Consider the following 144,179-nt stretch of genomic DNA (forward strand, 5'->3'; position numbering starts at 1 on the left):
TCGCGCATGCGCAGTAGGAACGGGCAGTGAAGCCACAAGGCTCCACTGACTGTTTCCCTTAATTTGACTGGTGGCGCCGGGACCCGATCTGATGGATGGATCGGCCTCAGGCGGCCGACATCGCGGGCACTCTGGACAGGTAAGGGTGCTTATTAAAAGTCAGCAGCTACAGTGTTTGTAGCTGCTGACTTAAAAAAAAAAAAATTTCAGCTGGACCTCCGCTTAACATCAGGAGTCCTCCTTTACATCTGCAATGGCCCTTAAATGTGGGGCCCCTTTACATCAGGAGTCCCCCTTTCCCATCAGAGTCCCCCTCTAACATCGGTAGTCCCCTTTAACATTAGTATTCTCCTTTACATCAGGAGTCTCCCGTTCACATCATAGCATCAGGAGTCAGTCTTCTTTTCACAATCCTCCTTTACATCAGGCCCTGGGCGGCGGGGGGGGGTTTGGATGGGGTTTGACAGGGATCCTAAGCCTAGGATGCAGACAGTTAAAACGAAGATGCTGAAGGCTGTATTACAGTGTGAAGTGGAGGAAGTTAGGCTGTGGACGGGAGAAGAATCTGGGGAATGGAGGAATCTAGCAAAAACTACTGGCAGGGAAAGGGGAAGGTATCTGGTGAGGAGAGAACAGAGTTCAGCTGTGCCGGGACAGGAGTTATTGCATACAGGGAAGAGGAGATGTGTATTAGGCTCGGAGATGCCTTCGGGGGAGGAAAACTGGAATCAGAGCTGCGGGACTTTAAAGCGTTTGTTACCCAAAAAAATAAAGATCCTGTTCCTTTAAAGCATGTTATACAGTACAGTGCTTGTGCTGTGAATTTTGGCCCCCTGTTTAACCTGAAATACCTGGCTGATCCTGCCAGTTTCTACCCTCCCCTCTGTACACTGATTCCGATATATCAGGGCTGCTGAGCCCTGACACCATTGTCAGCGTACATGCCCTCTAACATACGCTGCTATCTGGCAGCTCTCCTGTCTCCCTCTGTCCTCCTCCTCCTCCCCCCCCCCCCTCCCTGCCTGTATCTCTCACTATCGCTGATCTGCTCCTCTTCCTGCTGCTTCAAAACTAACTGATCTGTATATCATCCTTCTGTCAGATAAAAAGCTGTGTCCTAGTGCCTGTGCTTTATATAATTAAATAAACAGGGTTAACAGGGTCCTTACAGTGATCAAATGACTCAGGCTCTCAGCTCCTCTCCTACCTGGCTAACATCAGCAGGTGAATCTCGGCCCCGCCCACTGGAGATATTCACACGGGGAGAGCTGAGAGCCTGGAGTCATCTTATCGCTGGGAGATGCTGTTAAAACAGGTAGAAATCTTTTTTTTTTTTATAAAACACAGGCATTAGGATGCAGCTTTTTATCTGACAGAGGGGATGATATAAAGATGAGATAGTGGCTTAACAACCACTTTAAATCCCAGATTGCAGGAGTAGTGGATCTGGAGCTGTCAGTGGTTAGAGGAGAAAAGCAGATGAGCTAGACTGAGAGGAGAGCTTGCACTAAGGAGAATGTGTGTAGGTGCAGGGGGGAGCAGAGAGATCACCCACCTGTCAGATGTCAGAGACCCGACATGTCAGGCAGTGGATGTTGGCACCCAGAATTGAAAATGACAGGAGGTGAATGTTTGCACCCAGAATTGAAAATGACAGATGGTGTGACATACTGATGGTTATATTGTATGGTTGGATTGGGGGTGTTCTGATTGGCATGAGATCAGCTGCAGGGATTGAGAACAGGGGGCAAATTGCAAAACACCACTAACCGTGGCAAAAGACAGAGAGAAAAAAATGTCTGTCATTTCTCCTGCCTTGTATCTGATCTGAAAAAGTGAGTGGGGCAGTGGGAGTAATGCGGGAAACTGCTCAGCTGAATGGGACTGCGGGACCATATGTCAGAATGCGGGGCTGTGCCACAGAATCCGGGACTGTTTGGGAGTAGGGTTTCCACCTCATCCCTTTAAACCCGAACACATATGAATTAACAGGTTCTGAGGCTAATTTAATGCAGGTAAGGCACCAAGTGAGTTTAATTACCACCTTAATTAGCCACAGAACCTGTGCAATTCATATGTGTTTGGGTTTTAAAGCGATGAGGTGGCAATCATACACAGACAGCAATAAAAACCTGGCGTGTTTTAACCCTCTCTGTTCTATCCAAAACTAAAAACAAAAAAAAAAAAACAAATGCTTAGTTCTACTTTCATTCTTGTCTATGATTCCAAGATAATGAAGTCCCTATAAACAACTGTTAACACTTTCATGAAGGTCAGCAATGACACGGTGCGCCGTTTCCTTACAAGTAGTTCTCCTTTCAGAACCTGGTGAGCTGAGAGAAACTCAGACAGCTTTTAGAAACGGATTTTTCAAACACAAAGAAATCCATTTTCCATTCGCCCTATGAGAGCCACATCACTCTTCTGCAGCCATATAGGGACAGTCAGCACGTAGACCTACTTCGATTACAACCAGCAGCCGTCCAATCGCGACTTCTCCTCCTTGTGAGGTAAAGAGGGCCACGGTGCAAGGCTTCAGCGCTATTGGTAGTTGGAGCACCAATGGCTGATTGGTCATCAGAGCTGAGGAGGGCGGGGCCAGCAGGAAAGCGTATTCGGAGTTATCATGCAGCCTCCCTGCTTCCGGTGTGTGCTGGACTAATCTGTTGTGCAGCGAGAGCCAATTGAAGAGTCCGGGCTGGAGCTCAGGTATGGCAGTCTGCGGTGAGAGCTGTGCCGGCCTTTACCTTCCGCCCGCTGGTCTGGAGAGCTGTCATTGCTCTGTATATGGGGTGACACTTGTGTGGGGAGATGACAGCTCTGTGTACAGATGTTGGAAGTGACAGTAAACACGGGGTCTCCGGAAATACTATGGCATGGAAATGGGCATCTGTGTGTTCTATTCAATCCTTTGTAGAAGAAATCAGGAGTCGTAGAGCCGAGCAGATCCTTATTCCTTTACCATTGTATTCCAGTGCTGATCCATTCTGGGATTGACAGAGGGGTGTTGCAGTATGTCTGTCAGCCTTGATTAGATCACACATTTCATTATAGATAGAAGGTAAAGCCAGCCCACCCATGTGCTTTAACAACCCTGCTTGCATGGAACTTGTTTAGGCTGACCATACACTATACAACTTTGTATGATTCTCCGTAACCCCTTGCAGCCTACATGATGCATATATTGTGGCAGCAACAGGGTGGGCTTTAACGCCCATGTGCCACCTATATGCATTTCCGGGTGCCAACGTTTATGTGCAGAGACTCAGTGGCGAAAGATCTTGGGACTGGGCTTCTGATCATGAGACAGCCAATCACAGTGGCCATGTGATCAGCTGATCTTTTCGCACTCCCCCCGCGTTCAGAACATTTTAAAGACTTGCTGGGGTGATCATACACTATACAATGAGATTGTACAATCACCCTAAGGCTGGGTTCACACTGGTGCGATATTAGACATCGCTTGCAATTCGCGCCGCAGAGCTGTGCAGTTCACATGCGGAGTCTGAGCAATGTGAATTCAGCTATACAGAATGTATGGCTGAATTTGCATTGCATTCGCACCAAAATGGTGCAGGACCTTTTTTTTTGGTCTGCACTGTAATCGGATTACATGGGTGTTCACACCTATGCGATCCGATTCCTGCACCATTGGACAGTTCGCACTGCAATATGCAAACCGATCTGGGGGTGTCAAGGGTGCTTTCACACTGGGAAAGTGCCAGTGTTTCATCAGATTTGGCGACCTGTCAGAATGTGTAACAGAAGTGACGTTTAGTCACCGGACTCCTCCATAGTAAGGATACACTGAGAAGCGAGAAAGGGAACATCTTGTTACACCCACCGGAGTTTTGCATTTTTGACTGGTTAGATTCAACATCTAACCAGTCAGACGGAGTTCTAAGTACTGTATTTCACTATATAAATTCACTTTACTGTTAAAAAAATTAGTGTAAAATGCAAAACTCCGGTGGGTGTAACAAGATGTTCCCCCTTCTCAGTGTATCCTTACTATGGAGGAGTGTGGGTTGTATCAAGATTGTGGCGACCGAACGTCACTTCCGTTACACATTCTGACATGTCGCCTAATCTAACGAAACCTCAGCGTTAACAGTAAAGCGCTGCTAGTTTTAGCATCCCTTTTCGAAGAAAGGGTTAAAATTGCCCATGTTGCGGCTCTGCCCAAAGCGCTTTGCAGGTGCTGCGGCAGCACTACCCATTCATTTTACTGGGCAGGGCGTTTTGGGAGTGGCGTACTCAGGCTTTCACACTGGGGAGGCACGAGAGATGCTATTTTTAGCGCTAAAAAACACCTGAAAAGCTCCCCAGTGTGAAAGGGGTCTAACTTTGTATTAAAAGGTTTGTAAAGGTAAAAAAATACTTTTTTTAAAAATAACAAACTTGTCTATACTGATCTACTCTGTGCACAGAGTGGCCCCGATCCTCCTCTTCTCGTGTCCCCCTTCTCTCTGTTCAGTGCCCCCATGGGAAGCTGCTTGACATAGACAAGAGGGACTCGCCCCCCCCCCCCCCGCGCTTTGTCGTTACTGGCTTTGATTGATATCGCTGGGAGCCAATGGCTCCCACTGCCCTAGCAAAGCCAGTGAGACCCAGAAGTGAGGGGAGAAAGAGAAACGATCTGCTGACGTGCACGGTGCTGGATCAAAAGGGGTCTCAGGTAAGTAAAGGGGGGGCTGAAGGGGCGAGGCTGACACCTAAACATTTTTTGCATTGCGGTAAAACATGTTTAGGCTTTACAACCCCTTTAAGGAAAACAAATGTGTCCAGAGCTCTAATCAGTGATCACATCGTTACAGCAGATTGCAATGTTTCAGAGCCACATGGGACCTCTTCATTATGTATGTGACCTATAACCCATTTATATGCACAGCCATTCCTGCAGGAACATGTGTGTTGGGATTAGTACATTGGACGTTATTAACTTTGTATTGACACCCGCAACGGTTTGCATAGGGCAGTGTGAACTGCTTGTGAGTCCTATGCGATGCAGGAACCGGCACTGGAATCGAGCTATTGTGAACCAGCACAAAAGTAGTTGTAAAGGCAGAGGGTGTCGTCCCCCCCCCCCCCCCCCCCCCCTTAAAGCGGAACTTTACTTATAACATCTTGATAAAAAAATAATTCTTAACCACATTAATAATTATGCTACCCCAAAATTGTGTCTCCAGCATTGCTCCTGTTTCTTCTTGCTGGAGGCTGCCATTTTGCTGAAGCCCAGAGCCCCTGAACAGCAGTAAATCATAAAGCAGTACTAAACCCACCAATTTAATGGTTTCAAAAAACAATTACATTCCTGGACTGTCACGATTGCTAACTATCACATTTGCTTATGTCCTCAACCAAACTGTCAAACCATTAAAAAAATGGCTGGTGTGATAACTGATCACATGTGCAGCACAATGGCAGTTGCAGATCAAAGCAACTGAGCATGTGCAGAGCAGGGTGGGACTGTATTACTGGATTTTAAACCATATAGACACTTTTTTTTTGTTTTACATGGCTATTCCTGCAAAAGGGGCCAGCCTGAAGTGATCTAGCAGGATTTAATTTTCTGACCTAAGTTCCACTTTAAAAAATTCTCTGCATTAAGGTAAAATACCTCCTTATGTGTACTTGATCTCAATCCAGTGCTGTGCACGAGAGCACCAGCTCTCTCTCCTAACTGGATGTGGAGGCAGCCGTGAGAGCTATGGGCTCCTGCTGCTGTCAATCACAGGCAGAGAGCAGGGGGGGTTTTTAGCAGAGCCAAACTGCGCTGTGTGTGTCAATGGACACACATAACCCAGCTCAGGAGCAAACTCACATGAGTGCTGCTTTAGCAAGCAGCTTGCTTAGGGGGGCATTGGCAGGGTGGAGGAGCCAGGGTATAGTTATGTTTATGAAATGGTTTCCTTCTGTGAATGTATAAATTCAATCCTGAACATAATCTAACCAAAGGACATGTTTAGTTTTTCGTTGGCCACTCCCATTAATTATGCAGACCTTTTAACAGTCCTTAATTGCATGCTGATAACATTTAATGTCGTTCAGGCGTGTTAAAGGATGCAATTAGCAGACTGCTCTCTGTCTTAAAGGCACAGTTAACCTTGACCATAAAAAAACCGCCTATGCAGATAAAAGGTGTCTGTAGAAAACAGCAAACTATGCAGGTTTGACCAAAGTTGGTTAATGCCCTTGCTATAGGTGTAAGACATTTACATACCTCATGAAGCCTGACTGAAAAACTCCCAAGAGATGGCATCTCCCAGTCCTGCCTTGCTAGGATGTTGCTAAGAGACTGCCAGCTATTACTGGTCACCTCCGCCATCACAGGAGCAAGTTCTTGCTCTGATTCAAACTGCCTCACACGCATTCTCTTTTCTCTACCTGGCACAGTAGCTCTGAGCTCAGTGTTAGAGAGATCACTCCTGTGATGGTGAACAGTAACATCCTAGCAACAAGGCAGAATGGGGAGATGCAGTCTCTGGGAGTTGTATAGTCAGGCTCTATGAGGTACATAAATGGCCTACACGTATAGCAATTATTATTCAACTTTGATCGGAGCTGCATAGTTTGTATTTATCTACAAATGTCCCTGATCTGCATAGGCAGTTTTTTGGTTGAGTGAACTCTCCCTTTAAAGAGGAACTTCACCTCCTGCCCTATCTCCCCAGCCTGCTTTTTGTTGGGCTCTCCATCAACATCTCTGATACATTGACATTGGCAGCCTGCCGTGCCTCTGCTGGTTTCTGGCAGCCAACCCCCAGACTCATCCATCTTACCAACCGTTAAATGGCCACAACCCCTCTCCAATCCCTCTACTGGCTCCCAATCACCCAACAAATAAAATTCACACATCACCAATCTCATCTTAGAATATCTCTGGCGGACTATCTCCTAGTCCAGTGATGGTGAACCTTGGCACCCCAGATGTTTTGGAACTACATTTCCCTTGATGCTCCACTACACTGCAGAGTGTATGAGCATCACGGGAAATGTAGTTCCAAAACATCTGGGGTGCCAAGGTTCACATCACTGTCCTAGTCTGTCTGCTTTTAGGCATTCCCTGAAAACGTATCTCTTTAAGTCTGGGTTCACACCTATGCAAATTGGATGTGGGTTTCCCGGCATCCAATTCGCATAGCAGAAGAATATGACTGGCTCTCTATGATGCCAGTTCACATGTCTCTGGGGCGGCTGCGGAGCGCCCTGCACAGAAACGCTAGGCGTCTTTGCCTCCGTTTCACGCCCGAATTCAGGTAAAGATTCTGCCCTGATTCATCCCTGGAATGAAGAACAGGGACGGACAGCGCTGCTGTGCGATCTGCAGCCGGTTTATGTATGAGCTGAGCCTAAGGAAGACTATCCCACCTCCATGTAATAACTAAACTTTTACTTTCTCCATTAACTCACCCCTCACAGTTTTTACCTTTTGTATCACTTGGCCTTCCCTTTTAAATTGTAAGCCCCCCTAACCCTCTTGTGCCCTATTGTATTGAATTGTTGAATCGCATGGTCTTCCGTTAATTTGTCAAGTGCTGTGCAAACTGTTGGCTCTATATAAATCCTGTATAAAAATAACCATAATAATTACAGGGCCGGCTCCCTGATGCAGTGCATCTTCTGCAGAACAGTGGGTCTCAACCATCAGAGACCATGAGACCAGCGCCTGGTAAATGCTTAAAAAAAAAATCTTTAATTCCCCAAAAAAAAAAGTCTTTATTCTCATAAACAAACCTAATGATTGTATCACTGGTCATTTGCTGCCAGTGACAGAGTTGCAATTGTGACATGGGCCTTAAATCACACCGGTGCACAGAGAGGGGACAGTGATGACACGCGTACACAAGAAGGAAGTCCTCTCACATACTGTATGCAGATGGGGGGTGCGGCAAACATACAGGGACATGGGGATCAGCCATTCCCCCACTCAGGACAGTGACGCGTAGGCATTCTTCCAGGGACCTCTGCCCCCCCCCTTCCCCCCATAGCAGTGTCTGCTGCCCCCTTCACATCACCATCACACTCTAGTGTCCTCTGCCCCCTCCCCCTAACAGTAGTGTTCTGTACCCCCCCCACACACACACACACACACACACACACACACACACACACACACTCACTCACAGTGTCCCCTGCTCCCTTCACATCACTCCCTCCCTGTAGTGTCTTCTTGCCCCCTTCACATCACCCTCCCCTCACTACAGTGTCCTCTACCACCTCACCCCCCCCCCCATAGTAGTGTTCTGTATCTCACCCCCCCCAAAGCAGTGTCCTTTTGCCCCCTCCACATCACCCCCCCCCCCCTTCCAATGTAGTGTCCTGTAACCCGCCCAAAGCAGTGTCCTCTGCCCCCCTTCACATCACTTCCCCTCAGTAATGTACTGCACCCCCCCCCCCCCCTCCAATAGGAATGTCCCAGCAGTTAAAAAAGCTGTAGAATACCCTGAGGCCTCCTGGGATGTGTGACATGAGCATCATGTGAGGCTGCAGGCAACTGACTACATCATTCGCACCTTGGCAAGAATCCAGGAAGTATAAGTATGGGGAGGGTTCACAGAGAACAGTATTAAGGTGTAATTGTAAGGCAAAACTTTTTTTTTTTTTCACTCTTGGATAGGAGAGGGATTAGAATATCTGCCATGTTTTTATTGCTGTCTGTGCCCCTGCTATCGAGCTTCACCCTCTTCATATTTACCATTATCACTATTACCTGAAAGTGAAACTAAAAAATAGACACAAATTTTGTGTTGTCTTCACAACAGTAATAGAGGTGAAATCCTCCAATGGAGATGTTCGTAATCGTTACCCTGGAGACTTTGGAAAGATTTCCTCTCACTTCCTGTTTTGGTTGTGAGACAAAATGAAAAATAAGTATTTGTTCCTCTTTAAGAAAAAAAAGTCAGATTGTGAGAGAAGAGGGGGTAGGAGTAAAATGACAGAAAATGGGTAGCAAGGGTGAAGGTTCCCTTTATCTATCCAAAACCGTTTTTTGATGTGGTGGCTGCACTCATTGTTCTTTTTTTCTCAGGCTTGTTTCCCTTTATTTTTACCTCCCTGGTTTTTGCAAATAATGCATTTCCTGTCCCTTCATGGCGATGTCCATTTCTTCACTGCAGCTATAGAAAGAACCACGATTTGCACACAGGCTGACATTCAGCATGTCTGCCTTTTTGTTCATCTCCATTACATGGTGAATTGATGAGGCTAGTAATTTACACAATAAAGATAAGTTTTTTTTTTTTTTTTTTATGGTGCCCTTTCATCTTACAGTATGTGACAAGAAAACTCAATTTTTGGCATTTCTGTACTTAATGAAAATGTTCTTGGCTTGAAAAAAAGAAAACAAATGCAACCACTACTTCTAAGACTCCATTCCCATGAGTGCGATCCACCTATTCTGCGGATAGGGCAGCCCACTCATTTCAATGGGCTGTCCAACCCGCAGAAACGTAGGTTTAGAAATTCCAGATCCCTTTTTTAAATTGTGCCGCACAAAATCGCATGGTGCAGCGGCACCAAGCGGTTTCATGTACAAAAATGCAGGTGTTTTGCCGATTCATGGGATGCCGTTAGGAATGCTAAATTAATGCTTAAGAGCAATGAATTTTGCCTGCAGGTCGGGAACGCGCATGATTTTGCGAGCTTTCCAACCCGCACAAGGTATGAACCTAGCTTAAGGTCTGGCCAGCTGCAATATAATGTATAAAACTTTATAGCCATCACTGCTTCCAGCAAAACAGATGTTTGCTGTGAGTATGAAGGTGTATTGTTACAATATATTTACCATACTGTTACACATTTTACCAGTAGCTACATCACAGCATGCAATACAAAGCAGTGATTACTGTTATTCATTCAATACCAGGCAGATAGTAAAGTCTGGAAAAAGGGGAAAAAAACCCTCCCCCTGCAAATCTAAAGTGGTATTAAAGCTTTGCTATTTAAAAAAAAAAAAAAAAAAACATGTTATACTTGCCTGCTCTGTGCAGTGGTTTTGCACAGAGCAGCTATGATCCTCTTCTTTTCGGGTCCCTCACCGGTGCTCCTGGCTTCTCCCCCTCGAGGAGTGCACCCAGAGAGAGCCATTTGCCCTGGGGGCACTGCTGCATGCTTGTGCCCATAAGACACACAGAGCCAAGGCTCGGCCCTGCCCCTGCTCTCTTCTCATTGGCTGTGATTGACAACAATGGGAGCCAACGAGAGTCCCGGGACAGCTGAAGCTATTGCTGGATCGGAGGGAGCTCAGGTAATGATGGGGGGGGCAGCTGCACACAGAAGGTTTTTTGCCTACATGTAGGGCTGGGGAAAAAATCGATTTAAATCTTGAATCGAGTTGAGAGGTCAAATCGTTTCAAAATTTAAGCAAATCGATTTTTTTTTTTTCACTGCGCCGGTCCTGAGGCGCTGCGGGCATGAGTTTTTAGGCAAGGCTTTGGCCGGACGCCGCGGACTAGGCCGAAGCCGTGGCCTCGCCTAAAAACTCCTGCCTGCGGCTCCCCAGGACCGGCGCTGACACCACACTGGTCCTGAGGTGCTGCGGGCAGGAGTTTTTAGGTGAGGCCGCGGCTTCTGCCTAGTCCGCGAGGCCGGACGCCGCAGACTAGGCCGAAGCTGCGGCCTCGCCTAAAAACTCATGCCTGCAGCTCCTCAGGACTAGCGCGGTGTCCAAAAAAAAAAATCGATTCGAATCGTGAATCGAGTTGTTTTTTTTTTTTTTTTTTTTTAAGAAAATCTCCCAGCCCTACCTACATGCACCACATTATGAAAGACTTAACTTAAAGCCTTAAACACTCTTTCACCGCTTGCAAGGCTTCCATCTTCATCCGGTCTTCCTTCCAGGTTTGCGTGCTCTGGCCCTTTTGAATGACTGAGCCAAGATGATGTCACTTCCGCACATGTACACGGAAGCCTCAGTTAAGACGCAGTACATTCATAGGGTGCAGTGCACATGTGTCAGTGACGTTACCGGCTGCACTAATAGTAAATATCTCCTAAACTTACATTTTGGAGATATTCCTTGTACCTATAGGTTAGCTTTATTATTACCAATCTCCAAAATAATATCCGCACTAGGTCAAAATAAATAAACAAGCAGCCACTTAAAAACTGTGATACCAGTTGAACAAATAAAATGCAAAAAAAGTCTTCACTCATATACGATCCACTCCCTGAATGGTGCAAAGAAGATCCACGACCATGTGAAGTAATCAAATGCGCCTCCTACGAGATCAGCTGGACTACTAGATTATAAATGGTCAGCATAACAGAAGAGATTTCATAAACCATTTGGGCAGCTCCCAGCATCAACATCACCAGTGAAAAAATAACATACAAACTCGCATAGTGAAGTATGTAATGAACTCAATCCATTTATTCAACAACCGCTCCAATATAGCAATAAAAACCAGATCAAACAATCTGTGCAGATAAAATCCTTTAGTAGGCTGATGGCTCAAAAATAGCAAGACGCTGAGTCTGGCCGACTAGCAGCACAGACCCGTGCCACCATGTGATATCGTCAAGCTTGCCTGAGAGTTCAAGTTACCAAGCGGTGTTTACTGCTGCTTTAAAAAATAAAATAAAACCATCCTTTTATTAGGTCTCACGTCTCATTCACATGGGCAAACTGATCAGTAAAAGCATACAGAGAGCCATGTTTACGCACTCGGAAGGTAGAGGAGGTCCATGCAGCCATGTGTGGTCAGCCTGTTTAAATCAATGCCAAGCAGATGGGAGCGTGGATCTTAATGGATCCCTGTGTACCTCCCTGGGTGTATGTTTATGTGGGATGGATTCATGGTTCAGAATGCAGTCTGTCTGTTGTGAGTCGTGTATGGGTCTCGCACCCCTGGTTTGTAGGCTTCCACAAAGAAGTAAGACTTCGGCAGTTAATACATTTGCTCACTTCAAAATAATTTAATTATTTGTGAATACACTAAGAGAAAAGCCTATTGTATTATAGCAATATCTGACAAGTATCTTTTGTGTGTCATTTGGTGGTCATGTGGCTGCACAGACTTGTTCAGTTCCTTTCCCTTATATCGGGTTTATGTCTGTGTAGTAGGTGGTTGGTGTGTTAGGTCACCCACAGCAGAGACAGCAGAGAAGAATGCTCTCCATATGTGTGCATCTGTTGGCAACTGCTGTCAATCATGGGCAGGGGTATGGCACCTAAACAGTGGGCGGTCAGGCAGGTGGTCGCTGTACTACATCATACTTTTTGTTCTCCAGGTTGCTGATGTCAATCCAGGGACAGGGGATGTGGCCTCTATTAGGGGGTGGGCAGTGTATTACAGCACGGAGGAGTACATTCCCTGTCTGTGTGCGCCTGTATTGGAGAAGGGTGTCGACTTGCGATGCTGGGAGCCATTGTCAATCATAGGTGGGGGGAGTAACCGACTACGTCAGTTACAGGCACCCTGTGCACGGGCACAGCATCCTGTAACTCCAGAAGAAAGAAGTGGTACACATAGTGACCATGCTACGAACATGGATCTGCTTCCATACCTAGCGTAGTCCGTTTTCAATCTGGAATAAGAGGGTCTGGCAGGATCACCGGGTATTTCTCAGTGAACGAAGTAAGACTACAGTTAAAAACCTTTGCATGAACATGGAGACACATACACTATATTACCAAAAGTATTGTGATGCTTGCCTTTACCTGCACATGAACTTTAATGGCATCCCAGTCTTAGTCTGTTGGGTTCAATATTGAGTTGGCCCACCCTTTGCAGCGATAACAGCTTCAACTCTTTTAGGAAGGCTGTCCACAAGAGTGTGTCTATGGGAATGTTTGACCATTCTTCCAGAAGCACATTTTGTGAGGTCAGGCACTGATGTTGGATTAAAGGACTGGCTTACAGTCTCCGCTCTAATCCCAAAGGTGTTCTATTGGGTTGAGATCATGATTCAGTCCAGTCAAGTTCCTCCACCTCAAACTTTTTCAACTATGTCTTTATGGGCCTTGCTTTTGTGCACTGGTCCTAATCAGCATACCAAGACATTTTGGACAATTTCACGCTCCCAACTTTGTGGGAAAAGTTTGGGGATGGTCTCTTCCTGTTCCAACATGACTGCACACCAGTGCACAAAGCAAGGTCCATGAAGACACGGATGAGCAAGTTTGGGGTGGAGGAACTTGACTGGCCTGCACAGAGTCCTGGCCTCAGCCCAATAGAACACCCTTGGGATGAATTAGAGCAGAGACTGCGAGCCAGGCCTTCTGGTCCACATCAGTGCCTGACCTCACAAAGTGTGCTTCTGAAAGAATGGTCAAACATTTCCATAGACACACTGGTAAACCTTGTGGACGGCCTTCCCAGAAGACTTAAATCTGTTATAGCTGCAAAGGATGGGCCAACTCAATATTGGACCCTACAGACTAAGACTGGGGTGCCATTAAAGTTCATTTGTGTGTAAAGGCAGGTGTCACAATACTTTTGGTAATATAGTGTATATGAAATAATACATTTTAGGGTAATATACACTTTATTGACAAGTAAGCGTTAAGCCTACATAGCCAGCCTGCTCAGGGCTTCAATGCTTCATCAAGGTGTCGATTGCTGTAGTTCACCAGTCCATTCAACTCTGTCGCATCCCCTTTTACTTCCCTATATAGCTAAGATCTTCTACTACAGTCCATTTGTGTCTCTCACATATAGAAAGCTGATGTGTTAAACTTTCCACACTAAAATGTTTCTCAAAGCTATAAAACGGGAAGTAACCCAGCTGACTTGAATAGTTTCACTTACTGTCTAGAATGTCTCTTTTTAAAAGCTGCCCATATTAAGGTGATTTTCTCCCAGTTTGAAGAGGTTTGTTCTATCTGTCGATGCCGGCTGGGGACCCATTCTTACCAGGAAGGCCTGCTGTGGTGTGCTTTTTGTGAATGGGCTGCCAATGCATCAGAAGGGACCAAATATTCCTCCTACGCTAAGTTTGGTGAGTGTGGCACATTGTGGCAATCTAGTTAAAAGAAGTAGGGGAGGAACATTGGGACTTTAAATGGGACGTGAGGGAAGGTTCACGCCCCCATCCCTATACTATATGCAAAGAGGGGGGAGGTTGGGACTTTGAATGAGGTGTGCATGGTGGGACCAAACAAATTCACATAGGTATAAACATCTGTGTTAGTAAACCAATGATTGGCATGACATAAAATAGTATAACATGCATGTAAGCATAGGAGTATCAATACACATAGTAAAAAAAAAAAAAAAAAAAATATATATATATATATATATATATATATATATATATATATATATATATATATATATATATATATATATATATATATATATATATATATATATATATATAGCATGGTACAAGCAAATAAAATTGTACATCATAATCCCTTGTGGCAAACTAGTGACAGGCCACAGTTCTATGTTATAGAGCCAAAAATCTGTTCAGTCATGGCTTTGGAAGTCCAGTCCAGGTATGATTTGACAGTTTTTTTTTTTTGTTTTTTTTTCCAGGATATTGCTTATTGATGACACGGGTTGCCTCACTGTGGCATGATGACTAGAAAAGCATTTCATTCTATCACTACAATTGTAGTTGCTGTTTTGGCCAATATAGGAAAAAAAGAATAACCTTGCAGCGAGGAGCAGAATGTGACTTTCTTTTCAGAAACTGGAATAATAGCCATTTACGTGATAAAAGTTTTCACATACAGAGCAGATACTGTTAGCAATTCTTTTGCTAAAATGTGTGAAATAAACTGTTCACAGCTTAAAGACATTTTTTAACCACTTGACCTCCAGAAGATTTACCCCTCTTCGTGACTAGGCCATTTTTTGCGATATGACACTGCGTTACTTTAATTGAAAAATTGCGCGGTCATGCGACACTGTACCCAAATGAAATTTGTCATTTTTTTTTCCACTACTAATAAAGCTTTCTTTTGGTGGTATTTGATCACCATCATTTGCGCTATAAACAAAGAAAGACTTTTTCAAGGCACGGTATAGTGGGGGCATGAAGGAATAAAGCCACCCTTAATAGGAAGTCAGATCACACTATAGAAAGTAGGAATATAAAGGAAGCTGAGAGCAATAGAGGGTATTTTTTTGAGTTAAATAAAATTTTGTTTTTTTTCAACCACTTGCTGCTCAAGCCAGTTCTTATGCCCCGTACACACGGTCGGATTTTCCGACAGAAAATGTGTGATAGGACCTTGTTGTCGGAAATTCTGACCGTGTGTGGGCTCCATCACACATTTTCCATTGGATTTTCCGACACACAAAGTTGGAGAGCAGGATATAAAATTTTCCAACAACAAAATCCGTTGTCGGAAATTCCGATCGTGTGTACACAAATCCGACGCACAAAGTGCCACGCATGCTCAGAATAAATAAAGAGATGAAAGCTATTGGCCACTGCCCCGTTTATAGTCCCGACGTACGTGTTTTACGTCACCGCGTTCAGAACGATCGGATTTTCCGACAACTTTGTGTGACTGTGTGTATGCAAGACAAGTTTGAGCCAAACTTGTTTGAGGAAAAAATCCTAGGATTTTGTTGTCGGAATGTCCGAACAAAGTCCGACCGTGTGTACGGGGCATTACACTTCTCACTTACATGTAAAAATCTGCTATTTTATTTATTTTTTTACTAGATGATTACTTAGAACTCCCAAGCATTATATATTTTCTGAAAGCAAATGTCCTGGAGAAAAAATGGTTGTTACAATTTTTTTTTATGTCACATAAATGATATTTGCGCAGCGGTTTATCATATGCAGGTTTCAGGATAAGATGCCCTTTAATGAATTTTAGTGCACACAAACACAATATAATGCTAAGTTGTTTGGTAAAATAGAAAGGATGATGTTATGTTGAATAAATGGATAACAAAGATGTCACGCTTTAATATTTGTGCATGCCTGTGGAATTGCAACAAACTACAGTAACCTAAAAATCTCTAGAGGTGATGCTTTAAAAGCCTTTACAAGTTACAAGATTAGCATTAAACAGGACATCTGATGGTAGGATTATTGCTCGCGCTCTGATCTTACATGTGTGGTGGGATAACCGTTTACATATGCATGTGGGACCTACGTATGCCTTCGCGCATTAGCATGGAGGGACAGGGGAGATGTATATATTTTTATCATTTTTTTTTGTTTTCATTTTTTTTTTTTTTCTTGATGAATTTTATTGCTCTCACAGAGGATGAACAACATCTCTAATGATAGCATGGACAGTGACAGTTAATCTTTACTGAGAGATCTGGGGTACTAAAATGTACTGCAGATTTAGTAGAATAAAATATGACTTAAACAATTCAGATGACTAAAACTAAAATGGCATTTTAGTCAAAAGTATATGACTAAAACTAAATCGAAATTTGACGTCAAAATGAACACTGCTAAAGGGGTGAGGCAAGTATTTTAAGCAGAATGTTTGTTTTTTTTTTTTGTTTTGTTTTGTTTTGTTTTTCTTGGGTTTTTTTTTTTTTTTTTTCTTTAAACCTGTGCTGGGGAACTATTTAAAAAATGTTTGGCTTTAGCTTTATAAATCAGAGATATTCTGGACAGTCTATCTAGAATTTCCAAGGGCCTGGCTGCTTTGTTCTTTACTTCCCTTTTTTGTTGTCGTCACTGTGTCTAGGAAATAGGAGACGGCCTAGTCCAGTCTCCAATGTTGAGCACAACTATATTCATGCTATGTGTCTTCTCCTTTTCTTTCTTCTTCTTTCTTCTTCCTTTTTCTTCTTCTTTCTTCTTCCTTTTTCTTCTTCTTTCTTCTTCCTTTTTCTTCTTCTTTCTTCTTCCTTTTTCTTCTTCTTTCTTCTTCCTTTTTCTTCTTCTTTCTTCTTCCTTTTTCTTCTTCTTTCTTCTTCCTTTTTCTTCTTCTTTCTTCTTCCTTTTTCTTCTTCTTTCTTCTTCCTTTTTCTTCTTCTTTCTTCTTCCTTTTTCTTCTTCCTTTTTCTTCTTTTTTCATTCTTCAAATTTTTTTTTAACACAGGTACTGGTAATATATTTCTCACTGTTCTTGAGTATAAAAGGCTTCTTGTCTCACCAAGGCTCATTGGGTACAAAATGGCATCTTTTCACTTTTGACATTTGCTTTGGAGACCGGGACAGCTTGGCAGGGGACAGGGAAAACACCTGCAAGGGAAATGAACAAGCACCCCTTTTGAGCTCATCATGGCCATTGGTGTCAGTGTTACCATGTCTAGTACCTAGAATTGTTTCTGTTATTTATCTCTGCCCTATAACCCCTTTGACTGCAAAAGACATTTCTTTTCCCTCCGCTAGTTGCTTCTCCATAGGTTGGTAGTGGTGTGCATCTGATCATACTGCCTGTTTAAAAAAAGTTTTAGCCTCTAGTAATTGTACCTGTGTTTTTTGTATGTGATGAATATGATCTTAATTACCATAGAACATTTGTAAGACTGGAGGTGCCTATGCAATGTGACCACTGATTCTCAAAATCCTAGATCTTATGCAAGCTCTGGCATCCTGATTCTACCTGGAGTAGAATCTTTTGCTCCAAGTTGACCATAAATTTGCTTTTTGGTCAACACACAGGCCACACCACCATCCTCCTCTGATGTCACCATCAACTGGAGGAAGTTCTTGCTTCCTGTTTACCATTCATTACTACCACATACTCAGACGTCAAACACACCACTAAAATACTGAGTAAGTAGTAGGACTAGTTAGTATTTCTGAAAGTAGTGAATAGTGCTTTTTCTAAGCTATCATTTTCCTGGATTGAAATGGATGAGACAGAGGATTGAGTGGAACTCTGATTTAAAGTCAGTCTCAGATTTCACCTCTTGCTGAGACATACAAATAATCCATTCAGCCAACAGTGTCAGCTGCTTATACTTTGCCACTGGATTGGAAATTGCAGCACCTATTTGTTGCAGGCATATTATTAATGGAGGGTCATGGAAAAAGTAATGTTTTCAGAGGAACCATATTGTCATATACATACCGCATTCTGGTGTGCTTGTTAAAAAAAAAAAAAAAGTTTGAATACACTGTTGTGGGAGACTCACAGCCACTGCTGCAAAATCTCCAGGCCGGTCTGCTGCTGCTTATGCACATGCATACAGTTCCATTCATTCCATATTTTAGGCTCAGTTCACACTATTGCGATGCACTTTTGATGCGGTTTTCAGTGCCATTTTGTAATGCGACTTTGCAAGTTTGGATGTGGTTAGCATATTCTGTTCCTTGATGTGAACGGCACCATTGACAATGTGACTTCCCTTGTCATGCGACTTAAGTCTCATCAGAAATCGCACCAGTGTGAACCAGCACTTATCCGTTCCAACAGTCTTAGCTATGTGGGATCTGGCAGCAGCATGGACAATTCAGTTTAAGAGGATTAGCAAACAAAAGTGGGTATGGTTTTAATCTTCCCTTTTTATTTTTTATTTTTTCAACCGACAAAAAAATTAAATAAAAAATAACATAAAAAGCTTGATGGCAAGCACTGCTTCCTTGCAGCACTTGGGTACTCAGTTCAAACCCCACCCAGGACACTATCTGCAAGGAGTTTGCATGTTCTTCCTGTACACACTCCATAGACATGCAGGTAGGTTAATTGGTTGTTTCTTAACTGGCCCTAATGTGTGTGCATGCATGTGAGATGGGGACCTTAGATTGTAAGCTCCTTCAGGGCAGAGACTCATGTGAATATATAGTATGTAAAGCGCTGCATATATGGTTGGTATTATTTAAATGCCAGTGATAAATACATAAAATAAAAATTGTTAGCTGGGATTGGGTTTTTGTCATTTACATCAAGTTTTACTAAGACCATCCTGTCAACAGGGAGTCAGTGCATAAGTAGGGCCTCACCTGAAAACTCCTGCCCGCAGCTCCTCAGGACTGGCGCTTTGTCCAAAAAAAAAAAAACTTGATTTGAATCGTGAATCGAATTTTTTTTTTCTGATAAAATCGCCCAGCCCTAGTGTCAATACTTATAGGGTGTCAATGCAGCTGTGTGATTTTTACTGCAGAATGAAAAGTGTTGTCACCGTGCAAAATTTAAATGGGAAATCGAGAGCTCTTCTGGCAGGATCAACAGAACCACACATTGCGAACCCTGCAGTGTGGCGAGTTGTAGTGTACGTGTGTTGTGAAGGCATGCTTGGGAGCCATTTAACAAAAAAAGGGCACTGCAGTGCTCCTTCATACATAGGGTGCATGTGTAAATGGCCCTTACAGATATTTACGATTTGGTCAAGTTAACCCGATCCTCTTGGAGCACCCCCTGCAACAACGAAAAATCAATATTCATACCTTTTTTCACAGGTGTCTTTGGTGGGGTTCAGTGAAGTCACAAGTCTTCTGCTTCTTCTTTCTCTGGAGGTGGGCAGATGCTAAATGCAGCTGAGAGCAGAGTAAAGTTATAGCTTGTCCCCACTTTCTGCAGCATTCCCTCCATAAGTCCGAGGCTAAGGATAGAGCCATGATGCCCTGGGACTACAGGAAGTGGGTTGAATGATGCTAGGTGTCATTCAATCCAGAAGAGGCGTGGCTGCAGGAAGCCAAAGCAGTGAGAGATGGCCAGTGTGAGAGATTGGATGAGTATAGCAGCTGGAGCTGCTCTTTATTTTTACAAAGGAGCAGGAATTTTTCCATTTTCATCCGGTCTTGGGCTTTATTAGATTTTGTAATAGTTTGGAGCCTCTGAGGCTGTTGTGCTTGCTGGTGGTTAAAGTAAGCCTGTACTTTAAACACTGTGGGTATAGGATTGGGCAGGGATCCTCAAACTACTGCCCTCCAGCTGTTACGGAACTACATGTCCCATGAGGCATTGTAAAACTCGGACATTCACTGACATGACTAGGCATGATGGGAATTGTAGTTTCTGAACAACTGGAGGCCCATAGTTTGAAGACCCCTGGGATTGGGTATATGGGATGGTTTGATATTATTTTTTTATTTATTTTTATGGTTGAACTAGATTGACTTGTTGTTTTTTTTTTTTTTTTTCAACCTGACTATGTAACTTTAGTTTAAACCAGGCATGTCCAAAGTCCGGCCCGCGGGCCAATCGCGGCCCGCGGTCCGGTTTCGGACGGCCCGCCTGGTAATTTTGACATATATATCTTTTGTGGCCCCCAACGAATCCCCGAGCGCCGGGGGCCATAAAAGATAGATATGCTGGCTGCCTTGGAGGGGGCGGGACAAGCGCCGTACAGGATACAGGAGAATTTCCTGTTTACACGGCGTCCTGTGTAAAAGGAAGTCCCGTCTCCTGCGCTGCCATTGGACAATTGTTTTGTCCATCATAGGAGGCGGGACTTTCAATTAAAGAGGCCGCCGTGTAAACAGGAATTTCTCCTGTATATCTGTTGGCGCTCGTCCCGCCCCCTCCCTGTCTCCTCCAAGGCTGCAGATGGACATGAATCAGGCTGCACTGACAGCAATGGTGAGTCTGCATTCATGTCAATGTGGTGGGGGCTGCCGTATTTATGTCAATGTGGTGGGGGCTGCATTCATGTCAATGTGGGGGCTGCATTCATGTCAATGTGGGGGCTGCATTCATGTGAATGTGGTGGGGGCTGCATTCATGTCAATGTGGGGGCTGCATTCATGTGAATGTGGTGGGGGCTGCATTCATGTGAATGTGGTGGGGGCTGCATTCATGTGAATGTGGTGGGGGCTGCATTCATGTGAATGTGGTGGGGGCTGCATTCATGTCAATACGGTGGGGGCTGCATTCATGTCAATACGGTGGGGGCTGCATTCATGTCAATACGGTGGGGGCTGCATTCATGTCAATGTGGTGGGGGCTGCATTCATGTCAATACGGTGGGGGCTGCATTCATGTCAATACGGTGGGGGCTGCATTCATGTCAATACGGTGGGGGCTGCATTCATGTCAATACGGTGGGGGCTGCATTCATGTCAATGTGGTGGGGGCTGCATTCATGTCAATACGGTGGGGGCTGCATTCATGTCAATACGGTGGGGGCTGCATTCATGTCAATACGGTGGGGGCTGCATTCATGTCAATACGGTGGGGGCTGCATTCATGTTAATGTGGTGGGGGCTGCATTCATGTTAATGTGGTGGGGGCTGCATTCATGTCAATACGGTGGGGGCTGCATTCATGTCAATACAGTGGGGGCCACATTCATGGCAATGGAGTGGGGGCCGCAGATGGGCACTGATTAGGCTGCATTGATGGGCACTGACCCTTATTTTGCTTCACAGTTCTTTATTTAAAATTTAAGATTTTTTTTCCTGAAACTTCATTTTTAAAGTGAAGGTGCGTGTTATAAGCAGATTAAATCCGGTATATCCAAATAACACGCCCAAGCTCATCTATTCACCACACACAGCACAAAGGCAAGAGAATTCTTGTTGGGCCGTGTATTAGTGCTCGGATGGACACACTTAGACCAAATTTTAATGGTTTAAGAATGTCAGGCAAAATGGTCGGCCCTCAAGCATGTTCTATTCATCAAATCTGGCCCTCTTGGAAAAAAGATTGGACACCCCTGGTTTAAACACAAGTCCTGTCCAAGAGAAGAACCATTAATGTGTGTTATTACTATGTGTATTATTACTTTATAGTTTATTATAATTTATTATAATACTTTATAATATAGTTCATTTTTCAATTTTTTTATACTGTAGTTTAAAAATGCCTCGTGCTTGCTTTGCCTGATTTAGTTTCACCTAGTTACTAGTGCTTGACCTTCCTCATTTTCTTGGCTAACCTCCACTTAATGCCGTTACCCTATCCAATGAGACTGTCATTAAAGGCCACTGAGCCAATGGAATTCCAGTGGAATGTAAGTTTGCTGAGCTTAGCAATAAAGTCTTCTAATTGGGGCTGAGTGATAAGGAAAATTGAGGGGGCACAGAATAAACAACTTTGGGTAGTAAAGGTAATGGCAGACATACTGCTGCATAGCTCCCAACTGTCCCTGATTTCGAGGGACTGTCCCTGATTTGGAGCAATGTCCCTCTGTCCCTCTTTCCTCCTAATTTGTCCCTCATTTTGGTCTGATCTATATAGTTGTATATAAAATGCACTTATCTTTCAAAAAGTGTTTCCCAGTGCTAAACCTTTCATCCAATTTCTAAATTGCTGCATTTGTATATTTTAAAAGCCAATATAAAGGAATAGTAGTGGTAAAAAAAAGCCCTTCTGGATTTAATTAACCTTCTTTTTTTTGGTTCTCCTTTTAAGGGGGTTCGCAGGGGGCGTGTCCTATGCCTACATATGTTAGTAGGTGTCCCTCATTCCCATCTCAAAATGTTGGGAGGTATGCTGCTGTCATTGCTGTTAATCAGGACTCTACTTATAAAAAGTTTAAACGTCTTTACTTTAAGTTGAACTGCTGAGCAAGATTTAAGACACCAAAGAAAATATCTAGTAGAAGTGCTTGTGATGCACCAATCTATTAAGTGTTATTGTTTGCCTCGACATGATCTGATTGCAAAAGTCATCAGAAGAATCTGTGATCACATCACTTATTTCAAAATCTGAAGTATGCAGCAGAACACTTAGCCAGGGGCGTTTTGAAACCAGGTGATGTGATGAAAAAACAGTCTCCAAAAGTTAAAGAAAAAAATTACGTGGCAACTGTTAAATAATTGCACTCATAAAACGCTGCCTGGAGATTAAACCAGTAACTTTTTAAAGAAAATACACGTAATAGAAATGCCAGCTTATATTTGGGCAGCCTGGGGTATACTGACCATGCTGCCACTTTGTTTAGCTCTACCAGGGCAGCTGGGATATGAGGCATGCTGGCTTATTGATGGAAATTTCCAACAGACCACAGGCCCTACCTTCTCCTATTCCAGCTGTAGGCAAGGGGTGAGATTAACTGAACTACAGAATGGCTACAAAGGAATCAGGACAGCATATGCTAGCAGGTTCTAATATGGTATTTAATGTGGTTGCAAAGGCGGAAGTTTTTTTATGCATTCTGTACATGAAGGTTAAAATCTCCCCCCACAGCCCCCCTAATACTCACCTGAGCTTCCTCTCAATCCAGCGTTGTACACGGGATCCTTGGCTGTCCCAGGTCTCTTTCCTTCATTGGTTTAGACACTGCAGCCTGAGCCATTGTCCATCACAGCCAATGAGGAGAGAGCAGGGGAGGGGCAAGCCGCAGCTCTGTGTCATATGGACACACACACAGCGGGGCTTGGGAGCGAGCACACACCAGTGCCCCCAAAGCAAGCTGATGCTTTATTACCACTTTAAATATACTCAAATTGATGCACTAAATCAGCTATTAAAAAGAAGGTAAATATCATGTTAAGCATTGTCTGGGCACAGGTTCGGTTTAGATTGTCTGACTGTTGCATAAAAAAAAACGAAATGTGCTGTGTGGGCGCTGGGGAGGTGCCTCCACATACCTGCAATAGCTTTCGTTGTGCCCTTTACGTCTGAATGCTGGGCTGTTCCAAATGGACAAAGTTTTGGTGCATCAAAATAATAAAAATTATTTCTCTGTTGAAATTAATAAAGTATTCTCAATCTAAAGTTAAAGTAGAACTATAGTTAACACTTTTTTTTTTTTCTTTTTTTTTGTATAGAGTAAGGGAGGGTTATAACCTGTCAATTTATTTTTTGCCATCTGCTTCCCATTGAGATTTCCCTTTACTTCCTGTTCCAAAGTCAAAACCAGGAAGTGAGAAAATCCCTGCAACTTAAGGGAATCCCCGGAGGCCCTCCAGGTCACCAGAACTTTCCATGATAATGATAAACAGGACAAATAGGGTGAATCTCCCTAGTGGGGGCAGAGGTAAAAATAAAAACATAATGGGTATTCTAATCCCTTTCCTTTATCCAAAACTGAAAAAAAAGTTTTGACTTTAGTGATACTTTAACCCTCAATGTTCAACATTCAGAAGTTATTCCAAGCTTTTGGAATCCTAACCTGCTGGCATTGCATTATAAGACCTTATGCACACTGGACGTTTTGCTAACTCTCCTGGCCTCCACTTGACGTTTGTAAACTTGTGTAACGCGTTTAAGCAAATCAAGCTCTTGGACATTACTTCATTTCATTGATCAGAATAATAATTTATTCTGGCCATTGAAATGAATTAACGCTTAAGCGCTAAATGCATCTAGAACTTAGGCACCTTTAGGCACATCAAGCATTTTTTCTGCCAAAACTCTGCTGCTCCTGGACACACCTTCCATGTTTTTTTTTTCTGCCTCTAAACTCCTCTAGACTGCCTATGTGTGCATGGGCAGATAGACCAACATGGGGGGGCATTTCTAAACAAAAAGCCAGGCTATTTTCCTTCAGACTTTAGGGGGCTGGAATGTGGCCAGTGAGTGTAAACAATGCCCTATAGTTGGTGTCATTGGAAGACATAATGCCCCATCATTGATTTCAGTAAGAGGAATGGTGTCCCATCATTGGTGTCAGTGGGGAGGGATAGTGCCCCATCGGTGTCAGTGGGGGGAGGGATAGTTCCCCACCATTGGTGTCAGTGGGGGGGAGGGATAGTTCCCCACCATTGGTGTCAGTGGGGGGGAGGGATAGTTTCCCACCATTGGTGTCAGTGGGGGGGAGGGATAGTTTCCCACCATTGGTGTCAGTGGGGGGGAGGGATAGTTTCCCACCATTGGTGTCAGTGGGGGGGAGGGATAGTTTCCCACCATTGGTGTCAGTGGGGGGGAGGGATAGTTTCCCACCATTGGTGTCAGTGGGGGGGGGAGGGATAGTTTCCCACCATTGGTGTCAGTGGGGGGGGGAGGGATAGTTTCCCACCATTGGTGTCAGTGGGGGGGGAGGGATAGTTTCCCACCATTGGTGTCAGTGGGGGGGGAGGGATAGTTCCCCACCATTGGTGTCAGTGGGGGGAGGGATAGTTCCCCACCATTGGTGTCAGTGGGGGGGAGGGATAGTTCCCCACCATTGGTGTCAGTGCCCCATCGTCGGCGTCTGTGGAAGGAGTAGTGCCTCAAGGGCGAAATAAAGGCAAGCAAAGGGCCACAGTTTGAAGACCACTGGTTTAGAGGCAGGAAAGAAGAAAAATGCCAAATGCCCCTAGTAGCAGGAGAAAAAAAGTCCAGTGTGCATGAAACCTAACTGTACTAGCACCCTTTATTTTGCAAAGCACTGTGTAAACTGTTAGCACTCTAAAAATTCTGTATTTTAATAATAATAATAACCCAAAGTAAATAACCTAATTCTAAAACTAACCATGGCCCTATCCTTAAATAAACATTTTGACAAGTACCCTGAAACTGAAAGCAACTCAGTTGACAAAAGAAAGAAAAAAAAAAAAAAGCAGCTTCTCAAAGAGTTGCAATTCTCACAAGTCACGCTACCAGTTCTCTGATCCTCACTCTGTTGCAGTTCTCTGCAGGAGCATAGTAGTGACATACTGTAGCAGCTTGTGGGTCGAACCTTTTGGCTGGTGTAGCTCTGCAAGAGAAGGAAGGTTGGAGTCACCGGTGGTGAGAGTGGTATTAGTTTACTGCTTTTATTTTTGTGAGTGTCACTTCAACAAATCACGAAAAGTAGTGATCCTTGTGCGATTAGAAGTATCAAGCTTATTCTGATGGTTAAAGAAAACATTGGATGTTTGCAATTTGAAAAGCAAAGATCGTTTTTAACAATTTCAGATTGAAAAATGGCTTATATTGAGATCATATGCATTCTGTCATCTAACTAATACGAAGTTAGACTTTATATCTATAAACACAGAATTTGACACTTTTTTTCTGTTTTCCCAGGTTTCCCTTTGGACTGATACCACAATCTCAGCTCAATGAGTTCCCAAAGGTCAAGGAGACGATATGTGGAACTTCAGCCAGAACTTTCTTCAGGTTGTGAGCACACTCCCAGAACAATGTACGCACTAAGCAAGTTTGTAGAATTGCCAACTCCACCGCTTTCACGGCATCAGTTGAAGAGATTGGAGGAACATCGTTACAAAAGTTGTGGAAAATCGCTGTTGGAGCCATTAATGCAAGGATTTTGGGAATGGTTGGTAGGACAAGTTCCAGCATGGATTGCACCAAACCTCATTACCATCATAGGACTTGTAGTCAATATCTTTACAACAGTAGTGCTAGCATATTACTGCCCAACAGCAACAGAACAGGTAAATGATCATTATTTTCTTTTGTGAAAGATCTGTTATGTTCGCTTTTCTACAGTTTAAAATGCTTCCATTGTATAGAACAGGTTTTTATTGCAAACAAATTTGTCTCATATGTCTTTATGTCTCATGCTGAGTCATGGAGTCAACATAGGCTGGTCTTTGCATTCTGATGAAGATAGGCAGAGGTGTTGCCACCCATCTTTCCGTCAGACATCTGCCCATTTTATAAACAGCTTTCACATTTCATAACTTAACCACTTGCTGAACGCTGATATACGTCCTTACTTTGAGGACAGATATCGTTGTTATGGCAGCAGCTAGCTGCCATAACCCCTGTATCCTCATGTTCAGCTACAAGATAAAAGTGGTCTCCGAGGCGGAGTCGCCGCAAGATCACTTTTTTCGGCAGCGGGAGAGAGCCCCCCCGCCACGCTCTGGTGCCCTCTGCCGCTTACCGAAGCCGTCGGCAACGGCGGAGGTGATCCGGGCCTCTCGGTGGCTGTGCATGGAGACGAGTGAGGGGAAGATGGCCCCCACCAGTCTCCATGACATTGTAGGGCGGAAGCGACGTCAAAACATCACTTCTGCCCATAGCTCTTAAAGGACCATTTTTTTTTTTTTTAAATCCTTTTTTTTAAATGACAATTTTTTATTTGTTTATTATTTATTTTTTATTGCATTTTAGTGTAAATATGAGATCTGAGGTCTTTTTTGACCCCAGATCTCATATTTAAGAGGTCCTCTCATGCTTTTTTTCTATTACAAGGGATGTTTACATTCCCTGTAATAGGAATAAAAGTGACACCTTTTTTTTTTTTTTTTTTTTTTTTTTTTTTACAGTGTAAAAATAAAAGTTAAAATAAATAAGAATTTTTTTTTTTTTTTTAAACGCGCGTGTCCCGCCGAGCTCGCGTGCAGAAGCAAATGCATACGTGAGTAGCGCCCGCATATGAAAATGGTGTTCAAACCACACATGTGAGGTATCAGCGTGATCGGTAGAACGAGATACCTTCTCTGTAACTCAAAACATGCAACCTGTAGAATTTTTTTTAAACATTGCCTATGGAGATTTTTAAGGATAAAAGTTTGTCGCCATTCCACGGGTGGGTGCAATTTTTTTTTTTTTTCCATTACTTCTTTATTCAACATTTTCTTATTTACCAGTGTTGCAATATCCATACATACAGCGGTTTTAACAATGATTTTACAAAGTACCGTATTTATCGGCGTATAACACGCGCCGGCGTATAACACGCACCCAAGTTAAGGAGGGAATTTTAAGGAAAAAAACTTTTAGGAGTAAAGTTTAAGGAAGAAAAACTTACATTAAAATGCCCATCAATGCAGCGTTATCGGTGTCCATCTGCAGCCTTGTCAGTGTCAGTGCAGCCTTGCCCCAGTGTCCATTGCAGCCTTGTCAGTGCAGCTTTGCCCAGGTGCAGCCGTGTCAGTGCAGCCGTGTCAGTGCAGCCTTTCTCCAGTGCAGCTTTTCTCCAGTGCAGCCTTGCCCCCCCGTGCAGCCTTGCCCCCCCGTGCAGCCTTGCCCCCGTGCAGCTTTGTGGGATCGCCGCGATCCCTGCCGTCATACACAGCCCTGTGTAAATTTAAATATGGCGCCGAGACTGCAGGGACTCGGCGGAGCACTGATGCACATAGCCGAGAGTCCTCTGGTTTTTTCGGCGCCGCTTACAGTCCCGCCCAGTTCCGCCCTATGGGCGGGACTGTAAGCGGCGCCGAGAAAACCCGAGGACTCTCGGCTATGTGTAGCTCCGCTCCGCCGAGTCCCTGCAGTCTCGGCGCCGTATTTGAATTTCCACACGGCTGTGTATGTCGGCGCCGATCGCGGCAATTGCCGCGATCGCTCCGATCACACACAATTGGGGGGGGGATCGGCCTATAACACGCACCCACGATTTTCCCCTGATTTTCAGGGGAAAAAAGTGCGTGTTATATGCCGATAAATACGGTATATGTTTTTTTAAATTCTAATTTCTTATTTCCATCGATCCCCAGCAGTGACTATATACCACAAGTAGCATTACCTGCACAAAACCATTCATAACAAAACAAAAAGCCAGAAAAAACAAATAAGAAAACAAAAAGGGGAAGAAAAGAAAAATAAATTAAATAAATAAATAAAACAAGCCCTCTCCCTCTCCTCCTCCACCTCCTCCTCCCACACTGCTCAACACTTCCCATACAGCCTATACTTTTCCTATCTACTCTCTCTTCTTACATTCTTTACTATTATATTTGGAATCCAAGAGAATGAGGCCAGACCTGGTGTTATTAACCAGGGACCCCACAACTTAGCTAATATATCCATTGTACCCCTTTTCTGATAAATCTGTCGCTCCATTAATATTGCCTCATTTACCTGGGAGCGCCATTCCTCAAATACTGGTACACTGGAAGACATCCAGTTTCTAGCTATTAGTTTACGGGCTGTAAATAATAGTCTACCAATTGAAATTGACATTTCCCTCAGGTATAGCTCTTCATTAGGATAACCCAGTAAACATATTTTGGGGTCCAATTCTATCTGGCTGTTATAAGCCCCATTAATTGTGGACACCACTTCTCGCCAGTATCTGACCAGTTTAGGACAATTCCAAAGCATATGAAGCAAATCTGTCCGGGGTTGCTTACATCTTGGGCAATCCGAAGTTTCCCTCCGCCTCCACTTATATAGTTTTACTGGAGTCCTATATGTCCTATAGATCAGGGCTTGACAAATTTGCTTGGAATCTAGGAGCCAACTAAAAAAGTTAGGAGCCAGGTTTTTTTTAAACGACCGACAAAGCTTTATTTTCAATATAAAAAATAACTAATCTTAAATTTACACAGAAAAAGACCGCCCCGCTAGAGGCCCGAATAGCGTCACTAAAACGACGGTAAAGCAGCGCTAAAAATAGCACCGCTTTACCGCCGACACCCCCTGCGGCTCGGTGTCAAAGGGCTCTAAGGGTCCGATCAGGTCCGCCTGAAAAACAGACAGGCGAACCTGATCAGACAGCCCGTGTGAACGGGACCAAGCAGGGAGATAACAAATAAATTTAATTTTAATTAGGAAAAAAATAAACAGTTTTTGTATAAATATAAATGAATAAAAATAAAATCTATTATGAAAAAAAAAAAAGGCTATCCCCACATTCACTTCCTTCTCTTCTCCACTTTGGGAAGGAGATGGGCAGTGAAAACAGGCAGGTATTTCGCATTAGCATTGCATTAGCATTGCTGGTTGCAATACCAACGGCCACCACAAGATGGCGCCAGATTTCAGAAGGACTCCAGAACTACCGAAGAAGGCCGCAAAGCCGGGGCCTCAATTACCGGCCGACGCGATCGCACGGGGGGGGGGGGGGGGGGTCAGAGTCCGCACAGAGACAGGATACCCCCAGCTGTGCCGCCCCAGGCGCCAGGTCGCTAATTCTAGTTGCAAATGCATCAGGTTTCAGACACCAGCCCTCCAGTCGCAGTATGTTGCAGCATTGTATATCTCCTTCAGCATTATCTCTATTGTAGTATACTCCTAGTGGGTTTGGCTTTGTGTGTATATGGTTTTTTTTTTTTTTTTTTTTCTGACCTAGGGTTGAGCCAAGGCGTGCTAGTTTGTGGGCACGTATATGCGTGCATATCACTTTAGATGTGGTGTGTTCTGTGCGCTGGCAGCCAGACGGCGGCCACCAATTTCATTTCAGTATTGAACACATATCGATTACTGTTTTAGCCATTTAATCCCTTTTTATCCAACAGACCAATTATATTATTTCATTTTTTATTTTTATTCTTATCATGTATATTAATACTAGTAGCCATTGTTGATCAATGATTTTATATCACTGGTATCATCTGTCCACCACTTGGTTTTTACACATATATTTTACATATATATACATGTGCATTTTCTGGTGTGAGCTTTCTGTCCTGTTCTGCAGTTGAGGCTGTCTTTGGCTGGCAGATCAAGACTGCTGCTAACGCAGATGGACAGCTGATTGACTATAGTGAGCAGTCGGCCCCTACATGTTGGTCCCGCCCCAAGTTATCTGTCATCAGGCTTTCTCGTGCTGCTCTTATTGAGAGCGAGACGGCCTTTGTATGTTGGCCCCGCCCCCGGTCACGTGTCATCATGCTGCCTCTCGCCGCTTGCATTGTGGGCAAGCTGTACGAGATGCGGAAGGGGCAATGTAGACCCCGCCCCCCTCCATCAGATTGGAACGCAAGAACACCAGCGTGCGCTCCATTGAATTATAGCCACACTGCTACCGGCCTCATCACTTGCTACAGAGGGGCTCAAATCGTACGGACCCACAGGAAAGTAATTCAGGTATTCACTCTTCCTTATCTTTGGCATCTATATTAAGGATGTCTCTTTTATACCTATATATACTTTTTATCTTTCATCATTTATAGCTTATGTTTTATTTATTTATTTATTTGTGTGATGAGATGGGTGCATCTGTGGAGTGGGAGGTCCCACCCACTATGCCTATCACTGCTCGCCATGACCTTTATATTTCCGCTCTTGCCATCCGTCGCATATTATGTGCACAGCACGCTTTGTTTCACCCCGAATGGTTCAGCTTGTCTCTTGGGGTGTGTGTGTATCTGTGCACATGCTCAGTATGAAATAGGGTTTTTTTTTTTTTTTTTTTTTTCCTATGCTGTTTATGTATATGTCCTTGTGTATGCATATGCATGTGTATGTGTACACAGAAATCTCTCTATATGTACTATTACTACTACTATTACCATCTACTACACAAACCATGTCGTGTTCACCAATTGGAGAACTTAGGAGGGAGGGATCCCCTGAGGGGAGGAGCTTTATATCCCACTCTTGTTTCATGGACACTTAGGCATTTATAAGGAGTGACTGCTGAAGGAGGTATCTTTGCATAGCTCTGATGAAGAAGGGATTTTCCCTTCGAAACGCGTAAGCTGTTGTGATATGCATTTCTCTACGATTTTTGGAAGGCATCGCTCATCCTATAGTCGCATGCTGGCTGTCGGTACACTTCGTGTTGTTCCTCTTCCATCCATTGCTTGTGAGTTGTTTCTTTTAATCATTTTTAAATAAATCCTTTTATAAAAGTTAATACACTAGGCTGGTGCGCCCCTGTTTTTCTTTTGTCTTAGTCGCAAATGCGACCTGGCGCCCGGGGTTTGTCGAGCCCTGCTATAGATGATGAACAGTTGTGATAGGCATTGTGTAGATGATAAAGAAACCATCGGTGCCCTCTTCAAAATATTTTGCCATTCCTCGTCCAGTATAACTCCCAGATCCATCTCCCAACCCTTTCTGCCTGGGCTATCCAAAATATCTTGATAATTCACCATAAGTTGACTATATACTAGAGAGGTTAAACCTTTTTTTCTCCCTGCACCTGCTAATAAAGATATCAATGGCATTGGTCTTATCTTCATCCCTCCTCCTTTAAACTGGGAATAGACTGCATGTCATAGTTGTAGATGTTTATAAAAGTTATTATGCGGCAATTTATATAATTTCTGTAACCGTATAGCGCTTTGAGCATAAGGCTGAGGAATATATTGTATTCCTTTTAGAACGCCAATATTCAAACCCCTCTAGTTTACAGAGTTCTCCAAAGTACCTATTCCCCCATATTGGAGATAATTCTGACACCCCTTCATATTTCATTGTACGCCTCATTTCCTGCCATACTTTATTCATTAACACCAATGTTGGACTAGAGTGAGTGCAGACAAATGACCCAGATTCTAGTTGGGCCGTAAGGTTATAGCTCGAACATTGACTTAATAACATAGCCTGTATTGGATCTCTCCAATCCAACGTCCCCCACCCCGCAAAATGCTGCAATTGGGAAGTTATAAAATACACTCTTGGCTGTGGCACTGCTAGACCCCCTCCTTCTTTAGTTCTCTGAAGGGTAGACAGTCTAATCCTAGAGCTCTTACCTTTCCATAATAGCTTACGAAACAAAAAATATATTTTTTTAAACCATTTTAACGGGATCCATATAGGTGAATTATGTAAAAACATATAATAATTGGGGGGCCCATATCATTTTTATGAGGTTTGCTCGGCCCACAACTGATAGGGGTAATTTGGACCATGCTATACTCTTTTGTTTAAATTTCTCCAGGATGGGAGTTAAATTATACTGCAAATAATCTTTCAACCTTGGGTATATCCATATTCCTAAATATTTAAAAAACTTCACAACTTTAATTTGTTGGGCCTCCTTCGGTATATCAAAACTGAATTCATCAAGTGGGAATAGGACCGATTTAATAGTAAAGCCTGAGAATAAGCCACGTTTTTTAATAAGGGTCATTAAGGATATCAAGGAATTGTCCGTATCACCAAGGAACAGCAGTGCGTCGTCCGCATATAATGATATCTTTTCGTGCCTTGCCCCTCTAATAAACCCACAGATATCCTCCGATTGCCGAACCGCTTCTGCTAGTGGCTCGACAGCCAATGCAAACAATAATGGGGACAATGGGCACCCTTGTCTGGTGCCTCTTGATAATGAAAAGAACTCTGTCACTACCCCATTAATTTGCATACAAGCCCTTGGGTCAGAGTATAGTAGCTTAACCCATTGAAGTTATGTCCCAGGCCAAATCTATCTAGTACCTCCCACATGTATGTCCACTCGACGCTGTCGAATGCTTTCGCAGCGTCGAGTGACAGAATAGCCCTCCTCCCCAGGTTGTCTACTGGTAACTGCATATTTAAGAAAAGTCTCCTCAACTTGATCGCTGTGGACCTAGTATGTATGAAACCAGATTGATCTGGATGGATCAATCCCTGCATGACTCTACCCAACCTAGCTGCCAGGATCCTGGCCAGAATCTTAGCATCCGAGTTTAATAACGATATCGGACGATAAGATTCCGGAGCCAAAGGATCCTTATCTGGCTTTAGTAGCACTATAATACAAGCTTCATTCATAGAATCTGGAAGTTTAAAGGTTTCCCATGCATGGTTAAGTACCTTCAATAGTTCCGGTAACAGAATATCCCCATAATATTTGTACACTTCTGACGGTAACCCATCTAAATCTGGGGCTTTATTATTTGGGGCTTCTAACACTGCCTGTCTTAACTCCTCCAAAGTCAGAGGGGCATTAAGTTCCTCTCTAGCCACACTAGAGAGAGAAGGCAATTTTAAAGTGGCCAAAAAACCTCTAAGAAGTGCTAATGAATATTCAACCTTGCTCTGATACAAATCACTATAGAAAGAGAAAAAAGTCTTTAATTTCATTTTGATCATTTGTAATCTCGCCCCCCATTTTACGAATGGCGGAAATAAAATTAATTTTCTCCTGAGAATTTGCTACTGCAGCTAGCATATGTCCTGGTCTCTCCCCTTCCTCCCAGTCACGACATCTGGAGAGAAAACAGGCCTTATCAGCCTTATCCAATACCAATCTTCTATATGATTGTTGTGTATCCCTCCAGGTGCAGCGGTTGGGGGTGATAGGGTCCTGTATATATTTAGCCTCCTTTTGCCGAACCTCTGCTGCTAATAAAGATTCACTTTCTAAGTTCAATTTTTTTTGGACGCTTATTGCCTTCAATAGGATCTCCCTCAAAAAAGCCTTCATGGTGTCCCAAGCCACCTGGCTTGAAGCAGCGTTCTCATTAATGGAGAAAAACTCCACTAGAGCTCGACTCATTGAATCTCCCTGTGACATTTCTTTTAACCAAGAAGCAGGAACCCGCCAATTAGGCTTCATCTTAGGCTTTATTTTATTTAGGGAGACTAAAATGGGGAAATGATCTGATAGACCCATAGTCAAGTATTGTATATTGGACACCCATGGTAAAGATAGTTCCGTGCCCAAAGTTAGATCTATTCTTGATAGAGTCTGATACGTACTAGAACAACAAGAGTAGGTATAGGACAGTGGATTTTTAAGACGCCAAATATCCTGTAGACCCCATTCTCTACAATATCTAAGAAAAGGAGTATCTCCTTGAGGGCCAGCTGGATATCTATCTCTGCTAGGATCACAAACACTGTTAAAATCTCCCACAATCAAGAGAGGGCATCCCTGGATTATCTATCAAGAATTCACCTATCTGGTGAATTACCTCACCATTATATGGTGGAGGGATATATACAGATCCCAATATACATTCTATGGAGAATAATTTACACACTAGCAAAATGTATCTACCTTGTGGATCCAGCAGCACTTGCCTGCAGGAAAACTGTAATCTAGAAGAGATTAATATACTTGTACCTCTAGCATATGTAGAATATACAGCGTGATACTGAATTGGGGACATTTTATTTTGCAATAGATTAACTGTATCTCGAGTTAAATGTGTTTCCTGCAGGCAAACTATCGATGGTAAATATTGCCCCAGTGTTTGCCATATTCATATATATATATATATATATATATATATATATATATATATATATATATATATATATATATATATATATATATATATATATATATATATATATATTTATATATATTCGTATTATTTAAAGTCTTAATAAACAAAAAGACAAGAATAAGGAGTACCTAGGGCTTATATGCAAATCAAGGCTTAAACTTTTATCCATATAAATATTAGGCAGATTCCTAGAAGAGAGAATTGATCCATAAGCATATAACCCATTAAATTCGGTATGGGCGGAAAAGGTGGATATAGCTGAAAGAAAAGGAAGAAATGGAGCAAAAAAACAAAGGGGGGGGGGGGGGAAGAAAAAAAAAGAGAAAAGAAAAACCCAGCACGTTCACACAAGCATCCAAAAAAGAAGGAAAGCAACAAAAAAACAACAAAAAAAAATTTCCCTTCCTCCCCCCCCCCCCCCCCCCCCCCCTTCCCTTGAATGCCACACAAATTCCCGCAGGAAGATGTAAAAAAGGGGGGAAAAAAAACAAGTTCATCCAGGCTTGTCAATGGGCTGCTAGCCCACTAATAGGAAGATAAGTTTGTCTGGCTATGCTCCACTGTAGCCCCGCCTATAGCCAATATCCAGCAAGGCGGAAGACAAAGGAAAATCTAGAGAAAAAAATGATACTTATATAGTGGCAATTATTTCCTAATGATTAGACCAGCATTTTTACTAGTCAGATCCATTTAGAATGTAGCAAAAATATAGCAAGAGGCAAAGAGAGTGACATAGAAAAACAAAAAAAACAAAAGGGAAATTTTTCTCCTTTTTTTTTTTTTTTTTCTTTCCCCTCCCTTTCCTTCCTCTCTTCCTTCCCCTCAATCCAGCCCTCTATCCTTCAAGCTGTATTCTTTTTGGAAGTAGGGATCGACAAGGATTGTTCATTTCTGTCCAGCCAGCTTTTGGCCTCTTTAGGGTCAACAAAAAATATAGTTTCTCCCTTAGCCACAATCCGGAGTTTAGCAGGGTAAAGCATTGCATATTGAATCTGGAAGGTACGGAGGCGCCTTTTAATATCTATAAATTGGGCTCTTTTGTTTTTGAACTGACACAGAGAAGTCCGGAAAGAAAGAAACTCTTGATCCATTCACCTCTATATTTCCTTTAGTACGTGCTAGGGAGAGGATCTTATCCCTATCTCTAAAATGGAGCATTTTTAAGATAATTGGTCGGGGGAGATTACCCAGAGGAGGAGGTCTAGCTGGAATGCGATGCGCCCTTTCTACAGCGAAAAAGGATGTAAAATTTTGCTTTCCAAAAACGTCCAGCATCCATTTCTCAATAAACTCAGCAGTATTGCCCCTTTCCATGCGTTCTGGAATTCCAAGGATACGTACATTATTTCTTCTTAATCTATTTTCAATTTCATCAATACGGTTATCGTGGTATTTCGATTGGAGCCCTACTGCTTTAAGTTCTTGTTTCATACAGCCCGAGTCATTCTCTATAATAGTAACCTGGTTCTCTAATATTGAAGTACGTTCACGCACCTTCTGTATGTCTAGGTGCATAATAGAAACATCCTCCCTTAAGCAGTTAACCTGTGTAGATAATATATTTAATGTATAGTTGCAGTTCTGTATAGCATGGAATACATCCTTAAGTGTCGGCTCCCCCTTCAGAGCAGCTGCAGGTACAGATACCGCAGGTCCCACAGGTGCAACAGGTAAAACAGGTGAAGCCAGTAATTTTATTTTTAGACATACCATCTGATACTTCTGGAACTTCTGAGACAGAAGTGCTTAATGTATCGCTTTTCCCTCTCTCGGTTCTAACAGTCCTAACCAACTCCCCACCATCCTCACCATCCACTGCTGGCTTTCCTCCGTCCCCCACTTCAGATACTTCCGTTATCTCCCGTTCAGAAAAAGTCTGTGTGTGGTTCCCTGCAGACTCCCGCTCCTCCCGGCTCTCTATCTCTGGTCCTATCTCCAGTACAGTCCTCTCCATTCCTACAGACATGCTACTGTATTTAGCAAAAACATCCTTGCCAGAGTCCGTGACCTTAGTATCCTTAGTGGAGCTCCATGCGAAACGTTCCAATTTATCAGCTACTGCATCCATCCCCCCCCCCCTTTGACAGACATTCCTCACCTCCAGCATATGAGCCTGTGTCTGTCTTTTCTCCGGCCATTACACTTCTCAAGTTTACTACTCCAGCCTCTCCAGCAGCCTCTCTTTCTGCTCCAGACCCCCCTACTCCATCGGACCTTCCTGCTCCAGCAGCTTTAAGCTTCCTCCCCATCGCTCTTGTCACCACTCCTAGCTGAATTTTGACACCGCAATCACTGCTAGCCCAGTGTCAAAAGTAGCGCTGTAAAGCTGTAAGGCTAGAGGATGATAAGGGGATGATAAGCGGTGAGCAGTCAGCAGGTGAGCAGGTATTCCTTGGTGTTACCTGGTGCTTGTTGCTGATTAACAATCCAGCTATCCAGACAGTCCCGCCGGCTGACCTCCCTGCAAATCCGCCTGCAATTAGCGGGTAGGTAATACGGCACTAGAAGCCAGCAAGGATCAGGCAGTTGTATCACAGGGCAGAAATCCACAAGTAAACTTCACATATCATATCCCTTATTCCCAGCTGATTTTCAGCAGAGCTCCAGGAGACATCACACAGCTTCTCTCACATCCTAAGCCTAGCCCCTCCCCCTATTAGTCTGAGACGAGCGGGTGCAATTTTGAAGTGTGACATGTTGGGTATCAATTTACTCAGCGTAACATTATCTTTCACAATATAAAAAAAAAATTGGGCTAACTTTACCATTGTCTTATTTTTTTAATTAAAAAAAGTGTATTTTTTTCAAAAAAAAGTGCGCTTGTAAGACCGCTCACAAATACAGTGTGACAGAAAGTATTGCAACGACTGACATTTTATTCTCTAGGGTGTCAGAAAAAAATATAATGTTTGGGGGTTCTAAGTAATTTTCTAGCAAAAAAAAAACTGTAACTTGTAAACACATCTAAAAAAAAGAGACCCGGTCCTTAAGTGGTTAAAGTGATTTTAAGGCTCTTTGTTATTTTTCTAGAAAAAAAAAAACATATTATGCTTGCCTGCTCTGTGCAATCGTTTTGCATAGAGCAGCCCCGATCCTCCTTTTTGGATCCTGGACTGGAGCTTCTGCCCCCTCCCTCCTGCCGAGTGGCCCCACAGCAAGCAGCTTGCTAGGGGGGCACCCAGGCTGAGTCACAGCTCCTTGTGTCCATTCAGACACGGCGCAGCGGCCCGACCCTCTCTCTCTCTCTCCTGACTGGATGGCTGACTGACTTTGACAGCAGCGGGAGCCAATGTCTCAGCCAATCAGAGAGAGAGCCTCAGACGGCCCAGGCACTCGTGAACATTGCTGGACAGAGATGGGCGTAGGTGGGTATTAGGGGGGCCAAGCGGGGCTGCTGCACACAGAAGTCTTTTTATCTTAATGCATTGAATGCATTAGGATTAAAAAAAACCTTCTGACTTTACAACCCCTTTAACCACTTAAGGACCACCTCACACGGCTATACTGCGACAGGGCAGCGCTCCTGCGCAAAATCACGTTTCTGCACGAGGTCTGGGGCACGCGTGATGTCCGCCGGGACCCGCCAATCATTCTCAGGAGAGGCAGACCGCCGTTCTGTGAAAGGGGAAGATGGAGATCTTGTGTTTCTGCAAAGCAGGAACACGGATCGCAGTTTTCCCCCCAGTGAAAGAGATCCCCCACAGTTAGAAAGCACTCACTAGGGACACACTTAACCCTTTGATCGCCCCTGATGTTAACCCCTTCCTTACCTTTGTCATTAGAACAGTGACAGTGCATTTAAAAAATTTTTTTTTTTAGTACTGATCACTGTAATAATTTTCCTGGTCCCCAAAAGGTAGGGCTGAAACAACTAATTGATTATGAAAATAGTAATTGATTAATTTCATAATCGATTAATCAGCCAGTAACATAATGGGATTTAAAAAAACTAAAATGAGCCCTTTATAGTACAAAATGGGGAAATAATCGCTACTGTAAATATTACTTTCACAGTTCTACAGTAAAAAAATGAAATTGTGATTATCTGCTTTTTTTTGTACTTATAAAGGGCTAATTTTAGTTTTTTTAACCCCTTTAAGTTACCCAACGTCTTAGACCTGGTTCACATCTGTGTTTTTTTGTTTGTTTTTTTTTTTTTTTGTTTGGTGCTTTTTGCAGAAACGCACTACAGTTAATTCACATGATTTTTTATGGGACACGTTCACATGTATGCTTTTTTTCAGCTGCTGTGTATTTTGGAAAGGGTCAGGGTCCTTTTTTTAACGCAAAACTGTGCTTTTTTTGGTTCAATATACTTCAATGGAGAAGCTGCAGAAAAGCATGTAATGTTTTTTTGCAGCAATTTGTGTTTTTTAATCTGCCCAACAACAAATTGGCCAAAAAAAAAAGCAAAAATACAAATCTCAGTAAAATCACGTGCGCAAAAATCAAAACTCAAAATGCTCAGCAAAAAGCACTGCAGAAACAGATCAAAAGCAAACTGCATAGGTTTATGCTGGCCACACAGATCAATTTTCAGATGAAAAATCTTTGCACATTTACTGAATGAAAGAATGTTTGAAATATTTACTTGTTTTTTAACATTCTGTTTTTAAAATTAATGTCAACGAAAACCACATACACTTTCTGAAAATTCCTTTGACCAAGAAGTTTTTTTTTTCTCCCAATTTTCCAGTCACTGTGGTTGAAAATGAACGTCGATTTGACCCCACTAATGATCAGAAAATCGAACAAACGGTTTAAAATTTTTTTTCTTTTTTTTTTTGAAGGAAGACTTTGTTTTTTTTAAATAAAAAAAATTTGATCTGAGTCTGATTTTTACCGGATTCACCCTTTAAAACAGTATATCGCCTCTAATAGTATATACAGTATATCTCTCCTCTAATAGTTTATACAGTTTATCTCTTCTGTCTGTTATTCTCAGAGTGGATTAGATATTTTGCTCCCTAACCATATAGTTTTAGATTTACCACTGTATAGCGATATTTAAGAATAAATTGCCTTTTTTTTTTTAAACTTTACATATTAACTAAATTTATACACCACACTTTTTTTTTTTTTTTGGTTATTAACCGATTAATGGAAACAATAATCAGCCAGCTAATCGTTAGTTGCAGCCCTACCAAAAAGTATGAAAAGTGTCAGATGTCCGATTAGCCTGCCGCAGTGTTGCAGTCCCGCTAAAAATCGCTGATTGCTGCCATTACTAGTAAAAAAAGGAAAAAAAAAGTCCATAAAAATATCCCATAAATTGTATACGCTATAACTTTTTGCCCAAACCAATTATTATATGCTTATTGGAATTTTTTTCACCAAAAATATGTAACAGAATACATATTAACCTAAACTGACGAAGAAATTAGATTTACAATTTTTTTTTCTTGTGGGGTGTTTTATAGCAGAAAGTGAAAAATTATTGTTTTTAGGGTGTTTTTTTTTTTTTTTTTTTTGAAAATTGTCACTCTTTTTTTTGTTTATAGCGCAAAAAAATTAAAACCTCCAGGGGTGATCAAATACCACCAACAGAAATCTTGATTTGTGGAAAAAAAAGGACATCAATTTTATTTGAGTACTGTGGTGGACGACTGCGTCATTGTTTGTTAGTTAAAGTAACGCAATGATGTATCGCAAAAAAATGGCCTGGTCATCTGCAAAGACTGAAATGGTACTTTTAATCCCAGACCCTATACATTTATAAAGATATTAAAAAGTAAGGGTCCCAACACTGAACCTTGGGGTACACCACTGATAACCTTAGACCATTCAGAGTATGAATTATTAAGCACTATGCTCTGAATTCTGTATTTTTTAAGCCAGTTTTCTATCCATTTACAAACCGATATTCCCAAGGCTGTAGACTTTACCTTACCCATGAGCCGTGTGGGAGGAACTGTACCGAACACTTTTGCAAAATCCAAGTGCCACCCCTATGTCCAAGGTTTTTCTTACCACCTCATAAAAATAAATCAGATTTGTTTGACAACGTCTGTCCTTCATGAATCCATGCTGTCTGTTACTTAATACTTTTTTTTTTTTCCAGCAAGAACCCGTCTGTGGTCTTTTATTAAATGCTCCAGTATCTTCTCGACTATAGAAGTTAAAGGGGTTGTAAAGGTAAAAATTTTTTCACCTTAATGCATTCTATGCATTAAGGTGAAAAAACTTTTGACAGTACCCGCCGCCCCCAGCCCCCCCGTTTTACTTACCTGACGCCTCGAATCTTCGCTGCTCGTCCTCGTCAGCTTCATTGCAGCTCAGCCTGGTCGCTGATTGGCTGCAGTGGATGGATTGAAAGCAGCGCAGCCATTGGCTCGCGCTGCTGTCAATCACATCCGATGACGCGGCGCGCCGGGGGGCGGGGCCGAGTGATACAGCGAGCGGCTATAGCCGCCGGCTGTATCACGGGAGCGCGCCCGCAAGCACTCACCACCGTGCGAGGGAGCTCGCATGAAGGTGGTAAATGCTTGCGGGGAGGAGCTGAAACAGCCGCCGAGGGACCCCAGAAGACCAGGTTCGGGGCCACTCTGTGCAGAACGAGCTGCACAGTGAAGGTAAGTATAACATGTTTGTTATTTTAAAAAAAAAAAAAAAACATCTTTACAACCCCTTTAAACTAACAGGTCTATAGTTACTTGGTAAAGGCTTTGTTCAATTTTTTTAAATATGGGCACCACATTGGCCCTACGCCAATTCAGTGGTATCATTCCATTCATTGAGTCCCTAAAAAAAAAAAAAAAAAGAGAAACAATGGCTTTGAAATGACAGAGTTCAATTCTTTTAGGATCCGTGGGTGGATGACATCTGATCCAAGTCCTTTATCCACTTTTTATTCTGTCTAAATAATTCTGGACCATATCACTTTTGAGCCATTGTGGATCATTTAGGGCTGTGTCAATACCATTTCCGTTATGGACTTGAGCTCCCCCCATGTTCCTTTGTATAAATTTTCCTTCTCTTTGTCCCCAGTCACCCACTCTAGATTATTTTGTAAAGGGCCTACATGCTCAGACCTGACCATTTTACTTTTAATATATTTGAAGAATTTTTGGGGGTTTGTCCTATCTTTTGCAATCTATCGTTCATTTTGAATTTTTGCATTCTTGATTTCCTTTTTACATATTGTTATTCTTTGTAACATTTAAACGATGATAGTGTCCCTTAATCATTATTATTATTATTATTATTATTATTATTATTATTATTATATATTTTTTTTTTTTTTTAAAGTTCTTTTCTTAATTATTTATAGGTTTTTTTTTTTTTTTTTTTTTTTTTTTTTTTTTCAACTTTGGCCGTGAGCCACAGGTTTTATTTTTAGCCTTTTAAACTTCTTGCCCATGGGAACATACTTTGCAGTGAGTTCACATACAGTCTTTTTGAAGAATTCCCATACATGTTCTGTGTTCGTCAATGCTAATATTCCCTCCCAGTCTAAGCCTTGTAGAGCTGCCCTCATCCTTGGAAAATTTGCTCTCTTAAAGTTATGTTTTTATCTTTCCCGTATGTGTTTTTTGCTTACAGCTATCATCAAATTAGATTATGTTATGGTCACTGCTACCCAGATGTTCCTTTTATGAACATTAGTAATAAGCTCTGCATGGTTTGAGATTATCAGGTCCAACAGAGCATCATTCCTAGTCGGGGCCTCAATAAACTGGACCAAAAGATTGTCCTGTACTAGGTTTATAAATGTTTGCCCTTTAACTGTTCAAGCAGTGCCATTACTCCAGTCAATTTCTGGGTAATTAAAATCCCCCATTATTATCACCGTCCCAGCCCTTGCAGCCCTTTCCATCTGTGCAAGAAGCTGAGTCTCCACCTCCTCATTAACATTGCTCTATGTTATCAAAAATGGTGCAGGTTTTAGTTAAAGTATATGTAAACCCTCACCTTGTAAAACAACCCATTCAGTTTAAAACAGTAATTAATAAATATATAAATCACATTATAAATTTTTTTTTTTTTTTTAAATAAGCTATCACACCCTCTGTTCTCAGCTGCATAAGGAGCTCAGAGAGCTGGGGAAGAGAAACGGCAGCATACTGATCTTTCCAGGGAACGGCTGTGCAGGAGGGGGAGGAGGCATGTCAGGACAAGTCTGATTATTGAAAGAGAGCAGGTTGAGTTCCCAGCACAGCTAGAGAACTGACCATGCTGCGCCTTCATGCCTAGTGTGGTCAGTTTTTAATAGAAATGCAAAGGGACTAGCGGTAATACCAGGTATTTCACACAAAGAAAGCAATACAAAGAGAACAAAACAACTTGTTATAACTGGGCCCTTAGTCCCAATTCACACTCATGTGAATCTGATGCCTTCCAGAACACACAGATTCGCAAGTCAAGTGAAACATTGCTTCCAATGAAGGCTGTTCACAAAGATACGATGTGATTCTGGTACAGTTCAAAAAAAGGGTCCTGTGCGAGTTTAGTGAAGAGTGGTGCGATTTTAAGCTCTGGAGCCTGTAAGAATTGCATCTGAAAAGCAAAATTCGCACCACAAAATAGCACTGCATTGGCACTCCAAGTCTCATGTAAAATCACTATAAGCTAAATTCTGGGGATGATCTTTCTTTAAATGACATTGGGGTGTCTATTTGCATCTAATCCTTCAGGCTGGATTCACACTGGTGCAATGTTAGACATTGCATGTGAATCGCACTGCTGTGCAGATCACGTGTGATGTGAATTCAGCCATACGGAATGTATGGCTGAATTTACATCGCATTCGCACCAAAATGGTGCAGGACCCTTTTTTTGGTCCGCACTGGAATCGGATTGCCTGGGTTTTTACACTCAGACAATCCGATTTCTTCACCACTTGATAGTTCATGCTGCAATATGCGAACCAATCTGGGGGTGTCATTAACTTTCTATTCTAGTGAAAAATTGGGCGCAAAAAACATGTATATCACCCAACGTAGCGTGAGTGCAATATTTTGTGACAACAAATACACCATAGGTTTAGTATCAGAACAGTCCAGCACAAATATAAATGTTATAAGGAAAACCTGCGCTAATGAGCAAAAAACGTGAATAAAAGTAAAATGTTTGAAATACAAAATGCAGCTGCAACAAAAAACTTCAAATATCAATAAAGTGTAAGGATCATATATAAACTAAAATTGTGCGCTAGCATAAATATATCATATATAGTGAAACAAATCTGGGACTGAAAAGTTTCTTAGAAACATACCAGAAGCTGTAGTATATATTAAAATAAACCACAGTGCAACAAAATAACAAATGGCAAATAATGATACATCTCTATGGAAGAAAATATATGAAAAAAAGGGTGAAAAAGTTCAAAGGTGCAATTGAAATCCAGACCGCTTGGAAAACGCACCATTCAGTTCGTAAAAAATAAAATTACAAGAGAAGGTATGTAAGAAGGGCAAGCCGTTCCTTTGGTGTATCTCATCAGATTGGAAAGGTGAAAGATGTAAGGACACTCCCCAGCCACCTGTAGTCCCAATGAGGATAGTTGCGGGAGAGCAGTAATGAATGTACTCTTACCAAACTTGTTGGACCTCCTATATAGCGAGGTCATACGAGCTTGCAGATATAACCCTCTGCAGGGACAGATGGATATCGATGTCCTGGTCCCGCTCGCGAGCACCACCCGCTCAAAGATGTTATCTCTGCTTCAGCGCCATAGGTCTCTATACAAATTTCAAGAGTAAAAATTTTAAAAACGCCGGCATAAACAAAGGCTGAACGCCCGTGCAATCATAGGATGCGTGATGGCAAGCACTGCGAGGCCACGCCCTACTTGTTTCGTCATACGTGACTTCTTCTACGAAACATGTAGGGCGTGGCCTCGCAGTGCTTGCCATCACACATCCTATGATTGCACGGGCGTTCAGCCTTTGTTTATGCCGGCGTTTTTAAAATTTTTACTCTTGAAATTTGTATAGAGACCTATGGTCATTCAAAGCAATAAACTCCTTACAATTCTTACTACACTATCGGAGTTTTTTCCGCTCTTTTTTTCTTCTCATCTATGGAACCTCTGAGAAACGAGTCTCCCCCCTGGCGCTGAAGCAGAGATAACATCTTTGAGCGGGTGGTGCTCGCGAGCGGGACCAGGACATCGATATCCATCTGTCCCTGCAGAGGGTTATATCTGCAAGCTCGTATGACCTCGCTATATAGGAGGTCCAACAAGTTTGGTAAGAGTACATCCATTACTGCTCTCCCGCAACTATCCTCATTGGGACTACCGGTGGCTGGGGAGTGTCCTTACATCTTTCACCTTTCCAGTCTGATGAGATACACCAAAGGAACGGCTTGCCCTTCTTACATACCTTCTCTTGTAATTTTATTTTTTACGAACTGAATGGTGCGTTTTCCAAGCGGTCTGGATTTCAATTGCACCTTTGAACTTTTTCACCCTTTTTTTTTCATATTTTTTCTTCCATAGAGATGTATCATTATTTGCCATTTGTTATTTTGTTGCACTGTGGTTTATTTTAATATATACTACAGCTTCTGGTATGTTTCTAAGAAACTTTTCAGTCGCAGATTTGTTTCACTATATATGATATACTTATGCTAGCGCACAATTTTAGTTTATACAAATATAAATGTAAATGAAACAATATAGTGGTTCAATTCTTCTATATATGATTTCTCCAACACTGTGCCTCCTAAAGTGCAATGTGCTTAAATCTTGAGGGAACCAAAGTGCTTCACCCGAAGTGACACATAAATGTGCTCACCAGTATCTTTGGCCACAAAGTGACCACCAGGCATATAGTAGAGGGGATCCTTCCTCATTTAGTTAGCTAGGACCTTCCAAGCCACATGCAGCGCCAATCATTTCCAGAAATTAATCAGACTTCATTTCAATCATGGATGGTAAATAGTAAATTCCTCAAACTGTTACACTCCGCATTCCTTATCCACAGCTCCTTTCCAATAAATCTGTGAAGTTTGGCTCCCCAAAAAAACGAGCCACAGAGAGGCAATATAGTGTAATACTGCCGGGTTTAAGTGGCAGCTTTGCATACTTTACAAGGGACCCATGTGGCTTGGGCTGCTTTCATCTGGCTCTATGACACTCTCTGGGTAGGGGCCCATTGGTCAGCACCGATTGAAGTCCACTAACCTGCTATATCAGGTATGGGCTGAACACTGCAGGCAATTTTTTATTTGATTTTTTTTTGGGCGTGCCACAGCACATGGTCATGCAAGTACTTCTCATCTTGGAGAGGGCAAAGTACAACAGGCAAGCAGTGCCTGAGCATTGTCAGATCATATCTGGGTATATTTGTCCAAACATTAGTGAACCTTGCAAAATCATTCAGTTTAACATCATTTTAAATGGGGTCAAATCGAAATTCATTTTCAACCACAGTGATGGTAAAATTTGGAAATAAGAGAAAACTTCTTGGTCAAAGGAATTTTTAGACAGTGTATGTGGTTTTCGTTCAGAAATTACATTCTTTGTAAAAACAGAATGTTTAAAACAAGTGAAAATTTCAAACCACATTCTTTCATTCAGCGAATGTACAAAGATTTTTCGTCTGAATATTCTAATCTGAAAATTGATCCGTGTGGCCAGCATTAGGATTGGTACACACCTATGCAGTTTGCTTTTGATCTGTTTCTGCAGTGCTCTTTGCTGTGCTTTTTGATTTTTGCACACGTGATTTTGCTGTGGTTTGTGTTTTTGCATATTTTTTTGGCCAATTTGTTGTTGGGCAGAATAAAAAACACAAATTGCTGCAAAAATGCATTACATGCTTTTCTGCAACTTCTCCATTGAAGTATATTGAACCAAATAAGCAATGTTTTGCGTTAAAAAAAAAAGTCCCTGAACCTTTCCAAATACGCATCGGCTGAAAAAAGCATAGATGTGAACGTGTCCCATTGGAAACCATGTAAATGAACTGTATTGCATTTCTGCAAAAAGCACCAAAAAAACACACAGGCGTGAACCAGGTCTAAAACGTTTAGTAACATAATGGGATTTAAAAAAACTAAAATTAGCCCTTTTATAGTACAAAAAAGCAGATAATCAATACTGTAAGGGGTTCTTTTTTTTTTTTTTTTTTTCTGTAGAACTGTGAAAGTTATATTTACAGTGGCGATTATTTTCTTTATTTTTTATACTATAAAGGGCTCATTTTAGTTTTTTTTTTTTTTAACCCCATTATGTTACTGGCCGATTAATTGATTATGAAAATAGTAATCGATTAATTTCATAATCGATTGTCGATTAATCGATTAGTTGTTTCAGCTCTAATTTTAAACATGCACTACCCTGTTGTTAGCATTCGGTAGTATGTGATTACTTTACTATCTCTTTTCTAAATAGCATGCAATCAATCAATGTTGTATTTTATTTGTAGAATCTAGTAGTTTGGATGTCTATTTGGAAAGATCTTCAGCAGCAATATTCATCTTTTTAGAATAAATTATAGTAGCCACATCCATCCAGGAGGGAAGAAGCTTGCTCTCCCACTAAGCCTTGTATGCTCGTAAGTCTGCACGAAGCCTTGAGCACGCCGGCCGCACAACGAATGACGTGGCCACTACCACTGGGCATGCACAACCGCAAAGCCCAGGCATCTTCACTGCGCAGCCGCGCCTCCATCCCAATGCGACCCACGGCCATTATCAGCAGCTTTTTTATCTTTCGGCAAAATGCCGATAACACCATTTTCGGCTGTGGAAATATTGGTGCATCTCTACTTTTTGTTTCAGTAAGGGTAAACTAGCCCTTTTAAAGTGTAATTCCAGGCACCACCTAACTAATCTTAAAAATGCACCCTCCCCATCCTTACAGTTATTCTGACTAACCTATGTAAGAAAGATCTGTAGCACTACCTATTTTCAGTCCACTCAGGCTTGGTCAAGTGAGCTGGCTCCTTTGTGTCAGCCAGCGCAGCTGCAGGGGAGAGGAGGGAGCGCCAACAACGGATGGACCATTGAAGCCTGTGGGTGATGTCACTGTTTTCAGGCTTTACTAGCCTTTTCTTTTTCTCTCTCTTTTTTTTTTTTCTCTTTGTTTTATTTATTTATTTTTTATTAAAGATTCTTTTATTTACTTTTGACATTTTCTTGTGAATAAGTATGGATACTTAGTTTAGCTCCACTTTAAATGGTAAAAAAAATAAGCAATTGTAAAGAATGGGCGGTGGATAACTGATACATACAGTATAGGATTGTTATCCAATTATTTATTTTTTTATTCCTTCTGCAGGCCCCAACGTGGACATATATATCTTGTGCTATAGGTTTATTTATTTACCAGTCCTTGGATGCCATCGATGGGAAGCAAGCAAGGAGAACAAACAGTAGTACTCCACTGGGAGAGCTTTTTGACCATGGATGTGACTCCCTCTCTACAGGTGGATTTTTTTTTTGTTCTATTGTATTATACAATAATTCTTGTTCTATTGTTCTTTATTTCTTACCTGACCTCTGTACAGTGTGCGCTATAGTTCTATAGCTTCAGGATTCGGTCTAGCAGCAAGAGGCGACAGTAACATCACAGATGTTTCAGAATAGTAGCAATTAAGACTGATCAAGTAACTTCTGTAAATGCTTAGAGATGGACTCCAGGCAGAGAGCCAGTAGTCCCAACTTTTTTATTTGATAAAAAAAAAATCTTTGAAACTTTTATCTGTGCAATTAAAAAAGTGCATCGTGTTTGTATACAGCTAAAAGATCTGTGGCTAGTTTTTATTTATTTATTTTTTGTATCCTCTGAGTACATTTTATATAATAAATTATTATGTTGGAGAATACTGTTTTGCCCATTTTAAGAGCCTCTATGGTACACCTCATTCATTGTCATTGCAAATGTATGTAATCATGTCCAGCGTAATGAAAGTGACCCATGTCTTGCATATTCCCTTCAAATAATACCTGTGAATAAAGGCTTTTTTAAGCACTTTATTGCTCCCTCTTTCCTATGGCTGCCCTCTATCGATTCCTGGATAGCGGCTATGAAATCCTTATCGAAATTAAATTTACATTCTAAATGCAGCCATCCCTTCTTTCTTATTTGGCTGCAATCATTTTTTTTTTTTTTTTATTGGCTAAGGTCATCCCATGCACAGATACTGGGACAAAAAGTGTAACGGCATGAACCATTTTTTAAAGAGCATTTCTTTTGGTTTGCATTTGTAATTCCTCGTACAATTTTCAAAAGTGTTCTAACATGGGAGAACTGTAGCTGTATTGCATATTATTAATAATTAGAGGTCGACCGATATGGGTTTTTCTCTGGCCGATGTCGATATTTAGAAATCGCGGCGGCCGATATGATGCCGAATATTTTTTATTTTTTTTTCCCTTCATCTCATAAAATCTAACAGTTAGACCCCTTTCACAGTGGGGCATTTTTCAGGCGCTTTTGGGCTAAAAATAGTGCATGCAAAACAGCTCCCCTGTAGTCTTAGTGTGAAAGCCCAAGTGCTTTCACACTGAGGCGATGCGCTGGCAGGATGTTAACAAAGTCCTGCAAGCAGCATCTTTTGAGCAGTGTATAACGCTCCTCCACCACTCCTGCCCATTGAAATGAATGCGCACTGCTGCCGAAGCGCCTGCAAAATGATTCGGCAGCGGCGTTTCACGGGCGCATTCAACCCCTTCCTCGGGCGCTAGCTGGGTTATAAGCACCCCGCTAGCAGCCGAATAGCACCGCTAAAATGACGGTAAAGCGCCGCTAAAACTAGCAGCGTTTTACCGTCAACGCCTGCCGGCTCCAGTATAAAAGCAGCCTTAAGTAATAAGTGATACAGAAAATTTCTTACATTTAAACAGGTAATCAAAACTTTTGGACGAAAAAAAAAAAAAATGGGCTAACTTTACTGCTTAGTTTATTTTTTTAAATTAATTTAGTGTATTTTTTCCCAAAAAATAGCGTTTGAAAAACCGCTGCGCAAATACCGTGTGACATAAAATATTGCAGCAACCGCTATTTTATTCCCTAGGGTCATATATATATATATATATATATATATATATATATATATATATATATATATATATATATATATATATATATATATATATATATATATATATATATATATATATATATATATAATTTTTGGGGATTCTAAGTGATTTTCTAGCAGAAAATACAGGATTTTTACTTGTAAGCAACAAATGTCAGAGAAGATTTAGTCTTTAAATGGTTAAACTGAGAACTCCTACACAGGTTCAGTTCATTGACAAGTGTAAACATTGTATCTTTTTCGCAGGCTGCCCAGAGAGGAGAGAAGTTGCTGCACAGAAGACTTCAGGCAACTTGCATTGACTTCTATTACAGAAGTCATTTGCAAGTCGCGCTGAAGTTATAATCGGCCTTTTTTATCAGCACAATGCTGATTAATTAAAAAAACGCCAAATGCCGGCCGATATATTGGTCAACCTCTAATAATAATAATATTATTTTCAGGCTGACTGGGGTTTTTTTTTCTTGAGATATGCCAGTACTAGGGGTGTGTTTTTTTTTTTTTTTTTAAATATGCCTTATTAGCTATAAGTTTGTACATTCATTATGTGTCTGTGACATGCTACTGCAATGTCATCATTATTAAAGCGGAACTTCACTGCATCTGAGTACCACAAACTGATAATGCAATTTAATTTAATCTTTAATATTCAAAGCAAACTCCCCCATCCATCTATATCTGCATTCTTTGTTGTTGAGAAATCACATTGAAAAACATCCCTTTAGCACTTCTGGCCATGGCCATCTTGAGTAAGGGCAGATGATTCATATAACATTTACTTCCTGGAATCCATCTGTTCTTAGCTTAGGCATGCAGGCAGGAGGGTGATCTTAACCACTTTAAGACCAGCCTCGTTTTGGATTTTAGGTGTTTACATGTTTAAAACAGGTTTTTCTGCTAGAAAATTACTTAGAACCCCCAAACATTATATATGGTTTTTCTTCTAACACCCTAGAGAATACAATGGCGGTCATTGCAATACTTTTTTTTGCACCGTATTTGCGCAGCGGTCTTATAAGCGCACTTTTTTTGGAAAAAATTCACTTTTTTGAATAAAAAAAAAATAAAACAACAGTAAAGTTATCCCTATTTTTTTTTATATTGTGAAATATAATGTTACGCCAAGTAAATTGATACCCAACATGTCATGCTTGAAAATTGCGCCCGCTAGTGGAATAGCGTCAAACTTTTACCCTCAAAAATCTCCATAGGCGACGTTTAAAAAATTCTACAGGTTGCATATTTTGCGCTACAGAGGAGGTCTAGGGCTAGAATTATTGCTCTCGCTCTACCGGTCGCGGCGATACCTCACATGTGTGGTTTGACCACCGTTTTCATATGCGGGCGCTACTCGCGTATGCGTTCGCTTCTGCGCGCGAACTCGTCGGGACAGGGGGGTTTTAAAAATTTTTTTTTTTTTATTATTTATTTTACAATATTTTATTTATTTTTACACTGTTTAAAAAAAAAAAAAATTGTGTCACTTTTATTTCTATTACAAGGAATGTAAACATCCCTTGTAATAGAAAAAAGCATGGCAGGACCTCTTAAATATGAGATCTGGGGTCAAAAAGACCTCAGATCTCATATTTACACTAAAATGCAAAAAAAAAAAAAAAGTCATTTAGAAAAATGACATTTGAAAAAATATGCCTTTTTAAGAGGCGTGGACGGAAGTGACGTTTTGACGTCGCTTCCGCCCAGCAGTGTCATGGAAACGAGTGAGCGCCATCTTGGCCTCACTCGTCTCCAGACACACAACGGCACAGGACGCGATCGCCTCCGCTACCAACGGCTCTGGTAAGCGGCGGAGGGCATCGGATCGCGGCGGGAGGGGGGGGGGCCCTCTCCCGCCACCGATAAAAGTGATCTTGCGGCGAATCCGCCGCAGGGACCACTTTTATCTGAAAGCCGGCCGCCGCACGAAAACGGGGATACCGGGGTTATGGCAGCTAGCTGCTGCCATAACAACGATATACCCCTTCAAACTTAGGACGTACATCGTCGTGCGGCGGTCGGGAAGTGGTTAACTGAGAAAACCCCTCCTCGCCTAAAGACTCCTGGAATGTATGACATAATTTGCCTAGACCAAAAATCAGGAAGTAACTGAAAAAAAAATTAAAACAAATCAATAATATATACTTTCTTATCTATTTACTAATACTAGCAGCAAAATGATTAAAAATAGTCAATTTTGATTTGAGAGCTTGAAGTCCCACTTTAATGTATACCTGTGTTTACCTAAAACTGGAATGAGTTGTTTTGTTTGATATCACCACTTTGAACTATAATATATCATATTTATTTATTTTTTTTTTTTAGCACTGCAGTAAGTTGGCTTAGACCTGAACATATCAGTATTTTTATCTTGTTCAGGTAAAAGGGGAATGGTATCTGAAACCTGTTTTAAATGAAAAACCAATTTATTAACTTTCTGTCATTTCTTTTCTTTACAGTATTTGTGGTTTTGGGAACATGCATCGCTGTACAGCTTGGGACACACCCAGATTGGATGTTCTTCTGCTGCTTTGCAGCCATGTTCATGTTCTACTGTGCTCACTGGCAAACATATGTCTCTGGAATGCTGCGATTTGGGATGTAAGTAGTTGTAGGATTCATTTCCTGCACTGATCAATGCAAAATATATATAATTTTATTTTTTTTTTTTTTAACAAACTTTTTCCCAAATCATTGAAACATTTACTGTTTAATAAAATTGCTAAAACATTTGCAAAGTAAATAAAAGGTATAAAGGTAAGTTTACCTGTAAAAAATAAATCTTAATGCTTTCTTTATGGCTGTTATTCAGTTGAGTACAACATTTTATGAGGCATCGTGCCTGTAAAGTGGAAATACTAGACGATGTCTCATACCATTTGCTGCCCAAAAGTCTGGCAGTTCAATGGTAAAAATATCATTCTCATAATTTTTCTTAATACAAAAGCTAATTTTTCTTAATGCAAAAGCAATGTGTATTGTGACTTTGCTTGTCCTCTTAGGAATATTGACATGTTGAATTTATCTAGCATCTAGCAAGTGAACAGAGGAATGCTTCAGCTCATGATCTGTACCGTATAAGCCGAGTTTTACAGCACATTTTTTTGTGTGCTAAAAACGCCCCCCTTGGCTTATACTCAAGTCTCCCTGCCTCACTGTGCCCATCTGCAGCCTCGTGCATCTGATCTCCCGGCGCTGTGACATGCAGTCTAGTCAGCGACCTTGCAGTGTAACAAAGCCCCGCCTATTCCTCATCCTCGTCAGTGATAGGCGGAACACTGACTCACTGTTGGGAAACTGAATCAGTGTTCGGACGAGGAGGAGGCCGGGCTTTGTTACACTGGACAGCCGCCGACTAGACTGCATGTCACAACGCCGGTGTTCTGGAGATCAGGTACATGAGGCATGCAGAATGGGCACAGTGTGGCATACAGAATGGGCACAGTGAGGCTGCAGATGGGCATTGTTGACCCTCTTTTCCACTTACAGTAGCTGTTGCATTTCTCACCCTAGGCTTATACTCGAGTCAATAAGTTTTCCCAGTTTTTTGTGGTAAAATTAGGTGCCTCGGCTTATACTGGAGTATATACGGTATATGGAGTAAATCAATGCATTATCAGATGTTATGCGAGAAAATCCCTTTTTGTAGTAGTAGTAAGCAGTGACAGGAGCTTATCTGCTGACCAATTACAGGCAGTCCCCGAGTTACATACATCCGACTTACATACGACTTCTATTTCTAAACGGAGGGATGCAACAGGAAGTGTGAGGAATGCTACCCTTAAGAAGGGAAATTCACTCCTGTAAGAGCTATCATAGGAAAAAAGTATCTCCACTGGAGCTTTAGCACAAATCCTTGTTCCCACAACAACCCAACATTTTCAAAATCCAATTGTCACAGGCACAGTAAGTGAGGTGAAATCTTCTGAACAGGGGCACAGACAGCAAAACAAATGTTACAGGGGCGTTGACACTTCCCTATGCTATCCAAAAAATGTAAAATATATTTTTTTTGGCTTGAGTTATACTTAAAAAGTGTACCTGTTCGAACTTGCATACAAATTCAACTTCACCACTTCAGCTTGGCTGTCGTTTTTGCTATTGGTGGCTTTCCCGTTCTGTCTTATGACGTTCTTCAGAACAAGGCGCACAGCACGGCGATCGGTGGTGCGGTGTGTTGCTCGGACACACTGAATCTCCGATCACAGTAAAGAGCCTATTACATAGGCTCTTTACCATGTGATTAGCTGTGTCCAATCACAGCTGATCACAGTGTAAATAGGAAGTTCCGGTTATCGACATTCCCCTATTCACGCTGACTGTATGTGAGTAGAGGAGAGCCGATAAGCTGCTTTCCTGATGGGGGATCTGCACTGATTTTCAGTGCAATGCCATTAAAAGTGGCCCATCAGTGCCACCTATCAGTGCTGCATATTAGTGCCTCCTCATCAGTGCACATCAGTGAAGGAGAACAATTACTTTTCTTATCGTACATCACGGGACGCAGAGCCATAGTAGTTACTATGTGGGTTATAGGCCACCTTCAGGTGATGGACACTGGCATGCCCTAAATTTAAAAGTGCACTCTCTATATAATCCCTCCCACTGGTGGGAGTACCTCCAGTTTTTTCGCCAGTGTCTAAGGTGTTGGTCACGAGTGAAGATGTGCTGAGCTCCACTGGAGCAATCCTTGCTGGGGCTAGCCATGCAGACCGGATCCATTCAAAGTGTATTTTTGGCCGAATTGAATGGTACCTGGGCCTCGTATCCGAAGAAACGAGGTCTTGCCTATAACACTTCTCTTTTTAGAGAGCTGGACCCCAAGATCCAGTACTTTTTGGTAGTAAGGCCATAAAGTTTACTGGCGGAGGTGCTATTACAGGTCCAGGATTGTGGGTTTCCTCGAGGATCCCCAGCTCCTGAAGGTTTAACGGAACCCACCATGAAGGGTGAAGATTGGGTCTGTTGGTTTACCACAGAAAACCCTGATGCGGGAAAGGTAAGTAGAGTTTTCTGAGAAATTTTTTAAATTTTTCATATGAATGTCTCCTTTAAATCAGTAAATGTTGTCATGCCTATGTGTCATCACTGGGGGCTATATTGAGCACTTACGTCTCTTGCTTCTCAGAGAGCTCACGTTTCTCTCCTCCACAGCAGCAAGACCTCCGGTAAGTCTGGGGGGGTTCCCTCTCCCCACCAGACGCCCCCCTGTGCCGTTTTTTTCCTCCCCTCTTCTCGGAGAAAGAGCGACAATGGATTTAAAAAAAAAACAAAAAAAACAGCACGATCAGCATGCCGCTCGGAGGCTACCATACCAGAGCCCCCCCCCCCCCCCCCCCCCCCGCCATTCCTCCTTCCTCCCGGGATCCCATAGGATCAGGAGCCCACGCACACACTGGAGAAAGCTATTAAAAAAAAAAAAAAGAGGGGGGCTTAGCATGCCATTGGCGTCCTCCAACGTCCAGCGTGGGAAGGTCTATTTTAAAAGCACTATTGTGTTATTACATGTTGCAGGAGGGACACAAGAGCAATGAAGTTGGTGACACAGGCATTCCTTGACACATTTACTGCTGCATCAAGCTGAGCATTAATAGCAGTAACAGAGCTGAACTATTACTCAAGCAGTGGATGTATTCCTTCTGATAGTACCTCTGCTTTGTGCACTGGGTTATGGTCAGAAGGGGGGTGAAAAACTCCTCAATAAGGGGCTCTAGAAAGACTTTCACAGTCACACAGAAGCCTAGATCCATCCCAGTAAGATGGTATCCTCCCCTGAGAGTAATATGGCTGGTCACGGTGAACCGTCAGGAGGGCAAGTGTTACAGCTGCTCTTAACACTGGAGCCCCTGTGTATTTTACTAAGGGGTTTTTTCTTCAACCATTTTAAGCTTGAAGTAAAAATTGATGCTTTAATCGCATCCCAGAGTGGAACTAAGCGCAGCAGCTCTCCATCAATTGCTCAGGACGATCATTCTGAGGAACAAGGAGCTGGAGATGACGAATTTCTCTCAAGGACCAGGAAAAGGCTGATGTCTCCTCTTCCCAAGAACCTGATGCGGAGTATCAGGTTCGCAGGAAAGGTTGTTGGTACAGTCGCTCACTGAATTGGTCCGCTCCACATTTTTACTGCCAGTAATGCAGTCAGTCGATGAGCCCACTTCTGGTTTGGGTTCACTAAACTCTCCCCAATCTGTTCATGCTTTTCCTATCCAGTCATGGCTAAGAAAGCTTATGTATTCTGAGTGAGAGCACCCGGATAAACCGTTTTTTCCTCTGAAAAAGTTCTCAATACTTTATTCCAGGAATCTTCAAACTATGACTCTCCAGCTGTTGCGGAACTACACATCCCTTGAGGCATTGTAAAACTCTGACATTCACAGACATGACTCGGCATGATGGAAATTGTAGTTCCTGAACAACTGGAGAGCCGTAGTTTGAAGACCCTTGCTTTATTCTATGGAGGAAGGGTTTTGTGGTGAGTTCCAGCAATTTACGCTGCTATATCCTCTGTGGATAAAAACCTAACTTGTTCAGTAGACAATGCTTATATTCTAAAGGGCCCAACAGATAAGAGGTCGGAGTATCTCAGGCTTTAAAGGACCAGTTTTTGAAGGTACTCAAAGTTATTCCTGATCAGCAGGCCCAAGATTGGGCCAGCATATCAGAAGTGTTGTGTTTTAGAGTTGATGATCTGAAAGATTCTATTCTCCAGGCCCCATGGCTCATGCTAGGGCTGGTACATGTGCGTGGAATCCTATGATTGAAAAATTGGACAGCCAAAGAGCCATGCAAAAGCTCTTGGCCAGTTTCCCTTTTTATGGTGAACGGTTATTTGGAGACGATCTGGATAAGTTTATGCAAAGAATTTCTAATGGGAAAAGTTCACTTTTTTTTCCGGTTAAGAAGAAGTTTTTATCTTTTAAATATGCTTCTTCTCCAGTACCAGGGGCATCAGCCTCCAGGCAGTCACGACGGCCTCCACCGTCAAGTTTCAAGAGGTAAACCTCAGGGTCAGTCCCAGGGTCAAAGAGGACCTGGGGGAGGTAACCCACAAAACAAAATACTAAAGCCTTATGAAGGGGCACCTCCGCTTGCTCGAGTGGGGGAAAGGCTTCTACAGCTTTCAAGGATCTGGCAGGAACAATGTCAAGACAGATGGGTGGCTTCCTCAATTTCTCCAGGTTACAAACTAGAGTTCCGAGGGTTCCCGTCTCCTCATTTTCTCAGATTAAATGTTCCTAGAGATCCAGTGGAAGAGTCTCTCTTTCTAGCTTTGGATCATCTCTTGTCTCAAAGAGTGATATCGGTGGTCCCCTTGGTAGAGCAAGGATTAGGGTTTTATTCAAACCTTTTTTACGGTTTCAAAACCGTACGTGGATGTCTGACCCATTTTTAGACCTCAAATATCTAAACCGGCTTTGAATATCCTTTCTTTTCGCATGGAGTCAATCCGGTCAGTAGTCTCCATCCTACAAGGAGGAGAACTTCTGGTGTCAATCGACATCAAGGATGCTTTTCCATGTGCCGATTTTCCCCGCTCACAAGAAATTTCTACACTTCTAGGTAGAAAATCTTCATTTCCAGTTTGTAGCTTTTGCCTTCGGTCTAGCTACTGCACCTCGAGTGTTTACAAAGGTCCTGGCTCCTCCTTTAGCCAGGTTAAGGGCTCAAGGTATAACAATGCTAGCCTACTTAGACGATTTACTCTTGATAGATCAATCGGTAGCCCGCTTAAATCCAAAGTTTGGTCACCACAGTCAGCTACCTGGAATACCTAGGTTGGATTCTCAACCTAGATAAATCCTCCTTAGAACCATCAAGGAGATGGCAGTACTTGGGGCTGATCATAGATACAGCTCAGAAGAGGGTGTTTGCCGTAGGAAAAGAACAGTTCCATAAGGGAACTGATTCAGTTGATCAAGACAAAGAAGAATCATTCTACTTGACTTTGCATGAAATTGTTGAGAAAGATGGTGGCTTCTTCGAGACCATTCCTTATGCTCAGTTTCATTCAAGACTGCTGCAAAATAGTATCCTGTCAACTTGAATCAAGAAGGTCTAAGCTCTGGACTTCCCAATTCGTTTATCCCCGAAGGTGCGTCAGAGCCTCAATTAATGGTTAATATCCAAGAATCTTCAGAAAGGAAAATCCTTTCGATCAGTTACCTGGAAGGTGGTAACAACAGATGCCAGCCTTCTGGGCTGGGGAGCAGTCATGGAAGAAGAGTCTGTCCAGGGGAAATGGTCCAAATCAGAGAGGACCCTGCCCATCAATATTCTAGAGATTCGGGCAGTACACCTGTCCCTAGAGGCCTGGACGCTCAGACTACGGAATTGTCCTGTCAGGATCCAATCCGACAAGGCCACAGCAGTGGCCTATATCAATCGCAAAGGGGGCACGAGAAGTCGTGCAGCCCAGAGAGAGGTGAATCATATTCTATCTTGGGCAGAAAACAGCATTCCTTACCCAGGTTCAACAACAAGTTTGACAACTTTGTGTCAATGACAAGGGATCCGATGGCATATGGAACAAATGCCTTGGTTTTTCCGTGGGATCCTTTTTTTTTTTTCATTGATCTATGCATTCCCTCCTGTTCTGCTGCTTCCGCGTCTTCTCACAGGATCAAGCTAGAAGGGAAGGAGGTGATTATTGTGGCCCAGGAGATCTTGGTTTGCCAAGATCATAAAGATGGCAGTAGGGGACCCTTGGACCCTATCGCTATGGCCAGACCTTCTCTCGCAAGGTCCGGTATTTCATCCTACCTTACAAACGCTAAATTTAGCGGTTTGACTATTGAGACCCACATTCTAAAAGATCGTGGGCTGTTAGCTTCAGTAGTTTCTACTTTTGATTAATGCTAGGAAGCTGGCCTGTAGAGTCATATTCTTTAGAATCTGGAAAGCATATGTCTCCTGGTGTGAATCCAGGGGTTGGCACCCCAGGTAATATGTCATAGGTAGGATCCTTCTATTTCTATCAAAGGCCAGATGTTGGCCTTATCAGTGTTTTTTTTTTTTCTACGACCACTTGCTTCACACTCTCTGGTTCATAACTTTATTCAGGGGGTAATGTGGATTAATCCTCCTGTTAGGTCTCCCCCTGAACCCTTGGAACTTAAATTAGTCCTGTTGGCTTTACAGAAGCAGCATTTTTTTTTTGTCAATACGAGATATTCCCTTAGTCCTCTTGATGAGGAAAAATAATTTTCTTGGTTGCCATATCTTCGCAGGAAAAGTATCAGAGTTGGCTGTTCTTTCTTGTAAAGAGTCATATTGGTTTATTCATAAGGATAAGGTATTGCAGCCTCATCCTGTATTCCTACCGAAGGTAATATCTGTATTTCGTTTAAACTAGGATATTGTTCTGCATTAATTTTTTTTTTTTTTTTTCCAGAACCTCGTTCTATGGAAGAAGGTCACTACATTCTCTTGATGTGATGAGAGCGGTCAGGGTCTATTTGAAAGTGACTGCTTGGATTCATAAAACAGAGATGTTTTTAAATTTAGACAAGTGATTGTTCAAGCTTATGGTTTAAAGAGGAGAATTCTTTTTTTTTTTGGGTACAGCGCGATTTGTCATTCAAATTGTGACAGCACTGATAGCTGAAAATTGGCCTGGGCAGGAAGGGAGTGAAGGTGCCCTGTATTGAAGTGACTAACAGCTTCCCGACCAGCGCACATCGATATACTTTGGCAGAATGGCACTGGTGGGCAAATGCCATACAGGTACGTCCCCTTTAAGAAGCGGCGTGCTGCGTTGACCGTGACCATGGGTCCCGTGGACTCGTTGTCCGCCGGGTGCCTGCGATCGTGTCACGGAGAGGTGGAACGGGGAGATGCTTTTGTAAACAAAGCATTTCCCTGTTCTGCCTAGTGACAGGATAGAGATCACTGCTCTGTCATCGAGAGCAGTGATCGCTGTCATGTGTGTTGTAGCCCCTCCCCCCCACAGTTAGAATCACTCCCTAGGACACACTTAACCCCTTCGTTGCCCCCTAGTGGTTAACCCCTTCACTGCCAGTGTCATTTACACAGTAATCAATGCATTTTTATAGCGCTGATCGCTGTATAAATGATAATGGTCCCAAAATAGTGTCAGAAATGTCCTATGTGTCCGCCATAATGTCACAGTCCCAATAAAAATCGCAGATTGCCGCTATTACTAATAAAAAAAAATTATAATAACTGCCATAAAACTATCCCCTATTTTGTAGACGCTATAACTTTTGCGCAAAACAATCAATATACGCTTATTGCTTTTTTGTAGAATACATATTGGCCTAAACTGAGGGGAAAAAAATTTTTTTATATATATTTTTGAGGGATATGTATTATAACGAAAATTTAAAAAATAATGCATTTTTTCTTAAATTGTTGCTCTTTTCTTGTTTATAGCGCAAAAAAAAAAAAAAAAACGCAGAGGTGATCAGATACCACCAAAAGAAAGCTCTATTTGTGGGGGAAAAGGGATGTCAATTTTGTTTGGGTACAACGTTGCATGACTGCGCAATTGTCAGTTAAAGCAACACAGTGCCGAATCGCAAAAAGTGCTCTGGTCAGGAAGGGGGTAAATCCTTCCGGGGCTGACGTGGTTATTTGTATCCTGGGGACTGCCTGTAGTTGCAACCCATTCTAATGACCTCAAACATCTCTAAGAAAATCTGCTTTATCAGCTGAGAAGAAAGTAAACACCGCTGCTGTGTAGGGAACAAATAGCCCCTAGTCGCTTTGGAGTTCTTTACATATATTTCTATCATACGGCCCTCCGTTGTAAACATTTTTCATTTTGGTTACTGCTTAGGTAGGTATCATCCCACACCCAGACAGCTTACTGGCCAAGATTGTCTTAAATGGGCTGCGGATGATTCTCTATTTAAACTAAATGTAAACAGTTAAACTTAATTTATGCTTTCATTGCGGGAAAATGCTACATAATTTATGATTGTGCCCCATCAAACAAAAATATCCCACAGCGTTATTAAAATATATATTTTCTTTTCCAATATTTTTATTAAAGGAAATTTAGACAAAGTACAAAAGTGTAGAGATCTAAAGACAAATATCAAACAGTGGTGCGTTAAAATATATATTTTAATATTGTCCTAGACAAAAAGGCTATTACTGTATGTGCAAGTCCTTTTAAGACACTAACATAACGCAATGATTTGAATGACACAACACATAAAATAGCTGTTTCTAGTCCTACAATGTATCAAAAAGTCTTGGTACCTCCTCCATATGCCAAAAATGTATATTGTATACTTCTGGTTAATATTTAGTTGCAAAAGCTTTTGCATTGAGAATAACATTCATTACATAAAACTACCGAACCGCTCAGTCAGTATGATTACCATAACGGTATGTACTGTGTCTAAATGTTTGCATTGTGGCTAGAGTCTTCCATCCATAACAGTATTTGAGCAATAATTGCCCCATCAGGTAGGTAAATACATAACCTTTAGTGAGTCCAATCAACCATTGGAACTTGTAAAAGTCCATATAATATGGCACTGGAGTGGTAGACTTAAACAGTCCTGGTTGTAATCAGCCAACTTGACACAACAGAGTGTATACTGATACTTTTACCATCAACAGGCACAGAAGTGAACAGGTTTACTGTGGTTTGTTTTTTTCCTTTTTTTTTTTTTTTTTTTCATCACATTCCATATCCCGCTCACAGAGGCTGCTTTTAAAGATGGACAGGATCCTCCATAAAAACTGCAGCAGTATGAGGCTAAAATAAGCTTTGAAGCATGTAGTGCCTGAATTCATACCATGAAGCTTAGATGAAAGTGTTAAAAATTGTAAATACAATTAAAAAAAAAAGTTAAAAGCTCAGAATTTGAATTTCACAAACGATTGCAAACTTGCACACAGGTTTTGCACACATGTGTAAATGATGATTACATAATCCATATTGGGTATCGCTGCACATGCTGCTGAGGAATTATTCTTGGGCCATTATTTGCACTGCGCTCAAAATGCACTGCACTTGCGATCTGCAGCGCATGGTTTAGTAGTACCATGCAATCTGGTTGCTGTGCGTTTTTTAAAGTAGTGCATGCACTACTTTTGGTGTGGTCCGGCACAGTTTCATTCCATTGAAATGAATGTGAATTCAGGATGTGAACTGGCCCTAAAGGGAAATTGAGTTATTTTTTTTTTTATTTTTATTTTTTTTGTTCATGCAGTTTTGAGGCCAAAGATGCACATTTTAGTGCAAATTGAAAATGTTGTTCTGGCAGCAAAATGGCTGAAGACCTCATGGGCATTCTATGCTACTGCACTAACACTAGAAAAAATAGTTGGCTTGGGGTTCTGTTCCCACAGTAACCCAGAGCTGTGTTTTTAGTAGGGCTGCGGAAATTAACGATTAATCGTTATTTTTTTTTGATTGGTAGGCTGCCTCCCTTGGGGCTGCTTTGGGTCAATCTGTGGCTGCAGCGCAGCACTCCACTCCCTCCTCCACCATATATCATACACAGTCTGCGGGCATCTCCCGCTGTGTGTCTCCGAGCTGAGTGTGAAAACTTTGGCCGCGCTGTGAGAAAAGTCCTGCCCTCATCCTAGATCAGCTCGTGTGATAGACGCAGTGTTCTGTCTATCACACAAGCTGATCTAGGAGGAGAGCGGGACTTTTCTCACAGCGCGGCCAAAGTTTTCACACTCTGCTCCGAGACATACAGCGGGAGATGCCCACAGACTGTGTAATCCAGGCACAGGCACTGACTACAGTGAGGCTGCGATTATGGGCACGGTGAGGCAGAGTTTATGACGTGTGACATCCTAGCCATGCCCCGCTATATCCGGCTTCGGCCATTGCCATAACAACGGTGCTAAATCAGCTAAAAGTAGTTGGATCTGTATGTGCATTATAATTAATCAAAATTAGACGATTTATCGATTAAAATTTTCGTGTTCGATTAATCGTTTTTTTTTTAATCAGTAACAGCCCTAGTTTTTAGATATGGAGACTAAACACAACTGCTATAACTTAGAAGTGGTATTTATGCAAATTGAGCTGACTTTTTCGTGAAGACCTTTTGCAGTTTCAACACGTAAATTGCATTGATTTTAAAGCAAGCAAATTATTCTCAGACTTTGGCCAAGTGATTTCTAACCTATAGAGGGCTGGCAAGGCATTACTGTACATTTTATTACCCACCAAATGCAGCACTGATTTTCCTAATTCAGAAAGCATGTTTTGGAAAGCTGGTGTTAAAGTAACATTTTCAGGATGACTGTAACCACTGAAAACTTCACAAGGTCACTGTGGGGTAGATTCCACGTTAAAGGGTGGTAGGCCCAAGTGGTGGTGTGGAAAGTAAGGGGGGGGGGAGACCTGATCCTCTTACCTCAAGATCTCATTCAGTGATCTGCTAATACTGTTAGATTTAAATGAAGCTTAGTAGGGATGAATAAGCAAAGGAGTACACAAAGTCATGGCAATTAAACAATTTTTTAAAAACCACCTCCTGTGTGCCCCTCTCTGTTTTGATCACGTTTTCCTGAGCCATGATTTACCTAATTTTGCTAGCCATACGGCAATCAAGGGTTCTTAAAATTGTTTTCAGAAAATTGATATATACAACTTTTTGCTACGCTCACCAGAAGTGGGACAGTAGAGTGTCTATAGGTCTTGGGATTTCACAATGGTGTAACAAAAGGAAAGCAGGGTCTTGAGGGATCTCATGGTCTGTACATTTCAGGGTTTTGTGATTTACTTCCGACCAGAAGCTTACTACATGTCCAAAAAAAAGTGTCTCCCGGTGCTCCCCCAGATCTTCAACATGTCTCGGTACAGTGTGGGAACATTTCGTGATTCCGATTGGAGTGGTACTTTACCACTCAGTGTAATTCTGTCTGCATTTGTTTCAAAATGTTAACATTAGCCAAGAAATCCATGACCCTCTGCTCAATTTGCCTGCATGACTGTCTCAAAACCATGTTTTAAAAAAAATGCTTGTGCTTAGGGGAAGTGGTTAACTAAAAATTGGTTATATAGTTTAAATGGAAGATCCAAATTGAAATGCACATGTATTGTACATCATAGGACGGTACTTTCAGTGGTGGCTGGAAGCTGACTGTTTAGCAAACCATAACCGATGTGATGTAAAATAAAGATCAAAAACCGGGGAAAAGAATCTGAACCTATATGTAGTGAAAATTTAGTGATGATCTTTAGCGTATGAAATGGCTAACCTTTTACTTGGGAAAGTTGATTCTGAATAAATTTCTGTGAAACCCACTAGTGACAGAACTGTGAATAAGGACAATGAGGAAGAGATTGGAAAAATGTTAACGTTTATTCCAGGTACTTTGCTAATAAATATGAGGGGAGGTGGGGAACACAGATAGTTAATAGAATGTTCCTACCAGGTTACCTAACCAGCCCATAATCGTTAATGCATGTGGTGTTTTATTCAATACATTTTGAATGCGTTACATCCTTTTAGTGATATGACATGCCATCAGGTTCCATTACCCACCTGAGATCTAGTGGTGGCAAGGGATATAGCAGAATTGCTGCCATTATATTTACGATCATAATTTTACTTCCTGATGTATCAAGAATGCTGGCTGCAGAGCAATAGTATTAAAGGAATGACCCATTGATTAGGGGTAAGCGGTGCTACAGATGAATAAAAAATATTTTTTTCATCACTGAACGAAACATTTCAAAAGAATGCAACAAGTGAACTGAACAGACTAGCAGCCTGTGTTGCTCCTGTCTGTAAAATACAGATGCTTTCGTAAATGAGGCTGTTTTTCAGCTAGCAATGTTTTCTACTTTTACAGAAAGAAGTAATTTCAAAGAAAAACCAAATATGCTCATTATTTCACCTATGATTGTACCTTTTCTTTGCCCTTTCGGGTTATTTTATTTTTTAATTTTGGGGAAATATCTGTTAAATTCTTTTTGACCTCGGGATACAGCGTAAAGTTAAAGGAAATTTTCCAGAACAAGGGGAGATCCCCTGTTCGACAGATATCACCAGAGCAGGTGTCCCCATTGGTAAATTTACCCTTACCTCTTGTCCTGGTGACAGTTCTAACATCTTTTGGTTTTTACTTGCTGTCTCAGGGACAATGGTCGCCAGTACCAGTGTGAATATCCCTAATGAGGACATAAGCAGCAATAAAAACTTGACAATGTCTAACAATATTCTCCAGTATCAAATTGATATGAGTTGCATATTTGTTAAGACACAACTAATAGGTTTATTTACCATTTTATAAATGGACATACAGTATCTCACAAAAGTGAGTACACCCCTCACATTTTTGTAAATATTTTATTATACCTTTTCATGTGACAACACTGAAGAAATGTCACTTTGCTACAATGTAAAGTAGTGAGTGTACAGCTTGTATAACAGTGTAAATTTGCTGTCCCCTCAAAATAACTCAACACCCAGCCATTAATGTCTAAACCGCTGGCAACAAAAGTGAGTACACCCCTAAGTGAAAATGTCCAAATTGGGCCCAATGTGTCAATATTTTGTGAGGCCACCATTATTTTCCAGCCCTGCCTTAACCCTCTTGGGCATGGAGTTCATCAGAGCTTCACAGGTTGCCACTGGAGTCCTCTTCACTTCTCCCATGATGACATCACAGATTTGTTGGATGTTGGAGACCTTGCACTCCTCCACCTTCCATTTGAAGATGCCCCACAGATACTCAAGAGGGTTTAGGTCTGGAAACATGCTTGGCCAGTCCATCACTTTTACCCTCAGCTTGTTTAGAAAGGCAGCGGTCATCTTGGAGGTGTGTTTGGGGTCGTTATGTTGGAATACTGCCCTGCGGCCCAGTCTCCGAAGGGAGGGGTTCATGCTCTGCTTAAGTATGTGCCGGCAGCACTCATGCAGCCCCAGACCATGACACTCCCACCACCATGCTTGACTGTAAGCAAGACACACTTATCTTTGTACTCCTCACCTGGTTGCCGCCACACACGCTTGACACCATCTGAACCAAATAAGTTTATTTTGGTCTCATCAGACCACAGGGCATGGTTCCAGTAATGCATGTCCTTAGTCTGCTTGTCTTCAGCAAACTTTGCGGGCTTTCTTGTGCATCATCTTTAGATGAGACTTCCTTCTGGGACGGCAGCCATGCAGACTAATTTGATGCAGTGTTTGTTGTATGGTCTGAGCACTGACAGGCTGACCCCCCCACCCCTTCAACCTCTGCAGCAATGCTGGCAGCACTCATACGTCTACTTTCCAAAGACAACCTTTGGATATGACGCTGAGCACGTGCACTAAACTTTGGTTGACCATGGAGAGGCCTGTTCTGAGTGGAATCTGTCCGGTTTAAACCGCTGTATGGTCTTGGCCACCGTGCTGCAGCTCAGTTTCAGGGTCTTGGCAATCATCTTATAGCCTAGGCCATCTTTATGTAGAGCAACAATTCTTTCTTTCAGATCCTCAGAGTTCTTTGCCATGAGGTGCCATGTTGGACTTCCAGTGACCAGTGTATGAGAGTGAGAGCGATAAAACCAAATTTAACACACCTGCTCCCTGTTCACAACTGAGACCTTGTAACACTAAAGAGTCACAACATCGGGGAGGGAAAATGGCTAATTGGGCCCAATTTGGACATTTTCACTTAGGAGTGTACTCACTTTTGTTGCCAGCGGTTTAGACATTAATGGCTGTGTGTTTTAATTATTTTGAGGGGACAGCAAATTTACACTGTTATACAAACTATACAATCACTACTTTTACAGTGTAGCAAAGTGTAATTTCTTCAGTGTTATAATAAAATATTTTTTAAAAAATGTGAGGGGGTGTACTCACTTTTGTGAGATACTGTAGCTCTGTAAATATAGCCTAATTCCACATGTTCTGGATGTTGCACTAAATGCCCGTTATACTTCAGATGACCACAGTGAGCATGATTTCCTTCCTCTGTTCATGCCAAATAACCTTACCGTATCTATTAAGCTGGGGCCAACAGCTGATTAAGAAATACTAACGATATAATTAGAATGCTGACTTAAGGCTGATATAATTAGAATGCTAAACAAGATAATTTTTCCAGGGTACTTGGGGTTCTGGGCATTCATTTTTGCTTCTATTGGGATGATGTTATGCACTATTGTGGTAGAAGAAATTGTTTTGATGAACAGGTATTATTATAATTTTTTCTCTTGGGTTTACGAACCAATGCCATGACTTCAAATGCAGACAGTCACAGAGAGGTTCTTGTGTTTAGGTCCGCATGTCCTGAGTCAGTGCCTTTTAACACCAAACCTGCCTTGGCCTCAATGGGGAGTCAGCGGGCTGGTCCGATTTAGTTGAAGACTGTTAATGGATAATGCATTAGTATCTGGCTGCTCTTCTAACCTTTATTTGGTAGTAGGCAGGATGGTGAGAGGCAGACCTGAAGTCGAAGAATGTTGGAGAAGTTTATTGACCATATTTTACTGAGTTACCTTTACAGTTTGAGACCAGTATCTGCAAATAACTATTTAAAAGTGTTCTTTTGTTTTTTTGTCTTTTGTTGTTTTTTGTTTTCCTGCCTCCTTGCATGAAATCAGAATTGATGTGACTGAAGTTCAGATCTTCATAATAATCATGCATTTATTGGCTGTGATCGGTGGACCAGATTTGTGGCAATCAATGGTAATTTGAATGATGTAATTCTTTGCAAATTTGCTTTTATTGCTGTTTTAATCATGGCATTCAAATAAAAAATGTCTAATACAATTCACATTTGCTAACATGAATAGATAAATTATATTTATTTGATCTTGTATGTGTGGATTTGGTGTATGTTTGTTTTCATGCAGTGTACGTTGCCACATTCTAGAAGAGGATTTTCAAGGGAAAGCTGTGTGTTTACTTTGCATCAGTTGACAGCAATCATATAGCAATTGTGGAAGCCGTGTTTCTGGTGAATGTACTTCCATGTATATTCACCCCCCCCCCCCCCCCCCCCCAAATCCATACCATGCCCTTCGGGCCTTTACACTACACATTTTTTGGGGGCTAAATGAGTAGGGGTACCATGTACATGGGGGGCTGGGATCTAGGGGCCCCTTTGTTTAAAAGGGTTCCAGATTTCGATAAGCCCTCTGCCCGCAGACCCCCACAAACTCCGGCCAGGGTTGTGGGGGTCTGGGGGCAGGGGGCTTATCGGAATCTGGAACCCTTTTAAACAAAGGGGCCCCTAGATCCCAGCCCCCCATGTACATGGTACCCCTACTCATTTAGCCCCCAAAAATGTGTTTATGAACTGTTTATGAAAATTTATGAACTTCATTAGTGATTTTAAACCCTTAAACAAAAATTTACTATATTGCAGCTTACCAATTCTTAAAGCCCAACTCCAGGATTAAAGTAACTAACTGCTGGTATGAAAAAAACAAACCAGTCTGAGCGCCTATTTTACTTCATGCAACGGTCACATGATGATCCTTTTTTCTTTTGTTTACTTCTCTGGGTCCTTGTTTTGTCTGTCCACATCACCGACTGCTTGATGTGGATGACTATTGGTGGAGGCAACACTTTCAGTGTCTGGGTGTTCTCTCATAGGCTCCAAAGGCAGGATAACTTACAGGGGACAGTAAGGGGACCAGTGCCCAAGTATACAACAAGCAGGGAAAAATACCTGGTCCCCAGGGAAGGATTTGCTCATAGATTGCTCATTATAATCTATTATACTGTGAGATGGCTTAGGAATAAGATAAGGTAACTAATGCACTATATACTTTTTTTTTCCATGGAGTTGAGCTTTAAATGTGGAGGTTGCATTAGTTACCTTTACTTTTTTTTTTCTTTTTTCTTTTATTTTCACCTGGTGATCCAGCCAGTAACACACTTCCTGTCTTAGGGTGGCTTCTCTGTCCATCAAGGAGCAACAGAGTCACCCTTGGAAGGCAGCACTGTCTGAAGAGGGTAGTATTAGATGGACTAGTAGATTTAGATCAAATTACATCTATCTATCCTATCTATCTATCTATCTATCTATCTATCTATCTATCTATCTATCTATCTATCTATCTATCTATCTATCTATCTATCTATCTATCTATCTATCTATCTATCTATCTATCTATCTATCTATCTATCTATCCCAATAATTTAATTTTCTGTGGACTAATTTTTTTACTGTATTCTAAGCTGTGAGGTATTTCATATTGAAGGCATATTAGCAAATAAGAAGTGAAGTTAAATCAGTAAATCGCACATTATCATAATGTTGCCTGTTATAGTGTAAAGTACAGATTTATCATAGCTTGTTGTTTTTAGACTATTCACATTCAACGCAGTCCAATTCTAGCATGGTACTACAACCCCAATTCTAAAAAGGTGGGACACTGTAAAATCTACATAAAAACCGAATGCAATGATTTGCAAATCTCATAAACCCATATTTTATTTACAATAAAAAAATAGAAAACATATCAAATGTTTACACTAAGAAAATGTACCATCTTAAGAAAAAAGGTAATTTTGAAATCGCAGCAACACATTTCAGAAAAGTTGGAACAGGGTAGCACAAAGTTGGTAATGTAAGTGGTACTTACAAGGAAGAGCTTGAAGAAAATTCTGCCACCAATTAGGTTAATTGTCAACAAGTCAGTAACATGATTAAATTAATTATCGCTACTGAACAAATAAAGATATAGTAATGTACCATCGTCCTATCAATTCAAGAAACAAGAGGCAGCGAATTTGAGGCAACTTTCATGGTATGGTAAAGGCTCACATACGCAAATGTATAAAAAAAATATAAATTTATTAAGACAAAACATGATTAAAATAGCCCTATAAGGAGAAAGTACGATGCACATAAGCTTAAATCTCTGAAAAGGAACTGAAAGAGTAAGCGTGTATCAATCCATGAAGGAGGCTCAGATAATTGTCCTTTGTCAGTTCAATCTCTACATGTTTCGCAGTGAGACCGCTTCTTCAGGAGTGTAGACCCATCATCTCTAGGAATGAATCCCTTACAGAAAAAGCCAGCAGCTATGTTGCTTCTGTGTTAATGCCTCATGTGACCTGCCTCCCCTCTTATATCTGGGATACCTCTGATCTCTTGCGACATATAGAGGGGACCCATGCTCGTGGCAGTGGATATAGAGGCTTTGTACTCCAGTATCCCACACAAGCGGGACGTCCGGGTGATCGGGTCCTTCCTTATGGAGCAGGACAGGACCACCTGGCCGCATAACCATTTTGTTTAGGATCTGCTCTGATTTATTTTAACTCGTAATCATTTCACCTTTATGGATTAGATGTGTCCACAAAGACAAGGAGTTGTGATGGGCACTTGTTGTGCCCCGGCCTATGCAAATCTTTATTTGGGAGAGATGGCTCTTCGCTAATGAGCAGTTTGACCGGTGGCTAACTAAGGTACTCTATTGGTTTCGTTACATTGATGACCTGCTTATTATTTGGACAGTATCCAAGGATGAATTAGTATCCTTTTTTGGATGTTTTGAATATTAACTAATTAAATCTGAAATTCACCCACAGCTTCAGCTCAAGTGATCTTAACATCTTGTCATTATTCGAATACATCGGACCGGTCCCCTAGATCTACCTGGGGAACTTACCGATGTGGGAGATGTAGCTGTTGCCCTTGGGTTATGGAGGGCAGGGGCATTCGTTTACCCAGTGGACAATGGCATCAATCCCGATGCTACGCTGTTTGTTCTACTAGAGGTGTCATTTATTTCATGACATGTAAATACCATGCCTTTTTTATATTGGCAAGACCATCCATGACTTAGGCCAGAGAATTAGAGACCATGTCTATTACTCTGGGTCTGGTAAAATTATTACCTCAGTCACAAGACACATTGGTCTGCATCATAGGTTTAATAACAGCCTAGTTTCTTTCTTTGTACTTGAAGTTATTCCTCCCAACCCCAGAGGAGGTGATTGGGATAATACGATTTTGAGAGCAGAAACATTGTGGATAGAGAGATTGTCGGCTACTAAATATCCTGGAATTAATGAGATGTATTCATATAAACCCTTCTTATAGATATACAATGTCATTATGATATGGACCGTCTTTTGGGTGCTTTTCACGTATATGTTTCATGGTGTTCTGTTTCATCTTCTCCCTTGTTCTTTGTTTTTCATTGAAACCACCTCTGTTGTTGCTATGGAATACTCTCCTGATGGTCGGTCACCTGTAATTTTCTGCGGGACCAGATGACTACTGTATGCCTTTTTGTCTCTGAAGAAAAGATTTGCTGGCACTAGTTTATTAACTTTTCTCAATTTAAATCATTATTATATGTTTCTATACAGTTACCTATTGGCTTTGTTTACCCTATTCGCCCTGTGTTGTATGTTTATGGTTTGGAATGTGTTCCTCCCTGCAGTGCTGTCTCTTGCCACTGGGTGTCTGGTGTATTCTGGGCGAGTGTGTGATCTCCTGTCCTTTTGGCGTTCTTGGTCCATCCACTAGATGGTGCTGTTGGCCGCCAGTCTTTGTTGAGGACAGGCGAACGGCATCCAAGAGAGAAATGTCTCTCTGTGTCTATGTGCTGTTTTTGCGGTACTGCGCATGCAGAGTCCGAGATTGTGTCTGGTGATGTCCTTGGCCGGTGCCAGTGCGCTGTGCTGTGACAACACTCGGATAGGAGCCAGGCCTATATAATGGGAGCTCTCTCCCATTGTTTGGCTGCATGATAGCGCTGACAGTGGCGGTGTAATCCACTTGAAGCTTGGATCGAGGTAAGACGCATGTGAAGGTCTGGGTAATTTGCAATTTGCTGCAATGCCCTATCTTGTTTTTTTTTACACCTAACCTTCCACTTGTCATTAATCCTCAGGGATTTCTGGCTATGGTTAAGCCTGATGAATTTTAATCTACCTCACCTGTATTTGATTAGACTTTCGGTCTAAATGATGAAATGTCTTTTCATATCTCAACCATCTTCGGAGGGTGAGTGTTTCTATTGACCATCTTGAATCTATGCTCTCAATGGTAGTATTAGTTGTGTATACATAACTGAATACAAAGCTTTTAGAAAATCTATTTGTTGAGAAATATTTTATACAGCCCTCCTTCACCAGCTTCAAACTCCTGAGTTCCATCCTTTGAGATCCCCGCCCCCTCTGGCCTCACCGCAATCTGTCTTATCTTATGATAAGCATCTAATTGGTGGGTATTATCTGAGTTGTATACTATATGTATATATATAATTCTTAAGTGTGGCTTGTTTTGCATGTTGATTATGCAATTTTCAAGCACACTGTGTCAGCAGTTATTTGGTTTTGCTGTACTAGTTAAACATCTTTTTTGCTTATCCTTGACAGTTTTATTTTTTGTACTGTGATCTGGCTTCCACACTCGCCCAGGAAATTACCCCTCGGGGCCTGAGATGCCCTATTGGTTTGTGTCAGTCCTGTGCTGGTAAGCTCCATATGTCCATTCTGTTTGGAGATGCATCTACAGGGCTGAATTGTATGATGGATGATATAGATTTAAGTTGCTTGATTTTGGATTGGTTCACCTCTGTGGCAGACAGAGCTGGGTTCCATGTTTGTCCAAATCTTTGCAACTATTATTGTATATACTTGACTTTACTGTTTGGAAGTTTGCTCATATGTTTGTTCTCCATGGAGATATCTACACATAAAAAAACCCTAAGTACACTCCTGAAAAAGCGGTCTCACCACGAAACATGTAGAGGTTGAACTGACAAAGGACAATTATCTGATCCCCCTTTCACGGATGGATACACGTTTACTCTTTCAGTTCCTTTTCAGAGATTCAAGCTTATGTGCATTGTACTTTCTCCTTAAAGGGCTATTTTAATCATGTTTTGTCTTAATAAATTTATATATTTTTATACATTTTTTTCTCAAGTCAGTAACATGAGTTGGTATAAAAAGAGAATCTTAGTCCGTGTCTCAGAAGTGAAGTTGGGCAAAGGTTCACCAATCTGTGAAAAGCTGCATCTAAAAATTTTCAAACAATTTCAGAATGTTCCCCAACATAAAATTGCAAATTGGCTTTAACCACTTCAATACTGGGCACTTTTACCCCCTTCCTGCCCAGGTAAATTTTCAGCGCTGTTGCACATGGAATGACAATGGTGCAGTCATGCAACACTGTACCCAAACTAAATTTTTTTTTTCATTTTATTCACACAACTAAAACTTTCTTTTGGTGGCTTTTTATCACCACTGGGTTTTTTTTATCTTTGGTAAATAAATGAAAAAAGACCAAAAATTTGGAAAAAAAACTAAATATTTTTTCTATGTTTTTGTAATAAAATTTTGCAAATAATTGTGCTTCATAAATTTTGCCCAAAATGTATTCTGCTACATTTCTTTGGTGAAAATAACCCAAATCCGTGTATAATACTATTTAGTCTGTAGGAAAGTTATACAGTCCACAAACTATGGTATATATCTGAAAACTGATGATGTGGTGATCAGGGACACTAACTGGTTACGATACTTTATTATATATATATATATATATATATATATATATATATATATATATATATATATATATATATATATATATATATATATATATATATTTTTTGTAACACACTTTGACAAGAGCAATATAATGTTATCCTTGAAGTGATCGATATATTTTTATTTTTTTTTACGCATTGTTTGCTTATAGCAATGAATTTCATTACTATAAGCAAGCATTTTGCTTTGTTGTGATTGGCCACAGCTGATCACATGGCACAGATGGGCTGTGATTGGCCCAGTCTGTACAATGTAATCGCTGTGACCAATCATAGCTAGCAACACAATTGTACACAATGGATGGCTTGTAAGGAAGCCATCCATTGTTTACAATGGTCATGTGACCTGTTGTGATTGGTGACAGATCACTCCACAAAGTGCCCCGACCTGGTATGACGTCCACACAGATCAAGAGTCCCACCCAGCTGTCATTTTGCTATAGGCTGGGTGGGAAGTGGTTAAATATATCCTCATCTACAGTACATAACATCAAAAGATTCAAAGAATCTGGCGAAACTCTGTGCGCAAGGGACAAGGCCAAAATGCAACATTGGATGCCCGTGATCTTCGGGTCTTCAGAAGGCACTGCATTAAAAACAGGCATGATTCTGTGATAAACATCACTGCTTGTACTCGGGAATACTTCCAAAAATCACTGTCTGCAAACGCAATTCTCCCTGCCATCTAAGAATTCGAGTTAAAGTTCTTATTGTTCAAAGAAGAAGCCATATCTGAACATGATCTAGAAATGCTGTAGCCTTTTCTGGTCCAAAGCTCATTTTAAAATGGACTGTTGCAAAGTGTAAAACTGTTCTGTGGACAGACAAATCAAACATTTTACATTCTTTTTGGCAAACATGGGCGCCATATTCCCTGAACTAAAGAGGAGAGGGGCCTTCCGGCTTATCGGCGCTCAGTTTAAAAACCTGCAACTCTGATGGTATTGAGGTGCATTCGTTTATATGGAATGGGCAGCTTGCACATCTGGAAAGGCACCATCAATGCTGAAAGATATATATATCAGGGATATGCAATTAGCGGACCTCCAACTGTTGCAGAACTACAAATCCCATGAGGCATAGCAAGACTCTGACAGCCACAAGCATGACACCAAGAGGCAGAGGCATGATAGGACTTGTAGTTTTGCAACAGCTGGAGGTCCACTAATTCCATATCCCTGATATATATCTAGGTTTTGGCGCAGCATTTGCTCCCGTCCAGATGTCCTTTTTTTTTTTTTTTTTTCTTTTTTCTTTTTTCCAGGGAAGTTTAGGCATATTTCATCAGGACAATGCTAAACCACATACTTTATCCATGACAACAACATGGCTCCATAGTAGAAGAGTCCAGGTGCTTAACTGGACTGCTTGCAGTCCAGACCTTTCATCAATTGAAAATATTTGGCACAAACGTATCTCTCCAAAAACTCCAGCAACTTTTCTCAGTTTCCAGACATTTACAGGGTGTTGTCAAAAGAAGAGAGGATGCTACACTGGTAAACATGGTCCTGTCCCAACTTTTTTTTTTTTTTTTCTTAAAATGGTACTTTTTCTCAGTTTATTATTATAATACAGGGTTTTTACAACACCAACAGCTTGTGCAGCACTTTACAACATGAGGTTGGACGGTACAGTTACTAAACAATTTAACAGAGGAGGAATCGGTGGGCCCTGCTTGTCTATGAGCAGTTTAAACATTTTTTTTGTTTTGTTTTCTATTGTGAATAAAATATGGATTTATGAGATTTGCAAATCATTGCATTCTGTTTTTTTATGTATATTTTACAGGGTCCCAATTGGGGACTTGGGGTTGTATAAAAGAGGCAGATTTGTTTATTCCAGCTTTTCTCCCTATTTCTCCTATTAAAGGTTCCAGTTCTAAACGTCCAAGTAAAACTTGTTCCAGCCTTCTGCACTGTTGCTGGCACCATATTTTCTTCTATCAATTACTTCAGAGTTATCTTTACCGGTGGTGTTGGGAAAAATGGATCAACAATAGCAGTAAGTTTTTCGATTTAAAAACCTAATAGCTCAATGTATGCTTCAGTCTTCAAATACTTAGATGAGCTCTAAGATGAGCTTTGCAAACAATACTGTAAGGAGCTTAAAGTGTTAGTTCACCTTTACCGAAAACCTGTAAAGGTGACCTAACACTGGGCCCCCTCCAGTCCCCGCTTTACCTACCTCCTAGGAACCTGAGCTGTCAAGACTTCTGCAAGCCACTCCAGCAGTCCTGGGGATTCAAAATCCCTGCTGCTTTCTCTCCTCTCCATCCAGTGTTGCCAGTACAGACCAGACAGATTCTAATTGGTCTGCACCGTCACGTGGATGGTGCTGAGCAATCAGAATCTGTCTGGTCTATATTGGCATTGCTGGACAGAGAGGAGAGAAAGCAGCAGGAATTTCAAATTCCCAGACTGTTGGATTGTTTTGCAGGAACCTTGACAACTCAGGACTGTGGGAGGTAAGTACAGCGGGGACTGGGGGGTGTGGAGGGGGTCCGGGGTTAGTTCACCTTTTACAGATTTTCTGTATTGGTGAACTTACGCTTTGAAATTGTATAAACTGGTTTCTAAACCGTTACATGCAAGCATAGTTAAATTTGGTGCAGCTTTGGCAAATGTAACTATGTATACACTGGCAGGAAAATGTATGTCCCTTGAAATGAACTGGTTTTCTGCAGTAATTTGCCTGCAAATGTGAACTGCTCCTCATTTTTTTGTTTTTAAGTTCAAATACTTTTATATTTTTTTTTATCTTTTTTAAACATTTTATTTTTTTCCTTTTTTCACAACACATACATACAATTGATTACAAAACACTTGTCTCCGGTTATCTTGATAGTTAGACATCCCATTAACATACTTTAAAGTGATTGTAAAGGTTTGTTTGCTATCTAAAAAAAAAAAAAAAAAAAAAAAAAGTTATACTTACCACCTCTGTGCAAGGGTTTTGCACAGAGTGGCCCCGATCCTCCTTTTCTGGGGTCCCCCGTGGTGCTTCTGGCTCCTCCTCCTCTTCTGAAGAAATAAAAAGAATTCCAAAAAAGGAAAACCCGTGGTCATACTTTAGAGGCACAACAAACAGTAGAAATCTACAAAAATATTAGCATTTATTGAAATATATATATATATATATATATATATATATATATATATATATATATATATATATATATATATATATATATATATATATATATATACACACACACAAACAGGAACATTGATAAAATTATATATACAAAAAACAATCTATATATGATATGAGCCCTAATGCGTCTACGCGTTTCGTTGTACACTTCTTCAGGACACATTTGGGTTTCAGTAGTTGCAAAGAAGAGAAAGGGGTCTCACTATCTTGCAAAAGGAATCACATATTCGTCAATCAGTGATCGACAAAGTAATTTCCAACAAAGGGAAAAAGCAAGGTGGTGCAATGAGGTCAGAGCGAATCACCAGGCAAATAACACCCAGGAACCACCTGTGAATCAATGATCACGAGTGTCTAGGTATGATACTTTCAAACAGGGGATGCCGTATCAATGTGAATATTCATAGAAGACCGGATATAATCATAGATTGTTCATATCAGAAAATATAGGAATCCCTCAGTCAGAGGTAGCCACAGACTAAGAAATTTGGCCAAAAGTAATGAATCCAAATCTGGGCTGTTATCATCCAAGATAGATAAAGATATGGCACTTTGAAAGTGTCCTGCTCTTTCCCAGGGGATTTTCATTACATTGCTTTATCTATCTTAGATGATAACAGCCCAGATGTGGATTCATTACTTTTGATATATGGCCTGGCAGAGCATCACCAGGGATGATACCCAGCGTCTGGTGATGTCTATGCGTTCCAGACTTCAGGCTGTAATTGACTGCAAAGGATTTGCAACCAAGTATTAAAAAGTGAAAGTTTGATGGATGATTGTTAATCTGTCCCATTACTTTTGGTCCCTTAAAAAGTGGGAGGCACATATACAAACTGTTGTAATTCCTACACCGTTCACCTGATTTGGATGTAAATACCCTCAAATTAAAGCTACAAGTCTGCAGTTAAAGCACATGTGGTGGTGTATAGAGCCAAAAAGATGATGTCCCAATATTTATGGACCTGACTGTATATAAAAATTTTTATATATATATATATATATATATATATATATATATATATATATATATAAAATAAAAATAATTCTAAACCGCCATTTGTCGTAAATTGCTACCACCCCTTTTATATGTGTGATATGTGCCTAATAACGCCGCCAAAAATAGCGATGTTTTACCGCCGACTCCGCTCCCGCCCCAGTGTGAAAGGGGCCTTTCTAATTGTGACGAGATCATTCCTGGAATGTCTAACCATTTGCCCCAGAGTTTAAAAAAATTTATCTGGGCATCCCCTATGTTAAACCATATGTTCTCTTTGCAAAATGTAATTTACAAATTCTACCCACAAAGCGTAACTTGGGGGATCCATAGTGATCCATTTGTGCGTTTCACATAGCGTTTCACGCTATATACAACAATCGAAGAATTGCTGTATACACTTGAGGGATGTGAAACTCTCCATCCAGCCACCCCAAGACACATATCTTGGGTTCCAACAGGACATTAGTTCTAAACACCTTATTAATAGTATCCAGGTCCAAGATCCAATACCTAACCAACTTAGGACATCTCCACATCATATGTACCAACCTCCCTTTCACATCGTGGACATAAAGGAGTATCCCTCTTATGCCACGTCAAAAATTTCTGAGACTGTATAACAAAAAGTTGGGTAAGTCTCTAAGATGCAGGAAGAGATACTTGTCGTACATCTGACCACTCCTCATCAGTAAGGGAACCAATGTCCGTTTGCCAATATGTCCTGTACCTCAGAGATTTTGACTTCGACATTTTCTGTAGCAATGCACTATAAAGCTGTGTTATATGTCCCCAATTAGAAATTGCTCCTAAGCTTTGGTTAAGAATTGTGGGTGTAATATAAACCCAAGAGGTGAGTCTCGACTGCTTTTGAATAGCATGGCTGAGCTGTAAATATTGAAAAAAGAACCTTTTAGTGAGCAAGCCAAATTCCTCCTTTTTAAAGTGTGAGAATCTTTCAAAAGTTGACCATTATATAACTGCGGGATGTACACTAAACCTCGCTCTGACCACTAATGAAATGCCTGCAATTTTAATTAATTCAGGTTAATTAAAATTCAGGTATAATCAATATACCCATTATAATGACCGTGATCTTTAACCACTGCCCGTCCAACCTATAGCAGAATGACAGCCGAGAAGTGGTTCAGTTATCCTGACTGGGCGTCATATGACGTCCAGCAGGATAAGCCGTGATTGCCCGCCCATCGGTGATGTGGTGTGTCACTCTGATACACCGCATCTCCGATTGTGGTAAAGAGCCTCTGACGAAGGCTCTTTACCATGTGATCTGCTGCGACTGATCACAGCGTGAACCAGCAAGTGCTGGTGATCGGCTTTCCTCGGTTCGTGCTGACAGGGAGAACCGATCATCGGCTCTCCTGTCGGGGGGGGGGGGGTGCACTAATAATAAGCACATTGATTATCAGCGCAGCCCCCATCAGAGGTGCCCGCCACAATGCCAATAAGTGCCCACCCAAATCGCCAGTCAGTGCCCATCAGTAACGCCTGTCAGTGACTTTCACAGATCCCAATCGGTGCCCATCAGTAATGCCTGTCAGTACCCCGCCTCATCAGTGCTGCCTATCCGTGCCATCTATTAGTGCCCATCAGTCCTGCATATCAGTGTAGCCTATCGGTGCTCATCAGTAAAGGAAAAAAACAAAATTTTATAACAAACCTAAGAGAAAAACTTTTTTCAAAAATGTCGATCTTTTATTTTGTTTTACTAAAAAAATAAAAAAAACCCCAGTGATGATCAAATACCACCAAAAGAAAGCTCAATTTGTGGGAAAAAATGATAAAAATGTAGTTTGGGTACAGTGTTGTATGGTCGCAATTGCCATTCAAAGTGTGACAGCGCTGAAAGCTGAAAATTGTCCTGGGCAGGAAGATGGGAAAGTGCCCTGTATTGAAGTGGTTAATCCTGTTCCATATCTTATCTACCATAACTAATGTGGGGTACTGTTTAGCTATTCTAAATTCACCCGCCTCTAAACGGTGTATCATCTTTTTACTTAAAAATATTGTAGATAATATTTTCCAAATTGGATTGGTGCTCAGATCCTCCTTGCACCTCATTAAATGCTGGAGCTGTGCTGAAAGATGGTATAAAAATGGGTTGGGAAGAGCTAGCCCACCATTCTTCCTACAATGTTTCTAACATAATTAGAGGTTGACCGATATGGCTTTTTCTCTGGCCGATGTCGATATTTAGAAATCGGGCCGGCCAATGGCCGATATATGATGGCGATTTTTACGGCCGATATTTTAAGCTGATTTTTCTTTTTTTGGCAGGTGGCACTGGTTGCCATTGGCACTGGCAGTTGGCACTGGCAGGTGGCATTGGTTGGCACTGATTGGCACTAGCAGGTGGCCATGATTGGCACTAGCAGGTGGCACTGATTGGCACTAGCAGGTGGCACTGATTGGCACTGGCAGGTGGCGCTGGTTGGAACTGGCAGGTTTCACACTGAGCCAATTTGTCAGTTTCAGTTACACTATATGTAACTGAATGCAGAGACCAGCCAATGATTGGGCTGCTTAAAGTGATCCCATGCCATTAGCTGGTGTTTGATATCTGGTCCCGCCCACCCCCGACATCACACTGAATTTCTGACAGCTCCTCTCTGTGCATTCAGTTGCAAATCAGTTTCACACACTGAGCACAGAGCTGCCCAGTGTGTGAAACTGTCAGTGGAGTGTGGGGAAGAGAGGTAATTGGATGATTTTTTTGCACAATAATAGGCTGATGCCGATTTCTTAAAGGCCAAATATCTGCCGATATATCGGTCGACCTCTAAACTTAATACACAAGTTACGCTTTTTCCAAATAAGCATGCGAAATATAGAATCCAATCAGTTAAAAAAGGACACAGCAAGCCACTCAGGGGCGTTATGTTAAACATATATCAATTGTGTCACCCATATCATTTTTAATAAGGTTTACTCCCCCCCCCCCCCCCCCCCACTACTGAAAGTGGTAGTTTATACCAACTTGTGGCTTTCTGCTTAAATTTAATAAGTGAGTTAATATTTAATGCTACATATTTGGAGCTATCATGTATAAAAATGTTTCTACCACCTTTTATCTGAGAGGCAATTGGCAGCAAGGGATCCCTAAGAGCTTCAATCGGCAGTAGAGTAGACTTATTCCAGTTTATGTTAAAACCTGAATACAGTCCAAAGGCATTGATAAGAGACCTCAAACGTTCAATAGATGTAATATCACCCAGAAATACCAGTATCGTCTGCATACAACGCAAATTTTTCCTCCATCTCACCTCTCCGGGATCCCACTATCTGAGGATCCCCCATATAGCTGCCACCAAAGGCTCTTCTAAAGCCAAGGCAAATCGAAGAGGAGGAAGTGGGCATCCCTGCCTGGTACCTCTACTCGACATATATGGTGCAGATCAAGTATTATTATTCTAAGATGGGCTGTTGGGGCTTGATATAACAGCTTAACCCATGTAATAAATTCTTGTCCTAATTTTAAACTTCTCCAGAATGCACCAAAGGTAACTCCATTCCATACTGTGAAATGCCTTAACGGCATCTAAGGACCAGATAGCTCTATTACCAACACTGCCTGGTGGGATCTGGAGAGGTGTTAGTGGCAATAGACCTATACGGAATAAATCCCGTTTTTTTTGTCTGGTTGCACAAGCTTTTCTATAACTTTAGATAGGCGGGTAGCACCTTAGCCAGTATTTTAAGATCAGATGTTAACTGCTTTTAACCACTTACCGCCGCAGTTTTACGTCGGTACTTTGAAGAGGAATGTCGTTGTTATGGCAGCAGCCAGCTGCCATAGTCCCGGTGTCCTCTTCTAAAGCAGGCGGTCCGCTTTCAGATAAAAGTGGCCTCTGCGCTGCGCTCCGGCGCCCTCCGCCGCTTACCGGAGCCTTCGGTAGCGACGGAGGCGATAGGATCCTTCTCCTGGCTTGACATGGAGACGAGTGAGGGGAAGATGGCCCCCACCTGTCTCCATATCATTGCTTCCGCCCATAGCTCTTAAATGGCCATTTATTTTCTTTTTCTTTTTCAAATGACCATTATTATTTTTTTTTTTTTTTTATATTATTGCATTTTAGTGTAAATATGAGATCTGAGGTCTTTGACCCCAGATCTCATATTTAAGAGGTCCTGTCATGTTTTTTTTCTATTACAAAGGATGTTTACATTCCTTGTAATAGGAATAAAAGTGACACAATTTTTTATTTTTCTTTAAAAGAACCGTGTAAAAATAAAAGGTAAAATACATTTTTCTTAACACGCCCTGTCCCGCCGAGCTCGCATGCAGAAGCGAACTCATACGTAAGTAGCGCCCGCATATGAAAACTATGTTCATACCACACATGTGAGGTATCCCAGCGATCGGTAATAACTCTAGCCCTAGACCTCCTCTGTAACTCAAAACGTGCACCTGTAGAATTTTTTTAAACGTCGCCTATGAAGATTTTTAAGGGTAAAAGTTTGTCGCCATTCCACGAGCGGGCGCAATTTTGAAGCATGACATGTTTGGCATCAATTTACTCGGCGTAACATTATCTTTCACAATATAAAAAAAATTGGGCTAACTTTACTGTTTTTCCAAAAAAAGTGCGCTTGTAAGACTGCTGCGCAAATACAGTGTGACAGAAATTATTGCAACAACTGCCATTTTATTTTCTAGGGTGTTAGAAAAAAAAATATATATAAATAAAATGTTTGGGGGTTCTAAGTAATTTTCTAGCAAAAAAAAAATGTTTTTAACTTGTAAACAACAAATCTCAGAGGCTAGGTCCTTAAGTGGTAACACCACAATAATCCCCAGCAAAGCATCATCCAGCAGGGGAAAAAATTCCTTCCTGATTCCCGAGAGGCAATCGGGTTTTCCCTGGATAAACTTTACCTATAAAATGTTAGTATTTTATGTACATTTAGGAAAGAATCCAGGCCTTTCTTAAAGCAATCTACTGAACTGGCCAAAACCACCTCTGGAGGGAGTCTATTCCACATTTTCACAGCTCTTACTCTGAAGAAACCTTTCTGTATTTGGAGATGAAATCTCTTTTTTCCTCTAGGCGTAGAGTGCCCCCTTGTCCTCTGTGTTGTCCGTAAAGTGAATAACTCAACACCAAGTTCACTATATGGACCCTTTAATTATATGTGTCGATGTTGATCATACCCCCCCTTAATCTCCTCTTCTCGAGAGAATAAATTCAGTTCCTCTAATCTTTCTTAACAGCTGAGCTCCTCCATGCCTCTTATCAGTTTGGTTGCCCTTCTCTGCACTTTCTCCAGTTCACCGATATCCTTTTTGAGAACCAGTGCCCAAAACTGAACTGCATATTCCAGATGAGGTCTTACTAATGATTTGTACAGGGGCAAAATTATATCCCTCTCTCTCTGGAGTCCATATCTCTCTTAATACAAGAAAGGACTTTGCTCGCTTTGGAAACCGCAGCTTATCATTGCATGTTGTTGTTATTGAGCTTATGATCTCTCAAAACCCCCAGATCCTTCTCCACTACTGATTCCACCCCCCCCCCCCTCAGTTTTACTCTCCCTAGTATGTATGATGCATGCATATTCTTAGCCCCCAAGTGCATAACTTTACATTTATCAAACCTCATCCGCCACACAGTCTCCCAATTAGACAGTGCATTGAGGTCGGCTTGTAAATTGGACGTTATTCCACTACATAGTTTGGTGTCTGCAAAGACTGAAATGGTACTTTTAATTCCAGACCCTATATCATTTATAACGTTATTAAAAATTAGGGTCCCAACACTGAACCTTGGGGTACACCTCTGATAACCTTAGACCATTCAGAGTAAGAATCATTTTTTAACAATCAGAATGCTCCCTTATTGAACAAAGGTATGATACAGAGTAAAAGTTATGGACAGCATCAAAGAACAAAACATATTATGCATTGACAGCTCTAAGGAGAGCAAAGGACACATCAGGTACACCGACAAACAAACAGTTCTAATACCATGGGTATACTTCAATCAGAGGATAGTCATCAAAAAACAGAGAGTTGTGGAAACCCAATCTTATTGCCCAATTAAGAGACAGTGTGAAGGTGAAGCTACCACTCTGGCCCAAGGCACCCAAAAAAAATGGGGGGTGCCCAGCCTACTCCATCCATGGCCACCACACCTTGTCAAGTTTCTTGGGGCAATTCCTGTTAACCTACATTAACTTATATAGAGGAAGGGCAGCATTAATTGTTTTTTCCCATGAACCCACGGAGGGAGGGGAATGGGCATTCCATGTAAGAATTTCTCATTTGGCATAAAAGAAAAGATGTTAGCAGTAGTTTAGTGCACCTAGGCCGTTGCTAGTCATCCTGAGTACCCAATGGAGCCATTTCCAGTGAGACCGGAAGAGCCAGCTGGAGGTTCCCAAAAATTAATGAGGTCCATCACCTCCTCCTAATACCGAACAATCCTTGGGCAGCTCCAGAAGATGTGAATGTACATTCCCTCCACGTCGCTACACCTGGGACATTCCTGCAGTCTCTCGGGGGTATAATGGACCCTGTGTAAAAATTTCACCAGCATCAAATTGTCCTTGGAGGAGACTAACACCCTAACACTATCCTCCAAACAGTCATCCCAATCCTCCCCATCTACAGTCAGGTCCATAAATATTGGGACATCTACACAATTCTAATCTTTTTGGCTCTATACACCATCACAATGGATTTGAAAAGAAACGAACAAGATGTGCTTTAACTGCAGACTTTCAGCTTTAATTTGAGGGTATTTACATCCAAATCAGGTGAACGGTGTAGGAATTACAACAGTTTGTATATGTGCCTCCCACTTTTTAAGGGACCAAAAGTAATGGAACTATCGGCTGCTCAGCTGTTCCACGGCCAGGTGTGTGTTATTCCCTCATTATCCCATTTGCAAGGAGCAGATAAAAGGTCCAGAGTTCATTTCAAGTGTGCTATTTGGATTTGAAATCTGTTGCTGTCAACTCTCAATATGAGATCCAAAGAGCTGTCACTATCAGTGAAGCAAGCCATCATTAGGCTGAAAAAACAAAATAAACCCATCAGAGAGATAGCAAAAACATAAGGTGTGGCCAGCTCAACTGTTTGGAACATCCTTATAAAGAGAGAATGCATCGGTGAGCTCAGCAACACCAAAAGACCCGGAAGACCACGGAAAACAACTGTGGTGGATGACTGAAGAATTCTTTCCCTGGTGAAGAAAACACCCTTCACAACAGTTGGCCAGATCAAGAACACTCTCCAGGAGGTAGGTGTATGTGTGTCAAAGTAAACAATCAAGAGAAGACTTCACCACAGTGAATACAGAGGGTTCACCACAAGATGTAAACCATTGGTGAGCCTCAAAAACAGGAAGGCCAGATTAGAGTTTGCCAAACAACATCCAAAAAAGCCTTCACAGTTCTGGAACAACATCCTATGGACAGATGAGACCAAGATCAACTTGTACCAGAGTGATGGGAAGAGTATGTAGAAGGAAAGGAACTGCTCATGATCCAAAGCATACCACCTCATCAGTGAAGCATGGTGGTGGTAGTGTCATGGCTTGGGCATGTATCGCTGTCAATGCAACTGGTTCTCTTGTATTTATTGATGATGTGACTGCTGACAAAAACAGCAGGATGAATTATGAAGTGTTTCAGACAATATTCTCTGCTCATATTCTGCAAATAGCTTCAGAACTCATTGGACAGCGCTTCACAGTGCAGATGGACAATGACCCGAAGCATACTGCGAAAGCAACCAAAGAGTTTTTTTAAGGGAAAGAAGTGTAATATTATGCAATGGCCAAGTCAATTACCTGACCTGAATCCGACTGAGCATGCATTTCACTTTCTGAAGACGAAACTGAAGGGAAAATGCCCCAAGAACAAGCAGGAACTGAAGACAGTTGCAGGAGAGGCCTGGCAAAGCATCACCAGGGATGAAAGCCAGCGTCTGGTGATGTCTATGCGTTCCAGACTTCAGTCTGTAATTGATTGCAAAGGATTTGCAACCAAGTATTAAAATATGAAAGTTTGATGGATGATTGTTAATCTGTCCCATTACTTTTCGTCCCTTAAAAGGTGGGAGGCACATATACAAACTGTTGTAATTCCTACACTGTTCACCTGATTTGGATGTAAATACTCTCAAATTAAAGCTGAAAGTCTGCAGTTAAAGCACATCTTGTTTGTTTCAAATCCATTGTGGTGGTGTATAGAGCCAAAAAGATTAGATTTGTGTTGATTTCGTTAATGATTCTTGAGCTATGAGGTCCTTGATGGGGTCTATAGGTTTGGTGGGGATGGGAACTGGGTCCGAGCAGCATGTCTTAATTGCATGTATCCGAAATGCATCCAGCTAGGTAAGTTAAAATTGGCCTTGAGATCCTGGAAGGGGCGCAGGGCCCCTGACAAGAACACATCCCCAATAGTTTTAATGCCATATCGGGCCCACACCTGGGGGTCAACGATAGAGCGGAAATGCAGAAGACAGGGGTTCCCCCACAGCGGGGTATAGGGAGACCATCGATTGGGTCGGCCTAACCTATGCCTGGCCACCCCCCAAATCCTCAAGGTAGTTCTAGTAGGAAGCGGAAGGTCAGCATAAGCCCAACAGCCACTATATATCCGGTTTCTCAACTCCTGGTGTGATCCAAGAACCAAAGCCTCCAGACTTACGGCTGCATTGGCCCTAGAGAGCACAAACCACCACCGAACTGTGACCAAAATGGACGCCCAATAGTAGGTTCGGAAGTCAGGTAAGGTCAGCCCCCCGCATTGCACCGGAAGAATCGGGGTAGATTTAGCTAATTTAGGGAGAGCACCCCCCCCCTCCCCAGATAAATGTCCCAATTCACCTATCGATGTCCAAGAAGAAGGATCTGGGTATCCAGGTTGGGCAATTATGGAACATGTACAAAAATTTTGGAAGGCACACCATTTTGAGTAAATTAATGCGACCCAACAGATTCAGTGGTAAAGAAAGTCTAGGACTTGCACTTGGAGCGCAACTGAGACAATACTGGTGCCAAATTAAGGTCATAAAAACTGGTCAGTTCCCTCCGAACCTGGACACCCAGATACCGAAACTGATCAGCCCAGAGTAATGGGACGTTTGCAGCAGCCTCTCCAGCTTGGGGATCTAAGGCCCCTTTCACACTGGGGCGGTTTGCAGGCGTTATTGCGCTAAAAATACCGCCTGCAAACCGCCCCAAAACAGCCTCCGCTGTTTGTTCAGTGTGAAAGCCCGAGGGCTTTCACACTGAAGCGGTGCGCTGGCAGGAGAAGAAAAAAATCTCCTGTCAGCCGCATCTTTGGAGCGGTGAAGGAGCGGTGTATTCACCGCTCCTGCCCATTGAAATCAATGGGACAGCGCGGCAATACCGTGGCTATAGCCGCGCTATACGAGTGGATTTAACCCTTTTTCGGTCGCCAGCGGGGGGTTAAAACCGCACCGCTAGCGGCCGAATACCGCGGTAAAACAGCGCTAAAAATAGCGCTGTTTTACCGCCGACACCCCCTACCGCCCCAGTGTGAAAGGGGCCTTAGGGAAAGAGTGCTGACTTAGCCCAGTTAATTAGAATGCCCGAGAACCTACCAGATTCATTAGATATCTAACGTGGCCTTTAGAGACTCGTCTGCATACTGGAGCTGTTACACTGCACTATATAATATACGCAACCACTGGAGAAACCTGGGGCCAAAACGAATCTATGTAATGTCTCCCTCAGGAAGTTCCACTCAATCGAATCGAATGCCTTTTGGGAATCCAGGGAGGCAATAACCCTATGTCCACTGTTAGTATGGGATACTGAGAGGTTGAGAATGAGGCGTCGGAGGTTGATGTCAGTGTCCTTCCCGGGCATAAACCTGGTTTGATCAACATGGATTGGCTCCTCTAATGCCCCTGACAGCTGATTAGCCAGGTTTTTAGCCAAAATCTTGGCATCAACGTTTGAGGGATATCGGCCTAATAGGGGCAGTCCTCGGGGTCCTTGCCCGGTTTGAGCACCAACATCACCACCGCCTCGGACATAGATTCAGGTAGAACACCTAGGGAGAAAAATTGGTCAAAAAGAGAAACCAGTCTAGGGGCAAGCAGCTCCTGATAATGGGAAAAGAATTCAGTCGGGAGGCCATCCTTTCCAGGAGTCTTCCCAGCCCGGAGTTGCGAAAGAGCGATCTTTATCTTCTCCAGGGTGATGGCAAACTCCAGTCCCTCACTCATCGCAGGATCAAGGGTAGGTTGAGCAACATTATCTAGGAAAGTAGCCAATTCATCCGAAGTGTAGTCCACCCTAGAGTACAGAGCCCTGTAAAAGTGAAAGAACCTCTCATTTATACTGTTAGGAGATCTCAGCACTTTCCCACTAGAGTCCTTTCTCCCACTAATGTGGGTGACCGCGAATTGCCCTCTGGCTAACCAAGCCAGCAATCAACCGTTCTTGTTGCCGTATTCAAAAACCCGCTGGGCAGTGTTCAAAAGGGACTTCTGCGTCATTTCAACCCTAAGTAGGTAGACCTCTCTCAGGGTGAATTGCCAAGCCCCATAAGTGCCATGATCAGGGTTGGCTACGTAAGCAGCCTCCCTCTGTCTGGCCACCTCCTCCAACCCCTCTAGAGATTGCACAGATGCCCTTCGCTCCGCAGCGATATGGTAGATATACTCTCCCCTGGACCAGGCATTAAAGGCATCCCACTGTATCGGGGGAGTGGTGGTCTCAGTGTTGGTCAACCAGTACTGGCAGATACCCTCCTGAATTCGGCTTTGGGTTCACTTTTTTCCTCCCGCACTGTGAATGTTTACTGGGTGTGTTCAATAAAGACAGGAGAAATTAGAATAATTTGTGTTATCAGCCTAAGCATGTTGTCTTTGTCTATTGTGATTTAGATGAGGATCAGATTACATTTTATGGCAAATTACTGCAGAAAACCAATTAATTACAAGGGGTTCACCTACTTTTTTGCTACTGTACGTAGCTTTTTTTGTGTAGAGATTTTGTAAGCCAGCAGGGGCATATTTCAATTTGTTTTAATATTCTATAGTATATTCTGCCTTAGTATTATAATTTGCATCCACCTTTTGTGTATCTTATCAACATGTGTAATGATATTTTCCATTTATGTATGTTGTTTTTTTTTTTTTTTTTTCCCCTCTTTTTCTATTCATGATTTTACTTCTATTCTAGGGGACCAGTGTATTGTCCCCAATGCTACACATCGGCACAGTCATTATTTTAGCAACGATGATTTACAAGAAATCTGCTGTTCAGCTTTTTGAAAAGCATCCGTGCCTTTATATTCTTGCGTTTGGATTTGTTTCTGCGAAAGTAACAAATAAGCTAGTGGTAAGCAGTCAATTTTCATACCACTATGTTATGAACTTGTTATGCTAGCCATACTGTAAGGTCTAAGTATGTTCGAAGATGGAGGAGTTATTTTGATTCTAGATTTTTTTTTTTTTTTTCTTCTCACTTTAATTTTCTAATCATTTTCAGTTTACAAATACCAGGGTTCTTCAAAAAGTTTCCGCACATTTTTAAACTCTATCAAATATATAAATAAGTGTGGAAACTTTTTGAAGCCCCCTCGTAAAATTGTCATTACAAGCCATCAAAAGTAGTCAGATTCCTGTAAGGAGACTCTGGCATCAATATTTGACCTGTACTGCAAACTGATAGCGACTTTCATTCAACCCTCACCAGAGATGGCCCTTCTATCCATGATCCTGGGCCCTCTTAAATCGGCAAAAAAAGATGTGTTGCGACACTTCCTAGCCACAGCAAGGAGAGTGATCCCTCGACACTGGAGATAGACAGGTGCCTTCCCTGGGTGATTGGTCTATTGAAGTGGATCATATTAGAGACTTGGAATGTCTGTTGGCCCAGGAAAACGGGAAAGAACGATTTTCCATTACATGGACTTCATGGTCCATGTTTCGGTACTCTTCAGAGTTTGTCTCATGGGGTGAAGGTTACTCAGATACTACCACATCTTATGGAGTGTTTATTTTCTTTACTTTCACTCTAATTCTTCCATCTTTTCCCCCTCTTTCTTTTTCCCGTACTCACCTGTAAGCTATTTACCAAATCTAACTGCTCTTGGAGTATTAGTTATGCAATGTTCTAGCATATGACGATAATATGTAATCCTTACAGCATATCACTCTCTGCAAATGAAAGTGCCTTAATACAATGTGTGATGCCTTTTAGTTTTATACATATGTTTTTGCAACACCTCTGTTACTCGGAATTTGGATAGCCTAGCTTTATATTTGTCGTTATCAGCACTATGCTATACTGAATAGTTTTGTTTCAAGGCCAAAGACAGAGCGTAGAGTATGATGAGATACCTTAATTATGATGCATGTTACTTTTACGACAATGTCGTTTGAATGTGTTAACTTATCTTATCATATCTGTTTTTATATTCTGATCTTTTAATTAAATAAGATTTAACTAAAAGTAGTCAGATTGAGGCAATAAGGGCAAAGATTACAGTATAGTCATCTTGAGATTGAACTACTGTGGCTGTTAACCTCTTGGTTTAGGTTAAGCATAGGAGAGGAGATATAGTACATCGGAAGATAATATATGGGATGGGGAGGGGCGAGGAGGCAGTGGGCAAGCAAGGGAAGGAGGAAAGAAAGATGAACAAAAATGGGGAGGAAGGGAGAAACAGAAAAAAAGGGCAGATAAGTATGATGGTTAAGAAAGGAACATGAGGGAAAATATTCTGAATGTTACTTATGTTAAGGTAGTTGCATAGTTAACAGGGAGCAGTTAGAATCCTTAGCTAGAAAGTGGGTGATCCACAGGGCCAAAATACCATCTCTTTATATTGCTGTCAATTTTTTGAAAATCTTGCAGTGATATGAAATCAATTTTGATTTGATTTGGTTTTTTCCATGCTTTAGCTGTCTTCTGTTTGGCCTCATAAACAATCAAATGAGTCTCATTTTCAGTGCTATTAGAAGGCTTTTTTGTTGAGTAGGACTTTCCAAGGGTCTGTTGCAAAAGGGTGAACAAATAGGGTAGAACTGAGGACCTGCATACATACAGTAGGTTACCAGAACTGTTAGCTTATTAGACAATTCCGCCAGATATGGGTAAAGGGACCGTGTAGCTGTGAAGCTGCAGAGACTGTCTGCGCAGCCCCCAAAGGAATTGGGGGAATTAAGCCTGGTATACACTAGGAGTTTTTGTCTGTTCAAACTAGCGGCTTGAACAAAAAAAAAAACTGTCCGCTCTGGTCGGAGCCACTGTACTAACATCTGTCGGACTGCCTGACATACACACGGGCCAAATGTCGGACGTTTTTTATTGAACCGGTCGATGTTGCCCAGCATTCGGCCAATGTACAGGGCTTAACCTGGGAGAACTTAATCTGTGCTGACAGGAACTTGGTATCACTTCATTAAGAGCTGGTAATTTGTTTCTGTAATAATATTTGTCAAACTCTTAAATGTGGCTAAATATACAGTATATCTTCACTCTCATCAGTTGAGAGGGTTCTCCCCCTCCAATAGTACAGTAAGTAGGTGTTGCTGGGAATATAGAAGAAGTTATAAATGTGTGTGTATGTGTATACAGAGGTTATTATACTGGGAGCATTGGGATAATTCTTGGCTTGGTCCAGTTGATGTGAGTAATGGCAAGAAAGTGTGTCGGGCTAGAGATGTTGCATAGATCTTCAGCTGTAGTTAACATAATAATAATGAACCTGACAAACCCCCCTTTGGCCAGCTCACACACCCTGCTGACAGGCAGTGGCCTCTCCCCTCAGTCTCTCCATGTCCTGGGATGCGTCTCCTCCATGTGCTGGGATGCGTCTCCTCGGCCATACGTCTCTTCCTTAATAGAATGGCTTCTCGACCCGCTTCCTGATTGGCCGGGAGGAGAATCGGTGTCATAATATTCATTCGCTATTGTCACACTACTGGGTGGGCTCGGAGTGCAGTGCTCTGCGCCCTGAGCCCACCCTTTTTTGAAGTCTATTGGTGCCTCTGGTTCTGATCACGTGCTTCAACCCCCCCCCCCCCCCCCCCCCCCTCATTGGAGTCCATGGTCCGACACCCTGTATGTAGGTGAGGGGGCCAGGTGCATGGATGGGGGGGGGCCACACCCGTACACCCCTGATGGACGGCTGCCACTGTTCAGAGATTCAAAATTCTAATCCCTTGAGGGACAAAAGGTCATAGATCTGTCAGATTGTGACTGACTACCAACGGATTAAAACCTAGATCCATACAGACATATCTGTATGGATGTCACACCACGAACTCAAACTCAGCTTGTCCAAAACCGAGCTTATAATATTTCCTCCCCACGAGCCTCTTCCCCTGACTTATCTGTCAAGAGCAACGACACAACCATCCACCCATCCCCACATGTCAGCATGCTAGGTGTTATCCTGGACTCTGAACTCTCCTTTCGGCCCCACATCCAATCACTTTCCAAAGCTTGCTGCCTCAACCTTCGCAACATCTCTAAACTATGTCCCTTTCTAACCAAGCAAACCACAAAGCTCCTGATTCGCTCCCTGGTTACTTCTCGCCTTGACTACTGCAACTCCCTCCTCATTGGCTTACCTTTAAATAGACTATCCCCCCTTCAGTCCATGCCAAACTCATCCACCTTACAAACCGCTCAGTGTCTGCTATCCTCCGCCTGCCAATCCCTCCATTGGCTGCTACTCGCCCAACGATTTAAATTCAAAATACTAACTAAGTTACAAAGCCATCCACAACTCTGCCCCCAGATACATCACTAGCCTAGTCTCAAAATACCAACCTAATCGCCCTCTTTGTTCCTCCCAAGACCTCCTGCTCTCTAGCTCCCTCATCACCTCCTCTCAAATCCGCCTCCAGGACTTCTCCCGAGCCTCGCCCATCCTCTGGAATTCCCTACCCCAATCTGTCAGACTCTCTCCAAATGTATCCATTTTTAGGCGATCCCTGAAAACTTTCCTCTTCAAAGAAGCCTATCCTGCCTTCATCTAACAACTGCACTATTTTCTCCATTAGCTCACCCCCCACAGCTATTACCCTTTTGTATAACTTGACCCTCCCTTCTAGATTATAAGCTGTAACGAGCAGGGCTCTCTGATTCCTCCTGTATTGAATTGTATTGTAATTGTACTGTCTGCTCTTATGTTGTAAAGCGCTGAGAAAACTGTCGGCGCTATATAAATTCTGTATAATAATAATACAGGTCCAGGTTGCAGCGCCCCCTGGCCGATAGCCCCCCCCCTTCGGCAGCGAGGGTCCTGTCTGGAGCGATACCCGCAGCCGTGGAAGGGTAAGTACAGTCCTCCCTTGTTCTGTGCAGGGGGTGGGGTGGACGCAAGTACTCTTCAGGGATGGTCGGACCTGCCTGCAGGATCCCCTCCTCCCATCCCTCAGTTAAGCTGGGTTTCCTCCTATCTCCCCTCCATCCCCCCCTCTGTGAGTGTTCCCTGAGGTGGGGGGAGCGGAGGACACGTGCTGCTGTGTATACTGCCTTGCTAGGTGGGGCTGCAGTGCCTGGAGCCATGGGGGTCCCAGTGCAGGGTTTTCCCCCCCATCCCCTCTCTGTGGGTGTTCCCTGGGGGGGCTCATGTGCCAGTGTGGGTACAGTATCTGATGGGGGGGTCCTAATGCAGAGCTTGCAGCAGAGGCTTCTGTGGACTTTGGGAACCATCTGTCAGCATTCTGCGGCCATTTTCCCTTAGACTAGTTTGGTCTTCGGCCGACTGCCATGTTGGTGTAGTCCGAGACGGCATGGCCGGCGGCCATTTTCCCTTAGTCTGGCACATTGCTGGCAACAAACAGAGCTGTGCAGAGACAGGCTGAGCGGTTCATGTGATCTACAGAGCTTCCGGGCCCCTCCTCTTTCTCCCGGGATACATACTTAGGAGAGACGCATGGCATGTTGAGTGTTCCAATCCAGTGTTCTCCAGTCTGGTGGTGGTGAGGCCAAAACTTCTTTTGTGCTGCACGGTCTCCCTTATTCCATGGAGCCTCAGGGTCACATCTGCCCCACTGATCCCCTTTTGGGGGCGCCTGGTCCCTCTAATCCCCAGCTCCCTGTTAATGCACTGACGGCGTCCCTAGAGTCCCTAGTATCCCGGGTGGAAGTGGCATGCGGGCAAAGGCCAGGCAGGAAGCGTCCTCTGCCTTCTCCAGCTAAGTCTGTCTCATCTGACTCTGAGTCTGATGCTGCCGTGAATGTGGCCCATCCAATGGGACTTGATACCACGCTCCCTGATCCATCCAATGGTGACAATGACTCTTCCATGGTTGCATCAGCGAAGGAAAAAAACGCTGGTGGACGCACTTGTTACTGCGGTGCGTGAGAATTTGAAAATGTGGTGACTGACATGGCTGTTCCTTTTGGTACACATGAGGCACCTCGTGCAGCTAAGGTGTTTCCTTATCTGCCTTTTTTTTACAAGATTGTCTAAGGAGTAGGGGCAATCAAAGCAATCTTTTGTAGTCCCTAAAGGCTTTACAGTAGGATTCCCTTTGAGGAATCGCTTTTTAAAAAAGGTGGACCCTCCAGTTTCCAGGTTGAACAAAGCAACCATGATTCCAATAGAGTATTCCCTGTCCTTTTAAAGACCCAGCCAATAGGAAAGCAGAGTCTGTGGCCCGCAGCATGTTGACTGTGGCAGATTCGGCAATGTGACTGGTCCTGGCCTCAGCCCTGGTGTCTCAGACTTTAACCGAATGGGCCAAGCTTTTGCGCCAAGGTCTGGGGAATGAGCAGGTTCTTACTGCTTATGTTGATCTGGGGAACCAGTTGATCCAAGGGCTGCAGTTTATATGTGATGCATCTTTGGATGCGACTCCCCTGCTGTCCAAACTTTCCGTTTCAGTGGTAGCGATTAGACACTTGCTGTGGCTTAAGAACTGGTCGGCAGGCTAAGCCTCTAAGAAAGCTTTCATTGATCTGCCCTTTCAAGGTGATCGCCTGTTTGGGGCTACCCAGGATAGCATCATTAAGGGTGTCACAGGGGGGAAGAGTACCTTCCTGCCACAGTCTAAGACAGGGAAGGGCTCTTGCAAACTTGGACCTTTCTTCTCAGCCCATAAGAAATTATTTCGGACTCCCGCTGCAGACAAGGGAAACGGATCTCTCAAGTCTTTCCCGGGAGGTTCCAAGCAATCTTGGTCTGGTAAGCCTAAAGCTGGCTTCTCCAGTCCCCCAGACAAGACCCCTTCAGCATGAAGGTCTGCCCTCATAGGGGTGGGGGGACATCTTCACTGGTTTCCAGCTTCGTGGACCTCCTTTGTGGGCATAAAGGGGATCCACAAATTGATCCTTTTGGGGCTACCAAAGAAGAGGGGCAGAGTTTGTCCACTTCAGGGGGCCCTGAGTCTCCTTGTGTGGATATAGTTCCTGCAAAGGTTCAGGTGACATCTGAACTATCCACCTGGGTAGGACTCTGGATTTAATACTGACCAGGGTAGTGTTTTGTTTTTTTTTTTTTTTTTTGTTTTTTTTCTACTCAAACTTCTGCTCCTTCAGCAGGTTTAGTTCAACAGGAAGTTACCAAGACTCGTGGCAATCTCGCAAGTTCCTCTGGCATATGCCGCAGTCATCCTAGTGCCACAGTGGGCCAACACCTTCCTCTCCTGCGGTGCCTGCGAACGACCGAGGGCGAAAGTCTTCTGGTCATTTTGGTGGCCATAAACGTCACTTGGGAGCTACCTCCTGAGAGGACCAGTTGTTTCAAGGACCGATTTACCATCCTGCTTTACAGTTTTGGTTTTATTGGCCTAGCCATTGAAAGCCAGGGACTGAGAGAGAGAGGTTTTCCGGGATCGGTGATCCCTACTATGTTGAAGGAGAGGAGGTCGACTTCTAGTAAGAAATACCATCGTATGTGAAAAGCATACATTTGTTGGTGTGAGTCGATTGGCGCTTACCCTTGCTCATTTTCTATAGGTCAGATTTTGGCCTTCCTGTAACGGGGAGTTCAGCAGAGGTTGGCCTTGAGTACCATCAAGAGCCAGGTGTCTGCCTTAGCAGTCTTCTTTCAGTGACCCCTAGCCACTCACTCTTTTAGTTTGTATCTTCATTCAAGGTGTCCGGCATGTGGCTCCGCCTGTACGGTCTCTTTTGCTGCCATGGGATTTAAACTTGGCACTATCGGTTCTCCAGAAACCTCCATTTGAAAATATTCAGGGGATTCCCTTACCTACGTTATCCCAGAAGGTGGCATTCTTGGTGGCTATTACCTCGGCCCGCAGGGTTTCGTAGTTGGCAGCATTATCCTGTTGTAGTCCCTATTTAGTACTCCATAGGGATAAAGTGGACAGTAGGAGTGCGCATCTTCACTGGTCTCACGATTCAGTTCGGTTACGATTATCTTGCCCATGATTCAATTCGGTTATGATTATCCTGTCCACAATTCGATTCTGCGATGCATCACGATAGGTGCTCATGGTTAACGTTTTATCCAAAAATTCAAGCAGTCAGAAAAACTATTTTTCTCAAGTGGCAGAGGGATGGCTGGGATCAGACGCAGAGGGGTAGATGGTAGTGGAGGGTTGGGATCAGTGACACTGACACTGGCACTGACCTGCTCTCAGTGTCAGTCGATTCCCCCTCCTCCATGCTTCTCCCTTTCGACGCCTCCAGTGAAGCCTCTCCTGATGTCGGGTCTCCTGGAGCTCCTCCCCCCTGCGCTGTACTGGCTATCTGCTGACTTTCTGCTTCAGTGAAGGGGAGGGGACTTTATACACCATGCAGGCTCTGCCTCTGTGTTTCTCAAGCAGAGGCAGAGCACTGCATTGAGAAACCGATGACGTCGCCAGACATCGATTCAGCCAAATCGCAGCATCGTGAACGTTTGAATCGCGATCCTACAATTATATTCAACATCCCTAGTGGGCAGCTGGGCTAGGGAGCCAACAGACCGGATGTTCTGATCCCCAGTCACCTGCTTGTCTCCAGCAGATGATTGCACATTTGGTCTGTCAGCTCCTTAGCCCAGCTGTCCACCGGCGCCCCGCTCTTATTTCATAGTGGGGTTTCCCGCAGTACACCGGTCTTCTTCGCTACCCAGCCTTATTACAACCCTGTGTAGGCACTACCAGAAGTGGGCACCTTTGTTCCATCTCAGCACCGGCTTGTTATCACTCCAGTCTTGGGCTCAGTAAGCATTGCTCTTTTTGGATGTCAATAGATGCAACAGCCTGTGGTGTACTGTTTTGACTATTATAAGCACACTTGTGGACACGGTGTGTATTTTATCTTATGGATTTCTATATTATTTACTGACTTCATGGGTTTTATCGATAAATGTATACATGGATTTAATACTTTTGGTGCAGTGACTTCACATCTATTCAAGTATTCCCAAGCACTTTGTTTTTTTTTTTAAACTAGCCTGAAACTAGTAGTTTTGTAAGGATAGATAACTTTAAGTTCACTGCAATGCATATGAGATAATATATGTCCAGCATTAACTGTGTGTGCTAAAAAGTATATTTACAGTATCTCACAAACATGAGTACACCCCTCACATTTTTGTAAATGTTTTATTATATCTTTTCATGTGACAACACTGAAGAAATGACACTACTACAATGTTAAGTAGTGAGTGTACAGCTTGTATAACCGTGTCAATTTGCTGTCCCCTCAAAATAACTCAACATGCAGCCATCAATTTCTAAACCGCTGGCAACAAAAGTGAGTACACCCCTAAAATTGGGCCCAATTAGCCATTTTCCCTCCCCGGTGTCATGTGACTCGTTGGTGTTACAAGGTCTCAGGTGTGAATGGGGAGCAGGTGTGTTAAATTTGGTGTTATCACTCTCTCTCTCATACTGGTCACTGGAAGTTCAACATGGCACCTCATGGCAAAGAACTCTCTGAGGATCTGAAAAAAAGAATTGTTACTCTACATAAGGATGGCCCAAGCTATAAGAAGATTGCCAAGACTCTGAAACTGAGCTGCAGCACAGTTGCCAAGACAGCAGTTTAACAGGACAGGTTCCACTCAGAACAGGCCTCTCCATGGTCAACCAAAGAAGTTGAGCGCAACAAATCCATAGGTTGTCTTTGGGAAATAGACGTATGAGTGCTGCCAGCATTGCTGCAGAGGTTGAAGGTTTGGGGGGTCAGCCTGTCAGAGCTCAGACCATATGCATCAGATTGGTCTGCATGACTGTCGTCCCAGAAAGAAGCCTCTTCCAAAGATGCCTCTTCTAAAGATGATGCACAAGAAAGCCTGCAAACAGTTTGCTGAAGAAAAGCAGACTAAGGACCTGGATTACCGGAACCATGTCCTGTGGTCTGATGAGTCCAAGATAAGCTTATTTGGTTCATATGGTGTCAAGCTTGTGTGGCGGCAACCAGGTGAGGAGTACAAAGACAAGTGTGTCTTGCCTACAGTAAAGCATGGTGGTGGGAGTGTCATGTGCTGGGGCTGCATGAGTGCTGCCCGCACTGGGGAGCTACAGTTCATTGAGGGAACCATGAATGTCAAAATGTACTCTAACATACTGAAGTAGAGCATGATCCCCTCCCTTTGGAGACTGGGCCGCAGGGCAGTTTTTCAACATAACGACCCCAAACACACCTTCAAGATGACCACTGCCTTGCTAAAGGATCTGAGGGTAAAGGTGATGGCCTGGCCAAGCATGTCTCCAGACCTAAACCCTATTGACAATCTTTGGGCCATCCTCAAATGGAAGGTGGAGGAGGAGCGCAAGGTCTCTAACATCCACCAGCTCTGTGATGTCATCATGGAGGAGTGGTAGAGGACTCCAGTGGTAACCTGTGAACTCCATGCCCAAGAGGGTTAAGGCAGTGCTGGAAAATAATGGTGGCCACACACAATATTGACATTTTGGGCCCAATTTGGACATTTTCACCTAGGGCTGTACTCACTCTTTTGTTGCCAGTGGTTTAGACATTAATGGCTGTGTGTTGAGTTATTTTGAGGGGACAGCAAATTTACATTGTTATACAAGCTGTACACTCACTACTTTACATTGTAGCAAAGTGTAATTTCTTCAGTGTTGTCACATGAAAAGAAATAATAACATATTTACAAAAATGTGAGGGGTGTATTCATGTGAGATACTGTAGTGTCATAGCAAAGGTATTAAAAAACCATAAAAAAAAGTCCTGTTCATTATTTATTTATTTTTTTGTCTAGTAATGTTGGTATACATCATCTTTATACTGTAAATGGTTTTTGTATAAAAACATTGGTGCAATGCATTTTTTTTGGACTTGTGGCGACTTTTGTTTGTCAAATTTTGTTTGTCTCCACTTCATTGAATAACCTATTTTCTTCTCATTTGCATTGTATTTTAACTTTGGCTATAGGTTGCACACATGACAAAAAGCGAGATGCATTTGCACGATACCGCTTTCATCGGACCTGCCTTGTTGTTCCTAGATCAGTATTTTAACAGCTTCATAGATGAATACATTGTTCTGTGGATTGCTCTAGTAAGTATTTGATTTTATCTCAGTATTCTTGGTGAAACTTCATTTAATGCGTTATTAAATTTTGTCAAACTGTACAATTTGTGTTTATTTTGCCAGCAAAGTAGTTTACTGAAATGCAAATACGATGTGGTCTGTTCTCCTAGTTAAAAAAAAAAAAAAAAAAAGTCACGTCATAAGGCCTGGCTTTTTATTTTAGGTTCTTTTGACACATGCATGAAGTAGTAAACCTAATAAAGAGACCTTTAATCCTACAAAGAAACATTTGGGGGAATTTTTTTTTATACTTGCCAGAAATACCCTGTTGCTATGTAGTGCTCCTAATCTGCCACTTCCTGGTCTGTGGCACTCCTCGTCACTTCCTCCCTCGTCTGTGGGCAGTACTTTGATCAAAAATCACGTTATTTCCCAACAGGAAAGAATAAGAATTTGTGATTTCAGCATGAAAAGCAAAATAATATACACAATAATACACACACAAATGTATATCCTAAGCTGTTAGAGGAAAACTACCGTATATACTTGAGTATAAGTCGATCCGAGTATAAGTCGAGGCCCCTAATTTACCACAGAAGACTGGGAAAAACGTATTGACCCGAGTATAAGACGAGGGTGAGAAATGCAGAGGGTCAACAATGCCCATCTGCAGCTGCATGCCTCCCTGTGTCCTGTGCAGCCTACCTGTATCCTGTACATGTGCATGTGCATGTGTCTCTGTGTCCTGTGTCTCTGTGTCCCGTGCCTCTGTGTCCCGTGCCTCTGTGTCCCTGTGCCATGTGTGCCTGTGTCGCTATGCAGCCTACCTGTATCCTGTGCAACCTCCCTGTGGCGATGTCCTCCATCCTCCCTGTGGCGATGTCCTCCATCCTCCCTGTGGCGATGTCCTCCATCCTCCCTGTGGCGATGTCCTCCATCCTCCCTGTGGCGATGTCCTCCGATCAGCGTGTGATAATACACTTCGGCGACCATTCCACTGTTCAAAAGCCGCGCCTCCTCCTCGTCTGTGATAGGCAGAACACTCAGCAGTCAGCCTATCACGGACATTCTCTCATTCTCATACCACGGACGAGGATGAGAGAATGTCAGTGATAGGCTGTTCACTGACAGCTGGGAAATGGAGTGTTCAGCCTATCACAGACGAGCAGGAGGCGCGGCTTTTGAAAACTGGAATAGCCTCCGAACTAATTATCACACACCGTCTGCCTGCATGACACGTTGATCATGCAGACAGACGGCGGTGACTCAAGTATAAGTCGAGGGGGGCACTTTCAGTCCAAAAAAAAAGGGCTGAAAAATTTGACTTATACTCGAGTATATACGGTATATTGAAGCAATATGGAAGTTGCTGTTGTGGACTTTTCTTCTGAAATATAAACCAGTTAACTGGCTGTCATGCTGATCTAGTAGCTTCCATACTGCTTGTTCCAGGTTCATTATTGAGAACGGTCTGATGGCATAGGGCTCAATATGACAGCTAGCCAACTAACATTTTCAAAAGCAGATAAGCAATGAGTGACTAGTATTTCAGCCTGTACATGTTTTATTATTAGCTTTTGTAGTGTTTTATTATTAGTCTTTGTAGTGGTGAAAATACTGGAAGTATTTTGTATTTAATAATCCCAGTCACTGAACAGGGACATCTTAGCAGCACATTATTTGGAATATATGTGTCCCCACTCCTAATTGTCAAGGATCAGAGAGAGGAGGCAGAAGAAGACTACACTATACCCATGCATTTTATAGTATGTATTTAAGAATTATATCTTCAGCTGTGAAGGTGTAGCTTTATGTCTCTTTATGTAGGAGCTACTCCGAAATTAATTTGGTTATAGTTTCAGGCTAGTCAGCTTTCTGTTTTATGGAGTGCCATAAGTGTAAGTCCTATTGCACATGGGAGTTAAAAAAAATGCCACATTTTTACTGATTGGAACCTAAGTGCATTGTTTATGGAACAGTGCATGCAGCTGCAAAAAATTAGTATTACAGGGATGCGTACAGAGCCATAAAATAGAATATACTCATTTACTTGTGTATACATGCTTTTTTGCAGCACTGGCAACTAGAAAAGCACAAAGAAGAATCTTACGCATGTATGGGCAAGCTGATTGTACATCTACAGCTTACGGTCAGCTTGCCCATACATTGCCATTAATCAGTGTGTGTTCTCCCGACTGGGACTTGTTTCTTTACTTTACTTTACAAGCACTGGAGCAGCTGCAAGGAAAAGAATTACACAGGCATGAAAGAGGAGGAGATCGGCTCACACACAGACTACGGAACTGACAGGGAGAGGGGGAGATAGCTGGATCACAGAGGCACGTAAACTAGGCACGCTATCGGAGATCAGCAGCCATGATGAATGTGGTCAGTTTACAGAGGGGAGGGCAGGATCAGCCAGGTATTGTACAACATAGAAAGGGACAATTGACATGGCAAAAGCACTGGGCTATATCTTGTGCCTTAAAGGGACATGAGAATATTGTTTTTTATTTTTATTTTTTTTGGGTTACAGCCACTTTAAGGCAAGTGGTATAGCAAAGAGCATTATCAGAAGTTAACAAGCAAAACAGTCAATATAGACAGCTCAGAGAAGAAATAAAGGTATCAATCTATCAATGAGCTAGCACAACAGAAAAAAACTTAATATCCATACAAAGGTGGAAAGCGGCATATAACTTTGGCCCATGTAAGTCTCAAAGTAATGAGATAGAAAGCAGTATGCTGTGAATCCCAGCAACAGACTGTAAGCCTGAGGCTGTAGTAACACCATATAAACCAACCACAATAAACAAAGGGGCATTCAAAATGGTCCCAAGGGTCCCAACCAGTTCATGGCTAGGGAGTGTGTTATTTAATCTGGCCGTGAGGTCTTTCATGAGTTTAATCTCTCAAATACGGGGCTGGAACTTGAAAAGCAATCAGACATCTTGCAGCCGTTAACACAGTTAGTATTTTGGTGTCATTAGGCATACTGGGGGGTGATTTACTAAAACTGGAGAGTGCAAAATCTGGGGCAGCTGTGCATAGAAACCAATTGGCTTCCCTTTTTTTCCAGTTTTTTTTGTGAAAACGTAATTGAACAAGTTGAAGCTAGAAGCTGATTGACATAAACAGACCCCTGACATCTCCCCTTTGAGATAGAGAAAAAGACTGAGGGCACAGGTTCCCCAGTCCCTTTCTCTGCAGCGTCAGCTGCACTGAAAATGAATGGACAGGAGACAGCGGCTCCTGCTCATTCAAAAACTGAGACACCGTAAACACTGTTTACTCTGCTCCGTTATGAATGCACAGAGTCTGTGATAATGGACTCTGTGCATTCAGAAAAGGAAGGAGCAGGTAAATTAAAGATCCTGACAGATCTGGGAAAGGGGGGAACCTGAAGAGCAAGGAGGGGGTCCGGAAGAGCGAGGAGGACCATGGAGGAGGACACGGAGAAGGACATAAGTGACAGTCGGGGATGAACAGTGCGGCGGTGTTATAAGCACCGCTCTCTCTGTATAGATTTCAGTAAAGCAGCTGAAATCCACTGGTGAGGTTCAAAGTGGCTGTCAGCTGCTTTATTGAAATCTATACAGGGAGATCGGTGCTTGTAACTGCCCTCATTTGCCGCACCCGATCACCGCTGACTGCCCAGGTATCGGGTGAAGCATCGGAGCATTTGTACGAGTACAAGTACTCGTGCAAATGAATATATATATATATATATATATATATATATATATATATATATATATATATATATATAATATATATTATGTATGTGTGTTGCCATCTCCAACAAGTAGGATTGAAATAATGCAGGAGGGAAGGAGTATGGTTGGTACGACTGATAGAGAATTTTGTACTGGTTCTGCTTATAAGTTGTGCAGATGGAAGAACCATAGCTTTTTGATCTGTCCATTGTTCTATGACAGAGAGATATGTCCCTTTCATGCAAACTGTTAAAGTTATTGTAAATGATCACCTTGTAAAACAACCCATTCAGTTTAGAAATGAAAGGCAAAACATTTATGTACAGTTATAAAAAAGGAAAAAAAAAATAGATTTTTTTTATAAGTTCTCACATAATCTCTGTTCTCGGCTGCATAAGAGCTAGAGGGGAGGAGAAGCTACAGCACACTGAACTCTCCAGTGAATGGCTGTGCAGGGAGTGGCGTGTCAGGACAAGTCTTATCATTGAAGGAGAGCAGGCTGAGTTTCCTGTGTGTTCTCATGCTTAGTATGGTCATTTTCTAATAAAGCAGAGGGACTGGCAGGAACACCAGGGATTTCATACAAAGGAAGCACTATAAATAGAACAGGATACGGTTCCATACAAGCACATAGTACAGTCGGCACATGTCGGGAATATGAAATACTGGGGTAGCAAACACTGTAACTCTCAAAAACTTGTCTTCTGTTCCTTTTTTGAGTTTTCTCCAGTTTCCAAATGCCTTTTAAAGTGTGAGACTTTACTTACTGCCACCTTCCCTTTCTTTGTGTTTTCTTTTAAGGAAGAATCTACATTTTTAAAAGTGGTTGTAACTCTAAAAAAAAGATCCTATTCCTTTATTGCAGGATATACAGCATAGTGCTTGTGCATACCTCCCAACTTTTTGAGATGGGAATGAGGGAATGGGAAAGTATGTAGGCATAAGACACGCCCCCTTAAAGGAGAATTGTACAAAGAAAACAAGATTGGTTAAAAACACAAGTGCTTTTTTTACCACTACTATTCCTTTTATATTGATTTCTGGAATTTACAAATGCAGCTATTTAGAAATCAGATGAAAGGTTTAGCACTGGGAAACACTTTTTGATAGATAAAAAGTGCATTTTATATACATCTATATGGATCAGATCAAAATGAGGGACAAATGAGGAGGAATGAGGGACAATCCCTCAAAATCGGGGACAGTTGGGAGCTATGCTTGTGCGGTGTCACCTGTCTCTCTCTATGCTGTAAAATACGTAGTTGATCCTGCCTGTTCCTGTGTCCCCCTTAGCGCGCTGACCACGGTATTCATGGCTGCTGATCCATAATACGGTAGGAAGTTTACGAGCTTCTGTCAGCCAGCAGTCTCTCCCTCTCCCCCCCTTCCTTCCTGTCATCTTGGGAGTCTGTGTGTCAGCCATCTCCTCCCTGCCCCTCCCCTCCCACAGCTATGGCTGTAAAATCGCAAATCCCAAATTCTGGAAGCCCCTCTTTTACAGAAAGATATACTGTGCAGTATCTGTGTTTTAAAAATGATGCAGCGAAACACTTTATTTCAGAGCGCCGCTCTGCGCTCACATGATTTCCCACCGCTCTCCTCCCAGCTGAGGTCAATGGGGAATTTCAGCCCCTCCCACTGTAGTCCTCAAATCAGGGAAGCTGAGCGTCTGGCGGTCATGTGAGTACACATCGACGCTTTGAAATAAGGTATTTTGCTGCATAATTTTTTTAAAAACAGATACTGCACAGTATATCTATAACAGAGGGGCTTCCAGGATTTGCGATTTGTGACTTTACAACCACTTTAAGGTTTATAAGGGCCTATCTCTATCTTTGTGAATTGCCTTATTTCCAGTCATTATGAAAGCAGTATATAAATGCATACCCTTCAACAGTATCCAAATAATGCTTCGCTGAATTGTAACTTTTTGTCACTCTTCTATGTTACAGAAGGTTTGTAACATCAAAAAAAATAGGAAATATAACCTCTAGGATTTGTTGCATCACATTTCAAGGCTTAGTTTACTTCCATTGCTACAGAAAGGCTGTTAGTTGTTCACCTAAAATGGCCTTGTTGTATAACTCTAAAATTTACCAAATTTAGTATTAAATCCATTAAAGGGAAAGCCAAACCTAATTCAGCAATCTTATTCTTTACAGGTACTTTCACTCTTTGATTTGATACGATACAGTGTGAGCGTCTGCAATCAAATTGCTTCTCATCTTCACATTGAAGTTTTCAGGATAAAAACAAGCGGCTCACATTATAACCACCATTAAGTGACCTAAACTAAGGAAGAGAAATGCATGATTCATAAAAGAAGAGATGGCAAAATCCAAAACAAATATTTCAGTGTCTTCAATGTCAATGAAAACTTCTTGTTCTAATTCCTCAAGCCCCAGTTTTCTATGTATATGGCATAATATTGTTTTTTTTTACGGTGGCACGTCATTACAGTTCTGAAAGGAGTTGGGCATGAAAAGAAAATACGTTGGTTTTGATTTTTGAAAAACCCTAAAGCGTTTTAAATATGCAGTATTTTAAAGGACACAAGAAGATAACCACTTGTGTGGAAAATATTAATGCTCCTTATCTTGTACATTTAGTATAGCTTCACCCCTGCATATAACTGCAATCTTCTAATATTTTAATAAATCTCTTGGGAGCTGCCATTTTACTGAAAAGTTTCCATCTGCATAAAAAACACTTTATTAGGTATAACTCCAGCCAAAACTTTTTTTTTTTTTAAGTTTTGGATAGTGTGGAAGGATTTATTGCTGTCTAGGTCTCTTCCTGGGAGGATCTATCTTTAGTTGACTTTGAGGCCATTGTCATCAGGGACAGAAAATGAGGAGTAATCCAAATTTTTACAGGTATCAACCTTAACAGGAGATGAGGGGGGAAGTCTTCCACTTTGGCTCCAACAGGGTCACATACGGAAGAAAAAAAAAACCTGAAAGGGGATTTAGCCCTTTCACAATATCCAAAATAATAGTTATGGTTTTATACATACTTTAAAGCTACTGTATGTACGTTTTTTGACATTTATTTCAATATGTTACATAAAATATAAATTGCCTCTGTCAGACGGTCTATTTTTCAACCTATTTTTAAAGGGATGTGCACACACTATGCCAGTGTCGGAGAATTTTATTGTACAATTCCAGTCAACCTTTTTACTTTTTTCTAGTATAAAAAGATTTGAATCTCAGCTCAATATCAGCTGTCTGCATTTCTGTTGGAGAGACTTTCTAACGCTTCTTGTTGCAGTGACAAGTAAACACCTTCAAAGTGAGCACAGTTATAAATATCGGACCCTTTCACCAAGCTATCCAAAACTGAGAAAAGTTTGACAGAATTTCCTTGAATGTACTTTAAGCATATATGAACATTAAATTGATAGTGCTTGGTTGCACAAGAAGTACAGCAACTTGCAGGCTTGCTTTTATGAGTGAGCAGCGGTTCAGCCTTTTACAAGTATTTCTTTAGGGCCTCATGCGTGCTTGAGTGAAAAAAACTATACTTTTATAGTCATTTGAGCTTTTTTTTTTTTTTTTTTTTCCTTTAAATGCCCTTCAATGTTAACACCTATAGTGTACATGGGCACATAGGCTAACAGGAGTTTTGAGGCGGAGAAAAACCCTGGCAAAATCTTTCAGGAGAAGGGCTTTTGAGCATAAAAAAAAACATTCAAAGGCGCATAAATGTGAAATTAACAGTAGGTGCGTTTTATACTTTATAATGGGCAGAATAAATAAACATTCTGGGCAATAGAATGCATTAACACATGCAAAACGTTGGCTTTTTACTGCATTTTTCTGCTGCTAAACTCTGTAGGAGAAAAGGCATCATACAGATTACAGTGCGCGTGTGGCCTTAAATGTTTCACATATGCTTAAAATCTTTAACATTGGCATATCCTAATTTAGTAGCGCACGTGCCATTTAAAATAACTGTGTTGAGTAAGAAAATAACACTGCTGCATTTTGGAAGCAGCCACCATAAGGTAGGAGGTTCTAAAATCCATTGGCAACTACCAACTTTCTGAAAATTGATGGTTACAGAGGGCAGACCATACTCCTGTTACAGCACTTGGGCCAGCAATAGGCTGCTTAGGCCAGAGCAGTGCATTGTGGAAGGCAGAGGGGAGCATTGTGTTACTTTTATATCCAAAAACTATCAGGTTCCAGCGGCTTTTTGCCTTGGTGGGAGCAATGAGAGAGTTTAAGAGCAGCTTACCCACTGAAGTCTTATGTTCCTTATTTGGATTCATTACATAGTGGCTTAAAATTCAAGGGAAACTAAAATCAAGATCAAAATTAGAATATCAAAGACTCATTTTTATTTTTCTGCTAAGCAAATCTTGTTTGGTTTGTGATCGAAAACCTATCTTGGGGGTATCCAGCTACTAATCTGTATTATCTTTCAGCCCTCTGTGGAAAAGAAGCAAGGTTTGTGTAATTTGATTCACTCAGGGCAACTACAAAAAGATGGCAACTATTGGTTTTAAGGATGTCATTCCAGTAGTGAGTGACAAGGCTGCAATATACACATTATAAACACTTTGATCCCAGCTTATTTTATTGAACTCCGGTTTCCCCTTAATATATATAACATTTCTGGAATAAAAGTGTCTGTGTGTTTACAGATTATGAGCTAGCTTTCTTCTCTGTATCTGAATTTGTGTGTTATTTTTCTTCATGTTATGTGCATCTTGAAGACAGAAAAAAGGAGATCTTGCACAATTGTGTTTTAAAATGCAACCAATGTCATGAGTAAGTATGTTCTAACACTTCTCAAGCTGCATGCTTCCTTTTGGTAAGCAGTTCAGTAAGTGGTGAATCAAAAGACCTCTAATAAAAGCTCTGGAGCTTGTGTTGTCGCATACAAGCCAGTAAATCCCATACTGCTATTCTGACAGGTTCATTTTAAGGACTTGACCAGCCCATACGTTCAGATAAAGCAGATGTAATTTAAAGAGATGCCTCGATCTAATTAATTCAAAGGTAGGGGCGGGTCCCATCGTCCATATAGGTTTAATATCGAGATGAAATAGCAGATGGCCAGATGTGAAAATGTAAAGTGCAAGTAGCAGAGGCGTAACTAGAACCTTCAGGGCCCCGCTGCAAGAAACCATGATGGCGCCCCCCTTCTATCTGATCCACTTCCAATTTTGGAAGGGCGTCCATGGACATCCTCCCAGAATCCTGCTTCCCGCATGCCCCCTGGGACGTGCGTCCAGTGCAATCACAGCGGCCCTTTAACATGTGATCAGCTGATCACATGTAAACAGACTTGCCGGTTATTCGCAGCCCTTTCCTCCCACGCTGTGTCTGTGTGAGGAAAGGACTGCCGTTAACTGTCAAGAATGTCAGTAAATTCTTTACACTGATCAGTGCCATCTATCAGTGCTCATCAATGCCACCTATTAGTGCTCATCAATTCCGCCTACAAGTGTTACCTATAAGTGCTCATTAATGCCGCCTATTAGTACCCATCAATTCTGCCTACCAGTACTCATTAAAGCCACCTAACAGCGTCCATCAGTGTCCCCTATCAGTACTCTTTAATGCTGCCAATCAGTGCTCATCAATACTGCCTGAGTTCTGTCTATCATTGTTCCTCAGTGCAGCCTATGAGTTCTGCCTATCAGTGCTCATCAATGCCCATCATTGCAGCCTACCTGCGCTCAACAATGCGGCCTATCTGTGCCCATTAATGCCTCTTATCAGTGCCCATAAATACCGCCCATCATTGCCTCCTATCAGTGTCCACCAGTACCTTCTATCAGTGTCCATCAGTACCTTCTATCAGTGCCCATCAGTACCTTCTATCAGTGCCCATCAGTACCTTCTATAAGTGCCCATCAGTGCCTTCTATCACTGCCCATCAGTGCCTTCTATCACTGCCCATCAGTGCCATCTGCCTTCTCAGGACAGCATGGCTCTAAGCGGAGAGCGTGTCTCTCATGGAACAGCAGCACAGACACCGGCATTGACAGTTCGTCCCCTCTCGCATGGGATGAGAGAGGACACACAGCTGATCTTCTCCCCCCTCCCCTCTCGAGTATTCTGCGGGAAATGTGAGCTTGTTAGCTTTGCATGTGACTGTCCGCACACAGTGGGGGGAGAAGGGGGAGCAGATCAGCTGTGTGTCCTCTCTCATTCAGTGCGAGAGAGGATGGACGGAGGGGGAGATAGAACTGTCATTGCCAGCTCTGTGCTGCTGTTCCATGAGAGACACGCGCTCGGCTCAGAGCCGTGCGAATAGCAACCTCGCTGGGGCCCCCCTACAGTGACCATGTCCATGAACACCCTCCCAAAATTGGAAGCCCGGGGCTCAGATGGAAGGGGGGGCTCATCATGGTTTCTTGCACAGGGGCCCTGAAGGTTCTAGTTATGCCTCTGGGCCACAGGCAAGTAGATATAGAAGTGTTAACCCAGTGTTGAGTAAAAAAAATTGTAAATGTTTCAATCTGTCTTTGTACTAACTTCCTGTAACCCTTTGCAGGTAAGCATTTGGATTTGGAAAGGAAAGAACATTGCTTTTAATCGATTAGGCTTTATTGCAAATTTCTCTAAAACAAAATGCGAGGACCCTGGCAATAGTGTCTGGCAGTGACTAAAATAGAACAATGAAAATATTTATTATTTTTTGGCATAGTTTACGCATATGTATTTTAATTGTGTATTCAGAAGTTTTCCTACACTTTCTAATTAAGTGCAGTACAGAGATATATTGATCTTATTGGTGTTTCAACCCATCAGAATCTTCCAAGAGCTACAATGTCTGTTTGTTTTGACTGTAGTGACCCCCTAACTTTTTTTGACTTAAGTGTTTAGTTTTAACTATACCCAGATGCAAAGTAGTCTATTGACAACCCTCCATGTGTAAAACTTAGCTGTTAACCATAATGATATCAAACATTTGTGGATAAATCATTATTGTCCATTTAGCATTATTGACCTAATAATTCTAAGCCATTATGATCCACTATATGTTCTAAATGGCCACACTAGCCAAATGCAAGTGGTTTTTTATTAAAGTGGCTGGGCACAAGATGGGGAAAGAACATACTTGCACATTAAAATGTGTCATGTAGTCTGTCAGCTTTTGTAATTCTCTTAAAGTTTACTCCTCCCTGTGTGCCTATTATCGATTTGGAAGATTAGAAACTGTATGGTCAGTGAAAATTAAGACCAGGTTCAAACATATGCAAATTGGATGTTTCTCCGCATCTAATTCGCACGACAGGCAAGTGTGACCGACTCTGTTGAGCCAGTTCACACATTTCCAGGGCAGCTGTGGTCCAGAATGAAAAAGGGTCCGGTTCAAGTGCAAATTCAGGCAAAAATTCGGACCCGAATCAGTGAACAGACATGCATGGACCTGCGGCCGCACATATGTGAACCCAGCCTAAAGCTGAACTCTAGGCACACAGCTAAATTCAGTTTACATTATTATATAGTTGCATTTTTTTCTGCCAAAATATATGTACAGTTGTGCTCATAAGTTTACATACCCTGGCAGAATTTATGATTTCTTGGCCATTTTTCAGAGAGTATGAATGTTAACACAAAAACATTTATTTCACTCATGGTTAGTGTTTGCCTGAAGCCATTATTTTCAATCAACTGTGTTTACTCTTTTTAAATCATAATCACAACAGAAACTACCCAAATTACCCTGATCAAAAATGTACATACCTTGGTGCTTTTGGCCTGATAGCATGCACACAAGTTGACACAAAGGGGTTTGAATGGCTATTAATGGTAACCACCCTCACCTGTGATCTGTTTGCTTGTAATTAATGTGTGTGTGTGTGTATAAAAAGTCAATGAGTTTCTGGACTCCTGACAGACCCTTTCCTCTTTCATCCAGTGCTGCACTGATGTTTGACAATTCTTTTGCTTTCCTTATGACTCAAAATCCACAAAGGATCTGTGGTAAAAGGTAGTTGAACTGTATAAAACAGGAAAGAGATATAAAAAGATATCCAAGGAATTGAGAATGCCAATCAGCAGTGTTCAAACTCTAATCAAGAAGTGGAAAATGAGGGGTTCTGTTGAAACCAAACCGCGCTTAGGTAGACCAACTAAAATTTCAGCCACAACTTCCAGGAAAATTGTTTGGGATGCAAAGAAAAACCCACTAACAACTTCAGATGAAATACAGGACTCTCTGAAAACATGTAGTGTGGCTATTTCAAGATGCACAATAAGGAGACACTTGAAGAAAGATGGGCTGCATGGTCGAGTCGCCAGAAGAAAGTCATTTACTATGCAAATGCCACAAAGGATCCTGCTTACAATACACCAAACATCACAGAGACAAGCCTTAAACCTTCTGGCACAAAGTCATTTGGAGTGATGAGACTAAAATTGAGTCAAGGCCTATGATGAAAGGTACACCATACCTACTGTGAAACACTGAGGTAGATCGCTGATGTTTTGGGGATGTGTGAGCTAAAAAGGCACAGGAAATTTGGTCAAAATTGATGGCAAGATGAATGCAGTATGTTATCAAAAAATACAGGAGGAACATTTGCATTCATCAAGCAGGAAGCTGCGCATGGGATGTACTTGGACATTCCAAGACGACAATGATCCAAAACCCAAGGCCAAGTTGACCTGTCATTGGCTACAGCAGAATAAAGTGAAGGTTCTGAAGTGGTCATCTCAGTCTCCTGACCTTAATATCATTGAGCCACTCTTGGGAGATCTCAAAGGTTCAGTTCATGCATGACATCCTAAGAATTTACAGGAACTGGAGGCTTTTTGCCAGGAGGAATGGGCAGCTTTACCATCTGAGAAGAAGAGCCTCATTCACAAATACCACAAAAGACTTTAGGCTGTCATTGATGTTAAAGGGGACAAAACACGGTATTAAGAACTGGGGTATGTAAACTTTTGATCAGGGTCATTTGGGTAGTTTCTGTTGTCTTTATGATTTAAAAAGAGTAAACACAGTCGATTTGATAATAAATGGCTTCAGCCAAACTAACCATGAATAAAAGAAAAGTTTTTGTGTTATCATTCATATTCTCTGAAAAATGGCCAAGAAATCATAAATTTTGCCAGGGTATGTAAACGTATGAGCACAACTGTATTGCTGTCAATTTAGTCTTGAGATATACAGTGCCTTGAAAAAGTATTCATACCCCTTGACATTCTCCACATTTTGTCATGTTACAACCAAAATCGTAAATTTATTTTATTGGGATTTTATGTGCTAGACCAACACAAAGAGGCACATAATTGTGAAGTGGAAGGAAAATGATAAATGATTTTCAAAATTTTTTACAAATATGTGAAAAGTGTGGCATGCATTTGTATTCAGCCCCCCTGAGTCAATACTTTGTAGAACCGCCTTTCGCTGCAATTACAGCTGCAAGTCTTTTTGGGGATGTCTCTACCAGCTTTGCACAGCTGAAGAGTGAAATTTTTGCCCATTCATCTTTGCAAAATTGCTCAAGCTCTGTCAGATTGGATGACGAGAGCATCTGTGAACAGCAAACTTCAAATCTTGCCACAGATTCTCAATTGGATTTAGGTCTGGACTTTGACTGGGCCATTCTAACACATGAATATGCTTTCATCTAAACCATTCCATTGTAGCTCTGGCTGTCTGTTTAGGGTTGTTGTCCTGCTGGAAGTTGAATCTCCACCTCAGTCTCAAGTCTTTTGCAGACTCTAACAGGTTTTCTTCTAAGATTGTCCTGTATTTGGCTCCATCCATCTTCCCAGCAACTCTGACCAGCTTTCCTGTCCCCTGCTGAAGAAAAGCATCCCCACAACATGATGCTACCACCCCCATGTTTCACGGTGTAGGGATAATGTGTTCAGGGTGATGTGCAGTGTTTGGTTTTCCGCCACACATAGAACTTTTTGGCCTAAAAGCAAAACACTATTTTTGGTCTCATCTGACCAGAGCATGTTTGCGGTTTCCCCCACCTGGTTTCTCGTAAACTGCAAATGGGACTTCTTATGGCTTTCTTTCAACAATGGCTGTCTTCTTGCCACTCTATCATAAAGGCCAGATTTGTGGAGTGGACAACTAATAGTTGACCTGTGGACAGATTCTCCCACCTGAGCTGTGGATTTCTGCAACTTCTCCAGAGTTACCATGGGCCTCTTGGTTGCTTTTCTGGGTAATGCTCTCCTTGCCCGGCCTGTCACTTTAGGTGGACGGTCATGTAAGTTTGCAGTTTTGCCATACTCATTCCATTTTTGGATGATGGATTGAACAGTGCTCCGTGAAATGGTCAAAGCTTGGCATATTTTTTATAACCTAACCCTGCTTTAAACTTCTCCACAACTTTATCCCTGACCTGTCTGGTGTGTTCCTTGGCCTTCATGATGCTGTTTGTTCACGAAGGTCCTCTAACAAACCTCTGAGGGCTTCACAGAACAGCTGCATTTATACGAAGGGCAATTGGTTCCACTAGATTTTAGTTAGGGGTATCAGAATAAAGGGGGCTAAATACAAATGCACACTTTTCACATATTTATTTGTAAAACGTTTTAAAAACCATTTTAGCATTTGGATTAAATGGATATCAATCTGATAGAAATGAATCACCTAGCCGATCCATGAAGATAATGGATCACGCGATGTTGCACGAGAGACTTGGCTGCCCAGGACTCACCCGCTTGATTGGCTGAGACCGTAGTGAAGCACCATTGGTTCCCACTGCTGTCAATATGTCCGTGAGCCAATGAGGAGAGGGACGGGGCTGGGCCGGGCCACGGCTCCGTGTCTGAATGGGCACACAGAGTTGCGGCTTGGCTTGGGTGCCCCCATAGCAAGCTGCTTGCTGTGGGGGCACTCAACAGGTGAGAGAGGCCAGGATCAGAGAAGAGGAAGATCAGGGCTGCTCTGTGCAAAACCACTGCACAGGGCAGGTAAGTAACATTTTTTTTTTTTTAAATAACAGACTTTAGTATCACTTTAAATAGTTTACCCTTTTTAGACTTTAAAATAGCAGTCATGTGACCACCTTCACAATATTTTGCCTCAGGTCTGGAGAAGAGGCTATCCCTATGCTTGTAAGTTCCTTTGCTGGGATTACATTTTTTTCAGTATTTCCAATTTTCTTGCAACCTTATCTTCAAAAGTGGATGAGAATTGGGAGGTGATGGGCATGCATTGGGGCAAAAATTGTAAAATGTTTGGAAACTGGAAAGTAAAACCCAAAGATACTCACATAGTCACATTGTTTTTTTTTTTTAAATATATATGTATGTATTGCCTGCAATGTGAAATGCATTATGATGTCCTCTGCCCGCATTTCCACCTCATTGATAAAAATACAAGGCTTCTTATGGCAGAGAAGCACTCAGGCTCACTTGAACTCGCTCCATTGAAACCTGGTCACATTCACATGTTATGCAAATTGGATGCGGTTAAAAATGCATCCAGTTTGAATATATGTGAACCCAGCCTTAGACCCCTTTCACACTGATGCAGTTTTCAGGCGTTATAGCGCTAGAAATAGCCTCTGACAAGCGCCTGAAAACTGCCTCCAATTCATTGCAATGTGTGCTTTCACACTTGGGCGGTTTGCTTGCGGGACCACTACAAGCAGCATCTTTGGCGCCCGAAAAGCACCGCAAAAACAACACTTCAGTGTGAGAGGGGTCTCAATGTTAATCCTATATACTGCTATCCTGCAAATCGAGTATGACCAGATATGTTGAGACTGGACTTGGCTAAATGTAATAATAAGATTTATTATGAACACAGCAAGTGACTAACCATATAGCAACACAAACAAAATACTAACAGTAGTGAAAGCTAGACAAAAACTCCCTAACAATCTAATGAACTATGATAAACTATATACAAAACAAGGGGAGAAAACGGGCAAGGCTAGGCCAGATAGAAAACTGCTGTCCCTGCAAGGAAAACAGGCAAGTAATGGGGCCAGGTCCAAGGCAAGGTCTAAGTAATACAATTCCAGGAACTGCAGTGCTACCAGCAGGTGATCCAGTTCCTAACAATACATATGTGTTGTGTTTTACTTGAATTGACTGACATTGGACCTAAAAATGGATAACCACTATTTTTTATTGATGCAGCCTCATAGTGCTCCTTGGTCCAGCACAGCAGTACTCTCAAAACCTTTTTTCACAGGCTTTGTCAGGCTAGCAGCCTACAAGTCTCTCTCCTGCTCTGTCTCACAGCACAGTCCCCAGGATAGTTCAACCTGCTTAGCCCAGCACACAGTGGCCTTCATGGCTCTCTTTTCTCAGCTCCTGGTTGTTCTCCCCTCCACCATGGGCTTTCTTGCTGCCAAATGCAGCCAATCCAAGTCTCCTTCTGTAGGATCTCTGCTTCCCCCTCCAAAACTTTCCAGGCTCAGCAGAGAAGGGAATGCCTTGTGCCATATGGCTCTTGCCCCCTAGAATTCATATATAAATTATTATATCCCACTTGAGAAAAAAAGAAAACATATAGCACTTTTCAGTATCTATATGTACAGTTGTGCTGAAAAGTTTGCATACCCTGGCGAAAATTGTAAAATTTTTAGCATTGATATTGAAAATATGACTGATCATGCCAAAAAAAGCTGTCTTTTATTTAAAGTGTTACTAAACCCACAACAGTAAAAACAGTCTGTAAATGCAATAAAGTATGATTGTTATACCCACTGTGGAACTAAGGGGTTAATCCTGTGCATTGTGTAGAAAGGCTGTTTGATCCTGTCTTCTCTGATTCTCTTTCTTCTACTGTCCCTAATCCATCTCCTGATAAGACAGAGCCTTTGGAGTCACTATGCACATGCTCATAGGACAATCGGAGTAGAATGAAAACCACAAGCTTTAACCAGTCACTGATAGAAGTCACAAGACTGCTATATGCTGCTGATTTGAAAAGGTATTTAGCAGTTTATATTTACTAAAATATTTAAAGAACATTTACATGTTCTGTGTACTCTGGGAGACCAGATATAAAGAATCCAGGGTCCTGGGTTTAGTAACACTTTAAAGCGGAGTTCCACCCATTTAAAAGTCAGCAGCTACAAAAAGTGTAAATAGAACTAAATAAGTGAGAACTAGTGTGCAAAACCACAATGTGAGTATGAGAATTTTGAAACTGACGGTAAAATACCCGATGGAGAGCCGCCAACATAGATAGGTTCACTCAGCTCCCCAAAAATTAGTTAAATAAAGATATGTGGCGCTATTCCATCAATCAGTAGCAACAATAGAAATGTAAGATGTAATGGGCAGAACAAACCCCACCTTCTACAATAAATGTCCGGAGAAAGTACCCAATAGCTTGACAATAAATGTCACCATACACGAGTGGATAAAAAATATGGAGATACAGTTCTGAAGTATGGGACAAATAAAAAATATATATAAACAATTAGAGTGCTTGATGAAATATACCGGTCTCCCCTCATCAAGTGAAAAAAATTTTTTTTTTTTTTTTTTTTCAGTGTGAATCTGTGAATATAGAAAGCTGACTTCTCAAATAGAATACTCGCAACCAAAAATCATACATAAGTGATAAATCAATACCTCACAAATAATCACTGGAGATAAAAATAAATATTAATGATGACAAATTAAGTAAAGTGGCTCTTAAACGTGAGCTTGCGTATAAAAATATTGTAGAATAATTATATTAATTCGGCTTTATAATCAAGATCTGTAAGTATGCAGTCTGGGTCCCTTTTAAGCTTTGACTTTGAAAAAGCTCACTCAGCTCAGCATAAGACAAATCTTGAAATAGCTAGGTTGTGTGCGTGTCATTTTTTGTACCAGTTGTTCTGCATGTGCAAAGTTAATGGCTAGAGGTCAGTAGGTCAGTGGTTTCACAGATAAGAATATACTCAGTATATCTGTCATAGACTTTATTGTAAAGATCTTTTTAAAAGTAAAAACATATATTATCCATAATATAGTTAGTTATTTGATATAGTTATTTAATTAGTTAGCTAGATTGAGTTTGTGTGAAGTAATATATATATTTATGTATCCAATTGTAGTTTAATATGCATCTGTAAGGTTTGGTACAGAATTGCATTTCTGTAGCTTAAAGGATATCCATTACAAGAATTCGGCCATTTGGAAAGGTCATTCACCTTTAGTTTTTTATAAGAATCTGCTGTGTGTTACTGACAATCAAAGAGGTTTAAGAGACGTGTTAGCTCATGGGAAAGAGAATATTTAGAATAATCACGAATATGATCATTTCATTTTTAGTTCTAGCCGTATATGGCTATGGCTTTAGTCTGCTGACTAGTTGATTTAAAATAGTATAAAAACAGAGTGACACTTCACTTCAGGACGCACGACACACGCACGGCGCACACACTTTACTACACACACACGACACACCACACACACACACAAGACATGTCCTTCACACACACACAGAAGGACTTCACTACCTTTTCACATACACAAAGAAGAACACACGCATTCTTACTCTACAGAAGACATTTCGTTTACATTAGGCCTAAATACAGCCTACCTCACAAACAGCTGCTAGAGCGGACATCTCTCTGACATAGAGAAGAACAGACGGAGCTGAGACATCTCTTGAACCTTCTTGATACAAGATTTTTGTTCCTGTTATTTTTGTTTTACTACATCAAGCTGTAAGAAGAATTTAACTTTGTATATATTTTCAAGTTGTTGCCAAGTGTGACCAAATAAACTCACACTTTGTTTAAGACAGTCTGGCTACTGAACTTTTGAACAAAACGCCTAAGACACTGTTGACATAACACGTGTCTGTGAGAAGAGAAGGTTTTTTACACCCTCTCTACATTTTTACAAATATTTAAGTGACAAATAGTGCAAAAAAAAAAAAAAAAAAAATTTATATGTTCAGCAAAAAATGTGCAATATATAATAGATACCCAGATGAAAATTCCAATCATACCATAAAATAATAAATAAGTAATTAAGATGAGTAGAAAATTGATTATAATAGGACAGCTAATCCCACCACAGAGATGATAAAGTCACGTGCTGTGACGCAACGCGTCAGGGTAGGAGGAGTCAGGTGCCGACGCTTCTCGGGGATGGCCGAACCCGGAAGCTTTGCTCACATCTACTGTTTGCTGCATATTTTAATGTAAGTTACTACGTTTTTTCCAAATAAATGTGTTTTTAATACTGCACCATGAGACCTCTCCTTTGTTCTTGATTAACCGCTGGGACCGCTGAGAGCGCTGGGAGCTGTGGGATGAGAGACAGACTCATTTGATGTTTAAAGACACGCTGCAGGAAACACATCCTCTCCTAGTTATTATCCACCCGCTCTACTTGGCCCATTGGGGGCCGCTGCTGGAGGTGAGAGGCTGGGGGAAACACCTGGGAGATGCACTAGAACGTGCATTGAAGAAAAAAATTACCAGTCACTGCACATTTTTTTTGCACTGTGTTTAAAGACTTTGCTGTGGAAAACACCCATCACTACTGCACTTTTTGTATGGACTACATTGCACTAATTGTCACCGTTTGGGACAGCATCTCTGTGGTGGGATTAGCTGTCCTATTATAATCAATTTTCTACTCATCTTAATTACTTATTTATTATTTTATGGTATGATTGGAATTTTCATCTGGGTATCTATTATATATTGCACATTTTTTGCTGAACATATAAATTTTTTTTTTTTTTTTTTGCACTATTTGTCACTTAAATATTTTTATACGCAAGCTCACGTTTAAGAGCCACTTTACTTAATTTGTCATCATTAATATTTATTTTTATCTCCAGTGATTATTTGTGAGGTATTGATTTATCACTTATGTATGATTTTTGGTTGCGAGTATTCTATTTGAGAAGTCAGCATTCTATATTCACAGATTCACACTGAAAAAAAAAAAAAAAAAAATTTTTTTTCACTTGATGAGGGGAGACCGGTATATTTCATCAAGCACTCTAATTGTTTATATATATTTTTTATTTGTCCCATACTTCAGAACTGTATCTCCATATTTTTTATCCACTCGTGTATGGTGACATTTATTGTCAAGCTATTGGGTACTTTCTCCGGACATTTATTGTAGAAGGTGGGGTTTGTTCTGCCCATTACATCTTACATTTCTATTGTTGCTACTGATTGATGGAATAGCGCCACATATCTTTATTTAATTTTACAAAACGTGTAGCTGCTGACTTTTAATAATCAGACACTCGCCTGACTCACGGCCCAGCGGTGCGTGCCCATGAAGCTTCGCTCCTCTGTGTTGCAGCCTCTCCCCCTCCTCTCTGTGGCATCGGCATTCTAACTGAAAGTGCCCAGCTGTGGTGTCACAGCAGGGCATGCACTGCGCATGTGAGAGCCGTGCTGTGAATGGCTGGGCAATCTGGGACCTGTGACGTGTCCCTTAAGATTGCAGGGAGGGAGGGGGAGAGGCGAACTTCCTTCCGGCGCCAGGGGAGAAAGTGAAAGCTGGGTGCCTGTAAAAACTGGGTACCCGCTCCCCCCCCCCCCCCAAAAAAACATGCCAAATATCGCATGTCAGGGGGTCACAGCACTTAAAGCGGAAGTTCAATTTTTAGCCGGAACGTCGCTTTAAGGATATTGATCATATGAAGCCACTTATTGTCATAATTATTATTGTTTGGCTTCTTTTTAAATCATAGTGATAACTGAAATCGCCCAAATAGCCCTGCTCAAAAGTTTACATACTGTAGAATGTTTGGCCTTGGTACAGACACGCAAGCTGACACGGGTTAAAATTAAAGGTTCATTTCCCACAGCTGTGGCTTTTTAAAATGCAGTTATTGTCTGTGTATAAATTGGCAACGAGTTTGTTAGCTCTCATGTGGATGCACTGAGCTGGCTAGATACTGAGCCATGGGCAGTAGAAAAGAACTGTCAAAAGACATATGTAACAAGGTAATGGAACTTTATACAGATTGAAAAGGATATAAAAAGATATCCAAAACCTTGAATATGCTAGTCAGTACTGTACAATCATTATTTAATCTAATTGTGTTTCATTGTCCAAAAATAGAAATTGTAAGTGCATAAATATAAAATACATCCAATATATAGAAAATGTATCAAGTGAAAAACCATAAGAAAAGTGCTCAAAAAATCAAATCAATAAAGCCCACATACTCAAAAAGTGCTCAGTGCAAAGTCCATGACCATAAAAAAAAAAAAAATCACGTGCAGATATAACTCCAGAAATCCTGCAGGCAAGTAAACTCTTCACCGTTTGTGTGCAACACCTGTCACAAACTTTAAATATTCAGAAAATGGTGCGCTGATTCAACCTGTGTGTAAATCCAAACATCAATATGTGATCCGCTTAAACACATAGACTATACAAACCTACCCCTACTGATACAAAAGAATAAAATAAAAATATTTCTGCACACCCATGGGTTATCTCAAAATTTATTGTAGAAAATGGCATCAAAATACAGCTCTGAAGCAAAAATCCCTCCTACTGATAGCTTAGCAGCATAAATAATTTTTAAATGTACTGTATATTTATCATGTGTGACACACAATAATATAGTAAAACAAATTAGTGATAAAAAAAGTTCAAGTGATAACAAATACAATTCCTGTCTCCTCACTGCCAAGCAGACCTATTTTATCTCTCTCATTGACACTTTATAATCCTGTCCCCATCAACTCTTCTCTACCTTTAACTCTCTACTTCGTCCTCTACTGCTTCCACCCACCAACTCACTCACTGCCCAGGAGATTGCCAATCACTTCAAACAGAAGATTGATACAATTCTCAGAGATCTCTACTGTTCAGTTGCCCGCCACGCTTTACACTTCATGCCCACAGGTACAATCATTACTTCCCTTTTTCAACCCCACTGCTATAGACGAGGTTGCTAAACTACTTGCTAACCTCCACCTTACCACCAGCCCTCTGGATCCTGTTCCCTTGCAAATGCTATGTTCACCCTCTGGCTTTATTCTACACTCTCTAACCCACATCTTCAATATCTCCCTCTCTTCTGACATCTTCCCCAACTCTAAAACATGAACTTGTCAGCCCCATACTTAAAAAGCCCTCACTGTACCCATCCAATCTTAACAACCTACGCCCATTTTCCTTGCTCCCCTTTTTATCCAAACTCCTTGAACATCTGGTTTACAACTGACCGAGTGACCACCCTACTGATAATGGCCTTCTTGATCCCCTTCAATCTGGATTTCATCCTCAACACTCCACAGAACTTGCTCTCCTAAAACTAACAAACGATCTACTAAGGGCCAAAACCAATGGACACTATTCTGTACTCCTACTCCTGGACCTCTCTGCTGCCTTTGATATGGTTGACCACCCCCCTCCTCCTCAAATAACTCCATGCCTTTGGTCTTCGTGACTGTACTCTTTCGCTGGTTCTCTTCCTACTTATCCAACCGCACCTTTAGCGTTGCTTACAATTCTCCTCCCCCCTCTCCTCTTCCTTTCTCTGTTGGGGTCCCCCAAGGTTCTGTTCTTGGACCGCTCCTATTTTCAAACTACAACGCCTCTCTGGGTGGCTTCCAATACCACCTCTACGTTAACAACACCCTAATCTATTTCTCTACACCTCAGCTCACTCCTTCCCTCTCCTCACGTATTAATAATCTACTATCAGATATATCAGTGTGGATGTGACACCACTTCCTCAAACTTATTCTATCTAAAACCTAACTTATCTTTCTGTCAGTATCAATGGCACAACTATAAGCCCATCCCCGCATGCCAAGGTCCTACGTGTAGTCCTGGACTCTGCACTCTCCTTTAAGCCCCATGTGCAATCACTGTCCAAATCTTGCTGCCTCAACCTCTGCAACATCTCCAAAATACACCTCTTTCTAACCAACGACACAACAAAGCTCTAAATTCACTCCCTGATCATCATCATCTATCCCCCCCTTCAATCCATCATGAATGCTGCTGCCAGACTCATCCATCTTACCAATCACTGTGTGTGTGCTACTCCTCTCTGTTAATCCCTCCACTGGCTTCCGCTCACCCAATGAATTCAATTCAAAATACTAACTACTTACAAAGCTATCCACAACTCTGCCCCCAACTGCATCACTGATCTATAGTCTCAAAATACCAACCTAATCGTTCTCTATGTTCTTCTCAAGACCTTCCGCTCTCTAACTCCCTCATCACCTCCTCCCATGCTTGCCTCCAGGACTTTTCCAGAGGCTCTCCAATCCTATGGAACTCCTTACCCACACCTAACAATTGTATTTTCATTTTCTCCATCTGATCATCCCCCACAGCTATTACCTCTTTGTTCCACTTGAACCTCCCTCCTAGATTGTAAGCTCTAAAGAGCAAGGCCCTCTGATCCCTCCTGTATTGAATTGTATTGTAACTGTACTGTCTGCCCCCATGTTGTAAAGCGCTGTGCAAACTGTTGGCGCTATATAAATCCTGTATAATAATAAAAATAACGTCCCAAAAATGATAAATCTGGGATCCTTTTCTCGGAGACAAACTTGCTCCAATATGTGCCAAGTGATAATTACTAATCAGTGATATAAATCCACCACCGCCACCTCTAGGTGAATTGCCCACTCACCTTAAGAGAAGACCCCACAGGGTCAAATAACGCCTCTGGTATACTGGTCTTTAATAATCATGAAAGGAAACACCACTGTATCCTGGGTCACCTGCCATTCTCATCAAGTGCACTGGAAACTGCTCCTTTCGAGTTGCTCAGAGCATAAGAGAAAACCTCATTGCGCAATATTGCTTGAATAAATGCGTTTTTATTATACATAAAAATTGCTCACTCACATAGCTGTCATCTTGTACATCACCTGAAATAATTTTACACCAATAGCTCATATCCCCACTGCTTCTTCCGGGGAGTGGTGTCACCGCATTGCGTCACTTGTCACGTGACTTCTTCAAGGTAATTGGGCAACTATGCAGGCAAGAAGGCATGGTTTCTGGTGAATGGAGGAATCAAAGGAGATTTGTATATCATGCAAGGAAACTGCGTGAGTAGAGAAAAAAAAACTTTAAGTTGAGTGTTTGGGTAAGCACCAGCTTAAAGCGCTGTCAAATACTATATGGTGTAGAGTAGATTGCTGTGTCCTGTGCAGGTTTTGACTAACCTTAAACTGGAATTTAAAACAGATCTCAGCTTCCCTTTCCTTTAACTGTCCCCATCCCACTGGCACCTGCATCTTCTCCTGGGGGCCGGTCTTTGGCCATCATTATTGGCCAGCACAGGATGACATCACTCCTGCGCATGCATGGGAGGCAGTGATACCGGCACACAGGGACCATGCTGGTAATGAAAGCTTACATCCTGAATAAGGCTACAAGCAAGCAGGTAGGTGTAGGCAACATTTGCACAGCTTGTCTTATCTTCCAAAGGCAAGGGTTGGGAATCTAATGTCACACACTGCATAGCTCAGAGGGGAAAGCCACGTGTAGTCCGAGACTTGAGTGGAGGGATAGGACACCCCCCCAAGCAATCTCATAAGGAAACCTGCACAGCTGAGGCTGTAAATTACAGGCTATGTACTGGAGCTCTCTCTTTTTTCCTTGATATCCTGGAGCACAGCCTGTCAGAAATGACTCATGCAGATAGGAGAGGAACCTAACTGAAGACCGAAATCACACTCGGTGGTTTGGATTTGAGGCAAATACACAATATAGAAGGAAATGCTTTGTTCCTTTTTCAAATCAGTGCTTTACCAACATATCCATTTCAGAGAGTGGGTTGTTTACTAACCCAGCGAGCTTTAAGTGCAGTTTTATCTACAGTGCTCAGCATAAACAAGTACACCCCAACAGATTTGTCAGAAAACCTTTACATTTATTTTAGAATCAACATTTTCTACATACTACAAAATACTCCCACAAATGTGGGCCATTTATTGCAACTAAGATTTGTTAATTTGCACACACAAAAAAAAAGTATTTTTCCTAACAAATTTATTTAAGACCATTTTGCAAAATGAATACACCCCAATGAAAGTCTTAGGAGCATAGCTAAATTTTAGACAACAAAATCCTAATTATCAAGAATTCAACTACAGCTGAGTCTAATTATTCATTAAACAGGTGTCCAGCAGACAGTTGATTATAAAAGGGTGTTATTTAACAAAGAAAACACCTTCCCATTTCATGCTGTCAGCAATGGCATCACATGGAAGAGAAATGTCACAAGGCCTGAGACAGAAAATAATTTCTTTACACAAGAAAGGTGAAAGAAGATCAGCAAAGCTTTACTTATCAGTCAGAATACTGTAGCAAAAGTGATACAAAAATGTAACAAATGATGTAGCGATGCCGCTCTAAGCGTGTTGGTGTCTCTAATTACTGCCCTCCCCACTCACAACTTCAGGTGCAGGCTCTGCAATGGTGTAGAAAATTGAAAAATTTAACAAAGATGGAACTACAACTACCTCACAGAGATGTCCAGGCTGTCCATGAAAGCTAACAACTTGACATGAGCATGTTCTGATGAAATTATACTGACCTATAATCGCACACATAGGTTGGACTTGAAGGACTTGTGTCTTTTTGCAACCTCACCTACTATATAATGTAAAAGGGTTGAATAAAATCACCATGCAAGTTCACTGCAGTTAGCTAAAGGAGTAGAAAGCCAAAGTGGGGTGTTTGTTTCCTGTGACACAATACGGCGTACACTGCAGAGGAATGGCATGCATGGGTGTCATCCCCGAAGGAAGCCTCTCCTAAAGCCCATGCACAAAAAAAGCCGCCTAGAATTTGCCAGGGCCCATGCTAAAAAGAAGATGACTACTGGGACTCTGTACTTCTGTACTCTAGCATGATGAGACCAAGATAAATGTTTTTGGAACTGATGGCTTCAAAACTATATGGCATTGGTAAGGAGGTAAAGAGTATAAAGAAAAATGCATGGTGCCTACAGTGAAACATGGTGGTAGCAGTATCCTTCTGTGGGCTGCATGAGTGCTGCTGGTGTCGGGGAGATGCATTTCATTAATGGTATCATGAATTCACAGATGTACTGCTCTATATTGAAAGAGAAGATGCTACCATCACTCCATGCCCTTGGTCGTCTTGCACTTTTCCAACATGACAATGATCCAAAAACACATCTAAGGGCACTGTTGCCTTTCTGAAGAACAAGGTGAAAGTGATTCAGTGGCCAAGTATGTCTCTAGATCTGAACCTAATGCAAAATTCTGAAGAGACAAGTTGAGCATCACTTTCCATCCAGCATCTAGACTCTAAAAGAGGTCATTCTTGAAGAACGGAAAGGGATAGATGTTACAATGTGTGGCCAACTTGTTCATTCCATCCTATAAGACTTGGTGCTGTCCTTACAAATCATGAATGTCATACAAAATACTAGATGTAGTTTTTGTTGTGGGGTGTATTCATTTTTGCATCAACTAATTTGAGTAAAACTGAAGATTTTGTCACCTAAGTTATATTATTACCTTACTTTCAGGTAATGAGCTAAACAAATGTTCTATAATACTCAGCTTTGTTAAAATGTTAGAAATTGTTCTTGTGTTCATTGAAATATTGATTAAAATCTTACTTTTCAAAAAAACTAATTTATGCTCAGCACTGTACCTCTGAACAGTGTACCTAGTCCCTCCAGGCTCCTGCCAATTGCCTTAGCAATGCTCATGCTGCATTACTGAGATTGTCACAACGTCACTATCCCGTTTCTTCAGTCTCCATGATTTGGGGAACTTTTTCTTCACATCATTGTTTACCCCTTCACAAACACATTAGTGTCCTACCATATAATTATTACAGCACTGAGAGCATGTCAGCAGAGAGCAGGAGATGGAGCAAGACTGGATGAGGGTGGACTTCCATCCTCTTCTGAACACAGGGGGTGGTGCTGGAGGCTGCCGCCCTGAATCAGTGTGCATTTCTTGGAGCTGGCCCTCTTGTACCATGGAAACACATGATGGTGTGTAAATAGAGGACTCACAGAAATCTGGCAATTTGCAATAAGTTAATGATCTTTTGATCTGCTACTAGGATACTAGCAGGATTTTTGCAGTGCTAATGCAAACCCAAGCACCTCCTGGTGCTGCCCCTGCATGTCCTTTTTCAAGTGGCAACCAAGCCATGTACCATACTCTGGATACGCCATTGCCATTATAGCCTGTTGAGACAGCATGTGACCACATATGGTATAGTATAATTGTATGTAGCACCCTGTTGTTTAGGCAGGGTTGCTAACAAATTTAGTTTGCTGGGTAGTAATTGTCCTAGCTAATTGTTAGGAGATCCACTGATTTCCCCCTAATTCTGGAATTGCTGCACTTCTCTCTTCTGTCACTAGGTGGCATTATAGCTGGTGACATTAGATAGACAAGGGCATAGCAAGGACAGATTATGAATGAATGGGGTGTCTCAGCCAATAGGCAAGGGTTTATTTAATTCCCTTGGCCTGCTGGGAGAGCCTATTTATTTGGGTGGAGTCAGGTGATTGGGGTTCTATGCCACCTGGACGGCTGTCTGGGTGAACATGTGTTATGTTGCCCCCGGGCTACTAGGCCGGAAGCCTGAGGCCTATCCCAGAGACACCTGGCTGCTAGGCTGCTAGGCTGCCTGAGGGCTATACAGGAGCAGGAGAAGCAATGTAGGGTTGGGACTGCAGGATTGGGGTCCGTCCAAGTTGCAAAGGTTCAGCCGGACGAGGAACCAGTTGTGGTTGGAGGTAGAGGGTAAGCTGTTGCCACTAAGGGACCATCCACCTTGTTACCAGAGACTACTGTGAGTAAGCTGAAGCAAGTACCTGAGCAGACTCAGAAGTGGGAATGCATCAGCAGGTGCCAAGTCAGGAACCCAGCAGGATAGCGGGGGTGATGCTTGAGGAGTATACAGGGGGATAGCTGTAGAAGAGCTCAGGGGATCCAGTGACGACTGGGATTTGGAAGTCTGGTGAGAGACCGGGAGCTCAGTGAGTGAAGACCTACAGTGGGATACTGTGAGATAAGAAATTTGTTTTGAGATTGTTCTGTACTACAAAGAGTTATTTACAACTACTGTTACTGACTGTTGCAAGATTAGTTGCCATAGGAGAGAGCGGTCCTACCTATACAGAAGTATTATCCGGCTGGAGGCCTTCCACTGTATAACTGTCTACCTATAGAAGTCTCGGAGTCTGCCAATTACCATTGCATCTAATGTGTCCTGGCCCTAACCCTCTCTCCCACAGTTCTGTTAAGAGACAATAAATCTCTTGTTCGCATTTAAAAAGTGACTGGCACCCATCATTTTATCTTACATCGCACCCACCATGCCTGGTAACCCACTCTACAAGGAAGGATGTCAGCTCTCCCTAACCCTTGAGGTCGCCATTAGGCCTCTGGGGCCCCGGGACCTCGCTACATGTACAATCTCCTTTAGATCTACCAACAACTATATAGTGTAAGGGCACGAGATGGACACCTTGCACACAAAGGATGCACTCAAAGGACACTCACCTACCAGGTATGCCAGTCACGAAAAATTTAAAAGCAATTATGTACTTTAATTCACATGGCCTTTTCCATGATACATAATATTTAAAATAACAGATACAGGCTGAAATGAAAGGTTTAGTGCAGTATAACACTTTTGATAGGTAAATGGTGCTTTTTTATTATATATATGATTATACATCAGACCAAAAAGAGGGACAACTGGGAGGCACAGAGGGAATTGGTTCCAAATGTTAAACAGTTGGGAGCTGAGCAATTCCAAGGTTCTCTGCCAAGGTATCAGTGCATGGAAGGTAAGTACAACCTGCGCTGCATTACATATGAGCAAGTCAGTAAGATTGCAAAGAAAATTAATCATGACATCCTGGAGTTGCTAAATCGTTTTGAGAGTTGAGTGTTAGTCGTTCTGGATGGTTTTGGCGTTCGCCCCTGGGACACTTGAATGACAACATTTCAGCATCTCACGCCTCATCCATACCCCTGAGGAATTAGTGTTGGATATGGATGAGGCGTTGGGGAAATGGGTTGAGTTGAGAGCTAGTCCCACTCCCAGGCTGCAATTATAATGGTGTTGATATCTTAATGCAGACTGTTACAATATATAGAATACATATTGTTAACCACTTGCCGACCACCTCGCGATGATATACGTCGGCAGAATGGCATGGGCAGGCAGAGTAACGTATGGGTACGTTACTCCTCTCCCGCGGACAGGGGGCGCGAACGCGTCCCCCCCCCCCTGGTGCCCGAGGAGGTCGGCATTGTTCCAGGAGCGATCCGTCCTGAGGGGGAGGCACTGATTCATGGCCTCTCCCTCACGATCGCTCCTGGCTAATGAGAAGCTTCCTCTGCTTCTGAAATGTAAACAGAAGCAGAGGAAGTGATGTCATCTCTCCTCGTGGAGCCTTTTCGCTCCGGCTTCTGAGGAGAGAAGACATCTACAGTAAGTCTGCACCAACACTACACTAACACTAGCACACATAGGCACATAAATCCCCCCCAGCCCCCCCCGATCACCCCCCCTGCACCCCATGTCACAGTGATACCAATAGCAGTTTTTTTTTTTTTTTTACTGATTTCTGCATTGGTGTCATTTGTGACTGTTTTAAGTGCTAGGGTAGATAGTGGTAGGCCCCTTTAGGTCTAGGGTACCCCCCTAATAAAGGTTTAACTCCTTGATCACCCCCCCTAGTTAACCCTTTCATCCCCTGTCCCCAGTGTCACCAAGCGATCTTTTTTCTGATCGCCGTATTAGTGGCACAGGTGACGCTAGTTAGCCAGGTAGGTATTTAGGTTCACCGTCAGCTTCTTATAGCGTCAGGTACCCCCCCATATACTACCTTATAAAAGTTTTAACCCCCGATTGCCCCCTAGTTAACCCTTTCACCAGTGATCCCCGTATAAGTGTTACGGGTGACGCTGGTGATATCAGTTAGGTTTTAGGTTCAGTTAGGGTCTGCGTCGCCCCAGGCAGCGTCAGATTAGTGCCAGTAGCGCTAACACCCACGCACGCAGCATACACCTCCCTTAGTGGTATAGTATCTGAACGGATCACTATCTGATCTGATCAGATCTATACTAGACCGGTTTAGGGTTCCCAAAAAGGCAGTGTTAGCGGGATCAGCCCAGATACCTGCTAGCACCTGCGTTTTGCCCCTCCGCCCAGCCCACCCAAGTGCAGTATCGATCAATCACTGTCACTTACAAAACACTAAACACATAACTGCAGCATTCGCAGAGTCAGGCCTGATCCCTGCGATCACTAACAGTTTTATTGGTAGCGTTTAATACAGTTGCTGACAGCCTAGGAGCTTTTTTACCTGTGAGTCTTGCTACTGTACCAGTAAAGTTAGAGCACAAATGGGAAATCGAAGGTACAGTAGTGAAGAGGCCTACACGTTTCTGAGCATGACAGGTAGTGAAGAGGAAGTCACTCATCTGTCAGATTCAGAATACGATCCTGTAGATGACAGTAGCTCCATGACAGATAGGAGTTGTGGTCCCTGCCAAGGTCAGGCGTACCAGACCCCGATCTTCTTCTGCTGTTGAGGTGCAAGAACCGCAGGGCTCTCGTATGGAGCAGAGAAGTACTAGTGCCACTCATCCTGGTGAACTGGCAAGCACCAGCGGCCTAGTACACCCTGATGGTAGTCAAACCAGTACTGCAGCAACACGTGGTGACATGGCAAGTCCCATAAGTGCAGTTCAAGCTGGCGAGGTGGCAAGTCCCATAAGTGCAGTTCAAGCTGGCAAGGTGGCAAGCACAAGTAGTGTCCCGCTGCCACCAAGAAGACAAAGACAGAACTGTCGAGCCCATAGTGCCCTTCCTGCTGCATTCGCCAATCCTAATTGGGAATCCACCACTTCTGCAGCACCCGTACTTCCCCCATTCACTGGCCAACCCGGCATTCAGGTGGAAACAGTTGATTTTACGTCACTTGATTTTTATTCGCTGTTTTTCACAGAAGATCTCTACAGATCTATTGTGGACCAAAGTAATTTGTATGCTGGTCAATACATCACCGCTAATCCCCAGTCATCCCTTGCCAAAGATTGCCAATTACGGTTTCCGAATTTAAGACCTTTCTGGGCCTATCCCTCGACATGGGCATAGTTAAAATGAGTATGTTGCGGTCATATTGGTCCACTGACCCAATTTACCATGTTCCCGTGTTCTCTGCCTCCATGACCAGGGCACGATACAAGCAGATCTTGCGGTTCATGCATTTCAACAGCAATGAACTCTGTCATCCTCGTGGAGACCCTGGATACGATCGGCTCTACAAAATTCGGCTCCTCGTAAACCACTTCAACTAACGTTTTGCAGACTTGTTTACTCCCCATCAAGTTAAGTCCCTGATTAAGTTTTCTAGCCGATTGTCTTTCAAACAGTATCTTCCCAGCAAGCGTGCCAGATACGGGGTCAAGATGTATAAGCTCTGTGACAGGGCCACAGGCTATACATGTGGTTTTATGGTTTACAAGGGAAAAGATAGTCACGTAGAGCCGCCAAACTGCCCAGATTACATGGGGAGCGCTGGCAAGATTGTGTGGGACTTGGTGTCACCCTTATGCCGCGTACACACGATCGGGATTTTGCTCGGAAAAAGATATGATGGCTTTTCCGACGGGATTCCACTCAAGCTTGCCTTGCATACACACAAAAGTTTGCTGAACTTTCAACCATCAAGAACGCGGTGACGTACAACACTATGACGAACCGAGAAAATGAAGTTCAATGCTTCCGAGCATGCGTCGAATTGTTTCCGAGCATGCGTAGGAATTTTGTGTGTCGGAATTGCTACAGACGATCGCATTTTCGGATAGGAACTTTTTCTGACCGAAAAATTAAGAACATGCTCTCAATCTTTTGCTAGCTGGAATTCGGCCATATACACGGTCGCATTTTCTGACCTAAAGCTCTCATTGGTCTTTTGCTGGCCAAATTTTCGAACATGTGTACGGGGCATTATTCGGAAAGGGGTACCATTTGTATGTGGACAATTATTACACGAGCATGCCACTTTTTAGTCACATGTTTGATCATCAGATTGGCGCATGTGGCACCGTGCGATCTAATCGCTGGGGCTTTCCCCAGCAGCTTGTAGATTCCCGTCTTAGGCTGGGGGAGAGAGCCTGCTTGAAGTATAATAACTTGCTCACTGTGAAGTGGAGGGATAATAAGAATGTTTTTGTTCTTTCCTCCCTTCATGCAGACACGACGGTCCAAATTCCTATGGAGACTGGTGTTGTGGAGGAACCCCTCTGTGTCCACGAATATAACCAAAATATGGGAGGGGTGGACCTCAACGACCAGTTGTTGGCGCCGTACCTAGTTGCCCATAAGGCCAGACGCTGGTACAAAAAAGTGTCTGTTTATTTATTTCAATTGGCTTTGCTGAACGCTCATGTGCTATACAGAGCTTCAGGACGGACTGGATCCTTCCTTAAATTCCAGGAAGAGATCGTCAGAGCCCTTCTGTTTCCAGACGGTGCTCCACCTCACCTTCCCAACCCAAATGCAGTAAGCCGGCTGCACGAGAGGCATTTTCCGTATGTCCTCCCGAGTACCCCTACCCAACGAGCCCCCCAAAGAAGATGTCGTGTCTGCAGCAAGCGCGGATATAGGCATGACACCCGGTATTATTGTCCCTCCTGTCCTGACAATCCTGGTCTTTGCATTGGTGAATGTTTTGAACGCTACCATAAACTAGTTGAGTATTAGCGTAGGGTACAGCACTGCACAGACTAGGACACACTTTCACAGGGGTCTCCCAAGATGCCATCGCATTTTGAGAGACCCAAACCTGGAACCGTTACAGTTACAACCGTTACAGTTACAAAAAAAAAAGTGTAAAAAAAAAATATATAAAATAAAAAAAACAAAAATAGTTGTCGTTTTATTGTTCTCTCTCTCTCTCGATTCTCTCTCTATTGTTCTGCTCTTTTTTACTGTATTCTATTCTGCAATGTTTTATTATTATTATGTTTTATCATGTTTGCTTTTCAGGTATGTAATTTTTTTATACTTTACGGTTTACTGTGTTTTATTGTTAACCATTTTTTTTTTTTAGGTACGCCATTCAGCTGCACCGCGGATTTATTTATCTTGACAGCAACAGCGTTTGCTCCCACGATACATAAAGCTGTGACTCCAGCACTGTAGGAGGTGATTTCACCACCACAGTTAAAAAAAAGCATATGCGCTGAAGCATGGGGGCAGCAGGGGTGGAGGAGTGATTTGCTCCTAACTTTTTGGGCGGATGCCCCCATGCTTCGGCATATATTTATTTTAGGCACAGGTTGTTAAAAAATGTTTTATTTTTTACTATGTTTTTTTTGTATTTGCTTTGCAGGTATGGTATGTCTTACTGTTATACTGTAATGTTACTTTGTTTTATTGTCAACCATCATTTGCTTAGCAGGTACGCCATTCAGTTGCAGCACGGATTTATTTATCTTGACAGCAACAGCGTTTGCTCCCACAATACATAAAGCTGTGACTCCAGCACTGTAGGAGGTGATTTCACCACCACAGTTAAAAAAAGAGCATATATGCCGAAGCATGGGGGCAGCAGGGGTGGAGGAGCAATTTGCTCTTAACTTTTGGGGCGGATGCCCCCATGCTTTGGCCTATATTTTTTAGGCCATTCAGCTGCAGCACTTATTTATTTATCTTGACAGAAACAGCGTTTGCTCCCACGATACATAAAGCCGTGACTTCAGCGCTGTAGGAGGTGTTTTCATCACCACAGTTAAAAACAAAATAGTGCATGTATGCCCATTATTAGAAGTGGGTGGATGAACGGACTTATTCTAATGGTGGGCATACCCACAGATCAATCTCTTTTTTTTCGTTCAGCCCACAGGCTGCATGAAAAAAAAGATTACAATATATGCCCAACAAGGACCAGCAAAGTACTGGTATGAGTGCTGGACTTTGAGTGGTTATACCAGAATGATGCCTGGGGGTTTAGGTATCATCTTGGTATCATTCTTTTCAGCCAGCGGTCGGCTTTCATGTAAAAGCACTCCTAGTGGCTAATTAGCCTATAGACTGCTTTTACAAGCAGTGGGATGGAATGTCTCCCCCCTCACCATCTTCCATGGTTTTCTCTGGCTCTTCTGTCCCAACAGGGAACCTGAGAATGCAGCCGGTGGTTCCGCCAGCTGACCATAGAGCCAATCAGAGACCAGAACGGCTCCAATCATCTCTATGGCCTAAGAAACCAGAAGCTTCGAGCATTTCATGACTTAGATTTCACCGGATGTAAACAGCGCCATTGGGAAAGCATTTTATCACACCGATCTTGGTATGGTCAGATGCTTTGAGGGCAGAAGAGAGATCTAGGATCTAATAGACCCCAATTTTTTCAAAAAGAGTACTTGGGTAGCACTCTCGCCTAGCAGTAAAAAGGGTCGCTGGTTCGAATCCCATCCACGACACTACCTGCCTGGAGTTTGCATGTTCTCCCTGTGCCTGCGTGGGTTTCCTCCGGGTACTCTGGTTTCCTCCCAAACTCCAATGACATGCTGGTAGGTTAATTGGCTTCTGTCCAGAATTACATCTGGTATATGGGTGTGAGTTGGGGACCTTGGATTGTGGGCTCCTTGAGGGTAGGGACCGATGTGAGTGTGCGATTAATGGCGCTATATGGGTACCTTAAATAAATAGGGATAATTGTAGACACGCGCCCACACTCACTCAAGTTGAACTGGATGGACTGGTGTCTTTATTCAACCTTACTAACTATGTAACTATGTACCTATTGCTATCATAGGGGATATTTACATTCCCTGAGATAACAATAAAAATGATAAAAAAAAAAAAAAAATGAAAGGAGCAGTTTAAAAATAAAATAAAAAAAGCAAAATTAAAAAAAAAAAAAAAAAAAAAAGCACCCTTGTCCCCCCCTGCTCTCGCGCAAAGGCGAACGCAAGTGTCGGTCTGGCGTCATATGTAAACAACAATTGCACCATGCATTTGAGGTATCACCGCAAAGGTCAGATCGAGGGCAGTAATTTTAGCAGTAAACCTCCTCTGTAAATCAAAAGTGGTAACCTGTAAAGGTTTTTAAAGGCTTTTAAAATGTATGTAGTTTGTCGCCGCTGCACGTTTGTGTGCAATTTTAAAGCATGTCGTGTTTGGTATCTATGTACAGGGCCTAAGATCATCCTTTTTATCACATCAAACATTTGGGCAATATAGTGAATTAAAATTTAAAAAAGTGTGTTTTTTAAAAAAAAAATGTGCTTGAAAAATCGCTGCGCAAATACTGTGTGAAAAAAAAAATGAAACACCCACCATTTTAATCTGTAGGGCCTTTGCTTTAAAAAAATATATAATGTTTGGGGGTTCAAAGTAATTTTCTTGCAAAAAAAAAAATATTTTTTCATGTAAACAAAGTGTCAGAAAGGGCTTTGTCTTCAAGTGGTTAGAAGAGTGGGTGATATGTGACATAAGCTTCTAAATGTTGTGCATAAAATGCCAGGACAGTTCAACCCCCCCCCCAAATGACCCCATCTTGTAAGGTAGACACCCCAAGCTATTTGCTGAGAGGCATGTCGAGTCCATGGAATATTTTATATTTTGACACAAGTTGCGGGAAAAAGACAATTTTTTTTTTTGCAAAAAGTTGTCACTAAATGATATATTGCTCAAACATGCCATGAGCATATGTGAAATTACACCCCAAAATATATTCTGTTGCTTCTCCTGAGTACGGGGATACCACACGTGTGAGACTTTTTTGGAGCCTAGCCGCGTACCGGACCCTGAAAACCAAGCACCGCCTTCAGGCTTTCTAAGGGTGTAAATTTTTGATTTCATTCCTCACTGCCAATCACAGTTTCAGAGGCCATGGAATGCCCAGATGGCACAACCCCCCCCAAATGACCCATTTTGGAAAGTAGACACCCCAAGCTATTTGCAGAGGGGTATGGTGAGTATTTTGCAGACCTCGCTTTTTGTCACAAAGTTTTGAAAATTGAAAAAAGAAAAAAAAAATACATTTTTCTTTTCTTTCTTCATTTTCAAAAGCAAATGAGAGCTGCAAAATACTCACCATGCCTCTCAACAAATAGCTTGGGGTGTCTACTTTCCAAAATGGGGTCACTTGGGGGGGGGGGGTTGTGCTATCTTGGCATTTTATGGCCTTCGAAACTGTGATAGGTAGTGAGGAGTGAAATCAAAAATGTATGCCCTTAGAAATCCTGAAGGCGGTGCTTGGTTTTCAGGGCCCCGTATGCGGCTAGGCTCCCAAAAAGTCCCATGTGGTATCCCCATACTTAGGAGAAGCAGCAGAATGTATTTTGGGGTGTAATTCCACATATGCCCATGGCATGTTTGAGCAATATATCATTTAATGACAACTTTGTGCAAAAAAAAAAAAGTTTGTCATTTTCCCGCAACGTGTGGCAAAATATAAAATATTCCATGGACCCAACACGCCTCTCAGCAAATAGCTTTGGGTGTCTACTTTCCAAAATGAGTTTATTTGCGGGGGGGGGGGGGGGGGGGGTTGTGCCATCTTGGCATTTTATGGCCTTCAAAACTGTGATAGGTAGTGAGGAGTGAAATCAAAAATTTACGCCCTTAGAAATCCTGAAGGCGGTGCTTGGTTTTCAGGGCCCTGTACGTGGCTAGGCTCCCAAAAAGTCCCATACATGTGGTATCCCCGTACTTAGGAGAAGCAGCAAAACGTATTTTTTTGTCATTATTCAATCACTTGGGACAAAAAGAAATAAAAAAAAAGAAATATTCCAAGGGCTCAACATGCCTCTCAGCAATTTCCTTGGGGTGTCTACTTTCCAAAATGGGGTCATTTGGGAGGGAGTTGTACTGTCCTGCCATTTTAACACCTCAAGAAACGAGATAGGCAGTCATAAACTAAAAGCTATGCAAATTCCAGAAAATGTACCCTAGTTTGTAGACGCTATAACTTTTGCGCAAACCAATAAATATACGCTTCTTGACATTTTTTTTACTAAAGACATGCTATACTGGGGGTGTCACATACTCTCTGGATTAGGTTTCTCTACATGTATACATCAGGAGAGATATAGGTGTGCTGGATTTTCCTCTTGTTTAACTATTTTGTACATTACCGTATAATCTCGAGTATAAGTCGAAATTTTCAGCCCCTTTTTTGGGGCTGAAAGTGCCCCCCTTGACTTATACTCGAGTCACCGCCGTCTGCCTACATGATCAGCGTGTCATGCAGGCAGACGGCAGCCAGCGTGTGCTACATAGCACTCGGCAGCCTCTCACTGTTCAAAAGCCACGCCTCCTCGTCTGTGATAGGCAGTCAGTGTACAGCCTATCACGGACATTCTCTCATCCTCGTCCGTGGTATGAGGATGAGAGAATGTCCGTGACAGGCTGACCGCTGACTGCTGGGAAATGGAGTTTTCTGCCTATCATGGACGAGGAGGAGGCATGGCTTTTGAACAGTGAATGGCCGCCGCACACACTGATCGGTGCAGAGCGGCACACGGAGGATGCACAGGACACAGGTAGGATGCACACAGACACATGCACACAGGTACATGTACACATGACATATGTACACATACACAGGACACAGGTACATGACACATGCACATATACACAGGACACAGGTACATGACACAGGTACATATACACATGACACATGCACATATACACAGGACACAGGTGCATGACACATGCACATATACACAGGACAGAGGTACATGACACGTGCACATATACACATGACACATGCACATATACACAGGACACATGACACATGCACATATACACAGGACACATGACACTTGCACATATACACAGGACACATGCACATATACACATATACACATGTACATATACACAGGACACATGACACATGCACAGGACACATGACACATGCACAGGACACAGGGAGGTATACAGCTGCAGATGTGCATTGTTGACCCTCTTTTTCCACTTACAGTAGCTGCTGCATTTCTCACCCTCGTCTTATACTCGGGTCAATAAGTTTTGCCTATTTTTTTGTGGTAAATTAGGGCCTCGACTTATACTCGGATCGACTTATACTCGAGTATATACGGTACATTATTTTAACAATTGTATACAATAAAAATGATATAGTTTTAACTATATATTTCCTTGGGTAATATAAAAGTCCATTTGTGCTTTCTTTTGCTCCGTATAATTACTTTTTGCCTTGCTGCTACTTATATATACATCACCATGCATGATTAACTGAGGGGAGCGCAATAGAGCACTGAGAAGATATTTAATTTCCTGTGATTCAATATAGATATAATTGGAAACATTTATATTACCAGTTTTAAAGTCATGATCTATTTAATGCCATCTTTGTGGATTTACGTAAGACACTGTATAAAGCATATTTAAACCCCAAGAACAAAAATTTACAGTATTGAACCTTACTTGTCCTTACTGTCCTTTTTTAACACATTTTTATCCTAATTGTACAGTGCAGGACAAAATCAACATATTCACACACCATGGTTATAGCATTGTGCCTTCAGGTGATTGGACACTGGCAAGCGTTTGAGGACAAGCCCCCTGGGGCACTTCCCCAATAATCCTACTCCACTCTGTGAGTCTTCAGTTCTTTGCTAGTAATTGAAGGTGAAACCAGCTATACTAGTTTAATATTTTATTTTCCTTTATTATTTTATCTTCAGATTCCTCATGCAATCCTTACTGCCTCCTAATGCTTACACAGAAGCATTGATGCAAGCTTGGTAAAATTCTGGGTGCCGTATCCAGACTCCACACTGTGGAGGCAGTCTGGATACTGCATGGTGCACTCACTTTGACATTTGGTGCAATGCATTGAGTTAACCACAGGATGCTTTACAGGTTTGGGGCAGTGGTCTATCGCTATGGAACCCAGTCCCTAAAGACTCCTTTGGGGGTATGTCCACTGTGACAACCAAAACTTGGACATTATACACAGTTCAGTGTTGTGGACACCCTGTATCTCTGACCATTACTATGTAAAACGGGTTTTATGTTTGGAATGTAATCCCATTACACTTTAATCTTTTCACACTTGTCACTAAAATGTAACCACTCCGAGCTCAGGAGGATGACCAGGTGTTAAATTGCAACACTGGTCGCACACTATAATGCCATTTCTGCCTAAAGCCCTTATAAGGTACTCAGGTGCTTCCTCCTGCCTTTTCATCGAGAGAATTTGTTGCAGGATGGTCTACACCTGGGTTATAGAGTGCTCCTGCTAGACATGCTTAACCTTTCTCACACACTCTACTCCGTGAGTACCCGACAGAATACGCCCACTTGTAGGGATGGTGGAGACCAAGTGAAAGGAAGCTATTATAAACAGGTGAACATTAATCCTGCCGAAGGCCCACGCAATACTCAAACTCAGAGTGACGATGCGTCTCATACACCAGAGCAAGACCTGGTTTTAACACCCATCTCAGCATCCAATTATAGCTCTATTTCAGGCACACAAGTGGCCTACTTGACAAAAGCAGAATTCTCCATGTCACAATTCCTCCTTTGGCATAGTGCAGCTTGATTCTACTCTTTCTCGATACGCCCATTTGGGCACAACGGGAGTTACAAAAACTTCCAAAACCTTCCCTGTTCATGAAGAACACAGTATGTGTAGTCCATGACCATTGAATAACTCCTGAAAGGATTTTTATTTCCCCAGAAATCTTTGCTGAACTTCATCCAGTGGAATAATGAGTTTTGTGGCTGATTCTGCCATCTCACTGTTAAAGATGTCCCTTTTTAATGATTCCACTGACAGAAAATTTGAGGTGCTCCTAAAAACTCTATTTAACCTGGCAGGGCCAGTCCTGCAACCAGCTCTTGCTGCTATTTCTATATATCAAATTGCAGCTAATTGTACTAGTATAATGACTAACCAACATGACCCTGTCTTTCGGCATCATGCTGTTGCAGAGGAATTACAACGGTCTTCCGCTCTTCTTTTTTGTGTAGATGCCCTGGAACACGTCATGCGACAAATATCCAGAATGACCCCAATCTCCATTCATATGTGCAGAGACATCTGGCTTGGACAGCAGAAGCTGACTGTAAAAGGTGCCTCACGCGTTTGCCTTTTCAAGGCAGATGTCTGTTTGGGGTGGCACTGGACCAGTTCATAAAATAGGTCACAGGTGGGGAAAGTATTGCTTCCTCAGGTGGCAGGTGACAGAACCCCCTCTTCAGGAGCTCCTAGTTCCTCTTAATGTAGATCACCTCAATGCTCCACCCAGGCTTCAACTTCAAAATTCAGTTCTTCTTTTTGGCACTAGGCTTGGCCCATAAAGGCCACTAAGCCCTCTCCAAAACCCTCTTCACAATGAAGGAGCACCCTTACTCCTAAGAGTGGGGGGACATCTGTTGCAGTTTGCATCTCTCTTGGTCATAGACAGCCAAGACCTGTGGGTTTAATCAGTGATTTCAAAAAGGTAGAAGATAGGGTCAAAGTTCTACCACCTCACTGCTTTGTTCTTTCAAATCAAGCAAAAACTGTTCAAGGGCAGTCAGATTTGCAAAAGGTCTTGAACTACCTCATGTCCCAGGGAGTCCTTATACCAGTACCACCACAAAGCCGGTTCAAAGGGATTCTACTACAACCTGTATACATTACCTAAATCCAAATGAGGTATTCATCCTACATTGAACTTAAAATCCCTCAACAAATTTCCTCATATCCCAAAAATTTCACACGGAATTGGCAAGGTCAGTAATTGCCTCTCTGCGACAAGGGGAACACATTGCACCCGTGGACATCTAAGATGCCTATCTGCATGTTCCCATTTACACACCTTATCATGCAGATGACTAGTGATGGGCCGAACACCCCCCCATTCGATTCGCACCAGAATAGAAAAAAAGTTTGGACCTGAGCTGCGAACGCTATTAAGCCTCATGTACACGGAGCATTAGAAAAAATGAGCTGCAAAGCCACTACCAACGCCAAGAAAAGGCAGCTGTAAAAACATACTTTTAGTAGTTTTTTGCATTAGCGTTAATGCATGTTTAGCCACATTAGCTTTTAGCAGCGTTTCTTTGCCTCTATTCAAAATCAATGGTTCCCTATGAGAGTTGTCTACTGATCCGACTTTCAGCCCATTGATTTAAATACAAGTCGCATCCAAGTCGAATCATCATGAAGGATCTTGAAGGGGAACCCTACGCCAAAATTAAAAAAAAAAAAATGGGGGTCCCCAAGATCCATACCAGGCCCTTTGATTCGGGTATGGATCTTGAAAAACCTTCTGTGTGCAGCAGCCCCCCTCATACTTACCTGAGCCCCTTCTCTATCCAGCGATGTGCATGAGTACCTCGTACATGCATGAGTGCCTCGGATGTCCAATCAGGAGAGTGAGGGGGGCAGGAGGGAGGGGCCTGGAGCATCAGCGAGGAACCTGAGAAGAGGAGGATCCAGGCTGCTCTGTGCAAATCCACTGCACAGAGCAGGTACAACATGTTTGCTATTTTTAAAGAAAAAAAGCGAGATTTTAGTATCACTAAGATAGAGGGTTTTTTCGAGTCTGTGATTTCTACCTTGCTGAAAGTAAGAAAAGCTACTTATGGGAAGATTTATTATTGCACCTGCAAATCTTACCTTGACTGGTGCAACCACAGTCTATTCAGTTTCAGAGATTGCTCTGCTCCTCGCATTCTTGTCCCCCTTCAAGCAGGTCTTGATTAGAATCCAGCTCTTAGCACTGTGCATGGGTCCTTGGCTTCACATTCCCTTATACAAACCTTTATGCAAGGTGTTTCTCATATCTGCCCCCCTCGGTGCTTCCCTGTGACTGATATTAAAGTCTTTTTTTTTGTATAAAAATAACAAACATGTTATACTTACCTGCTCTGTGCAAAACAGAGCTGGTGCTCCTGGCCCCTCCCTCTTGATGAGTGCCCCCAGGGCAAGCAGCTTGCCCTGGGGGCGCCCGAGCCGCTGCTCTGTGTGTCCATTCAGAAACAGAGCCGTGTCTTGGCCCCACCCACTCTCTCTCCTCATTGGCTCACTGACTTTGATTGACAGCAGCAGCAGCAGCATATAATGCATTAAGATAAAAACCTTCTGCCTTTAGAATCACTTTAATTTGTTTCTCTTTGTCTTGCAGAAACCACCCTTTCAACCAATCAGGCATATTGCCTTGGAGATTCTTCCAGCAAAGTAGCCTTTCTGGTGGCCATCAGGTCTGTCAGACATGTCTCTGAACTGGCAGCCCTTTCCTGTAGAGGGCCCAAGGTTTCATTATGCCCTAGTCCCGGGGTCCGCAACCTGTCGATTGTGGGCTACCTGCCGACCGCGGGTAGGTGACAGGTGGACCAGGAAGCGGCCTGCGCCGCCGACCCCTGCCTTCTCTCGCTGCCCTCAGCCCCCCTTGCCACGACTTTTGGACCTCCTCTCTCCCCCACCCCAGCCTCCTCCGTCGCTGTCATCAGTGAACAGAGCCAGCACAGATCAGGACGGAGGGCAGGGGGAGGAGCTGGCCAAGTTAACTTTTCAACTTAACCCACAGGTGATTGGTTGCTAGATCCTAAGCAGCCAATCACCACAAGTGAAACATGAAAAGTTACTCTGCCAGCTCCCGCACTCTGTTCAGAACTGTGCTGCCCCTCGGTCTCCTGTGCACATGTAGGATGCTATGGGAGGGAAGGGGGGGAAGAGGGCACTACTGTGTGTATGTGGAGTGATGTGAAGGGGCAGAGGACACTGCTATAGGCAGGGACACCCCTTAGCAGTGTCCTCTATCACCCTTCACATCACCCCCCCCCCCAAACCCTGCATTCTGAGAGAAACGCACTCCTTAACCTTGCAATCTGAGTGCAACGTACTCCTTGGCTCTGCATTCTGAGTGCAACACACTCCTTAACCGTGCAATCTGAGCGCAACGCACTCATTGGCCCTGCATTCTGAGTGCAACGCACTCCTGATCCCTGCATTCTGAGCACGACGCACTCCTTAACCCTGCATTCTGAGCGTAATGCACTCCTGAACCCTGCATTCTGAGTGCAACACACTCCTGAACCCTGCATTTTGAGCACAATGCACTCCTGATCCCTGCATTCTGAGCATAACTCATTCCTGGTTCCTGTATTCTGAGGGTAACACACTCCTGTTCCCTGCATTCTGAGCATAACACACTCCGTAGCCTCCCTGGCGGTATGATTATGTCAGATTTTTGTGTCTCAAAGCGGTACAATTATGTTGCATGAAATTTGGCGTTTTATATTGTAGGACTGTAATTCTTAGCAATAACACACTTAAATCTGTCCACCAAGAATCTAGTAGATATCCCAGGTATGATGAAGTTTGAAACACAAAAACATAAATTATAATATAATAAATAAATATAAATAATTATAAAAAATAATAATAAAATGCATTTCCCTACGAATCACTATCGCTCAATTCTGCAAGTGTTCTAATTTACTATCACTTTTTTCTAGCTGGTCTAAAACTACTTTTGACGTAAAGGTACACTTTTTGGTTGCTATGGACAATCTCAAGTTTCCAGGCAGAAAGAACAGTATATATAATATAAAACTGCATGCAGAGCACTGGACAAAGCACTGGGGACAAAAGGGATGTGAAATAATTTCATACAGTAATGTAATCTGTAAGATTACAGTGTACTGTTTGTATTATGATTTTTCACTTTTTTAAATTTGCCGCCGGGCTCCGCCCTCGTGCGTCGCGACGTTTGCAGGGAACGGAGCCCAGCACAGAGAGGCTTCGGGTGGAGGACAGAGCCCGTGAACACAGCAGGGGGACATCGCAGGATCCTGGGGACAAGGTAAGTATACCGCACCAGGATCCTGCAATGCAATCCCGATGGTGGCTCGGGGTTACCGCTAATGGTGCTGAAATTTAACCCCAAGACACACTCGGGAAAACCGCTAGGGAGGTTAACCCTGCATTCTGAGCGTAACACACTCTTGATCCCTGCATTCTGAGCATAACGCCCTCCTGATCCCTGCATTCTGAGCGCAGTGCACTCCTGATCCCTATATTCTGAGCACAACAAACTCCTGAACCCTGCATTCTGAGCGTAACGCACTCTTTAACCCTGCATTCTGAGCATAACGCACTCACGATCCCTTCATTCTGAGCGTAACGCACTCCCAAACCCTGCACTCTTTTGTAATACTTTTTTTTTGTGTTCACTGCATTTGCAATCTACATTTGAGGTTAACGATGTATCATCACTAGGGAGGAGCTTCGAGTCGAACCCATGTTTGACTCAAACATCGCATGTTTGACCGTTCGTCGAATTGCGAACGATATAGGCCGTTCGCGCCAAATTCCAGTGGCGCGTCACGGCCCATAATTCACATGTTTGCCTTTTCAAGGCAGATGTCTGTTTGGGGTGGCACTGGACCAGTTCATAAAATAGGTCACAGGTGGGGAAAGTATTGCTTCCTCAGGTGGCAGGTGACAGAACCCCCTCTTCAGGAGCTCCTAGTTCCTCTTAACGTAGATCACCTCAATGCTCCACCCAGGCTTCAACTTCAAAGTTCAGTTCTTTTTGGCAGTAGGCTTGGCCCATAAAGGCCACTAAGGCTTTTCCAAAACCCTCTTCACAATGAAGGGGCACCCTTACTCCTAAGAGTGGGGGGACATCTGTTGCAGTTTGCATCTCTCTTGGTCATAGACAGCCCAGAACTGTGAGTTTAATCAGTGATTTCAAAAGGGTAGAAGATAGGGTCAAAGTTCTACCACCTCACTGCTTTTTTCTTTCAAATCAAGCAAAAACTGTTCATGAGCAGTCAGATTTGCAAAAGGTCTTGAACTACCTCATGTCCCAGGGAGTCCTTATACCAGTACCACCACAAAGCCGGTTCAAAGGGATTCTACTACAACCTGTATACATTACCTAAACCCAAATGAGGTATTCATCCTACATTGAACTTAAAATCCCTCAACAAATTTCCTCATATCCCAAAAATTTCACACGGAATTGGCAAGGTCAGTAATTGCCTCTCTGCGACAAGGGGAACACATTGCACCCATGGACATCTAAGATGCCTATCTGCATGTTCCCATTTACACACCTTATCATGCAGATGACTAGTGATGGGCCGAACACCCCCCCATTCGATTCGCACCAGAACAGAAAAAAAGTTTGGACCTGAGCTGCGAACGCTATTAAGCCTCATGTACACGGAGCATTAGAAAAAACGAGCTGCAAAGCCACTACCAACGCCAGGAAAAAGCAGCTGTAAAAACATACTTTTAGTAGCTTTTTGCATTAGCGTTAATGCGTGTTTAGCCACGTTAGCTTTTAGCAGCGTTTCTTTGCCTCTATTCAAAATCAATGGTTCCCTATGAGAGTTGTCTACTGATCCGACTTTCAGCCCATTGATTTAAATACAAGTCGCATCCAAGTTGAATCATCATGAAGGATCTTGAAGGGGAACCCCACGCCAAAATTAAAAAAAAAAAAATGGGGGTCCCCAAGATCCATACCAGGCCCTTTGATTCTGGTATGGATCTTGAAAAACCTTCTGTGTGCAGCAGCCCCCCCTCATACTTACCTGAGCCCCTTCTCTATCCAGCGATGTGCATGAGTACCTCGTACGTGCATGAGTGCCTCGGACGTCCAATCAGAAGAGTGAGGGGGCAGGAGGGAGGGGCCTGGAGCATCAGCGAGGGACCCGAGAAGAAGAGGATCCAGGCTGCTCTGTGCAAATCCACTGCACAGAGCAGGTACAACATGTTTGCTATTTTTAAAGAAAAAAAGCGAGATTTTAGTATCACTAAGAGGGTTTTTTCGAGTCTGTGATTTCTACCTTGCTGAAAGTAAGAAAAGCTACTTCTGGGAAGATTTATTATTGCACCTGCAAATCTTACCTTGACTGGTGCAACCACAGTCTATTCAGTTTCAGAGATTGCTCTGCTCCTCGCATTCTTGTCCCCCTTCAAGCAGGTCTTGATTAGAATCCAGCTCTAAGCACTGTGCATGGGCCCTTGGCTTCACATTCCCTTATACAAACCATTATGCAAGGTGTTTCTCATATCTGCCCCCCTCGGCTG

General features: G+C 42.3%; 1 protein-coding gene across 4 annotated transcripts; it reads left to right on the forward strand.

The window, feature by feature from the left end:
• The first annotated feature begins 2,571 nt into the window (after positions 1-2,571).
• Positions 2,572-106,886, forward strand: CEPT1 (choline/ethanolamine phosphotransferase 1). 4 transcript variants are annotated; one of them, XM_073615964.1, is made up of 9 exons: positions 2,572-2,709; positions 25,703-26,073; positions 47,708-47,855; positions 51,929-52,070; positions 67,015-67,099; positions 74,806-74,937; positions 88,273-88,431; positions 98,410-98,535; positions 104,387-106,886. In XM_073615964.1, the coding sequence occupies exons 2-9, from the start codon at positions 25,738-25,740 to the stop codon at positions 104,504-104,506; spliced, it is 1,248 nt and encodes a 415-aa protein (XP_073472065.1). In that variant the 5' UTR covers positions 2,572-2,709; positions 25,703-25,737; the 3' UTR covers positions 104,507-106,886. The 4 variants fall into 4 exon arrangements, with proteins under 4 accessions (XP_073472065.1, XP_073472068.1, XP_073472066.1 ...); XM_073615967.1 differs by lacking the exon at positions 2,572-2,709 and adding an exon at positions 13,777-13,944; XM_073615965.1 differs by lacking the exon at positions 2,572-2,709 and adding an exon at positions 25,227-25,457.
• Positions 106,887-144,179: the final 37,293 nt, after the last annotated feature.

Source organism: Aquarana catesbeiana, linkage group LG02, assembly GCF_042186555.1.
Source record: "Aquarana catesbeiana isolate 2022-GZ linkage group LG02, ASM4218655v1, whole genome shotgun sequence".
Classification (NCBI taxonomy): domain Eukaryota; kingdom Metazoa; phylum Chordata; class Amphibia; order Anura; family Ranidae; genus Aquarana; species Aquarana catesbeiana.

Coding starts and splice junctions, on each gene's coding strand:
- CEPT1 (XM_073615964.1), top strand. CDS start 25,738: ATGAGTTCCCAAAGGTCAAGGAGACGATATGTGGAACTTCAGCCAGAA. Junction 26,074..47,707: donor GCCCAACAGCAACAGAACAG/GTAAATGATCAT, acceptor TTCCTTCTGCAG/GCCCCAACGTGGACATATAT. Junction 88,432..98,409: donor AAGTAACAAATAAGCTAGTG/GTAAGCAGTCAA, acceptor CTTTGGCTATAG/GTTGCACACATGACAAAAAG.